General features: G+C 42.8%; 1 protein-coding gene across 1 annotated transcript; it reads right to left on the bottom strand.

Moving 5' to 3' along the window:
* Positions 1-939: 939 nt before the first annotated feature.
* On the bottom strand, positions 940-61,223 carry LOC124297418 (serine/threonine-protein kinase 17B-like). Its single transcript, XM_046748421.1, has 6 exons — positions 60,312-61,223; positions 15,687-15,899; positions 15,081-15,219; positions 7,140-7,266; positions 6,811-7,039; positions 940-4,837 (listed from the first exon to the last, which is right to left on the bottom strand). Exons 1-6 carry the CDS (start codon positions 60,443-60,445, stop codon positions 3,775-3,777), a joined length of 1,905 nt encoding a protein of 634 aa, XP_046604377.1. The 5' UTR covers positions 60,446-61,223; the 3' UTR covers positions 940-3,774.
* Between the last annotated feature and the right edge of the window lie 60,673 nt (positions 61,224-121,896).

Raw genomic sequence — 121,896 nt, 5'->3', positions numbered from 1 at the left:
TTAATTCATTATATCAAACTGTTGGAGGTATACAAATGTGAAAATAAGTGAAAATAATTGAGCTGCAGTATGGATAACGTAAGAATTATTATTACGTACGGGAGACGCGCGTCAAAATACATATTTATATATGACTAGCATAATTAGAACAATAGTAATAATTTATTGTTATTATTATTATTACTATTACTAAAAGTACCATTTGATTTGCACCGTTTTGAATTTTGGCCGATTTTGAACAACAAAGTAGACAAGAAAAAAAAAATAGCGAAAAAGGGAACTACATCAAAAAAAAAGAATAAAAGTTCTAAGGTAGCAGCATGTATGTAGATGTAAAAGTGTATAAAGAAGAACCACTTAAAGATTAATAATTTAATAATACCACGTGTAAGTATAACGTATCTAAACGGTAAGTTACAAATAACATTCAATTTCGTGTTAAATATGTGTAGGTATTGATATGGATATAAAGATATGTACACACGCCTGATTCACCTACGATTGTATTCATACATACATACATACATACATACATATTTGTCGAAGTGCGCGGATGTATTATTATACAATGCGATGCAGTATGTGTAATTTTGTTTAATAATATTTGCTTGGCAAATGGCGCGCAAAGTCACAGCGTTATTCTCAATCGATAGAAGAAAGAGATTGAATAAATAACCTGGAAAATCCCAACCAAACACACATGTATGCTGTCAGAAAATTTAGTGTGTCGATGAAAGTCCACACCGATTAGTGTAAAATTAAACATCATCGGTGTATGTCGTACGATTCTTGACACCAAGTGGTTTGAAAATCAAGACCAAAATAATATGGACTTCTAAAGAATATTTTTGGTCTTACATCCAACACCGCATTTCTAACAATATACACACACTTACGCATATATGTATATGTATGTATATACACATATACCATAAAGGCAGTTGGTAGAAAATTATTTTCGTGCGGTATACGATTGGTTATATCGCGACGTTGCAGATTTGTGTTAATCTTTTTTTTTTTTTTTGTTCTTCAAGATCGGCGAAATTTCGGCAACTTCAAATTACAACGACTTTGAGGGACACAAGGTCATTAGGCTATTTGTCTTTTTTCGTATAAATCGGGTACATCGCGTTGCGATGAATAATTCGAAACATTTCTTGTTTTTCCGTCTTCTTTTTTTTCCGAATTTCACAAATATACTTAAAAAATATTATAAATATTCTCTCGCCAATTTGTATTCATATACACACACACATATACGTATATACATATATCGCTGTAATTAAAGACGCCTAGAAGCCTGTCTAGGCTCTCAATTTTGATCGATCAGTTGAGAGACATTTGCGGTGGAATCATACCGAAATATGCGTATATATACATACAGACGCATATATATACGTTACACCACCTATTCTGAAAATCGTGGTCCAATTTTAGCTCTTCTTTTTTTCAGATTTTGTATGTATGGAAATTTTAATATTAAAGTTATCTAGTTGATACAAGTCTTATCGTTCATTAATTAACTTTAAGTAATACGGGCCCAAGAAAAGGGCACAGGCACTGTTACTTTTTTTTTCATCAAATTTAACATACACATGCGTAGCAAGTATACGTGTTTACATACGGAAGAAATAAAAAATGAAAAAACAAGAAAAAAAAAAAAAAACGGCGAAGTATTCAATTTGATAAAATTTATTCTTTACGTGTCTGTATATAATACTAATAATAACGATAGTAATAATAATAATAATATATCATTACTATGATTAATTATTGATGAAATTGGTCGGAAAAAGGTGCGCGGCGGCGAGATTTGCGCCATCTGTACTATAATAATTATCTACCTTAGATATGGCAATATTTTCAGTGCGCATTTCGTGACTTGAAATTCGCTGCGTTCAAGAGATCGTTCAAAACCCATTAAGCAGTGAAGAAATATCGATTTATAGAATATCAAACATTCGACTGGGAATAAAAAGCACAGAAAACTATCCTCACTTTTTACTTTCATTTTTTCGATGGATTCGTTATTATTGTTGATGTTGTCCTTACTGTTGCTATCATTATTATTATTATTAATCTTACACGGCTATTTGTCTTTTAATTTTAATCTTTTTTTATTTCTTCGTTGCGGGAAAGGGTTCCGAACGGTGCTCGAAAATCACGGAAATGATATTGTACATCGCACTTGGCAGTTTTATCAGTTCTATGAACAGGCACCATAATTATTATTCACTATTCTATTATTTCTTTTCTTTTCTTTTCTCTTTGCAACTATAAACATTAATTATTGTTAATTCTATACATACTTTCGTCGGTCTGTAATAAATCCAGCCTGACATTTGATAGTTATATATAATATATATTGTATTTAAATATGTATTTACAAAGTTCACAGATAATAGGTAGATTTATTTTGCCCCCAAAACGTAGATGATAATACATCTCTCACCACGAAGAATCAGCCATTTATGAAACGCTTCTACAATTTTTTATATCAATTCGGAATTTTAGTTGACGCGAAAGAAATATTAATGAAAAGAAAAAAAAAATAAATAAAAAAAAAAAAATAAAACAAATAGAATCACATGCTCCGAAAACAAGATTTTTCGAAAAATAGTTTCAAAATCGTCACCAAAAGATGATCTTGAGAATAGCCGTTCTCCCCCTTGTCAAATCACATACAGTTGCAATTTTTTGTATTTTCTTTATATTTTTTTTTTTATTTTTTTCTTTAATTAGGTTTTATTTTATTTGGATGTTTTTTATTCCAGGTGACAACCTTGATAAATGACTGACCACGGAGTTTTGTCACTTTCTCTCCAAGTGAATCATTTCCTATTTTCTTTTCGTTCCTTCCATATTTTTATTTTTATTTTTCCTCTTTTCCGTGCATCTCTTCACAATGTAATATTCATATCGTATAAATTTTCATTTATTTACACATCTTACAGAATCAGCGATTTAAATATATACGTGTTATAGAAAAATCGAACTTTATATATAATACGTATTATATATCTATGTATATAAATATATATGTATACAGATATATGTCTAGGAGCATTTGATATTTACATTAAATCGTTCAACCGATACCTTTGTTATAAATCATTACGGTCAATTCTCGAAGTCTCTTAGCTTCCCTCCTCTTTCTCCTAGATGTACACTTTATTTATAACTAATTTATACTCTCTTTCTCCGAATGTCGTTTTAGCACGTTAAAGAAAATATCCCGATATAATAACGTATCTTAGAGCCATTAAGCTGCCACGACTTACGTCGTAAGTAAACCATAGAAACACGTTTATATTTATATCCTCAATCTCTTTTTACAGCTACACAAACCTATCCTCACACCATAGAAGATTGACAATAGCTAAAACGACCGCAAACTCTCTTATATGTATATTGCATACACCGATATATATATATATATATCTCTTTTCTTTCAACAAAAAGTAATTTATACAAACGAAGAAAGAAGACGAAGAAGAAGGAGAAGAAGATTAGAAACAGGTAGATAAAGATTCGAGTATCGAGAGATAAATGACAACAAACTGGATATGTGGTAGATCCCCTATCGAACGAACCCGGCAAGCAAGTATATAAAAATACTCGTCATCTACCGGCGATCGGTCGGCGCCGAAATAGAGACAAATCGGCGTCTTTTCCACCGGGTATAAACTCCTCGCGGCTCGTCTTACTAGCGCGAAGGCGCCGCGTATTTATGTACAGATCCTGTCAGGAAGAGCCCTCCGCTTTCCGGGGATTCTACGAGGCCCCGTGAACCTGGAACCGGCGAATCCTCGCCTGAACGGACTCGCACTGTACCTCGCTGTACCTGGTGTACCTTCCAGCCCTGACGGGTTCCCTGATGACGACAAGCTCTCCGCCCCTCTCCCGCATCGCCTCGAGACTCGCCCTGCCTCTGATGCTCGCCGACGGCGTCGCCCTGACAGTTTTACTCCCGGTGGTACCGGGCTCCGAGGAAAACCGGCTGAGAGCCTTGCTGACGACGCCGCTGCACTCGCGGGGCCAGATCCTCGGGTGTTTCTGCTCCCAGCGTTCGGTGTCGGCGCCTACGAAGGGGAAGCTCGCCCTGCTCTGGGTCTTGCCGTAGAGAATAAAGTCGAGGGAGTCGTCCGAGTAAATGCTGCTCCTGTCGCTCGAGCTGTCGGTCGACATTTCCGACACCGTGTCGCTCCCGCTGTCGCAGCACTGTTGCTCCTCCCCGAGGATGAATACCGGGGTGCATTTGAATATCTCGCCGGCCGGCATCGTGTGGGTCGCTGTAGCACGTCGGTTGGTTTGCCCGACCGACGTTGGCTCGATTATCACGATCTCGGTGCTCGATGAGAACCGTTGTGCCAGACTGTCCATGTTCTTCTTGAAGGTGTCCCGCCGGTCGGGGCTCAAACCGATTCGCACCGGCATCGAGAGGCCCGCGTTTCCGCTTCCCGTCACCGTCGACGAGCCGCTCTTCTTCTTGCTGTAGACGTTCTCGCATGTGTAAGACGACACCGCCCGCTGAACAACCGTCGATGACGACTTCGTCGAAGCTTCCGTCTGCGGTTCGGATTTCTGCGGCGCCGTTTCAGCCGCGTCCTTCGGGGTTTTTCGATCCTTCGCTGCGTCCTCCGTCGGCTCCGAGGAACTCGGTGCGAACTCTGGTTTATCGCTCGACGTACTTGGGCTCGTGGGTTCCGAGGAGCAGGGGGAGGAGGTGGAGGATGATGATGATGATGAGGTCGTTGTCAAGGCCAGAGGAGTTTCGGGGCCGTCATGCGCCGAGAACCACGGATGCTGGAGGCATTCCGTGACCGTTAGGCGTTCACTGAAATACAAACAATAGGAAGAGGGTTAGAATACGGATGGTTACCGAAAACAACAACCTACGCTCTTCTACAATTATACTTATATACCCATTTGCGTTTCAGGCACACGTAGATCCTTACAAATTAACTGCCTGACCCGACTTCCGCTTATTACACGCAATAACGACTGTACAACAAGACTCAGAACTCGGTGGCACATTCTTCCAAAATTCTATCACTTTTATCACCGAATTCAAAAGGACAGAATTATACAAATTTCACACGATTTCAAATACATACACATGTTTTATTTTCAAGTTTAGACGCTTCGTCGTCGTGAAAAATATAAACTAAAGTCACATGCCGCCGTTGACCCTGCTGCAGTATCTTAGTTGCTTCAATTATTTTTCAATTCCCTAACAAATGTTAATAAATAATATCGAAGAGGCGTCTGTCGCGCATTTCCTGTTGTTGCGTATACGCGCAATATTATGCGTACGCAATAAAAGCATCCGATTATATAGGACGGCCAAGAATTGCGCAACACGTGCTTGCGCATGACCGTGTTCCGTGGGCTCCGACGCATTTTCGATAGCGTATAAAAAAACGCATTTGAATAATACGTACTGCGTTATACATATACCGGCCATTGAGAGATAAGGATCCCCGGACTTTTAAAGGGACTAAGAGATTGTCATTTCCTTTCAGCTGTTGATAACGATTTCAAAATCTCTGTGCGCATATTAAGTACAAACATGTACATGTCATGTTTACTGTACATCCACGAAATCGACACTTCGATATACGTCGAGTTTTTCCCCGTGTATTATAGACGTTTTTTTTTTTTTTATATATTGTAGAAAGTAGAGAAGTGTGAGAAAGAATCGATAAACTTGCCAAACGTGTGACAAAATCTTTCAAAAAATGGTCGAGTCTTATTAATTTTCTCGAAAATCTCTTCGACAAATATTAAAAGAAACCGGTAATGCGAGTTTGTCGCTCCATGAATCCGACAATAATATTACATCTATGTCAACAGACAGGAAGTACGCGATGACGTAGGTACAACGGGTAACCGTAAATACTTGAAAATTCTTCAAGAGAGTTGAGAAGGTATTGCGACATTGAATGCGACTAAGAACGCTTCTTATCATCTCTCTCCAATGTTCAATAACATGCATCATACGCGTTCACCGATAAGTGAGTACGCGATAAAGAGGAAGAAGAAAATAAAAAATATATATATATATATATATATATATATAAATACTAGATTCGACAATCAATTAAACTGCCCGAAGTTCCTCTACGACGTACGTGAATTATCAAAGTGATGATGATATGTGTTTAAGATCGAATCGCCAAGGATTACACATCGATAATTACGCTAGCATATGAACGGCGATGTAATGCCAGATATACCTCACTGTCAGTGAGTCAGATGTTGGCGAATTACCGTTGTGTTGGACAACGATTTTCAAGAATATATATATATGATAATTCGATGGTATTGAATAAACATCGTCGACATCGTCGTCGTCGTTCTATCCCGCATAAAAGACGTTTACATTTTCATTTATTCATCACGCGAGCGTTTACACGTTTCAAGGTTAATAGTTAAGCTCGACTATCCGCAAAAATTTATACACGTCTTCAAAATACGTGCAATGCAGAGGCATTCTGACAGACTGCATCGTTGATTAACCCGTTCGCTTTAGTGTGCGATAATGATTATCGTTTTTTACGATTTTTTCGAGACATACATACTGCATGTAAAAATAATTGTTAAGTATACGAAATGCGTGTCAAATATTCTAACAAATCGATTGCCGTTATTTTGTAAAATCGTTTTCACATTGCGAGAAAAATTGAAATCTTGATAGAAAAACCCCAAAGCATTTCTCTGCTACTCAAATCGAGGCATTTCGAGTGAATATTTTCGTTTCAAAGTGAAGTAGTTAATTCGATGGGCGGACGTCTCGTCGCTACTCACCTCGGATCTTTAACCATGAGCTTGCGCATGAGGTCGCGTGCTTCCTCCGAAACATCCTCGAAGAGGTCGTCAGGAAAGTCGAGCCTGCATCGGCTTATGTTGCAGAATGTTTCCTGCTTCGAGTCGCCGCCGAAGGGCGAGCATCCCGTCAAAAGTACGTAGAGCAGGACACCGACGGACCACATGTCCGTTGCCAGGCTTATCGGTTCGTAGTTAAGGACTTCCGGAGCTGTCGGGATCAATCGAATTCGAAAATTAGCACTCGAGTCTCGAGCTTGCGTTATCCTTGTATCGCAAGTCGCCGCAAAAACGGTGTCGTAGGTACTCACCGACATAATCGGGCGTCCCGAGGATCTCTCGGATGTCCGCTCCCCGGCTGATGTATCTCGAAATACCAAAGTCGCAAAGTTTAACATCGCATTCGGGAAACTCTCCGGTTAGGACCAAATTTTGTGGCTGAAAGTAGAAAATTAATCGTTATTCTATGAGAGTTGTGAACATTTTTCAACAAAAAGTTCATTACAGAATCATTGTTGTTCTTATTGTGCAAAAAATTTTCCATCACATCCGTGAAATTAAGACTGATCGGTAAGGAAATTATATACGCTCTTTGAGCTGTAAAATGACGGAGTTGTATTTCGTGTTCTTTAACCGGGCCTTTGATCCGTTTGAGAGAAAAAAAAAAAATAAGAAAATGAGAACGTACCGAAACGCTCCTCGATGTTTGAAATCCCGTGACTGCGTTAAAGTGAAACAAATATGTTTTTCTGAAGGCTTGTAACACACGAAATGGAGCAAAAACGTTTTACGTCGAACTTTGAAAGAAATCTTTTTGGGAGGGAAAATAAATGGGAGGAAAAAATAATTATGTATGAATGAAAAATATAAAAAAAAAAAAGCTTCCCATTAAGGGTGCCTCTTCCTTTCTCCCGGAAGCCCACCGTTACGTATTGTAATGCGTTTACAACCGCAAACGGACGAGTGGCCGAAGGGGAAAAGAATATAAATAAATTTTTTGTATACAGATAGTAGTGTTGGGAAAGAATGTATGAAAAAAAAAAAAGAAACTCGATAATAAAACCTTGGTAACAGAAAATTTTCTTTCCAAGAGTCACGATTTTGTAATCATTGGCTCGTTCGTCAGCATTTTTATTGTTCGAGAATAAATCAAAACAAATTTGAAAAATCCATTATGAAATTTTCACTAATGTGAGCGAATGAATGTGTGTTACGTAATGAATGAATGAATGGAAAAAAAAATAATAATTAAATATTTTAATTAGTGTTGATCGCTGATTAGTTAGAGGTAAATATTATAAAGAAAAAGGGTCAGAACGCGATGGAAACGCATGATTTTATTTCCTATAAATTAAACGCGAGTTGAAAACTGAAAAACTAGAACAAACTGAACCGTCTGGATACATTTCTCTATCAGCTTTGCTCAATTTCGCATGGTGCTCGCGTTCCCGTAAAATCGGTGAGGTAATACCCACGCAGCTGCAGCAGCGATGGAAAGTCGATGTGTAAACTGTACATGCATATATTTCCTCTCGAACCAGCAATGCGTGAAAATTAGAACTCGATATATTCAATACGCGTACGTGATCAGAAATGATACGTGTTTTAAAAAAATTGCATCCCCCCCTCTTCAATATTTAACCGAAACTGCCACAAGTTTCGCTCGTCAGATATTCGTTGATAATAATTCTATCGGCGAATTTTCCAATGCTTGAATTTTTTTTGTTTTTTTATTACGTTCCGCGGCGACTTTTTCAATCAAATTACACCGCAGTGATACAGCTTTCGAAAGCTTCGCTTTTGTCTTGATGCTTTTCAATGCGATTGTACGTTTCTAAAATCTTAATTGAATGTTAAAACGAGTATAGTTGTTCTTCCGCACATCGCGTGTAAATATATAATGCCGGCGCGATGCGCGAAGGCCAGAGAGAGAGAGAGAGAGAGAGAAAGAGAGCGAGCGATGGAAATGGTCGAAAGTGGTTAGTTAGGTTGAAGGAGGTTCGAATCAGTTGAGGATTCAGTTTGTGAGTTGCATTTCGCTGTATATCGAGTTACGAGCAAGACGTGACCGGGGTTCTGCATGAGGCGAGACGCCGAGGAGGAGTTTCAGGACCGGACGCGCTAATGGCTAGATTCGAGGCATTGCACACCCACCCACGCCGAGGCGTCGGTGAGGCGAACACACAAAAGCCGAAAGCTTCCCCCACTGCGTTACGGATAAAAACAAACCGTTACGCGAATTAAGCTTAAATCCGGGATTATTCTCCTCGACCACGTCTGTCCATCCACTCATACATTAACAATAACGTTCAAGTTTAAAAAATATCCCAGACTATGTAAAGTGTGTCGCGGGTATTTCGGATCAAGTACGTTACACCTGGCGCTGATAACAAAATTCGTCCCAATTCTTGTACTTTATAGGTATATTCTGCCGTTATGAAATTCGTCACGATTAATACACGTGTAAGTTTGTAAGTAGTAAGGTGTGTGTGTGTGTGTGATTTCACTCACACTCTACTTTACAGAGCAGATGTTGTATGCACAATATCCGCTTTGCGGGGCCGGTGAGCCGGAAGTTGGTGGATAAGGACGGGAAAGAGATGAATAAAGAGAGAGTGAGAAAGGGGGAGAAAACTAGGATAAGGAATATAGGTATACGTATAACGAGACATTGTCAGCGGAGAGACACCCTAAAGTAAAATAATCGAGGAAACTTGCATTGCAAGGGGGGAAAAGAAGGATGCGGAGTGCGTTTGCGGACATACTCGAAGCGTGTCGGTTACCACAAGTTGCGAGACACACTCCGATGAGCTGGCTCAACGTACTTTTCTTGCGGACAACGTGAGTTGTCGGATTGCGCGGGTATACGCTTGAACGTAAAAAAAAGCTAAGAAATCCGAGACCCGACGGAGAAGCTGAAAATTTAGGAATGGAAATGCACGCTTCTACACATATAATTAATTATTTACGCAGTCAAGGAGAACACGGTTATATACGGTCAACGAACATCGCCGGGTCTGTAATAAGACGAGGACTATCTGCATGCGAGGCACAAAGAGCACAGGAATCGGTCGATTTTTCTCAACAAATATTCAGCGGGTCGTCATTTTGTAAATCAAGCAGGAGATAGCGGTAATCGAACCGAGATGCGTGTGACGTGAATAAGCTGCGACGCGTGCAGCGGTGCACAATAAACAGGAAAAAACTGGCTGCAGCCAGGCGACGCACGTGCGTAGGACAAGGAGTAAAGAGGAGCAAAGAGGAGCGGAGAGGAGAGGAGAGGAGAGGAGAGAAAAGAGATTCGAGAATGAAACAGAGCGACGGGAGGGGGTGGATGACCGGACCTCGGGCTCGCGTTCATTCAGGAGAGGTTCGTTGCCAGGGCAACGAGTGCATTCAGTGGCGAAGCTGCTGCATTCAAGTATGCATCCTATACATATACATTTCAAAGATAGGTGCAGCGCACCTTCCGACTTGTGTTCTATTTTCTTTTAAAGAGATTTCGACGACGACTATGGACTAGTTTGAACATTGAGAAGCAAGAACTCAGGTTCGGGATCACGTTGATGCGGATGACATTAGTTGAAGGAACACGTCACCTTTTTCTCTGGGAAAAGTTATGAATTTTCTAGTGACTTTGCGTGAGTCGGATTTTGTTCCAACGAGGCTACGTGAGCAGGGAAATTACTAATAGCTCCGATTTCTTGATTTGTTTTCAAATTTTTTCGCCTGGATAAGTTTTCCGAAGATCCGTTCGTCTCTCGGTATATATAATTGCTACTTCCGGCGGAACTGATTCAAGACTCAATCGCTTATAATATGCACGCTGTAACGCAGCAACGCCTCTGCAGTTATTCCATTCGGGGACTACTGGGATATACATATACATAATACATATATACACACACGCGTTAAAAGTTTGATTTAAATGATACCTGAAACGAATTGGATGGAAAATAAAAATATTAAAAAATAAAATATCCGTTTTAAGGAATAAATCGTGAGTTGAAATGCATGCTTTATTGCGAACAATTTACTTGTAACGCGAGTCTATAAATTCGATCATTTACTCTCTCGTACGTCGTACGGACACTTTGCTCTAGTTAAGTGCGGTGGAGTTGTTCATACGAGGTTACGAGTTACACTTCGACGTGACTAATGGGATGATATCGATTAACGACCTCTGGGAATATAATTTCGCGCCGATTTAGCTTCCGGGAAAGTTTGTTCCACATATACTACAAATTGATATTATAATCACACACCGCTACTAGTGACTAAAGGTGTCCGGATTTAAGCGACAGACGGAAACTTTTCGTCATGTGTACAAGGTGTTCATACGCACGGTATCGCATTGAATTAAAAACGAGCAGGATATGCATGAGTAAAAAACAAAAAACAAAAGTTTAGCTCGACTATTTTTTTTTTCGAGAAAGAGAAAACCAAATTTTATATGTCAAAGTTTGCCATTTGTTTGCAAATTAATTATCTACTGCAGATATTTCGTTTGCTAGAATAAAATGAGCTGCGCGCGGTTCGCAAAATCGAGTTATCGAATTTCATTCCTGGCCGAGAACGATCGTCGCAACAGAATGTTGCGTAACGTCGCGTTTAATGGTGTACAAGAATAATTAGCCGCACCGTTGACTCGATCTCGAGTAGAAATAGAAGAGTAAACGTTATTTAGCGTTGGTTTAGATTATGACTGGCTTGCGCTAATCCTCTCGAGTCTCGCGGGGAGTTCTATTTTCGTACGAACAGCATTCTTCGACCAAAAATATCCCCCCGTGACTGCGGTGCGGTTGACCAGATACATCGGGAGAATAAGAAGAGCCACATTGGCACTGGTCAGTGCGGAAACCGCTGGCCAAATCGAACGAGAGACGCGCGGCGTACCGAAAACGGATAAAACGCGACAAATTACAAGTCGAACAAAAAATAGGCGAAAGAAATTTATGAATCGTGGAGTGTGGAACGAGAAAAAAAATTGGTTGATCGTACGATATATTCTCTCATTTGAAAGTAACTCGTCTACAAAAAAATAAATAAAAAAATAAAAGATGAAAGCAAATAGTAAAACATTAAGGTAGAGAAAAATTTATATAAAATCCAACAAATCGGATGATCGAGTCACCCGTTAGACGTTGATGGGCGAGAGCCAAAAACCGCGTTGGGTTTCGGCCAGGAAATTTGCCACTGCATTTTTCCATTCATAATAGTTTCGCGGAGAGAGAGAGAGAGAGAGAGAGGGAGAGAAAGTGGAAAAAAATAAATTTCATAGGATCTATAATTAGGTCGGAGTATATCATCGTAGGTATTTATTATTATTGTTGTTGTTGTTATACATACTCGAAATAGCTCTCGGAAATCGGAATCGTATAATAACAGGTTAGGTTGGCTTGCACACGGCTATAAACAACCGCAAAGGCAAAGGCGAAGGCAAAGGCGAAGGCGAAAAGGCTATCCTCAGTGTGAAGTTACTTTTTTATACCGATGTTGACCTTTCCCGTGAACTGTAATCAACTCGTTCCCTTGTACTTCAAACAAGAAAGCAACACCGCGCAGGCTAAACGCGTCATGAGAGGCACCGAATATAACCAACCGGCTATTTTTCCTTTGTTCAAATTCTTCTTTCCCCAACGCGAATAATACGTGAAACGATGCGATGACCCGCGCGAACTTTACCCGTACATTTATGGATTATATTATTCTTCTTGCTCCGAAGCTGTGTCTAGTACACCGCGTGTATAATAAATGACGGTAATTGTTTGTACGGAAATGTTAAACACTCGATATTTCCTAGGGAAATTAATAACAGCAATTCATGCGGTCTTAAAATAAATGCAGGTACGCTTATCTATGCATGTATTCGATACAGTTTTTTTCTTCCAAGTATGAGTTTTTTTTTCTATTCCATTATCGTTACCGCAATCGTATTTCCGTCGCGTGTGTCTATAATTGTAATAATAATAATATCAATAATAGTACCAATAGAGAACAGAATGGTAACTACTCTTATTAGTCTAATATTATTGTCGGTATTAATATTATTCTTGACTGTTGTTCGGAAAGACAACGATCCTGTATAATTCTTAAGAAGTTGATTTTCTATAGGGATGTTAAAATACCGGCAATGGGTATAAAGACAATAAAAGGAAGGTATCGTCAGTATAGTTTTGTTCGCAGATGAAAGAATAATTTCGAGATTCAAAATTGTGACCTGGTTTTTAATAGAAAAAAAAATTTACAGTTGTACAACGTCTATACATAAGTATGTCTATACGCGTTTTATACACCGTGAGATAATTAATTAACGGGAAGAAAAAGGGAAGAGAAGAGAAGAGAAGAATCAAAGATCACGTTGCGTTTCCGCTTGGCTTGAAATCTGCGAATCATCATTCATTCGGATAACCAGCAGCAATTGCAGGATGAGGAGGAGTGGGCAAAGGTTTTAAGAAACGCGCGAAGAAACCATCAAGAATCCGCGATGTAACAAAACAATGGAATAATACGTGCGGTTGAAACGAATCTGCCGTTACATTTACGCCGGTATAAGAAAGAGAAAAAGAAAGAAAGGGAAAAATGATCGGTGTCGAGAGAACAAGAAGGTACATGTAGCAAATGAACAAACAAATTCCTTAATGAATAAAAATCGGTAGAAACAAAGAAGGCCCGTTTATTTTACTCCAAGCATCTGTTGTGTACAAGTATTATAATTACAGCGCTCAGTTCAATTCTGATTCAAAGTTCCGTCTTTTGTGTTAGGCATACCGGCGAGGTTATCTCAATACCAAACTTTATAAAGTTTTACAACGTAGACAAGCAATTAAGCATGTTTTACAATTCCGAATGATATTTACTATCTTTCATTTCCCTACAGAGCGACGATCGTTCAAATCGCATCAAAGTTCCTCTTTTTTTTTTTACATTTAGCCGCTTTTTCGTCCGGACTGTACACCTGCTCCATCCTTGAAAAACTTTACTATACGCTAAAAGCTCGGATACGATGATAATGAATTATAAACAGAATAATGAATTATAAACGTTCCGCTGCTGCTGCTGCTATTGCTGCTTGATACACACGCGTAAAGAAACTTGTATCGTGTTATACCGGTATGTAATACATACGTACATGATGTATATATATACATATATATATATGACAGCTGAATACGCCCGCGTTGATAGCAATTTGCGAAATGTGCCGGTAATTGGGTTACGTAACGTCGTCGGTGCGGATTACGATCTGAACGCGCGTGAGGCAAGGCAAAAGGCGAGGCAAGGTGAGGCTGAAACCACCGAGAGTTCTAGGAGAGGAGACTCGCAAGGATCGTAGGATCGTGTAGGTACGAAGGTATAAGGTATAACACACTGTGGAACGAGGCGAGGCAAGTCAAGCGGACGTTATACACGTCGCGACTATCTATCGGGATGAATATTATTACGGTGGATCGAGGCGTAAGGCATACACCGATAACCGGCTTACCTTGATTCGCCGGTATCGATTACCCGGCTCCTCGTAATCGGTAAACACCGGCGCTTGTCCGATATCGTAATATTACAGGTCTTTCTATTTTTATCAATATTGTCTTATTCTTACTTTCTAGATTCCGCTTTTATTCCGTTTCGCTGAGGTTAAAACTGAAATTGTCTCCAATTGAAATTTACGTGCCAAACAACAAGGTGGAAAGAAACTGAATCGTGAAAACCATGAATTCGTTGTCATTAATTTCTGACCGATTAGAGAATAAAGAAATTACCGTAAAGCACTTCGTGATCCGATTAATTCGATGTTTAATATTAATACAAGTGAACAAAGTTTTTCGAGGGTTATAATTTAACGCCCGCGAGTGTCTCTTCTCGCTATCTTCACGACGCGGCGCTAATCCGTTCTAATCTGTATAACAGTTGGCAGTGCCTAGCCGCGTATTTACATAACAATCTGGGTCGTTGGTTCCGCAGTCGGTAGTGGCTCTAAGGCAGTGCCCCGGTACCTGTGAATACCTCGCAACGAGCCAGCGAGGTTCGCAATCATTGCCAGAAATGTCGCCCAACCCGCGAGTTCTGGTATTTCACGAAGCCGAAACGCGCCCGGCACCCGGTTTGCCAAAATTTACAACAAATCGCGCACGACGACGTATGAATTTTATAATTATCACCTCGCGTAATACGGAGATGGAAAATCATCAACGTTGTCGCATGCACGATGACGAAGATGCGCCGGAATGCAGGATTGACATTTTTCAGCTCACCTTAATGTCGAGGTGGGCGACGTTCAGGGAATGGAGGAAGGCAATGCCGTCTAAAATCTGCTTCATCAGTCTGGCTACTTGTCTCTCCTCTGGCACTTCGTCTTTGTCCAGGATCATCTGAAGCTCGCCACCCGGTGCGCTGAAAATTCGAAATGGAAACCGATGTCTTGAATAACTGACGAAAAATGACAGGAAACAAAGGATAGGTACTTTGTCAACTTTCCAAAGCTAAAAAAAGGAAAGGGAAGAAGAAGAAGAAGAAGAAAAGTTGCATACTAAAATTGAACAATTTCTATGGTTGAGAGCTTTAGCTATTGTGGTTTAAAATCGAGACTTCCAACGAGGATGAAGTTAGTAACGTTACTGGAACGATGCATGTTTAGGAAAAATCGTTAATTCTCCCACATTTGTGACTTTCCAAAATTTATCAAACCATTATGAACAAAGTATATACACTGATTCTGAACAGCCAACTCCTTAAAAGTCGTCCTAAAATTGTGCCATAATAATGCCCAATCTTCTCGGGATGTAATCGTTAGGGTAACGTTTAGTTACGAACTTCAGCCTCGCGATTTCCAGAGTTCCTGATCGCAGGTTTGTACTTACAACTCGAGGACCAGGACCATTTCAGTCTTCGTCTCGAAGACTTGGTGGAGGGAAACGAGGCGGGAACATGTTGCTGCGGCGTCCAGCACCGCGACTTCGTGAAGTGCTTCGGCGCGAAGTTCCTGCGCCCTTCGTCTCTTCTTGAGGAATTTTGCCGCCCATTGTCTGCCGCTTGACTTCTCCCGGCATCTTTTTACCGCCGCGTATTTTCCACTGTGTAACCGAAAACAAACAGAAAAGAAGAGATAAAATAAAATTAGCGTCATTCGTTGCATTCGTCTGTTTATTTGCATGAAAATAAAAAATACACACAAACACGTTCGCGGCTCCTGTCGGTATAAAAATTCAGATATAAACAAAGAAAATTTCAATCGATCAGTCATCTGGATAATCAGTATGATTCTCGATTCCTCGTTATCATCGCACGACGATAAGACGTGTAAGCATATTCTAGCATCGAGAAAAACAGAGCAAATAATTTCAGCAGAGCTTCTGAATCGTTCATCCATTTTCAATGCCGCTCGATATTCCAGTTTATTCTACAACATCCGCGTCCTGAGATAAGGGATAATTAAATTGAACGAACATACCGATTAGATCGTTCTTTTGTTTGTTCAACGGTGTAGGGGAAAATCTATTAACCCAGAGGGCGATAGGTACAGTACGTTGAATCCAGTGAAAGCATCTGGACTATAGATGTACGTTAATAATAAGCTACAACGATACGCAACATGCGTATATACACGTCGATCTATTGCGCAAGCGAAACGTACGGTAAAGAGAAATTGGATTGATTTTTATTGGCTGATTGCTTTATCCCTCCCCCCCCGTTTGCATTCTTATGACAATACCTGTAATAAAACGCAGAAATTTCAGGTTATATCTGATGTTAATTAGCAAAAAAATTGATAGTAGAGTTCACAAAAATACGATGTAAATCGCAAAACTAGAAAGAAGAAGATTCAAAAGTATTTGAGACAGAAACGGTACATACATAATCGGCCATCGCAGCTCGTAGGTTATCGTTTAGCATTTACAGCTAAGAGAATAGCCACCGGGCAGCATCCGCATACCGGAGCGTAATTTGAGGCAGATCGAAATGTGTGTGAGAGAGAAAGAGAGAGAGAGAGAGAGACTAGAGTTTGACAGGGCGATATTGGCGAGGATCGGAGAAGAATAAAAAAAATCGGCATCGAGTTTCATATTCGTTTCTTTATCCCGTTGTTTCCGCAGATGCAGTTCCAGAGGTGCGGATAAGTGCCTGCGATTTATAAATTATCCTCAGGAACGATGTTGAGCTGGTCAAGGCCCGCGCCATTTGACACCGATCATGCAACGTACCATCGGTACATAATAATGCCTCATCCTCTCCTTCCGAACGCGAGGGGTTTAAGGTTTAAGGTCATCCTCCCGACACGATCTAACGGTACCTCCTTCAATCCCGCAACGAGATTTAGCTTAACCAGCTAGCCTAGGATCGCGATCGAATCTCTCTTCTCTCCGCTCGACCAAAGGTTATACGTATCGGAGTGGAGCGGTTCCGTTTCCTCATTGTACTCCCAACAAGACCCAAGGGCACGGCGGACACTGTATAGGTACATATATCGGCGTATCCTTGTATCGTCGCGAATTAGTTTATTTTCATATGAATTTAGTCGCGGATCAAAGAGTGAAAAAGAGAAAAGGAATCGTTACACGACGTCTCGGTAATTCGTTACAACATTCAATTACAGCTGCCGAGGGGAATTTCTGATCGCTTAATGTCGCCTCGGACCAACGAGAAGAACAAGAAAGAAGAATCGACCGACGATCGTGTTCCTTGTCGCCGACGATGAGAGGCGCCGACAACCCGGTTGGCGAACGCCCGATTCAAGACCGGACTTACCGAGAGGAAAATCGAGCGAGTGAAGAGAGGAGAGGAGAGGAGAGAAGGAGGCCGAAGGCGTGGGCCGGGGTCTATTCGACGCGGTGAAGTAGTTATCTACGTTCTAATTACGGGTTGTTAAAGAGATATAACCAGGGTTCGGTTTGACAGCTCTCTATGCATTATCGACGACCTCATTCCTCGTCGCACGCGTTGAGTATAATGGTATAATGGTACCGCGTAACGCGTCACGTGGACCAAGGTATACAACGGAACATCGTCAACGCGGCGAAATGGTCTCGAATTTCATTTATCGAACGTCAATTGTTACAATCGATAATTCCGTGATACCAACATCTTGAGAACGGTACGTACCTAGGTCTGTTGAGCTTTTCTCGTAAGCACAGTAGGTACTCGAGAGAATACAACGATTGAGGTGACGAGAGGTCACGCGAAAAGGTACATAGTTGAAGGAACAAATTCGAGGAATTTGTGAGTTTGTGGAAGAAATTGAGGATGAATAGCAAAAGTTGACGGTGGTTCGAACGTACTCGACGAGGGGAATCGACTACCGTCAGAAATTCTCGACGTCCGAGGTCAAACTCCCACGTTTCCATATCCGTGTAGAGACTAGAAGATTGCGAACCGCAAATGCAATCGACTTGTCTTTGACCCCCTCGTCGTCGCAGCACCAGCAGCGGCAAGTCGAGAGCCGCGCTGCACCGCCGCACATGCAAAGTCCTCCAGAGCATGAGAAAGAGAGGATTGGGTCTCTTTGTACGCCTGCATGGAGCACCGCGGCACAGCTGAACTTTCATCGTTTGTAAACTCGGTCGAAAGGTAGCGCCGTATTTCTCCGCCATCTCCATCTCCATCTCCATCTCGTTCCACTCCGATGGTTGGCTAATCGATCGATAAACTGAGCGCTAAAGGGTCGCTTAGGGAGTTTAATCGCCTGTTTACCCTCTCACTGCAATCATTTCCAAAGAGTCAACAAGAAACGCGGTTAACCGGCTACTTGGGCATATTTGTAATTCAACAATCGCGTTTCAGCGGATGCTTGGACTGACTTGTACCGCGGCAAAGGTCAATATCGGTTGGGTATCAACAGGGTCACAGCTCACCGTTAAAACCGGTGAGTAAAGAGAGAGAGAGAGAGAGAGAAAGATCGTAATGTCAGCTAGTCACGTCTGCGGAGTGTTTCACAGAGATGTGGAAAGACGATCAATTCCTTCAAATATTTTCTCAATCTCCACATTTCTCTGCTTCGTTGTTGTCCACATTGGTTAGATAAAAAGATCAGGAAATGTCTACCAAGTCCGTGACAATCGCTTCATCTTTTAAGATTCGAGACCAATCGTAATCCGATTTCTTCTACCGCTTCAAAAGCCTGTAGATACGTAGGTATAACGAACTTGGAAGCTTCATTCCGACCATAACCGAGGAACCGAATTTTTTTCCATAAGGTCGGTCAGACTCTGATTACGAGTTGTTTAATAATATCCGTATACTTTAGACGATCAATGAGGCTGTACGTAGGTATGACAGGAATTCCGTCGAGATACTACAAGATAATCATCGACGTGGGCATACTCATTGTCGACGATTGTCAAGCCTCCGGGCACTGTGTGACGATCGAACATTCGCCGAATCATCGTCGTCTGTACAACTGCTGCTATTTTTGGTTTCGATTGGTCAAGTTTTCGGCCGCCCACCCAACTTGAGGTAAAACACTTGTTTTTGCGGGAGGAAATTTTTCAAATTCAATCATCATCGTGGGCTAAAGGTGGATGAGTACGAGGTGCACAAGAATGGAGAACGAATATCGTCGTGACTGGTACACAGTTTGATCGATAGTAACACGATATGATCGTTCCGCATTCGTGCGTATGTGAAAAATTGTTGACCACTCGAATGGATGAATACACATGAGCACAAAGAAGGCGGATTCTGCACACCGACGAGTGGAAGACAAGGTGCTTGGAAGTGATATACTTTCGCGGTCTAAGGACGTTTGGAGGTTAGCAAAGATCCCTTACATCGTTGGGAAACATTGAAGGATAATTAGACACGAAGATCCTGACGGATCCTCGGCATGGATCGAACAATTTCTGAAGCTCGACGTTCTCGGCGATGAGTGGCGAATGAGAATGGTAATAACTGATAATCGATATGTTAATTACCGATCGCCTGGAGGGCAGGCGGTGAGAAAAGTAGAAGCCAAGGTAAGAACGAAGCCATAAATCCGTGTATAAACCGCGCGGTCAGGATCTCCGGCAATTAGTTTATTTATGTTTAGTTACTCTGTTATTCCTCCCGGCGTTATACCGGCAAAAAGTTCCCCTCTCATACCGGCTTCGCAATATCCCCTTGATTTTGCCGATCCATCGCAGGGCGAGGGTATCGAAGCTCGTCGGCGATGTTCGCCAATGACCGTGAAAAAAGTTGAAAAACGTTGCAAAAAAGCAAAAAAAAAAAAAAAACAAACAAAAATGTAACGCCGATGCAGGCAAAGAGCCTCGAGGTTTTCAGCGATACGATTCGACCACCGGAAATCGGCGGCGATCGGTAGAGAAATCATCGCCATATATATATATATATATATATATACTGCTTCTGGGAAGATCCGAAGTAGAAAAAAAAAGAGGATTAAAATCCTCCCCCGCTACTATCAGATGGGGGATCGTTTTTTTTTTTTTTTTTTTTTTCCTACCATGAGCATTTTCTCCAGCTTAGCTCGCTCAGCTGCTTGCGGTCAGAGCTATGGTGTACAATAACGCAGAAACAATTTTACGCACCACGAGACTTCTGCCGATGCTCTCCGCCTGCAGAAACGATCGTAACCGTTGCGTTGTTGCGTTTTGATGAGGTAACGCGCGATTGTTACGTTCCTTTGTTCATGGGCATAGGAATAAGAGAGCGAATCGTAGGTAAGGCCGCTGTTGGCCGAGGTGGCCACCTCTCTCCTCTCTCCTCTCTTCTTACGAGCGCGGGAATCCACTTTTATGGCTATTTTGCCCGGAATTTCTTCCAGCTATTTACCGTGGCCTTACGCGCAGCGCTGCATTCGTGCACGTTGTATTATCGCGTTTCGTTATCATACACCTTTATCCATTTCCCAGGATTCTTCTCTCACCTCAATTTAAGATCGTTAGAATCCGTGAGAAAAATTTCGGAAAATATTCAACGAGACTTTGATTAGACTCGCACCTCTTTATCTCGCCACCGTCATTTCCCAAAGTTTGTAAAACCATGTTCGCCAATTTTTCACCGGCATTTTTTCCTCCGACGCTTTGAGAAAAAAAAAAAGAAATATGTCGCTAAAAAAATGTTCGATTTCCTACTGCTTCGCGGTTTGATTTTACAAATTCTCTCGTCTCGATATCTCTAAAAAGTCAAAACAACACTTAGGTTCTAACAGCGGCTTAAAAGTCGATCTTCCGTCGGTTCTCGCGCGAGTCGTCGAGCGTTTGTCGTCGCTGCGACGATAGATGCCGTAGAAAGCAGCCGCAGTGCAGGTATCCGTATAAATCTATACCGCGCACTTTCTCCGCGAGATTCGAGGCGGGAGGGAAATACCGTCGCGTATAATAGCCACGGGTTAGGTGTGCAAACCTGCAACGTACGTATCTTGGAACACCTCCACCTCCGCCTCCGCCTCCGCCTCCTCCAAGGCCTCCGTCAGCCGGCGTAGATCATCGTGCCTCGCTTAGGACGCGACGCATCAATAAGCTCGCTACGCGCGGTATTTATACGGGCATAGAAGTCAGACCGGATGGATAGGCGCAGTTCGAGGGCGGAAGCACGTGCAGGTGTAGCGACGAGCCGTTTCGTTTCGTATACGACTATCGCTGTAGGATCTTCCGCGACCTTTGCCTCCTCCTCGTCACCCTCGCTCTTCCTTTCAGCATCGTGCGCGGCTTCTTACACGAGATGCGGTTGGAAAATATGCGCGGATCAATGCTCTCGCGGGAAAATTCTCGCGTCTTTGCAGTCTCGTATTTTCATCAACGGGATAAAAGAGACAAACAATCGTTGACGCTTGTCTTTTATTATTTTCTATCTGTTTTTCCATTTATTCTCAATCTTGACCTTTGTACTATTCAGACATAGGTGTGTAGTGTATATAATACTGTGTAAAGTTTATATCCCGGTGAAATGTTTACTACACCTGTTTCTTCAATCGAGAGAAATTTATAACTACGGTTTGGAAAACTTTCAAAACCATGCACGAACGAATTTCATCTCTCACGTGTATATATCTTCTTATGTAAAAGTAGTCGAAGAGAAAAATTCATCTAAGACGCTTAGATGAACGAATCAAAGGCCGTGAGTTGCAGAATATTGATTGAAATTAACGATACCTGCAGGCGATCAAACTCCCACTGATTAATTTGCTTCTTATGAAACGTACGATAATATTACAAAAATACAATCCTCAAGTAAGTCTAGGACAAAAATTTTGCCAACGCAAAAGTTGCGTTAAAAAAAAAAAAAAAAAAAAAAAAAACACATCCGACTGCGAAACTAAGCATATATCCGCAAAAAGAAGAGAACGAGAGATAAAGAAGAACCTCGAGTTGTCGTTGTAGTTTCTTAATGACCGTTACGCGCGGGATTCGCGGGGTTCATTCAATGTCGTGATATAATTTCACTGTTATAACGCGCGTCGACAAACTCTAGGCAATTTGTAGTCGTCGAGGTCCTCGTTACGTAGGATAATCTCCACCGATCTCGCCGTTCTGATTATCCGTCGAGGGATTCTTGGCTCCGCGTTTTAGCCTGCCTGCCGAGTTTTTCGCCGCTCTGAGTTGTTGAGTTCAATTCGAGGGTCGTTGACTCGTACACCTCTGCCTGCCTTCTACCTCCACCTAGCAATTATGCACGCCGTTTCGGTAGGCCACTTTTGCTACGTCTGCCACTCTCAAAGGTATTCCTACAACAACCAGCCTATCGTTCAATTTGCCGAATCGCTGCCGCAATTTCTGTTTTCTAAATCGAATAGCATCATTTCGTATGACTTCCTGAGATCGAAAGATTGCCACGTTTTTTACCACACCGTGTTACCTCTATATTATACATAATAATTATACGATCGTGGCATTATTCGCGGTATTTTACTATTTTTCCTTCGGTTCAATTCAAGTTTTCTAGACAGAGTATTGCATGACGTGGTAAATTTCAAAGAAAACAACAATTGGTAATTACTTAACGAATAAATTCTGTTGCTAAATCATCCGTTGTGGTGGATGGTGGTTGATATCCGAAAAGCTGATTCGAACGTATTTTACACCGGATGTGCGGCGTGGCGAGTCATAAATTTTGCTGATGTTTGCGTTGCATGCATGTGGATCGGATGTTTCCGCGAATCTCTCTATCTTCCCAATTCATTAATCAAATCCGAATAAACAGAATGCCGAGAAAAAAAAAGAATGCGACTGGTACTGCAATTTGGTTTTATAATTTATACGATGTATGCAACATAACATTATTACACGTATGCACGTACCGCGAAACCTTGAAACAGGGTGAATAACCTGAATAACCTTTGGAATTCTTTCTCTAAAAATATTGTTCTTTCGCTGTTTTTTTTCCTGTTGTTGTTTTATTTTTCTTCCTCTCATCGCTGCCGGGGTGATAAGAATTTATCGTTACAATACGTGAGCACGGAATATGCGAATAATATGACGTTCTGAAAACTCTGCAAGTCGAAGCAGTGAAAACGAACGGAATATTGCGGAGGAACTGTTCGTACGTAACATGCGCTATGTATGAGGATTAACGTAAAAATTCGCACTTTGCTAATACACAATTGACTTGAGATTGATTGAGATATTGTTAAAGGTAAATTCGATTACCGTTGAAATAAAAAAAAAAAAAAAACGCAATCACGCACCGCGAAAAATTACCGAAATTACGGAGTCGGCGTTAAAAATGTGTAAACAAAAATACTCAATTTCGTTTCCCCTTTATACATATGTACGTATAAACATACCGACGTATATACCGTATGGTATTATATACTTAATTAAACGCAGAGACGCATCAACGCGAGATAATTCCATTCTCGCGCTTATTAACGATGTAATCATTTAAATTTAGCCCACGTACACGTTATTTCATGCCGTGTCGTGTGTGCGTGTGTGTGGCAGCACGGTACGTTAATTCGTCTTCGTCGTTCGTTGTTCGCACTATAATAAAGTGATGAAATTATATTTACGATATTTCGTTTGTCGCGTACCTACGCTCGTTCATTTTCGATCAGTTTATCTTTTCTTCTTTTTACACTTGCTTGCTTGCGTGTATGTTTATTGAACATTTTCAACGTCTCTCTACGACAAGTCGTCACGTTCATTCGGACAAAAAGTATAATTCCTTTGTCTCCGGTATACGGTTTTCGATTCCCCTCGTTTATATCGCTGGAATTATGATATTATTTATACGTTCTAATGGATTTCTAGCCGCAGTACGTAACTGACAGGAAATATCTCAAGAACCGGAAAACAAAGATAGACAAATAAGGTTAAGAAACGGAAAAATGTTGATAAAATACATCAAGCTTTCCCAAACCGCATACAGATTTTTGCATAGACTGTAAAAGCGGTAGGAAGCAAGACGGAACAGAGTAAAAATAAAATCGATCAAGTGGCTATATTATTGAGAATATAAGAAAATTAAAATTATACGATACAAAAATCGTGTATTCCGCAATTGGATCAATTTTAAACGATTCAAACTTCTCTGTTATAAATATCCCGTCTATTAGTATTCTGCAACCGGATCTGGATCGCTGCCGCGATCTGTACGATATAAATTTACTCCGTGCACTTAGTCGCGTGCGTTATATGCATGCGTGTGGAGGGAGAAGTACAGGCATGCACACGCATATATATATATATATATATATATATATATATATATATATATATATATATATATATTTATATTTTACATATAATACCGCCGAGTTATTCGGTCTCTGTATTCTGTATTTTATTTGCGAAAGCTATTTGAACCGCTGCAGCAGAGCCGTCAGTTCGTTTCTCTGTTTACATTTCTGCAAGAAAATATCACCGGCACGGCGTGGCGGCGACGAGGCAACGATCGGCGCATTTAGCAGAGGTCGAAAGCTGTCGCTGCAGTCCGGAGTGCAGACCACTCTCGTCGATCTAATAAAACCGCGAATCGCGGAAAATGAATAACGAAACCATAAGATTATTCGACAGAAATAAAAAAGAATTATTTTATTTTTCTTCAATCAAAATTTGATGCCCTTTTTCGCACGTACACGAAGTAACGATGCCCACGTTTCGAGACTGGAATACATTTTTCAAATTGTTCGCATTTGGCGTAAGTGCGGAATACAAAATACGAGTAAAGAATTTATGGAAGTAGAATATAGGTGGAAGCGGAGAAACAGAAGTAGTATCGACTCGACGGAGCTCGCGTGAAAGTTCCGCGACTCGGTATAACAGACGGATAGACACTGTGCTTACTGAACAGATACGAGCATTCCCTGATCTGCAATCGCAGTTGGAAAAGTACAAATAAATTGAGGAAACGGAAAGATACGGGGAAAATGGAGAAACCGGTCCAGTGGTCGTAAAAAATAAGAATAAAAAACATTAATAAACAATTAAAAAACTTTGAAAAAAAAATGATGTAGTATGAGACATGCTGAATCGGTTGAAGACATACACGATGTTAATATATACGAACCAACCTATCCGCGTTTCAACACACGCTGCATATCCCGCCGGTTTGCCCCACATTTGCTTTGCCTATAAATGCTGCGCTACGTACCGCAAGTCGGTATATGTACACGTACGGAGAGACGGATGGATGGATAGATGGATAGATGGATAGATATTATATGTATGTCGCGCCCGACGTGCGTGTGTTCATACGCGTGCAACGCGCACTGTTAGGGCAATGTTGCAAATCACCGTACGGATACACGCACCTACCTTTGTGGCTTGAAACGAACACGCTAGACGTTGATACTTAATAGCTGCAACGTACGCGTTTCCATACCTTATCTATCCATTTGGATAGTTTGAATACGATTATTTGCTACGGATATTATATTGCACGAATTGAAACGGAAAACAGGAGATGCAAAAGTTTTGTCCGGAGAGACAATAACGAAAAGGCGATGATTCGAGCGATTGAAATAATTAACAACTTGTTAATGAAAGTGTATATTTGACGGATAATGGTGAAGATACCCTTGACGCTTGTCGAATTTCGAGAGTAATTTTGGGGTCATCGACTCCGCCAGCAGTCCGGTGGAATGGATCAGTACCGTCGGATCTCCTTCCTCGAAAGTCCAAAGAGGCGCCGAAGAAGAAGAAGAAGAAGAATAACTCTCGGTGCAGTGCGTTACATACGTGGGTATATCGAAGGCCCAACAACTGCTCCCCCCCTGAAAACCCCGTTGACAAGCAAATAAAGCCGTGCGGAAAGAGGACCTCCCCCCCGTTTTCTCTCCTTTTCGCTCTTCACGATTGGGTCCGCGATGGCCGCAAGGAAGGGAGGCAGGGACCGGTCCCCTCGGTCAGTTCGCGACGCCGATCCGACAGCACGCGGCAACGCGAATCGAAACTGCACGGCACGAGCGTGATCGGCGTCTGCAACGAGATCGCGATCCAAATCCCACCTCGTTTTCACTACGTGCGGCACAGGCATCAAGCCATCGTTTCCGAAGTATCGACCACTCGATATAATTCCGCTCGTTATAATGCCGCTCGATATAATTCCGCTCCGTATAATGCCGCTCGATACAATTCCGCTCCATACAATTCCGCTGGTTTGGAATATGAGCCTGATAGAGATTGGTTTAAATTGGGACGCCGCGTAAGGTATTCGATATCGAAATCCGAGTGTCACCCGGTTTTCATCGTTATTTTTTACCTTTAGGTTTGTTGCGTGCCCACCGGGATGGGCAGCCGGGTCAGCAAACTTTGGCGGCCGCCGAAGGACGCAGCGGCGAGAGTCCAGTCCTTTTAGTGCTCCCTTTTTAAAGTTCGAATTTTCGAGTGATCGGCCGCTGCAGTCGAGCGACGCCTTCAAAGTTTTTACCCCTGTTATTCGGTTATTTTTAGATACCCTGAGTGCGTCTCCGATTGATCCTCGCGAAGAAACTCGTCCCCGAGGCTACCGATGATTTCGATCGATTCAACATAAATGTTCACCCTTTTTCTTCCGAGGACCAAACATACGGGTGGGGGTTAAAACTTGGAAGATTATTGTCACTGATTAGTAGTCACTGTGATTATTGACACTTTCGAACAATTCGTCTTCCGTTATTTTATTTCGCGTGTTTGAACTTTCGATACGTCGGCCATTCCAAATTATCGATCCTTCCAAATTTTCACCCCCACCCAAATATATCCGTTGACGACTTTGCAGACTCGATCGGTGCAGATAATTCTCCGTCTCAAGTATTTCCATAAATGTAATCACGACCGTCTCGGTTTTGCTTTGCATTCAACCCTGTAGCCTCTGGCTGTATAATAACTAGCCAGTAAGCTGCGCCGGCGCTGCATGGGTTCTCTCATAGTTGATGAATCATAATTAACCAAAGAATATGCTGAATTAAATTAAGGTGTGCCCCCGCAGGATAATTCCCGCGTGTTACAGGCAGGCAAGCGTACGCACAAACCAAATCAAGTCGGTGTGAGTCACGGCGTCGCGGTCGTTGCAAACCGCAAACTTGACTTGTGAAAATTTCTAGGCATGCGCATAGACTTTACATTTACGTATTACAGATGTGCGGACGTGGGCGAAAGGACAAAAAAAATTGCGCAAAAACCAACGTCGGTTTAAACGCCTGTGGTGTACCTTATAACGTATCGTTTGAGAAGATGATGATTCATTTCTTCGAATGTTTGTATCTGGTGAAACGACGACTGTCTGTAACTAGTTGATAAATTTCACTCGTCGGACACTCGATGAATTTCAAGCAATAGAGCCAAAAGTATGTATTTATAATATAAAATTGTACGCGTATACTGCAAAATTGAGGTTAAAAATTGCGCGTGTGAATGACGCAAAGTACGCAATTTTCTGATAGATTTCTAAAATAAAAACAAAATAAAGAGTCAACGAATATCGTTGGACGAAATAAAAACGTTTTTCCTTTGATTGACTCTTTATTTTTAGCTTAGCCCATGTTATACGATTCGGTATAATGTACAAGGTAGACACTGTTTTAAACATCTTGCGAACTCTCCTGGATTAGTCGCAGATGTATATAATCAGGGATCCGACCAAGTTACATGCTCAAGGTTGATAAAAAAATTTTAAAAGATGTATAATGATAGAAAAAAATATTTAAAACCGCCTCTCGACTGCATTTGTGAGTAATTTTTTGCCAAATTAAAATTTGCATATACAGGCAATAAAATAAGAATAATAAAATTTTGTCGCAAATACCGACACACAACCACAAACGCACGCTCAAGTGGGTAGAACCTGACCTGAGAATTGCAGTAAGGAAATCGACGGAATTCCAAGCGAATGAATAAGAATCGCGTGTCTCTCTCTCTTTTTTCTCTACATAGTGTCACGCTACGGTATATAAATATAACCACACACACAGGCACGCGGGTGATAATCCGTTCTGATTATAGATTGCGTCACGGATCGACAACGACGAGCCGTATTTGGCCGGAGCATAGAGATAGGTAAATAGGTATATAATCTGTGGAAAACCTGCTGAAGTGACAAACCCACCGCCATGCAAACTCGTCTATTATATACATTATTTATACATATATGTGTATATCTTCAAGCGCCGAGGTATGCATACACAGAGGCTGCATGGAGTAACGGTACAAATAGTTAATTATCATCGTCAGATCGACTCTTTATATTTTTATTTTCATCTCTTTATGTATATTTCTTTAAACTCGTATAGCGTCGGCTTGCGATCAAGACGAGAATTATACGTGTGCATGAAGAAAGGGAAATTGGTGCAGCGGTTCAATTTTTGCATAACGACGATCGCGATTTGTGATAGAAAGGATAAAGCCTTCGCTAATTCAATTCGAATCGAGACGACTAATTGATCGAATTTGACGCATAGAAATCAAAAACGTCGTTTTTCAGGCAATTTTCACCTGGAACAACGTATTTGTCGCAATACTTTCAATTGCGTAATTGAAAAACATCTAAATTTTTATCATTTTCAGTTACGACTTGATTGTGGCAATCGTTAATTAGGTCAAATTTCTCAAGAATGTTGAAAATTTGTTATCATGATTTATATCACAGTTAGTTTAATGATAATAATTATTATTTTGATATCGTAAACTTGTCTGCTATAAAAGAAAAAAAAAAAAAAACTTTGTGCATTTATCATTTTCACGACTATCCGTATTCGATACTATTTCTACAGATACAGTAACGATTTTCAATAGGATCCGCAGAGTTTTTGGTATATATATAATTCAATATATCGTAATGCGATGTAAATTTGCGGTGGTATGTAATACTTTACTCGTAGAGTATCCCCGAATCACCGCAAGTCCGAAAAACCTGCAGACCGACAGAATTTCAACCTGGTAGATATGCGAATAACGTACCTGAAACATAAATAAGAGAAACGCCAAATTAGTTTCACTTTGTACAATAAATCGTAAAATTGATTGCAACTCTCGGTCTGATTTTAAACGTTTGCCAAATTGTTGTGTATAAAATTCAGATATGAATTCATTTCACTTGTTGAAAGTTGTACAAATGATGAATTACAATAGTTTTAAATTCACGTTTCTAATTGTAAAATTTATTGATTTTACTCGAGTTAAATCGCAACAGAAAATATCGGTAAGGTACGGATGGGTAAACGAAACAAGTATTTGTACATCTAATGCGTAGCTGCGATAGCTCGCGCGTTTATCGATCTCGCGTATATTGCATTAGAAGTATACACACATGTAAAAATTTACAAACCTCATCTTACAAATCCGTGCGGCGGCGTGTGTATGGGAGAGAAAGGAAAGAAATATATTCATAATACACGATATGAAAAACATCGCCGCAGTTTACACATGTTTACTATTCAGAATTATTCGAGACATGTGGATATCCACGCAAATACGTGTAGAACATACACGTCGCGGTGTCGCGTGTGGCCGTGCAAAGTAACCTCTCGTGAGGACGAGCTATCGAAAATCTCAAATCCCACTAACCTCGTTGGCAGCCAACCAACGAAGGTTGCCCGCTGTATGTATTTATTCAGAAGCCGGCAATGCGATTTATCGTAGACATTTCTTGTAACTCAGGTTTACAGACATACGATATTAATCGTCACTTCGAAATCCTTTCCTCGTCGAGTTTCAGTTTTTCTGTACAAATTCGTAAAAGCAAACGTGTTACGGTTCCTTCGGTACTATCTATCCTATACGCGCGAAGTCGAACCGGAGGACTAATAATAAGATAACCGAAAGAGCAAAGATCAAGTTTTGTGAAACCGAAACGCGTGTCTCGCGAACGGTTGCACACAAGGTGTGTCGTTATGGAAAGCGCGAAACAGAGAAAATACCGGTAGGTACGTTACGCCTTACACAAGCGGTGGGAGTAAAAGCAAGCGATTCGTGAGAGTTTCACCCAATTCTTCGGTCAGCGTCGTTCGCGCCACAGGCGAGATAAGGCGAACCTCGTACATACGTCGATACAACGTAGGAACGTTGCGATTGCAGACGGTGTCCGACAAACGTTGGTAGGGTAACGTATGCGTGTTGGTTTGACGCCCGTACCTCGACGTTGTACGAATAGCCAGAAGCGAGCAGTCATTCAAGTATATCGAGTTCGTTGTGCTGAGAGTATGCGCAAGGTATACTTGGTACAAATACCGCAGAGAGCTTTCGAGTATTCACCATGGCGTTCATTCGGTCGATGGTCAAAGAGCTGCGAGGTGTGCGGGTATTGGTACCTACACGTGCCTAGGTGTATCGGTGATCGGTGCGCGGCGACGCGACACGTTGGACCGGTGACCTCAAATCTAGACGTCGAGAGTGTCTCTTGCGGCTGTAATACAGATGCCGTGAACCATGCGGAGACCAAGCTGTAGGAAATCCCGCAAGGCCGATGAATCCTCACGGACTCGTTGGAAGTCATTCGCAAGTCGCGAGTTTGCGATACGGTCGTCTTATTAAAACCATTGGTGAACTTGACGATCGTGAAGACTGATGGTAAGAAAATAGTTAGGTAGTGTACCCAATGATTTTCGTTACGGAAAATATCATCGATCTTGACTAACGTAAGAAGAGTTCAACGCATCCAAAGACGACTATTCCATGATTTGAATTGACTGGAGGTTGATGCCGCGAGGTGAATAGCCCCGAATCTAAACCCCGGTTGAAGTACCAGTAAGTCGATTCCAAGCGCGCTTTCAAGAGTCTCGACGTGTATAAGTATGCGAGTATTATACGTAGGCATGAATACAGCGCGCGCGTCGAAACAGGAATAAATAAGTATAAAGAAGAGAAGAGACGATCATAACCTAAGGTTTGTCGGACGGAGTATAAGGGTCAGTAAGGTACCGCCAAGCGGTGTATGACTATACGAATGGTCGCGAGTCCTTTGTCGGTGGCGTGACTAATCGGGAGAAAAGGAGGATGAGGAACAGACGCAGACGGCGGCGTTTCGACTGTCGTGATCGACGCGTATTTTTACGGCTCTCTTTCTCCGAGGTCCCGTCATATACGTATGTATGTATATCCCTAAACGCGTCTTCGCACGTTTGTCTTTCTTGTTTCCAGTTTTATCTCCCCTTGGCGCGGGAAGCGCGTATGCGTTTATACGTGTACAGTACACGCGCCTACGTACGGTTGGGCGTCATCGACGAGGTCATTGACGGAACCCAAATCGCGGCAGGTTCGTCCTCGTTTCATCGCGGTTTGTCAGAACCGCGAAATCCCCGACTAGACGTAAATATATGCAGTGTGTAGAAACCGTGGCATTGCTCGTGCCGAATCTCTGGAAGACATTGATGGATTCGCGGAAGGTCGGTAGGGGAGAACGCTCCCGCAAGACAAGAACTGACACGGCACTTTTTCGCTCGCGGGTATGCGTCTTGCGGCGTCTTGCGGCGTCTTGCGGCGTCTTGCGGCGTCCAGCTTCACCTACGCCTTGGCACATATGCGCAACCGTACCTAGAAACACACCGCGTTCACGGCGAGGACGACGACGTCGATAAGTAGGTCACCGGGCAAAGGTCTCGAATTGCACTCAATCCACTCGTCGTTTCTATCGTATGGGTGGTATACGTACGGGAATGCGTGCTGCGGGACAAGCTATCCCAACACCATCGTCAGGCATGACGTCATTAAAACGCTGCACGTCTCGACCATGGCTGTGCGCGTATGATCGTGATCCGAGTCACGGGTATTATAGTGGTAACCTTCTACCAATACACGCTCCCGTCGTTAAACGGCTTATCCAACAATCCTCCATGCTGCAGACTCTTCCACCCGTGGGTGGGTCGGTGTGTCAAGTCCGTTGCGTGGTTACTCGGTCATAGCCTCATCGGCTACGTAACGATCATAATCTCGATTACGCGGTTGGTTTATTATATCCCCTCGGGTATCAGCATTTAAATTGATCGACGTACGGATGAATTACAGGGTGCAGTTATACGAACGGTAGGTACCCAAACGTTTGTTGTTTCAATTTCGTTATTGGTATGACAGGGAAAAAAATGCCATTTCAGGTCGTTCGTGTTGAACCAGATTGCAACGATGATCGATTTTTCGGACGCTGCAGGACCAGGGCTGCGAGCAGGACGAGGATCGGGATGATTAGCATCTGAATTTAAACCGCGTGAGGCGAGGATGTTCAATTAAAGAAGTTCGTTAAAGGTTGGAGCGGGTCTCTTATCTTTGATTGATACGCTACTCGGTTGGAAATTTCGTGATACCCACCGCGGTATTCGCGGACCGGTTTTATATCGCGACAAGAGGAAGAAGAGGAAGAAGAAGAAAAGAGAGACGAGCGTGCGACACCACGTCGTACCTTTGGACGATCAGCCAAGAGGGTCCCTGGTTCACGTTGGCATTTCTGCGACGGTATACAGAAGAGTTCAAAGCTGTAGGTCTTCGAATTGCGATTGATTCCCACCATGACTTTGAAAAAACTAGGGATCCTACACACCGACCTGTGTGATCTGGAATCCGAACGAAACCAGATAAACCAAGACCAGATATACCAGACGAGACGGACGCCGTCGGTTGAGAATTTCCGCGAGTCGAAGAAGCAGAAGCAAATCGCTTAACGGAATAAATTGAATTGCACATAGAAGAGAAAAAAAAACGAAATATTTCGGAGTCGCTGGAAATTCTGCACAAAGGGAATCGCGTATGAAAGAAACGACCGACGATGAGAGAATACCTCGTGTCTGGGCTGAACGCTGGCGTCTATGAAGACAGACCCGGGTTTTTCCTTAACCCCAGGAGAGCCGGAGGCCCCTGCAATTCTTGATGAGGATAAACAGGCATCCCATGGATGAGTGAGAATGCTCGGTGGGAACGGGAGCGCGTTATGCGCAGGCTGGTGTTGCGAATAGGTTCGCTGTTGGAGGAGGGGGTGCACGGCAACAACATTCCTGAAGGAGTCGGCCGCCAGGAGGACGCTCTATTCCAGGAACATTGATCGACGGCCCGTTACCTGCGCGCGATCTTTTCTTCCACATCTGCCCCTCCGCTTCGCCCCGGAGTCTGTGTGCAACATCGACTGCACCTTTGACTAGGGTTGGAAGACCCGTAATACAGAAGAAACGATGTGATCTGTTGCAGAAAATAGACCAACCGGGACTAGGCGTCCATCGGAAAGAGTGGTCTTATCCATTAGTGTACGCACGTAGGTACATTGCGATGGGATTCTTTGCAACATTGCAGTTATTGCGATACACGTATCGCAAATCACGACGTGCTGTCCGGCAAATATCGTAACGATCATTGTAACGGATGACTGAGTTTACAGTTGTTCTTTTCACTCCGTACGGAAACTAGAGTACTCTTTTAGCAAGGATCGACCAAGACTTTGGAAGTCCCTTCGAGATGCTGAAAAGACATTTGAGAAAGTTTCGAAACTGTCCGTGAACTCGTTTGAAACCTAATGCACGGACTGATTCGTCGGTCTTTGACCCCTTGACCTGACCTAACACAATTCGTCTCATCGATCGAAGTCCACTTATCCTCAATCTTTCCAATCTCCCTGTCCATCTAATTTTTTTTTTTTTAATCTTCTTCGACGCGTACCTGCGATGTAGTCGAGTTTGGTAACAAGCAGCGTGCAGTACACGATCGGAGTTAGAGATAGAAAAGTACATTTCCGTGAACGGTACGGTGCTCATTGTCAGAGGTCGCCGCGAATTCCCCGGGCGGAATATCAAATACATACCGTATGAGCAAATCAGTTTGAACCACTCGTCTCTATCTATTATACGGTACATCGCAGTCTATCCGTCGGCGTTTCTTTGAAACTCCACTACCTCGTCCTTTCCAAGTCTTATTCCGCACCGATTGAACCAGGTCGTTCCTTCGTCTCGAACGCGTCGCGAGAGTTCTCTCTCGAGTCTCGTCGCCGCAATTATATTTTCGCCTGCAGCACGAGGTTCGCTTGGCTTGGGGTGCTCAGGTTAGGACAGCTTGGATTAGTACCAAGGACCAAACCAACTTTGGTCAGCACGTGAAACTGAACGGGTTTGCAGTATCGAGATTCGATCATAAGCGAGCACGATTCTATTTCGAATTGAGTGAACCAAGAACTTTTCCCATGGATTCCCACTCCACCAAACACCATCGCAAATCCCTGTTTTCTCTTCACCTCGACGAAGCCATGATCGGTTTTCGAGCAACATTGGACGAACGATCGTTATGCCGCCTTTACCGTGGTGCTAGAACTCGGTGTGGAACAACTGGCGCGAGGAGAAACAACTTCCGGTGTGAGACAGGCCTTGCTTCCGGTCGAACAACGAGGGGTTCTCGGTAGGTACGGGCAGCTGGAGTGCAAGGAATGATATCGCTGTAAGCCCGTCAGTCTTCACTCGTTGTATAAACGAATTCTCGAAAGTATTCCCTCTACTCTGCATTACATTCGTAATATCCGTACATTGCAGCTTGTAACATACCAAACGAACGTTCTCAATTCATCGATAATTCATTACTCGTAGTAAATATGGGTAGGTTCGCGTCTGTTTCTGTCGTTTTTTTTCCCCCTTCCTTTCTCGTCCTCTCTCCTCGACCCATTTTTATCTCTTGGCTATTTTTACCCCGCATCCATCCCTTTTCCTTTTTCTACTCGGTATACACGAATCGTCCGTCGGATGGGAACTGCCCGCGGACACGTGTAAAACACGCACCAACGCAAAGTCAAAACAATACATCAATCCTTCCCGTGATGGGCACACGCACAATGGATGAAAACTCCGGATCCTCCCGAGAGTTGGAACGACCAGAGAAGTCTGGACAAACTTAGGCGTGTCTTCGAAACGGTATAAAACGGTGTTTACTCCCTAGGTTAGAGAGTAGCTCTCAAAGGACGGGCGGTTCTCCTCCTCGCTGCATGTTCCGCACTTATGCATCATTCAGACACGGAACCGTTTTAAAAATCCCACGCCTCTCTTTCGCCCGAGCAGGACTAACTTCAGGGCTCGCCAGGTCGGCGGGTATAACCATTTCGGTAAACAAGTTCATCCAACCTTTCCCTTACCGTTGTACGTATACGATATCGTATACATCTACGCTGCGGAATTGTTATCGTTGCTGTTAATTTCAGGATAAGTTGTACTAAAATTTGTTATTTACGGGCATACCAACAAGAGTAAAAAAATCGGCTCATTTGTCTCATTATCATCATTCTTAGTCATTTAAAAACAAATATTTCTACCGTTTGCAATCATATTCTAATTTCGTCGAACTTGAACAATGTGCATAACTTTGGAAACTGTAATGCTTGTACAGCTGCTAGTTAAAATCCACATTTACCCGAATCGAGATAATTCCATCGAAACTAAATTAACACTGTGTGATTCAATCGTTATTTCCCAACTCGTGTCTGTATATATATATATATATATACCCACATGCCACGTATAACCAGACGCTTCTAAGATAACGCCGGAATTTCATTGATGCTTCCTAGCTACTCAACGGTTCGGTGTATGAAACGCGTAGCGCTGCAGCTGCAGCTGCATCACAATTCACAGATGAATAAATACCGCATCTCTGAATGAATACGCGGGAAATCGTCGCCGTTCATCTCCAACGACACACACGTACACAGCGCGCATCCGTATCGCATGTACTGCACGTACTTTTAAATCAATCTATCCATAATATCGCTGCTGATGCACATTCGCTGCACTTCATCATCCCCATAGAAATCCCTATTAAAAATACTTTAGTAAAATTCGCGCCAAGACAAAAAATCAAGACAACCGCCACCGAATATCCCGATGCGATGGCGTGTCGAACGCCTTACGGGTGATTCACCAAGTATGCAAGGATCCTCTCTGATTGCGAGCGCGACGAGAGAGGCTGGCTGAAAGCAAAGAGCAGGTTGAACTCTGTGCAGCACGGAGAGGAATGAGGGAATGAGGAGGGAGGGGGAGGAAACGGAGGCAGAACCCGGAACGCATGCATGCACGCGTGCATGTAGGTAGGTACGTACGTACGTGTAACGTCTGGTTCACCGCGCCGCGTGCCTAGTGCGTGAATTCGTGACTCAACCGCGGGAGTCAGTAACCTGTCGTTGGTAGGTACTCGTTACGTGTGTGAGCTATATACATTATACATACGCCTATGTACACAAGGTATATGTTACACCTGGTCGTCCCAACCTGTGTATATCGTTACACGGGCATTTTGTCTTCTATAATATGAGTGAGCATGAATTCCAGTTACGAGCTGCGGGAACCTGGACGATATTAATATACGTGCGAATGAAGAAAAAATTAAACGACGAATGATAGTGAAAAATAATAAAACAAATTTCTCACTCCACTAACTTCGGATGACTTGTAACGATTCTTGCAGACTATTTTCACCGTGGTAGCGGTGGTGGGGATGTTTTTGCACAAATTAGTTTCGCCATCTCTGCACTTCGTTCCGCGGAGATCCTTATTTGCGAGGCAAGTCGAAAACGAGTTTAGAATAGTTAAGCGTGAATATTCGGGTGTCGGTAGGTAGGCACCATGCAGCGTCGAAGTCTCTGTGCCACGTGTATATATATACATATGTAAAATACGATAGTTCGTAAATAACTCGGAGGTTTGACAAGGGCTGCAGGCCGCCTTGTAGGGGTCTTAAATCTTTTGGCGGTGGTGGCGGCGTATTTCGGAGCTCGTTTTAATAACTCCGAAGCAAAATTTGACGACCGGTAGGATACGAACGAGCGCCACTACCGATCGTTACACGTAGTCTGTACAAGGATACGTACGTATGTACGTACAACGTACACGCATACAACGAAGAACGAGAAGTCGCTCTGGGGCCGGCTGGGTCAATCGTCGATCAAGTTGCGTAGGTAACGCAATCCGTTCGTGTGCGAGCTTTTAGCGACACGTGAAAAATTTCGTACGATCGGTGTAACGAACATCCAGCACACAACCCACATGGGAAACGAGCACGTGTCGGAATACGTGCGACGCGACGGTTAAACTTGGCCCCTTACGGAAAGAGCATGTGTGCTGCGTTCTGCCGGGTACTACCGCTGACAGGTATACGTGGATACGTGAATACGTGAATACGTGAATACGTATACGCGTCCACACATCCCGAGGAACGAGGACTCGCAACGCCCCGGGCAAAGATGACCCAGCTGCTGGCACAAATTTCTACATCTACATACTCATTCGAGATGTTTGGCGGTGGCGGCCGGCCTGTCGATGCACGAAATATGACACATATTGAGGCAACTGCACGGCGTACATATTATACGTATATTGTAAAAGGACGTAGCGTACTTGTAGCCGAGATGCGGAAGACCCGCTCTGGTGCGTTAATCAATTTTATTGCCTCTTACGCACGAATATGACGGTAAATTGAAATCGTAGAATTGATAAAAACAGGATATTAAGGTGCGATTGAGCGGAAGTCTCACGTTCTGCAATACGATGTACGAAAAGGATCATTTTTAGGTTTGTATTTTATTTTTATTTTTTTATTTATTTTTTTTTAAATCAGTGAAATTGTAATTGCCTCACTCTCGTATTTTTATTTATCGTCATTTTTATTCAACGTCGTATAATTTTTCAATACCAATTTCCAGTGTAACAGGTTATACAAAGCGAAACTATAGTACATGTATATTACATCGAAAATAAAGGACAAGCGTTCTCAAAAGAAGTAACAAAGTTTACTTTTCTCTCCCTCTCGCGATTCTCGAGACGAGTTCGATGATTCACGATCGAGTTTCGGCAGAGTTCTCGACATTCGCATCTCATTATAACACGTATCGGGAAATGAAAGAGTCATTCGGTATAATAACGGTGTAATACTTCGATACGTATAATAATAAAAGGTGTACAACGTTACAAGTTTAATGGGAAAATTGTGCGGATTCAATGGTGGCAAAAAAGCGTGAAAATCGCGATGCCGATGGGGTTGTAATTGCATAATGCGAGAGTGGTGATCTTGGTAGGGCGTGAGAAAGAAACGTTCCATCGCCTGCACGCGTAATTATCGCTGAACCGAACTTAGTAAATTCTCTTAATTTTCTCGCTCGGACCCTTTTCTCTGTATTTTTATTTAATTTTTTTACTTCCGTTCTTTAAATTGCAGGCGAGTTACCGATCAGAAAATAATAACAACGCTGGATAAAGGCGAGCTCGGTTTAAAAGCTCGACGACTGCAGCGAGGATTTGCGGTCAGTTTTGAAAGAACGGCAATAAAACGCGCAGCTGCGCGTGTATTACTTTATGTTCCAGTGTTACCAGTTCTCAATCTCACAACGTAATTATCCGCAACCTCGTCGACTGTTGAGTAGTTGCAAATTGTCGTTAGCTTCTTCGTTGTACCTACACGTTCACTCACCGCTCTACCAAAGACATTTGTTCGTCCATCTCCTTGGATTAATTGTAACTTAAAGATTTTTTTCATTTAAACAAAGTACCAAAGAACTCGGTATTGTTGTCATTTTTTTTTTTTTTGCTCAAATTCAAATTACGTTGATCAGGAGAAACGAAAAAATTTGCAACTATGCGCATAGTGATTTATTAGAATACAATCACATTGTTTACGTGCATCGAGTTATTACTTGCTGTAAGCGTCTTTCTGATTCTGGTAATTTGCACTATTTGCCGAAAACGTAAAGGGATCGTATTTTTTACGTGTTACGAGCCGTCGCTAATCGGTAATTCGACTTAATTAACGCAAGTCAAGTAAGACGTAAACCGCCTACGGCTGTAATTGAAGAGTATCAAATATCGTGCACGCAAACGTAGTATTAGTTATTAAATATCTAACGTCGCCGAATAATCGCGTTATACGATAACCGGGTAAAAATTGCGCGCTGTTAGACGCAGACAGAACGGGCGATAAACCTATATACTATTATACGTACATATAAACGTATCTTCACATAAAAATATATAATACATAGCGTAATTGCTATAGCAGGAAGACCCACTTAACCCGCAACTGCAGCGCAGAGTCCGCGCCTCCGTTTCGCGCAATTTCATGTCCGTTACGTCGTAAACTCTTGTACACGGATAGACGTATTGCACGAGTAGCTGTTGTTCTAACGCATTACGTTTGTCTATGATCAGGCTGAAGTTGGTAACGTTACCGTAACGAAGCATCGGGGGAAGAATAATTATTGCGCAATTTTAAAACGAGTTTCAAGAAGTCAGCTTTTCAAAATACGTACGAGTGAGTGTATTTCTAGTATATTTACTAGAATTTACTGAAAATCAGACGATCCTCAAAAGTGCAAAGCAATGATTTTTCCTAAACAGGCATTGTTACGGTAACGTTATCAACTTCAACCGCGTTGTCTATGGGGTATATACATTAACTATGAGGCGGAATCTTCGGCCAGGTCTCTTAGTAACTTATTGCCATTTCTTGGAAATCATCCAGACTTTTGGTATACTCGTTCATAATTCATCCAGTCTGGATAGTTCTTATCGATTTTTCAGTGGTTCTACCAGTTTGACCGATATTTGGTTAAACGGTTCAGGCTCCGTCAACTATGAGGCGGAATCTTCGGCCAGGTCTCTTAGTAACTTATTGCCATTTCTTGGAAATCATCCAGACTTTTGGTATACTCGTTCATAATTCATCCAGTCTGGATAGTTCTTATCGATTTTTCAGTGGTTCTACCAGTTTGACCGATATTTGGTTAAACGGTTCAGGCTCCGTCAACTATGAGGCGGAATCTTCGGCCAGGTCTCTTAGTAACTTATTGCCATTTCTTGGAAATCATCCAGACTTTTGGTATACTCGTTCATAATTCATCCAGTCTGGATAGTTCTTATCGATTTTTCAGTGGTTCTACCAGTTTGACCGATATTTGGTTAAACGGTTCAGGCTCCGTCAATTTATATTGATTTGTAATCGGTTGTAGTCACTGACTCTAAACTGTGTCAAATAAGCACTGCCGATTTTCGAACGTTTGGAAAATGGATTTTTATCCACTTTGACCGATTTTTACTGGTTTTTAATCATACACGGAATTAATAATCAATTCCCACAGTTTTACTCCATTTTCAAAACAATGTTCAACAATTATTGTCGATTTTTGCCGATTTTCAACCATTTTCAACATTATTTTAATAATTCCCACTGATTTTCGTACAAAAGTCTCCAATCCTTGTCGACTTCAACCGATTTCGAGTAATTCCCGACGCTTTCGAACCTATAAAAAAAAAAAAAGAAAAAATGTCGAGTCAACTAAAATGGAAAATACATCGAACACGAAGAAGCATTATTTATAAACACACGAGCGAATCGAGGGTGGTGGTGGATCGAGTACGGGAGACTCGCGTGGCGCAATGTTTCCTGGGTCTCTTTCCCATCATCGACGTCAGAGCATCAGCATCAGCATCGGCATCGTCGTCGTCGTCGGGGACCCAGAGACCTGGATAACCGTAGCCGGCGGGCCCCACGGGGCAGAGTAACGGTCCACGGATCAAGGTTAGCGCTTATAACCGCCGCTGCCCAGCGCGCCGGTTCAACGCTGGGCGAAAGATTTAACTCCGGAGGAGGTGATGATGATGATGATGATGACGATGATTCTCTTCTCGTCACTCGTCAGCAGCCGGTCTGCCCAGCATCAAGGCTAGGCTGCACTCCGATGATTGTGACGGATAGAAGAAGGAGAAGGAGGAAGAGGAGGAGGATAAAAGAGGGACGAAGACGACGGACTGCAAAGTGATCGAGAATCGGTACGGCGACACAATTCCAAAGAATCACCCGCCATCGATCACGATTATGATCGCGATGACGAAGACGACGATGATGATGCGGATGATAAAAATTATTGCGGCCGATTAGACGGACACGCGGTTTTTGCGGTTCGGACGGTTAAACTTATGTTACCCGAGTTTCGGTAAGAGATCGGTCCCAATTCGTTCGCTGATGATTCGTTTATTCTATTCGATAAATCTGTTCCTTCATACTCGCTCGATTACATCTAGTTTGATTCATTTTTCGCAATAATATTATTCTGCTTCTTCTATACATATATATATATATATATATATATATGTATATATATACATCGGCTATGACTGGATTACAGATTACAGCAATGCCAAGTGTGGCCCCGTTATATCTTCACTAGATGTTCGTGCGTGCTGATCACATACGCATGGGTATACATACGGAGCTGACACACGGAGGCGTATGTATGTATATATATGTATGTATCTATGTATGTATGTACAACGGGTATACCTGAATATCGACCGTCGACGCAGCTTGTAACCGCAGCGAATAATGACGTAGCAGAAAAAATTTTATACACACATGTGAACGTTTGTAATAACAAACTTTATTTAATGAAAAATCCTTCGGTTAACAGTCTTCAGCCGATGGAATAAATTAATCCGAAAATGCCGGATTGGTATTTTTTTGATTTTAGTATAATTCAAGCCCAAATTTGGAGAAACATCCAATAAATAGATCGACCGACGATGTGAATGATGTATTTCGTACGACTTTCACACACGACGACCCTATATGGTCGAACAATTGATCCGACAACTTAAAGCTACATATTACACTTTCTGCCAAAACTTTGTACGTATATTATTTAAAATATTGCATAAAACATTCTTTTTGTTCCACGGTAATCTGCACGCGTGTGAAATTCTAAACGTAGTATAACCGCATTACGCTTTATCAAACGACGTGCGTAAATGATGAATGAACGACGGCGATGAATGAAAGGGTAATTTACACGGAGCTTATTAATCAGCGATCCGATCGTTACGATCGACGTTTCTGACCCGAATTCGATCTAATTAACGCCCCTTCGCGATCCCGCAGAAGCCTAGATCATCGGATACCTATCTGACGAGAGCGAGAGAGAGAGAGAGAGAGAGAGAGAGAGAGAGTTTCGCCCGAGCCACGTGGGTGGCCGAGATGCCGCTGAGGGACCGGTTGAAGCGCATGTAACGCGACTTCCGAGATCGGGGGCTATACCGACGTGGGGGAGGAGGGTGTGCATGCGATATACTTGCGCGATGTACGTGTGTGTGCGTCGGACGGTGTCAGCAGCTTCGTCGTCGACCCATATTAGCGAATTTTTCGTACAAGACGTTTCGTAGCGATATTACACGTGTGACAACCCTGAGGGTTCTTACACTGAGAAAGAAAAAAGTCGTTCAATCGACCGAATATGCGGTCGCGAGTGACGAAATGAGGATTTTTTCTTTTTTTTTTTTACAATTCACCATCTGTCTATCTAGCAAAATTTTTAGCTACGACTAGTTGAATCGACTGAACACTTTTTTAGACCAACAAGCTCTTGAATCGAGACGATAAAATTAAATAAATATTCATTTCGCCGTTCGTGATCGTAAATTTATTCACAATCGGTGAAACGACGAAAACAAATCACGATTCTGCATGTACGTATTATCACAATATGCGAGAAGGATTCGTAAAGATTTATTGAAATTTATTACTGTAAATCGAATTTGAGGTAAAATCGAAGTCGACTCATGCTTCCACTTGGCGTTTAGCGAGTGTTTAATTTGCGCCGAGTCGCAGCTCGTTTGCTCGCCTTCCTCGTGCTATACATACGGATATCAATCATCGGACTGATAGCGAAAGGTGTCCGCTGATAAACGCACGATAATAAACAGTTTCAGGAAAGTAACCGTGTCACCTTTCCGGCGCTATATATTATCAACGCCTCCGTCAATGTATGGTAAATTATACCGGCATGGCTCATTAATGTTATAGATAGACATGCGCGAACCGTGAAGCGAAATTTCTTACCATACGCTATATTCTTATTATTACGTACGTACATTTAACATAGAGGCTTAAATAGAACAGTGATAGAGAACGTAGGCATGGGTATGCTAGGAAAATTTTCATTTCGTTGCGTCTGACGCGATAATTAAAGTGAAATGAGTATCGTTAGAACAACGTTCAAATGCTATTGTAATTGCAAGAAAAATTATACGATAGATGTATAGCTACTCAGTGTGATTATTACAGTCGATGATAAATTTTTTTTTGTCAATTGTAACAGTATTTTTAAAACGTTTCTTTAGTTTGGCAAATTTTTTTTTTTTTTTTCAGTTATCAAATAAGCACTAAAATAATTTTATCGTAACAATTAGTCGTAAAAAAGTATACGTGTACTAGGCTGTGCAGCGATTGCTTCTAAAAAAAAAAAAAAAACGAATATTACAATAAGATAAAACATATATAATACTGGATTTTCTACAATTAAAGCCAGAAAAAAACGAAACTATTCGCTTTTCATTTCGGTTATAATTAGCACAAAAATGAAAGCGTACAGTGTATATAGTATACGCTATATTTTCTCTTCGTTTTTAATGTAAAACGACTACGGAGATTGCAATAAAACGGGGAATGGTAAAAAAAAAAAAATAAAAAAAAAAAAAAAAAAAAAAATGAAAAAATAAACAAACCTCAGAAAAAATGGTTTCGCCGTTAAAATTACCTCTCAACCGTGAATGGTTGGCAATAAATTTCGAGGCGAAGTAGGCAGCCATGAGGCAGGCAGCTGAGGCAATTCTGCCTTCCGTTGTGCCGATGCACACAACACACGGGGGTCACCTTTCTCCACCCGTCTATACGCTCTATGTATCCTATGTTTCTATGGTGTAGGTAAAACGGCTGCCGCCCCAGGGCATTGTCGAAACCTGTGTTAACGGTCGAACGGACGTTGCTGCCAAAGTGGCAGAGAATTCGGCGCGAGCAGGTAAGGCAAGGTGGTGTGCTGGATGCCGGGTGGAATATAATATATTTCGAGGCGAAATTCTTCGAGGATTACTCACCGTCAGAGGTTCGGAAATTGCCCGAAGCCGTTTCTCAGGTAACTACGTTTGTTACGAATACTCGACGTCTTCCTCTCGTATTTTACACAAGCGAAAGAGGATGTTTCTCGCTACGATGCAGCAGCGTGAATGGAAACGGGGCTGATTGTGATTTTTTTTTTTTTTCAATTTCCAGAAACACCGGATTCTTTTTCCCTCTAACTCTGACATTTGCAAAAGTCAATTTATCGTTTTTATCGTCTGCGTGCAGAGATATATAATAATGTAACGGAAGGACGATTCCGCGAAATGTTTAGTATAATTGTTATCTAACGCAAACAATCTTCTTTCCTTCCCGCCGCAACGGCATTTAATCCCCCAACGTATGTACGCGTGGAGATAAGATATCGCGATATTTTATCATGCGATTAAACGCGACATTGTGCGCGATGTTCGTTGTACGGTTAAAAGTTACGAGAGCAAAATTCAGTCTGAGTTTAAATAAAAAATTAGACTGTTTGACAGAGTGTCTCTGTATGTAGGTACCTTTATTATTTTTAATTGTAACGATGGTTAGAAAATAACAAATAGTTGATTTGACCATTTACGCAAAATATATTCCGATGAAAATCATTGCCGCCATTAGCTGTAAATTTAATCGAATCTTTATAATAAGACTACGTCAATTAGACATGGAAAGATTCTGAAACGCACAGAGAAAGATTGATGTGAAATATAAATAAATAAAACGGTGCCGGTCGTTCGAAGAGTCAAGAATTTGACGTCGCGTGATCCGTTCGCAGAGTTCAAAAAATATCTCATTGAAATTCATGCCGTGTACGTAAAATGTCGAGTTGTTGTTGCAAATTAAAGTCAAGAAAATTTGCATCGTCGCGACGATTTAAAATATCGGAAACTAAGGTGAGAGTTTGAATATATTTTTGTCTCATTGACTCCTCGGGCGCATTTTTATCTTCTTTTTCCTTTTCACGGTGGAGAACCTGATTCCTCAACCGATTTTTAGCCAAACCGGTCACAAAATTATTAGCCGTGTATCCCGCTGTTCCAACACTTCGCCGGTCTCGAATGAATACTTGGTTACAAAATCACATCGCGCCAAAATTGATTCGAATGACTAAGGAATCGAGGATATCTGTCGAATTAAAACAACTTAATAATAACAAATTCGAATTAATTCAATTCGAGCAAATCATATCAGCGACACAAAATTCGATGAACATGTATTATACCGACGAGTTTCTTTTTCCTCCATTATCTCTTTTTCTTTTTTACTTTTTTTACGATCACCGCGTTTCTTTTCTCCTCGTCTAAATCCTCTCTGAACAATTCTCTGTAACATTGTCCCGCACTTTATTTGCACTACTCATCCGTTTTGCGACACATCCTTTCCTCATTCGTGTTCTTTTCATCGCATTTATATTCATCTTATCTCCATCTCTCTCGATATTTCCAAGATGCTTGCCTAGATAACAGGAATGTTTTTTTCCCCTCGATTCGAGAAACAACGGTGATTTTTCGGTTTTACCCCGCATCGTTCCTCGCCGTCTCTCGACGACTAGTGGAAAGTGAACCTGCCCCTCACGTCCTTGTCTAAAGCGCCTTTTTCTCGCTCTACTGACTCTCCACTACTGATCGCTGGTATCGTGTACCGTTAAGGTGGGAAAAAACGGCGGGACTCGCCAACCTAATCAATTTGCTAAACAATTACCATCGTCATCGTGATATTATCGTACCGCCGATATAATTTTCCTAATACTAACGTATGCTTGTAATTTTTTACTTTTTTTTTTTCTCTTACAAATCTTCCTTCATCATTTTCCTGGCAGTGAAATCAGTTTTGCAGAATCATGTGTAACGATGTGATCGAAGAAAAAAAAAAAAACAGCAAAATAACATATCGTTAAAAATTCAACAACATTTTGAATACCAAAAATCAATATTATAGTTAAACATTTCCTACGATTATTTTTTTTTTTCTTCAAATTCTCTAACTAATTTCACCGCAGAACTCGAAAAATTGTCTTTACCGTTTTTGTTGTATTATGTTTGCGGCGGGGTAAAAAATCACAATAATATAAATGCCACGCACAAGACGTTGTACATAAATCGATATCGATTAGCAGATGGCAGAGAAGATAATAATCGCAGCTGCCGTTTGTTGTCCGCGTTTTGTGTCTGAATCATCGTATCACGGTTAGCAAATACATCATTACGAGTGAGTGATGACGTTCACATGGCTAACGGAAAAAAAGTCTTGAGAACGGCGAGAAAAAGACAGGCGGTGAGTAAGGGACGAGGAATTCGTTCCTCGCAGAGTGTAAGCGCCTGCCTATGTAAACACGCACACGTTGCAATTACATTTCGAAAAAGGACAATAACCGAGTTCACCTTATTTTCCAATTGTAGGAAACAGGAAAAAAAAATCTAATATACTTTTAAAATTCATCGGTTTTAATTCTGCGATAATCGTACGATAAACCTCGTTGCCGGAAAAAAAAAACAACAAGGAAACAAATTGTTTCGATTGCATTATGTTGGAACGAAATATCAACGAATACAAAGTTACTCACTAGCGGTTTGGAATAAAGCGAGTCAGATTGTCGGTAAAACCGCGGCTTTTCACAACGGAAAATCCAAAGACTAAGCGATGATGATGATGATGATGATGATGACGATGCGCTTGTTATACGCGACTGGCGCCACCGCGGTAATGTACCGTGCATGCGGTGCAAGATCGAGAAGGAATGCGATTTCCGTGCCTTCATCTTAATTTCATCGCAATGAGAAATATTCAGAGCAAATTGTAATAACGTGCGTCAATTATTTCAGATTATAGCTTTTTTTTTTTTTACTTTCCTCCAACGTTTTTTCATCAAGGAGCGAAGAAGAAAGAGAAATTTTGACTTGGGGAAACTTCGTTTCACTTAAAGAAATTATACTCCTTTTCATTACAATTATTCCTATACATGCAAAGAAATATACAGTCGTAATAATAAATACCATTGTATACAGATGAAATAATTCTTCTTCTTTTCTTTTTTTTTAATGTCAATAAAACACTTAACGACGAAAAGAAATTCTTTCCTGTTCCTCAAAAGTATTTAAAAAAAACTTGTATTCGCGTAAAATCGTAAAAAAAAAAAAAAAAAATGATTTCTTCGTACGAAGGAATGAATTACGTTTCTTTTTTTCTCCACAACATCATCATGTTACAGTATCATGTGTACAAAATTCTTTCCGTGATTGGTAATAAAATTTTGAAAAGTAGGTTTCTAGGCTCGTTTTAAGTACATGTGTATATATAAGGCAAATATCACCGAAAACACGTGCGAAAAAAAGAATGTATCCGTATTTTAAGTTTCTTTTTTCTTACCAGCAAAATTATAAATTTCTATTCTTGTAAATATTGATTTAAAATGAATTTCAAGCGATACAGGAAAAAAAAAGTATAGGAATTTATTAATCGGTGTCGTGGGCAAAAATTTCTTCAAGTTTCTAAAGATTCAAAGTCAAGATCGATCTCCAGACGTGCGTCAATCAGCGGAAGGTTGGCTTAAAGGGCACAGAGGATTTGGAATGAATGCCGCGGTGTGATAAACAGGATATCCGAAATAATAAAATGCCAAATATGAAAATAAACAGGCGGTGCTGCGGGATTCCGAGTTGTTCCACAAATAGCGTTCAACGAGTCGTTTGGCGGTGGCAGCGCAGCGACCAAACAGCGAAGGCGTCGCGACGCCAGCGGCGCTGCGATCATCGCGTTGTCACCGCATTCTCTGTATATATATATGTGCACCTAATGCACTGGCTATACGAATATAACGTCGCATATCCGGCTAGTTTTTACGACAAAGAGTTGGGCCCATGACGCCTCTCCGCAGCTGCGGCGTGACGATCGTTCAAAGACTCGAGATACGGTCCATGAACGCGAGAGTCGAGTCGACTGCGTCAATTAGACATAAAATGAAGGGATTCGCGTGAATTGAGATGAATTGAAATATTTTACGAAAGAAGGAAAGAAAAAAATATACGCAAGTTTTTAAATTCAATTATAAGAATATAATGATATTAACGATAATCTGAAGAAGCGATAAACGATATGATTTAATTCTTTTCACCGGGGGGGTAAAATTCATAGTTTTAAACGAACTTTACTTACGATTGACGAAAGTCAACCGTTGAACTACAATTGCGGCAGCAAACTCTCTCGAGTATAAACGAAATCAGCGAATGCTGTTCGGTCGGTTTCACATTAATCAGGGCCATGGATTAACTGGGATTGATGCAGAAGGAACGACTATTGCCTGCCTATACTATAAATGCCTGCATCGAGCTACTCGGATACCTAATTAAACCTGATGCCAGTTTGAAAAGCTACCCCTTTCGATCGTGTTCTATTTTCTAGGTGAATCTCGCCTCGGTTTCTATGCGAAAACAAGAAGGTGCGCAGGTGTGTGTGTGACTCCATAAAAACAAAGACAACATTCGATTACTCTACGTTTCGGAATTTTATTGCTCGAGAAGAAAAAAGAAATTGAAAAAAAAAAATGGACTACTATTTCCGAGGCAAAGCATTAATTAATTAATTAATTACAGACGCGTGAGTAGGTGTGCGGAATAAAATTCTCCCGCAAAGTTTCGCGGCTTGTACGCAGTGACGCGTAACGCGTTGCGTGTAAGAAAAGTGCAGTGTGCGTATGATGTGCATAAAGAGAATATATGCGAGCTAAGCGATGGTAACGAAAGAAACGTCGAGCGGTTTGGCGCCACGTCTGCGTTCGTTCGTTGATAATCGCGCACGTTTAACGCGTGAACATATATAACATACATAGTTATTGTACATGCGACGCGTACGTTATTTACGTACGTACGCAATGCGTCGGTAAAATGCACTCGCTACTCGAGGAGAAGAGCCGCCGCTACTGCTGCTGCTGGATGAAGGATAGAAGAGAAAACTGTGCTATTTACACGGTTTCCGACGTACGTCTGAGCCGATGTTTAATCACCCAGCTGCTGCAGGCGCCAGATCTTGTGTCTTAACGAAATTCGAGAGCATATACATGCGTGTGTGTGTGTATTGAATGAATGCGCGTGTTGCAGTTGAAACGAGTTGGTATATCTTGAGCACTAGAAATTATTTCCTTTATCGGCTGAAATTATCGTAGTCGCACTTTTACATTTATCGTAATATCGGTATTACCGTGACATTTCAACAACCACTTTTGTTCATCGGTAATTGGAAGAGAATTGAAATTGAGAAGGTAAGAAATTATCGGTGAAATTCAATATCGATGTATAATTGTCTTTCGTTCGAAATTTATATTTACTACTATCATTGTCATCATTATTATTGTTATTTTTATTTAACGAGCAAAAATTATTGTCGCATATTCGACAGTTTTTGATCTTGTATGAAGAAGAAAAAAAAAATTGTCAATTGAAAGAAGACTTTTTCTTTCAGTTGGTCAGATTAAAAAAAAAAAAAATCGTCCGATGAAACGCAGCTCGGATCGATCGTTCATAAAATTAAACATATAAACAGTAAGGTATGTTTTCAATTATTTTTAAACTCTTCAATTTTTACGTACATTATGCACGCGAGAATTCGTCAGTCATCGGTTTATAATCGCCAAAGGCGGAAGAAGGGGAATTGAGTTGCCGCCGCCGCTGCAGGCTATAACCGACGTTATTCGACGTCGTCGAAGTAGGAAAGAAAGTTCGGAAGTATCAGCCACGTGTGTAAATTTCCGCTTAATATACGTTTGAAAATGAAATTCCGCGCATGTTAGTTCGTACGATTTATGATAATTTACACGATGGTTATTTATTAACAACAACGTTCAATTTCTATACCCATACGTATGATAAATGATACCCTCTCCCGTGTTATAATCACCAGGAACAACTTGTGATTCCAATTCCTACAGGCTGTCTCTAAACGTGGCATTGCGCGTACGTACATCTGTGTCCGTGCATTGGTAACGCGTGTATAATCTTTGTACGCGTGTGTATTAAGCGTCGTCTCGACGTCGAGCCTCAGGGCAAAAATTCCGTCCCACAGAAAACACGACGACGACGTTTCACTGCATTCAGGTCATCGTCATCGCTGCTGCTGCTGTCGGTGCTGCTGACCAGCCCACGTGAGAATCATTTCACTCGCTGATCGCATATCGATAATTTTTACCGGACTATGGGTTTGGTTATTTTACTGTATCGACTGGAAGATGAAAAAATTGCGTCGTTATAAATCGTATTTCACGTTTATCACGCCGTATCGAAAGGAAGAAGGTATTCGTTGCGCAATTTAATTGTAAAATATGAACAACTCGCATACATCGTCGCGGTAAAACGGTCAATTCCATTGATTAAATATCAAACAACCTTTCTTGCGTATTATTTTTCAGCTGCAAGAGGCAGCTATGACATAATGCAGGTAATATAGGTATTACTATGCGTGTAAAATATACATAGACGATCTTTGTTAGCAAGTATCGATGATGTACTATTTTTATTACATTGTTTACTGCGGACAATCATCAAGTTATAATAATCAGCGATAACAATTAAGATTATATATATATATGTATACACAAGTGTCGCAGGTGCACGAAAGCTGCTGAAATGTAAAGACGAAGAAGCTTTCTTCCGCGTATAGATAACGCCCTCGATAACCTATCGATTATTTGTCTAATTATCACAAGTCTAGTTATTTGTAAGAAAGAATTATATGATCTAGGGGTATTTACTGATAAAGACAAGAAATAATTCATCAGTTTCAAGTATTGCAAACAAAAAAAATAAATAAATAATAATCTCGCATCGATCGACGAAGAACGATTTTATTTTATTTTTTCATCATATACATTACATGTGCTTTCAAGTCGTAAAAAGGTAAATGTAGAAGAAAAAGAGAATCGAGATCGATGGCAATAACGATGGGCAGAAAAATGCGACGCGACGCCACCCAAAGAGAAAGGATTCCTATTAAACTACTTTGTATCACACCGACAAGAAGACGACGAGAATAAAGCAAGCGTGAAGCAACATGCCGCACCTGTTTGCTGCTGCCGATGCTTCTCGTATCAGGAGACCGCCTTCGTGATCGCAGGGAAGCAAACAAGTAGTAGTGATCTCATTTGCGAGAACGAATCGATCCGCGGATCAGTAATCCATATGATAAATATTTCCGTTTTGCCGACGTTCAACGAACCGGATAACAAACTCAGGGGAAGAAAGAAAGAAGGAGATTTTCTCCCTCGTCACGGATGCTGGTTGAAAATGCAGCGCGGTGTACGGAATAGAAGAAGAAAAGATAAGAATTTATTTATTTATATATCTTATAGTAGCGCAACTTTTTTTTAAATTTTCATAAAAATTAACATTATACGTTCACCTTGCGCTGTCGAATCGTTGCACACAAATTGAATTCAAGTTTAATATAACACATTATAATCTCACCGGAATTCAATATCCTTACCTGTAGGTTTTTGAAAATAAATTTCACGATGGAGAAACGTAGCGTGTTTGGTGGTTAAATTCGTAAAAATTTGAGGACGGGGAGATTTGAAGACTGTTCGTGCAACCTTGGCCGTCACGGTTTCACCTTGCATTGCCCGGAAGGCTTTCTTCGTTCCTAGTTGACGGTTGCTTGGTTGGTTGCGTGCGTACGTCGGTATTTGAATATATAAAATATTACGTAGGCAGTTCCGAGCGTGGCAACAATACAATTTCAACAACCGACCGATTACGAGCCGCGCCGATAGCTGATTGCGAAGTAAATTGCTTCGATATTAGAAGTGTAAAAATTTGGCGCAACGAAGCGATATAAATTCTTGACCATAGTTGTTGTGATAAATTTTGTGTAATTTATTCGATTGCGAGACGTGATGGTTAATTTATTATTTTTTTCGGTAAACCTATACGTTGGAAGAGAGAGAGAGAAATAAACAAAAAGAAATGATAATTGTAAATTAAACGGTAGTATAACAAAATCCCGGTCGAAATAAAAGAAATTCGTAATAATATAGGGGATAACGGGGGTCGTAAATTGTGATTTTATGAGGCGCCATTGAGCTCGTGGGTAGGACAAAACTGCCTGTTGCATGCCGGCTGGTGCGCTGCCTGTAATACCGACGGGATCGGCGGCATTCCCAGGGAATGAGCGGCCAATAAAGTCTTGTCTATAATTATAACAACGCGGCAAGACGGCAAGAATGAGAGTCGACAGCGAGAGGAGATCCTGGTTTACATTAGAAAGGAACTTTGGAGTGGGTGTCCCTGCTGTTGCACGCTTGTGTAAATAATAATCGCCCGAGTATCGAGAGCCGCGAATTCCGATTCTAATCGCTAGAATTATAACTCGAATACGATAAATATGTTGTGCAAACGTTGGTTACATGTAATTCGGCAGTTTGATGGAGGCTTGAAGAGGACAGAAAAAAAATTATAATCAAGCTCAAGCGTGACAGCGATAAATGTAAGTTGAAATAAAAGATATTTTTATAAAAAATTATTTAGTGCGGCGGTAGTGGACGTAACGTAATTGCGATTAGGAATATTGTTTTTTTTTTCCTCTTTGAATTCCGTAAATGTTTCCAAGAAAATGAAAGCGATATATAAATATAATAATATATTTGTTACGTGGTATATATGTATGTCACATACGCGTGGACAGGAATTTGCGAATCAGGTATTTTGTAATATATATATATATATTTTTTTTTATTCTCTTTCTTTTTCTTTCCTTCTTTGCGAACGGCAAAAGTGAAACATTTGCAAAATGCGATTCCAAGGAGTCGGATCGCTTGTGGCAGTCATTCGGTCAGTCAGTCGGTGAAACGAGGAACGAGTACATAAGTTCGCAGGATTTTCGCACGTGCAAGCAGTATAACACAGAGCCGCTGCAGCAGGTAACCGAGAAACGAAGAAGGAGGAGGAATGTGCGTACGAAGGAAAACAAAAGGCCCACAAGAGAGAGAGAGCGAGAGAGAGAGAGAGAGAGAGCCGTGCGGAGCGAAACTCTATAGGTATAAGCGGAATATGTTTAATCGTCACGATAACAACTATACGACGATCGTATCGTAATATTAACGATGGTAATAATAATAATAACAATGATGATAAATAAAATTATACACGTTGAATAAGCCCCGCGACATCCGGTGTCGATACCCAAGTGCCGAGAGCGGAATTCTTTTTTCTGCTGCGGTTGGGTAAAAATTTCGTCGTCATTTTGTGATTTTTTTATACTTCGTCAACGAATTTCATAAGATTTAACGTAAATTGTATGATTCAAAACGTCACAGAGTTGCGGTGAAAAATTAATTCAGTTTGCGAAAACGAATGTGAAACAAATCCTGAGGAAAGGGAGAGAAATGAGGTTTGAAAAGAGAGAAAAAAAACAAAAAAATAAAAAAGGAGAGAAATATGTATGAAAAAAAGGACACGTATTGCTTTCTCATGTCGTCGAGATCTCGAGGCACACCGACGCCCCTTTAGCATTGGAATCCCAAGGGCGTCTGTAGAGCGGAAATATTGCAGTCACTTAATCGGGTCACGTATGTGTGCGTGTGTTTGCATTTCATGCACAATTTAAAAAATTAGGGGAATGAATTTGCGAAGGAAAAGGATATGAGAAGGGAATACAGAGAGGGAAGCTGCGAAGAACGAGAAGAAGATGAAGAATAGAAGTAAAGCCTGAGAGAACGACGAGATCATCTCCGAGAGATATCCAAACCTCAGTTTCGTTCGACCCGCGTTCGTCTCTTGACCGTAAATTACAACCTGTAACTGCAACCAACCAACCGGAGTATTAATAGCGGTTGTAACGAAGGTACGAAGGTGAAGGTCGGCCTGCAACGGGAAAGAGAGACGACGATCACGATCAGCTAATGGTATGACGAAGAGGAATGATCGATCGATCGGGATGTGCGCGGACGAGCGAAATATCGATTAATCGATCACTCGATCGAGGACGATCGCGTCTCGCGATTCGTTCGTTTCGTAATTCCAAACAACTCTCTTTCTCTCTCTCTCTCTCTCACTCTTTCGAGTACCTTTTATACGCGCAGAGTCTGTAAGTGTTACAACGTTTACAAAAGCAGGCGTTCGTTCGGGCCTTGAAACTAGACCGAGTCGAATCGAAACTCGAGTGGCAGCGCTCTGCCACGATCTCAAAACTTTTAAGGATGTGTGGGACGTACAGTCAGGTCAAAAATACGTGTCGAAAGAAGAAAAAAAAAAAAAAAAAACACGCCTGTAAGACGGAAGTTCAAATAGTGAAAACTATGACACCGATCAAGTCGAATCTGAATTACATTGAAAAACAGATCGTTGCGTTTACAGATATTATATAAATTACCTAGAAAATCTACTCAGCTTATTAGCGCTGGCGCATAAAATTTGGCACGAAAAATCGATATTTTTTTATCCATCATAATTTTGTCATATATTGTATATTTGCTTAGATATTTCTATTTTTTAATACAGATCAAACTACTTCGTTCCGTCGTCGTTATTTATGCAGAGTCACGCTGACAAGTCGTTAAGAAAAAAATTTCAACCGACCGCTGATTAATTTCGATTCAATTCGTACGTACACACACAGACACACACACAAATATAACGTATGATATTACAAATTATCTGACACGTGTATTAGCTGCCTTATCTCTGGACAGGCTGGGTCTTGTTTTCTACATCATACATTTTATACTGCCTCTCGAATCTCATTTTCAGATTGTTATTTTCACATTTCTTTCTATCTCCTTTCATCTCTTCTCTAAACTTTGACGTAACTGAACGATTAGTTGAATCGGGAGAATATTTAGATCAGAAAAATATCACATATCGAACTAATCTAACTGTAAGTGAGAAAAGTTTTCCAAGTCAGTTTTAGAATCGCTTTATATCATTTATTCGTCACCATCGTTATTATCGTCGAAAAGATGGTACGTTTACCAAAATCGTATCTCTTCCTGCTCGTTCTCCGCCACGCCATTTACACACACAGCCGACAAGAAGTGGCCGCGACCCATGCGTCATTTTTATTTCACCTCATTTTATTTCTCTCTCTCTCTCTCTCTTTCTGCTCTTTTTTTTTCAATCTCCTCTCTGTGTCTCTGGCGCATCCGCTCGACCCCGCAGGCTAGTCTTTCAAGAGAGGTCCCATTCATAACGGCGCGAGAAAAGATCGAGTGGCGGAGTCGTCGAGTTGAGTGCGCGCAAGCGAACGAACGAACGTCGTGGATTCGTCTTCCCAAACCCATTTTCTTTCCCCTCCTCCTTTCTTTTCTCCTACTAAAGACACGAGATAATATATAACTTACGTACTTCGCTTTGGAGGATACAAAATAAAAAAAGAAAAGAAATAATCCAGCCGTTGCGAGATACCGATAACATATAAATAATCATGTACGTATAAATGGTTGTAAAATGCGTTGAAGGTTGATTCCAAAAATTGTCGTCCCATGTGATGTACCAATAATTAAAAAATAGTAATCGATCGATAGGAATTTGTGTGAAATAATTGGGCGTAAATAATGAAAATATAACAACTCGAATCCACATAAATCTTTTATACGGCACGAAATTCGTCTCGAAAGTGTAGAACTCGGGCTGTGCCGCGGATACGCTGATTCATTTATTCGTTGTCACTTTTACGATTAGCGCAAGGAAGAGGCGTACGGCTTTTTGTTCAACTGTTATCGCACGCTTGTGTGCGGTAGCGTATTTTTGCGTGTGTATGTGTAAACTCTATGCGTGTCACTTGTTGTTCTTCCGGCCGGTGCAGACGCTGAATTGCAGTAGAGTTGCCGCTGCAGCAGCATCGGTTCAGAGCCAAGGAGAGCTAAGCTTGTAATGGACGTGTTAAGTCACGTAACCGCATTCCGCTCGGACGTAACACCGTAAGCCGTCTATTATTTTTTTTTCTTCTCACCAAAGACAGAGAATGATCCAGAAGCTGCAACGTTGCGTCCTATACGCCGTTCCATTTGTATTCTCATATGTACAGACACCGATGCGATAAGCCCGGAATAGATTATACAATTGAACCAAATTTTGCGGATCGAGTTGCGGGATTATCGCATTTTTTTCATTCTCGTTGAACTGAAAATACGTTCTATCGGCGATCTAGTCTATAATAGCAAATGAAAGAAAGACGAAACTATAACCAATTTAGAAACTGGTTTCACCGTTCCGCCACGATCAAGAATAATATAAGAAAAATGGAATTTTATCTGCACACGAACTTTTTATTTTTCAACATTCACCTACTTATACCGAGATGATAGCGGCTCGTTAGCATTATACGTGATTGGTTTGCACAATCGCGTGTTTATTGCGTATTCTACCCGCATATAGCATGCAAGCACATAAGATTGTCAACCAACGGCGGTTATCGTTTGGCAGCAGAAAATAATCACTTAAAAAAGAATCGCCGTTGGTCGTGTTCCTCGAGGAGATGTTTGGCAATAGGTTAAAACGCGACGGTAAAGTTGTTGGTAAAAAGTAGAAAAAGAAAGAAAAAAAGAAATTACGAAACTCGACGGTATATACTTATGTACCTCTACGGTGATGATCTTTTCGCCGCGTTTATAAAGATCTATATACATATATCATCATCTAGGTACGATCTATAAGACCGCAAAATCGCCAGGAGAGACTGTTGGGTTTCATCTTCGACACTGCATAAGAGAGAAGTATAGGAGGTCATCTGGATCATTCACGATCTCGCTATGATCTATGGGTCACGATCCCCCGGTGGCCCACCTTTACCCTAGATCACAGAGCTCGCCTTTCCTTTGTGTATCCTCACGATTTCGACATTCGTTCGGTATACTATAATATATACATTAAAGGTTTATAGGTGGCTGTTGGGTTAGGTTAGGACTATGAAACATAATTCACGAGCCATGCTGCTTCTGCTACCGCTGTCCCTGCGACTTTGTACGCTTTACAGTATTTTATTATCGTTTCTTCAACGCCATTTTATACACACGACAAAGATCGAAAGCGATTTTTACAAACGGAGAAAAAGTTGGCGTCTTATTTTGGTCTTTTTTTTTTTTTACAAGCATAATGTGTCATTCCTTTCTCATTTTCACGTATACGCGTATCCATATCCTGTTATTACGATTTGAAACCGCCGCTTTTTCCTCTCCCTGCACACTTTGTTGGACATAGTCACGAGATTTTTATCACCTAACTCGGCTCCATTATTACACGCGTTAATCTCGTAGTTTTACAGCCGACTGGAGGCACGAGCCTCCGAAATCTGTCCGAGCCGCTCTATAATAACATATATACATATATATGTATGTGTGTGTATCATAGGTACGCTTATAACGCACACAATGAAGAGACGAACAGATGTCAGGCCGAAAACGACGCGACAGCAGCTGCATCTCTCAGGATGTTTGATACAGGATCTTCCATAGCCGCGTACAGGAGAGAAGAGAAGGAAAAAATAACAAGAAAATCCCCCTTATACGAGAAATACGAATATTCAATATAGAGAAAACGAAAAATGTATCAGGTATGAAAATTTTTTTGGACATCATTATTGTTGTTATTATAATATTTTATCACTAGCTCGCTAAGAATTCCGAAGTGGCGTCTATGTTAGATACACGAATAGCGTTATTGCAAATTCATTAATCTTGAAATCCGGTCTGTACAACTTCTTCGAAACAAGAACCTCTAAATTCTATTTCAAATAATAATCACCATCATCATCATTATACCGAATGTTACCAGCTCAACCATTGCACGTACATTGAATTGTCAACAAATTCTACAAGAGATCGAAATCGCCGTCTATAAGGAATTACGCTCGACGACGTCTTTGCCTTTGCCGCAGTAGCGGCGGCGGTGGTGGTGGTGGTGGTGGTGCAGTTCTAAAATAGCCCCCCGTGTCCGCATCAGCAAAGTAAGCAAAAGGGTAGCAGCATTCGGAGACCGTCTGGTATGCAACGGTGACCCGATATTTATACACTTATCGGTTGCAGCGTACAGGCGTAAGTCCTTTTTCACCAATCGGTAAGGCACGGAGGAGAATCGTCGCACATTTGCCGCATCGCGATTTGAATAATCGACTTACTACGATAAAACGCGAAAGAAAATACATTTTTCAAGGATGACGACGATGGCGAATAAGAGGAAGAAGCGCGTCTTTCTGTTTGGTAACGAGACGACGCGTGCCGAGGGAATATGATTGCAGCTGCAACGGCAGCGGCCAGCAGCTTGCAGTGAGAAATGATTAGCTGGCGCCGCTGCTGCGAGTACCGGAGACCCAGGTGTTAATGAATAAGTCATACACACGCGCGTGTATCGGAATGTCGCAAAACACCTCCGAGGAGGACGGACTGCGGCGGTTCCCCGGCTTCCTAGACTTGTAACTACGACGACGGCGCCATGCATGCGCCGTGCACCATGCACCGGACGAATACCACACCTAAGTGCATCTCGCTTCCCACGCGTATTTGCAATCGGGCTTAAGTTTGCAACGTTATTGTAGCAACGACGCATCTTTGGAAATGGTCGTTGTTTTACAGCTTTAGGATCACGTGAGATTTGGTAAACCGTTTAAAATACAGCGACGACAAACTCGGATATCGTAAGTTCAAATTTTCTTCCGTTATTCTAAACGTGTGAAATAGTAATTCTTCTTTTTTTTAAACGGAAAATTCCTGTCCTACGACTAACTCGAATAAATAGATTGTTGAAAGGAACAAAAGTGGATGAAAGATAATTGAATTTGGTGAAAACAAAACTCGGTTTACGTAACGCGAAGGCGGTTTATCATCATCGCCGGTATCGTAAGGAGGCAAATCTCGAATATAAATCTCCCGCTCGCCTTAACAACGACCACAAACTCTCGAACTCGTTTCGAAGAAGTAACCGTTACGCAACGAACGCGCTGATCTACCGCCGATGATAATCCGTCGGGCGGACAACCAGCGCTACCAGAATGAACCGATCGATCGATCGATCGCGCGCTGCCCTCGTCGAGAGCCAGAATCTAGCACATCTTTTGGGCCTCCGGGTGTCGAGGAGCGAACAACGGCAGCAGCACCAAGGAAGGTTTCGACTCGGCGAGAAGCCTGATTCGGCTATCGATTAATTATCCAATAGGTTCAAGTTGGTAACGTTGTCGTAACGAAAGATCGTGATAAAAAAATCCCTATTTTTTTAATTTTACAACGATCAAAGGAACTAGGATTTCGAAACGTGAGCGTGTTTTGTTTTACTACGGTTTACCGAATTTCAGACACTTCCAAAATCGCTAAATAACGATTTTTCCTCAGCATAAATCGTTACGATAACGTTGCCAACTTCGGTACGATGATTATCTTCCAATATCGCTGTTCGAGTGATGGAAAAACGAACGCGTATCGATCTCGATCCTCTAATCAACGGTTGAAAAATCCCACTCGAGCAAATCGAGGATGAATGCGGTTGATCGTGACGGTCTGACCGTGATTCAATCGTCCGAATTCTACGGAGTAAAATCATTCCGCGGCGCAACAGGCTGCGCCTCTCTTCGAATTCCTCGACTTCGTAGCCGCCTTTTTGTACCAATATTTGATTTTGTCTTCTTTTTTCTCTTGCTTTACTTCTCGCGGCGGAGAAAAAATTTCACCTTCAACGATCGCAAATTTCGCGATACATTACGCAGACACGTATTAAATACATATAACGTTCGTTTTACAGTTGCACGCCTTTCTCTCGTATGTTCCTCGACGGCGACGATACTACCGAACGATTTAGCGTTGTGTGGGTATAATATGACGCGTGTGTCACGATGTCACGATAAATTGTACCTACACATTTTGTAAAAAATAAACGCATACGACTCCGTCAAGTTATATACGAAATATTACAGCGTGCATTAAACGCGTAACGTCGAATAAATCACTGATGCAATTCCAAGAGATCATTAGGATAAACGCGATGCGGGTTTGCAAGGATATTTCTCATCTTTGAAACCGTTGTTTTCCTCACAAAGAACGTACTCGACTCGTAGGTACGTACGTGGAATGTCAGAGTATCAACACCACACGCGTCATCGAATCTCCTCGCAAACTATAAACCGACAAAAGAAACGCTCCAAAAACATTCTGCGATTCTTTTTTCTTCCCGTATTACAATATCGTGGTAAGACTCGCATATTTCCCGAGTGTAAATACGGGCGGCTGGGTAACGCAGGAAATCTCCGGCGACGTAAACACACGATACGGTCTGAATTTACTTGAACAAGTGTCTCTCTCACCGTGCGAAGGGCTGCTCCTCGACTTCGTAGAGCTCTTCGAGAGGCTGCTTGGAAAGAAGCCTCTCCAGCCTCTGGGGCGTAGGGGCGAGATGACCCGGGGTGCTGGTTGGCTCGAACAATCCGTCGGCAGTCATCGCTGATGACGATGATGACGATTTATTAATTTATCCAAACAATCGTCGCCGGGCGCACTTCTTTCTCCTCACGATTATCCAGTTTAATCGGCACAAGTCACTTCGCGACGGAAGATATTTTTATTTCTTTTCGCTAACGCACGTCACTGTGGTCAACTCGCGCAAAGACGACAAAGATCGACTCGATTGATCTCAACGAGACAGTTTTTGTTGCAATGTTATTATTGATCATCCGAGAGGGATCGATATAGTACGTTTGTTGTTACTTCTACCGTCACCCTCGTGATCATTATCATTATCTATTCTGTCAACGGTCGTCGAACAAACGAACCGACCAAAAAGAAACTTGATTTATTTATTTATTACTTCTCTCTCTCGCTCTATCTCTGTGTATCTACGATCATCAATTTTCTATATCAATGTGAAAAACAACGCACCACGTCACTGCCCGACCGTAAGATAAACGATGGCATTTTACTCCGCTCGTTGTTGTCGGTTTAAATGGAATAGAAAACAGTTGAAACACACTCGCGACTAGGATGTAATATCACGTCGGTTTTAATATGAAAATGGCGCTCTCGTTCCTGACTTCGCGTACTTTCGAATTCGAATCGTTCGCGTTCGAAGTTCAAACAACCAACCGCGGGTGTAAGTAAGTACGTTACGTTTTGCCTGAAACTGAAACTGACGCGTGCGCGAGCGCCGTGTCCTCTCTGCGTGCGGGCACTCGCTCCGAAGGTTGACTCAGAATTGAAGAGCAGCCCGCGGATCGTTCGAGTCCCCTCCACCGACTGGAAATCGCGGCTGGAGTGGCGGGAGTCCCCACTTAAACTCTCTTTCTTTCCACCAACGAGTCCTTCCGAGGAGAGACGAGATCGCCCGACGAACCGTCGCCGCACTTACTTACACAACCGCAGCGAACAGCGGCCTGAAGTTGGCTTCGCGTGCGTTTCCTCTGTGTATCGCGTGTCCGTTGGTGCGCGTTCGAATTTCGAACGCAGCTCGCCGCCTCGCCTCCGCCGTATAAACCTCGACGCATCGTGCGAACCGGAGGGCAGAAAGACGCTCGCCTCGGTCGCGGATGGACCTCCGAGGAGATGTGCTCGGAGACTCTTCTTCTCTGGCGCCGATTGAAGAAATATTTGTCTGATACGTCGACAACGCTGCTCCTCTTTACACCTGCATTCGCTATGTAGGAAAAAGAACATCTGAAATTGCAATTTATTGATACCACTGCTCTCTTTTTTTCATTGATAGGTAGTCGAAAAATCCAGAATTTCGATCAAATCTTGCAACCGCTTTGGCCGCCATCTTGAATCTAAAGTTTAAACAGGAAAATATCAACAAATAGATAAGAAATTGTTGAGACCAAAGTTGTAGAGGATTAAATTTCCCGCAAGTTTAGTTAATTATTTTACGACCATTTTTAGTTGAAACTTGAACTATTTCGATGGCCGTTGAGGCTAAGATTTAAACTACCAACGAACCCCCACGGTCGAAAAAAAATTACCGTATCGAAAAAATGCAACTTCAAATGATGTCGAAGATGCGTTGCCGCTTTAATTCGATATCTCAAATTTGCAATAATTTCGTCGGGGAAACGGCCCCTGAGTGTCAAACCAGGAATAACGAATCCAGCCGCTCGTTACTCCAGCCTGAGTTTTACCCCCCCAACGAACCGGAAGTGACGGACGTTTCACGCCAACTGCAGGGAGGCTAAGGTAAAGCATCGTCATTTTCCGATCGTGTGTGCACCGCGCACCGCACGATGCTGCGAAGCTGGTAGGGTAGGATCTCGGTGCATAAATGTAGGTACAGGCTTCAGAGAGTGCCTTTGCCGCCGGAACGGGATGACAAGCCCTTGCTGCTTTGTAGACGGTTGCGTATGGCCATGCGGCAGTGGAGCATGAATAATGCAATGCATAATTTATCAGTTTTGCGAGATAGGATATGCCTACCCGACGCTGCGGCGACGCTGCACGATGCGATATTACGCGGACCTCCTAATACGGAGATCTTTGAATATCTCGTAGATGCTTTACCTGCATGCGCATTTGCGCATGCATGAAACGTGCAATATCGATATTAATATAACGTCGACGCGCGACGCGTATAATTTCGTCTATATTATACGAACCGAGCGCTTTTAGATTCCTCCCGTGTCCCCTGATCTCTGTTGGTGCAATTTTCTTCCGCACTTTGTCTCGTTCGTAACGTGCATTCGTATCCTCGAGTCCCCATTCCCATACAGCGTGATATTCCCATACCGACTTCACGGCGGTCTAGTAGCCCTGTTTTTCGAACTCTACATCGTGTAAGCGTTATTATACATACGTATATACATAGGTATATGCACAAGTAGCATTCATACTCGTAAACTCGATTTATCCACGTCCGACAAATCCATGCAGGCGCGTTGCATATGCGGCGCCTCTGATTCCACGCTAACTTCCCACTTCTAATCCCACCGGCAACGATCACTGTCAATTCTAATTAGTCCCAGAGAGTCGAAAGGACGGCGCGGCAGCGCGGCGACACGTGACGCGTATAATTCGGATCGTAAAGCGTTCGCATTTTTCTCGTCAAATTAAGGCCGGCGCGTCGGTTTCCGGGTCTCTGCGCATGCGTGAATTATCATAAGGTCTGATACTCTCCAGCCGCCTATTATCGTCGATGAGGGTCCTAGAGTCCTAGGGAACCACTTAACTAATTTCTCCGCCCAGAGCTGCGGTGCTCATTTGACACACCGAGATAAAGATCGTCGAGCGAAACAAAGAGGAAAAGGGACGGAGATCGGGGTCGGGGATCACCCGGCAACCAACTACCGGGTGATGAATCTCCTGTCACGAAGATGCGACTTGTTTCATTCTTTGTACCTACCGTACCGTCGGAAACGCTTCGAACTTTTCTTGCACTATCCGTCACGTTATGATCCGAACCCCGATTGTTTATTTCCTCAAACGATCCGATTACCGTGCAGCTTAGAATTTAGATCGAAAAATCGATTCTCTTCGAGGAACGTTGGGATAGTTCAAAGATGCTCGATAAATTCACTCGGGATCGCTGCTGGATTCATGTTACACGTAGATCTGATGCAGAAGTTTAGTCCACGGTATAATTGGGTGTGGTGGATCATTGACGTCATTTTTCTCATACGTGACTTATTCAGACCAACGAAACAATGCGAATTTGCTGCCGGGATTTTCGTCGAAAATAGATACGTGCATTCATGGCGTACTACATACATACACACATACGTACGTATCCGCGTGACGATTCGTTTGACTCTTGCGCTTGTCAACGGCTGCTCGAGAATTACTGTTCGTTATATATGGACAATGTAAAACGCTCGAGTGTGTGCTCTGTATTCAGGTGCTGCTTACAAAGGAGGATAAATTTATACATACATCTGTTTAGTATTAAGATACGTAAGCGGTTACCAGGAATTAAAGTCCAAAGAGATTATAACGATTGGTCACGCGATATAATAGGTTTTGTAACTTTTATGGTGCCAGATATTTCTCTCTCACTCTCTCTCTCATTTTCGTCTTCTCGCAGAGTAAATCAGTCATTCTTTCCGCATAGACGCAGAACGGAGAGAAAGAGATAGTTTCTTGTTCTCTCCTTATCTTTCATTCACACAACACTTTGCTCCTTACCGAGACAAAATATACGCCTGTAATGCTGTAGTCAGATTGAAACCCGACTGCAAATTTCGAAATCGTCATTGTTGCATGTATGTATCTCAAATTTGATAGATTATCGACGCGCAGATATGTATAAATTTATGGAATTGCTGATTCTTTTCATTACACGCCGTCTGATTCTGACACGCGTGTTCGACTACTGGGAATTTTACGATCATCTATTCGTCTTCTATTCTCGTTTCGAGTCCTTTGAATACAGAGATACTCGAGTTCTAGTTACGCATTTCGGGATTTTGGGAATCATGCGTACAGACACTGTTCCAATCATCACGTATCCGCTTACGTTCGCGAAAATACAACATGAACGGTAAAATAGATTTCTGCGATCATTGATTCGTAATAATTACAATCTTTTGTACCGGATTCAATTCGAGCTCGCGATTCCGATGATTCGATTCGAATGAAGAGGAAAAGATGACTCGGAACCCGTCGAAAGGACTCAACGTTCCGCCTGCGGTGCAACAATTGTATACATATACAATACAGCGTTTATGCTTGCAGTTTATAATTGCAAAATCCCGTGGAACTGGAATATTGCATAGATGTATTGACCTAAAAACGACACGCGCCACACAACAGAAGCGTTGTAGACGGTACAATTTTTCTCTTCATAGCCGAAGATGAATTTTTCTGTAAAAGTGCACGTGAGACATTTCTCAAAAACATGATACAACGCGAATTGAATTCTGTAAAGCCTCGATGCTCGAACCCGTTCAAAAATAAACACCACCGATAATATCCGAAAGTAATCCGCGAACGGATTTGCAACGATAATTTACCTCTCCGTGCACGCGTCGTTCAGTGTGCGTACAGCTATCGGAATATATTTGTACACACGTACAATCGTGTTAGTAATATTACATTACGGGCATGCTCGCGTGTGCTTAAGGCGCACTACGGTAGAATCACGTTTATAACTTTCCCTCCCACGCCGCGTTTCGGATCGTCGGAGTGAGGCAGCGAGTTTCCGAGCCTTTCTAATCCGGCCCACCGTTGCCTACCACGCGGGGCAAGGACGATCGAGGCCGCACGGAAACTCCGAGAGAAACGGGGCCTGGCGATGCTGCTGCCGCCGTGGCCGTTCGCCCCAACTACGGAGGGTTGAGGAACAGAGGTTAGGCGAAGTATCTCGCACGTGGGATTTCGATCGAAGAAGTGTCGACCGAAGGGGGGAATTCCGATCGTAAGCCGTAAGGGTAACGGATCCGTGTACGCGGAGATAGTCCTCCTTGCCTATATCTTTCATAGCTCTAACCCGACCTGACCCAGCGGAGTAAAAGCTAACCTCACCTAAGACGGTAGGACTTGACCTAACATAACCTAACTTGATCCGAGACACCGCAAGCCAACCTAATATAACCTATCCTAATCTAATCTAACCCAATATTTTGCTGGTTTCCCGCTGATTGGCCGTTTCGTGATTATTTATTGTTATTTTTGGAATATTTCTATCGTAGTTCGGGATCTTTTTGTAAATATATAGGTATGTGTATACTGTAATTTTTCTCAAATAACAGCACGGAGTATAATAACAGTAATTTTTTTCTCTTCCAACCGGACGCCCCTTGCAGCAGATTTTATACTCATTTCTTTTACTCTGTTTGTGTTGCGAAATAGGTATTTGACCTTCTTCGCGTTCTGAATACGATGAATGCTTCGAGAATCCGAGATTCAACTTGCGTTTCTGCGGAGGACGGAAATCGTGGCTCGATTCATGCTGATACGAGATCCTCGATGAGACGTCGACTCCAAGTTCGAAGTCGCCGTGCGATCCAGCCGCTGAGGGTGACCCTTGATGAATTCTCCGAACCGTATGTATGAACACGTTAAACCCGTTATTATTTACATACACGTCTGTATTACATGCGCATGCTAACCTAATTATGGGAATACCAGCGGGTCGAAGAACCAAAAATTGTCATTTCGATTTCTAATACAGGTTTAAAAGGATAAAGTTTCAGTTGAATGTAATTACTGCCGAAGAATTTGTAGAAATCCAAATTGTAACTGTGCGAATTCTTTCGATTCATCCAAACGCCAAACTTGGAGTAAGAAATATTGTACAGATCTTATCCCTGGCGTGGCAAAGATTCAAATTTATGTATTTTCATTTCTTCGTTTACGTGCAAGCTGTAGGAAAACTTCTCTTGCCTCATATGATCGCGACATTGGTGTGACGACACATCGCGCATTAGTAGCCTGACTAATCACCTTTATTGTTGGAGGAAATCGTTTGATATTATAGAAACTCATCGTATTCGCGTATTGTGAGGTAGAATTCTGAATTATATTAATTCTGGTAAGTTCTGAGAGTAGATATCATTCGTTCTATTCGAAACATTGCCGAAATTTATAGTAAGGTAATGAGTGAGAAATCTTAGAAACACGTTTATTCTCAACCGTCGCCTATTCGCTTTTTTCGTATTTGTTGTACACGATCGGCGTAGAAATCGTAATTTTCTACCGAATGCGAAAAAAATCAAATAAATAAACAAATAAAACAATTGTATCGACACCGCAGCTGTCATAAGAAAACCGCCAACCACGGCCTATAACTTGTAAATTGATTTATACAATCGATGAACATTATATAAATCTGTGTTACATCACGTGCGTGGGGTGAAGAAATTTACCTACTCGCTTCTGCAGTTGTTATAATTACGTATGCGGCACATTACTGACTGGAGTGAGTTATAAAAAGAAATAAAAACTTTTATACATGAGTTATAATCGGGTCTAAAACTTGATTCTTGCAACGCATAATTTTTCCTTTGCGATTTGACAATCAAAAGCAGATATAGGATTTTACACGCGAGATGTATGTTAAAATATCGTACCTACGATAAACTGATCGGAAAGGAAAGGCGTCCCGTTTATCGTTTAACCGCGTCGTATTAACAGCGGCAAATAGGCGGGTAAATTTGAATTTTAAAATACACGCGATCTACAAAGTAACTAGTTTCAGACCGAATTCCTTCTTTCCTTTTCTCTCTTCTATTTTTCTCTCTCGTATATACGACCAAGAAAGGAATAACAAATTATAATTTCATCCTGCCTTACGCGTGTATTATACGTATATGTATACTATTTATGTATCTATAATTTTATAATATGTACAGTTATATTTTTATGTACAAGATGACACCTTATACTGCCATATAAAATTGTGTACCGTACCTCGATGTTGTTAAATCGGTCCAAGTATCGGTCCGATATAATAATTATTACTATAAAATTATTTTTTATATACCCGATCCGCGCGCAAGGTTGAGCTAATTTTACTCACTAAAAAGACACGAAATTAAGTGTATTATACGATCATTTCGCAGGAGTTTACGATCGCAAAATATATGCGTATTTTGTCGTCTCGCTAAGGTATAATATTACAATATTTATATCTACTTGCGCATAAATATACGTATATAACACTTTTGGAAGAAAGAAAAATTTCATAAAAAAAAAAAGAACCGTCGTAAGTACCTGAATAGTTCAAAGTTTTTACGTACAACGTATCATGGAGTGCAAAGAATCGCGTTTGGTCAGCTCTTGGCCGGCTATATATAATATAACTGCAACTTTCGAAAGATATAATATCCCATGCGAGCGGTTGTAAAACCGTTCGAACGTTCTTTGGCATATACGAGTCGGTCTCTTAATATATACGGAATAAAATGAAGTATAAAGTATGAAATAAAATACATGAAAAGTGAATGAAAAAGAGAATCGCCGATATCGTACTTAATTATGCATCTAATTTCACGTCACATATATATATATATATATCGCCTGATCGAGCAAACTCTATACATATAATACACATTAAAAATATCGCAACATTTTACTTTTATAATAACACGTGTAATACTGGACACAAGAGTGGAGAGTGAAGAAAAATAATCACGAAATAATTATTATCGCGTATGATCGGGCGTATTTTTTGCCTAATAAAAACTCGGCAAAGCTGCCCGGCTTGGAAATTTCTCACCGCTGTGTGATATTACGCGCGTTAGAGTGGTTATAAAGTATAACATCACAACGACTGAACCATTAACTAGAATATATCGTAAATTTTATTACGGTCAAGGAATGCTGACCAACGCGATGCCGCGAATTATATTTAAGTGCGTCGAAGGTATTCCCCTCTCGTTAAACAAGGATTTCGACATCCCAGAACGCCTATTTTCTTCTCAAACCGATTGCCCACACGCTTAAATCATCTTGCGAAATATTTCTTTCCCGATCGTACGAAGGGTCAGAGCCCCAAGTGTAAAATAGTCACGCATAAGCCGCGGATTCCTACGACTTTTTAGACCAGTCGATAAAAATTCCCTACAATACGTGCGTATCGGGTTTCACAGACGCGAACTCGGCTCTGAATGCGGGTGTCGTGGTGGAGTGCATAAGTCGGGTTTCCTACGCGATAACGAACCGACCGACAGATGGGCTATTCGCACGATAGAAATGGGAACGTGGGGCTCTTCGCGTCAATTATTATACACTCGCCAATACGGGGCGAGGGGATTTTTATTTATTTCTGAACGCGGGTCAACGCTCCGCGATTAACGGCGTGTCCTTTTTTTATACTTTGTCAGCAAGGAAGAAGGAAAGAAGAATGATTTTCTCATTTCGGAGACTTGGGCACGTATAATGGTAACGATATCTCTATTCCTGTATCTTCGAAGTTGAAAAATTGCGGTTTTTTTTTATTAGAAAAAAAAAACGACAAACATTTTCTATCCTGCTCTCGTTCGAACACGCCGATAAACGTGATCGAAGAGCATCGCTCTAATTTGTACCTTTCGAACTTTCGGAATTCTTTGGTCAGCTAGGGTGTGGTGAATAGTAAAAAGATGAAATTACGGTGAAACCAGTTTTCAGGTATATTGGAACCGTTTTCTCGAATAATTTGTGGAAATCTTGGAAACGAATCAGTGCGAGTATAATTATAGTAATTAAACAACGGAGCGATTAGTTTTGTATGGATTATATACAGCACAAAGTCGCGCGCGAATGGATAACAAATGTGTGTAGAGACACTGTACGTATAACACAGAAATTGGAGCCTGAATGAATTTGATTACGTTAATAACGTTGGTTGTTCATGTCACGTCAGCTGTTACAAGTGTAAAACAATCGAATAAAACGTTCTAAGATAAACAAACGGCCACTGGATAGATGCGAAATTGCACCTTCGCATTTGTATTTGCTGTAAACGAAGTGGCGACGAATTGTGATTGAAACTTATACGTAATATACCTACATAATTATTATAAATATTTTAACTCTCGGTGGAGTTACGCAATAAAATATGGTTTCTTGAGCTTACGAAACGAATCAGTGGCGAAAATTAAAGTGCTGAGAAAATGATGTTTTATTGCAAAATGTTGCGTTATTCGTTTAAAGTTTACAAGAATGCCGGTTGACGCGGCAGCCTTATTCATCTCAAGACGGAAGAATTCTCAAGTTTCTTTTATCTACGTCGACTACCGGATCTTTATAAAAAGGGGGTAGAACGGGTGATTTCACCCTTTGTAACAATATTACACTCAGAGCTTTTGCCAAATCGCGGGATCTTGTACTCAAAAGGAATAACGTCAGGCGCGATTAGAGAGGGAGAATGCAGCTGATTGCGAGTCCAGGCGTCGCGTTTATGCGAGAGAGCAATTTCAGCGAATGATCGAGTGTCGTTCCCTCGGGAGTTTTGAATTCATAAATATACGAAGAGCCGGGTTTAGCAAGGGTTCAAACCAGGGCGGGATCGCTAGTCGTACGCATTATATTACATCTGGCAGTAATTCACGGAGGACGTGGTTTCGGCCTGATCGAAACCGGTGCTCCGGGAAGATTTCATCGCGGGGCTTGCGACCTTGTGTGCATTGGGAATTAGGTATACAACCAGCTAGCTAGCCGTAGCCTGTTACACGCTACAAAGCCGTTTTAGTGCAAGGCTGCACCGCGACGTGGGGAATAATCTGCACTCTCTGGCTGGTTCGGTTATTGCATCGAGGGGCGTTTCCCTTCCCTTCCTTTTTCTTACCGTGCACTTTACGATTTATGTGCTTGAATACTGAGCTCGCACACGCGATATGCGCTGTCTTTGGCAAGCGTGGCGCACGCGTCCGAGTGCACGCGGCATGGGAACGAGGGATCTGCGCTTCGTCGATCGATAAGCAAAAGCATGCCCGCTTTTGGCCGGAAGTTTACCGAGTCTAAATCACCCGAAACAACCCTCCTACAGGGATTTTCACCCTCTTCCATTTCTTACGCGCTTCCGATTTTTCAGGGCTCCTTTCGCTCCGCGCGTGACTCGTTTGTTAACGATTCGCTCAAACACTTGGCCCTTTTCCACGCCAACTGTGTTACAGTTATGAATATATTCGCGGCATATTGCTTGGTGTAAGATTCGTTTTTACCTTTAACACTTTAAGTCGCACGTTATTGTGCCTGGTCAATTTTTATAACAAGACGGTCTTCCATGGATCTTGGAGTCGCTGATTACGAACCTGAAATCAGATTTCAAAAATTCGAGATGGCGGATCCGATATGATGGACGAAAATTTCACGTTCAATCAAATCCGATCAAAAAACTCTGTGGTGTGGTTCTAGGGTCGCTGATTTGATTCGGTATACTGAATTTTCAATATATCACTTCAAATTCGTAATCAGCAACCTCAAAAACCTTTGGACAGAGTTTTTTCTCTGGATTCGAACGTATTTGAAATTTTTGTCCACCATATTAGATCTGCCATCTTGAACTGCCAAGATCCGATTTCAGATTCGTAATCAGCGACCTCAAAAAACGTACGATTTATGTAAACTATGTATACGTGTAGAGGGGTAATTTTCTCGGAAATGGATTATTCCTTCAATTTTCACGTTTTTTTTTTCAATCAATTTTTTTTCTACAATAACAATTTACATTATATCGCAACAATTACTCTCGAGTATTGAAAAGCTATTCGCATACTATCAGAAATAGCAAAAACCCGCAAAGAAACATGTTTTCAAAGTTCTCTAAATATACAAAAAATTGATATAAAATAGGTGGTAAGAATACTTACCACTATGACCGAAAGGGTTAATAGTGAAAAGAAGCACGATAAACTCCAAGGGAAACGTTACCGGTATCGTCAACTTTAATGCAAATTCTACGATTGATCTGCATCGACGTTTTTTACCCAGCAAAAGCAAAATCTGAAAGAGTTGTAATCGGTATCTAACATGCAATTGTAATCTCACTTTAGGATACCGTAATTCGGTGTTATACGTATGTACAAAGTAACATAACTTTGCTCGGAATTGCCGTTCGATTGAAATATAAAACAAAGTAAACCGTGGCTGTGTTACGTATTCATTATACGTGTCCCTGTAACGTCCAATTGTTATACCTATCTACGAGCGTTATCTGTAGTAAAAATAAAAAAAAAATGCATTGCATCACTCAATGCTCGATGTATAATACATTTGGTGTGTCACATGTACAAATTTAGTTTCACGTTACGCTGCACGTTATGCACACACGTTAACATACGCAGTATCTATACATTACACAGATAACATTTTGGTAGACGAAGAGTTAGGTTGAACAAACCGATACATATATATATATATATAATCTATTTGCTGTTCTGTTTTTTCCTCGCATTATCTATCCGTGTAGTTTTACACATGTATCATAGGTCTTATCTATTATAGGTATATGTATAGAAATAAATGCGTACACGTATAATTATACTTCCGTAACAAGTCTTCGGCATAGTCGTCGGTCTTTGAAGGGCGCGATCAGTGTTCTTTTCGAACAAACGCTGATCCAAGCAAACATGTACAGCATCAACTTCTTTTTGTTCTTCTTCCAGAGTTATTGGCGTAGGGGTGGGAAAAATTAGTGTATACGGTGTCGCATTGTAAGATACTTATGGGCACGAGTTCGGAAATCCCGCGATGCACGACGCACCGCACGATGTATTTGTTCTCTCACACGTAGATACGTATCAACGATTAACGACAACGGCGATCATGAACGTGGGGAAAGTGCGTCCTTTCGGACAGTTAGTCAGTTAGCTTCGGCTTTAGGAAGCACTTTCGTCGCTTCCGCAATCGGGGTTTCACGACCATGACAAGTCCAACGTTCGTTCGTTTCGTGCGACGAATAACCGAGGCTTGTCATTCCATTGCACCATTACTTTATACCTACTCGTGTAGCTAAGTGTACCGACGCATCTGCTCGATCATTCTTTCGGACAAGGCAAGTGTACCTTGATAACTGATCGACCCTGTCCCAATTATCGAACTTTCTTGGTTGTAAGTCTGTCTGTTTGATCCCTCGACCTAAAGTTACAAAAAATAAATTCGTAGTGTCTAACCATCCGGCAGTTGGTTTTAGTCAATTAACAATTTTGGAAAATAGAAAGGTCGATAATTTATTGGGTCTAAACGTGTGAGTAACCCGACATCGTTGTTGTTTCGATAAGGGTTTTGAAACATTTTTTAATTTCAAACGAACTCCCTCCTATCATTGTCAGCAGAGAGCTCAAGTTCCTTCCTCCTTTCAAGCCTTCCCTCCATTTTCCAAGTCATTTTGATCGTCCGACGGGTTGTTTTCACCCCAGCGCAATACCGCCACGCGTGCGAGTATAACACGGCATGGAAAATGCTGCAAGAGGAAGAGGGGGGGGGGGATTTGCTCAGCAGCGTGTGCACAGTTGGCAGATCCATTTGATGGGACGTCGAGATGAGGTTCAACGTCGTCGATGGGTGCATTATGGCGAAACTTTATACGGGCAGGGAATTGGGGCGCCCTAAATTCAGGGGTTCGTCGGTTTGCTCAGCTAGTGCAGCACGAAATTGCGGGCGCAGTTTTATTCCCCGTGGTTACGTTACGTTACGCTAAATCACGATAAATCGACACCGAATGGGGGGGATGGCGTCGCTTTTATATTTATAGTCTCAATTCAATCAACTACGTTCTGGAGTTCTTTCTCTCTCTTTCTCTCTCTTTCTCCGTAATCGACGCTACGCGCCATTTGTAGCCTGGATTTACGCACCGTGTGTGTGATAGACGTAAAAGTGGCTGCAGCGGTTAGGATTGATAAGAATGAAAATTGACGCGAAAATAAGCGAGGTCTGAATCACCGGTACGATTTTAAACAAGAATGCGAAATCCGTGACACGCGTGCCGTTCGACGCCTCACGATGACTATTGTTATATTATGTAAGAAGGCGTAACTCGAGATATAAAGCCGAACGCGCATACCTGCATAACGTATAACTTATTCTGTCGCGTGTGGAAGAATGCCTAAAAACGATCGGTGAATGGATCAGGTTTTATTCATTTTTATACGGGAATAATTGATTTTTTTTTTTCATTTTTTTTTTTCACTCTCTCTTCTCTTCGTTATATCTATTTTACTTGAGAATAAGTTTGTGAAAAACGAGAACGATGACCTACATATTTGAAACGACGTAAAGACAATTTTTCGTACAAAGACATTTTCAAAATTTTTTACCCATGACGTGTTCACGAGTCGTCATAACGGTTTGAAACTTTAACGTGCATCGTCGTGAGTGTAATTTACACGAACCACTGCAACGATTATAATCCAAGCTCCAATTTTTACATTTATAATACACGTATATCCGAAGCATTTATCTGTATAAATATCCTTTCTTGTTTCACAATTATATAAATTATTAGTGATTATGTCTTCTATCGGTAGAAAATCTATCAAAGCAAGGAACACACGTGTAAAACGTATGTGAGAAAGAGAGAGAGAGAGAGAGAGTGAGAGAGAGCATGTTACTCTTGGAAGCCAGAGATATAGTTAGACAGCTAGTCAGACTACCGGTAGCCGTTGTGAGGCAGTACACATAAGACATTATGCCGTATTACTCATATGGTGACGTGCCTCGAGTATCCTGCCTATTAATACCGCAATTCATTGTCAGCACTTGGTAGAATTGCTGCAGGTTATTCATCTAGGTCTACCTGACTGTACGTCATATCACGGTTTCGAGAACAGTGATTTAATAATATGCATATATGTTGCATGCAATATATGCATATATGTATATACATGATATATCGAACGATTCTGAAATATTGGAATTTTTTAATCTAGCTTAGCCGAGGTCGCTGCAGTGTCTCTTCCTAATCCTTACTTTAAAATGTCAACTCCATCCCATCGCCGTATTTATTCTATTTTCCTCTGGGTAAACCAATCGTTGCACACTGAGAGAAATTTTTCGTTCCGCTTACCGCTGAGTCCTGAACCATTTTCATTTTTTACCAAAATCGAAAAATATAGTTCTAGGTAGAAAATGAAAATTAGTTTTCTAGCTGTTTCCGGAAATTCTAGTATCCGTTACTATTTCTTTCTCATTACGCTAACTGTTACTATGTTTTCTTGTAACTGCTGCGAAAATTTAATGCTCGTGCAACGATAAACTGACGTCAAAGCCTCGTTTAACTAAAAAAGTAGAGTAAACCGAAGAAATTGATTTTGCGTTGCAATAACCAAAAAATGATCGACGATAGCGCAAAATGGTTAGGCGTACCTCGTTTTTCCTAATTCCAACATTATTCAAACAGTTTTTCTAACGATACCTGTTTCACTGAATTTATCCAGTTACTGTAGCAAATGAAATTTTTCTCAGTGCACGTATACATTATAAATATATAAAAATTCCTAGGGTTAAAAATTCTTCACCGTAGCTACCAACGAAGCTGAATCTTCCGGCAGTCGGACGTTGCACGGTTGCATTTGAACGATCACCTTTGAAAAGGCGCAGAAAGCTTTGGCTTTCCTCGCTTTTACGCGTGCGCCGTGGTCATCAAAGTTGGCACGATCGTGCGGCGCCGGAAAGCCTTTTCGCGTATTCTCTATCGGCTGGAGAGGCATTCCATGTAAATGTGGGAATATGCATAGCGACGTAGTCGAGTCCGTTCTTTGGTCCGTTCGTCAGTCAGTCAGTCGGTGATTCGACCGGCGGTAAAGAGTACAAGGCACTCGGCGCGTGCATTAACTCGTTTCGCAAAAGCTCTCTATGCGCAAATGACGCTGCCGGGAAACGAGGAGGCATTTCGCTCGCATTTGCCGGTGGATGTTTTTACATTATAGGTATAAAAGGACGCGACGTGAAACGAGGGAATGCATTCGCGTCCTATGCGTTACAAGCTTTCAGTTTATCAAAGCATTCGCTCTCCGCTTCGACTCCGTCCGTCCCTGTTTCTCCCCTAATGGACACATCGGATACACAAATAGAGCGAAACTCTCCGCCCACGTCTTCTACGAGGTTATATTAAACGCGTCCTTACAGAGGCTCCCAAATCGGCATCAATTCTCGCGTCCTTCGAACTTTGCGTTCATCGTTAGATATTAAACACAGAGAGCAAAGTGATCTTTTCTCTCCTCTGCACCGCTAAGCTTGAGCTTCTGCATTTGGCGGCTGCGGTATCCACCAATTTATACAACTTGAGTCCAGGCAACGCAGCAGCGGTTGGAAGTGATTCGGGATGAGCGAGTCACGATATATACGAGAGCCACTGCAGTCTCAGCCTTGCGTGGAAACACGTGTTCAAATGGAGGGTTAGGTTATAACCTAGGATGTTTTTGAAAGGATACGCATACACACCGCGCAGACTCGTCAAGATCCGTCAAATGCACTGGAAATACCGAGGGATACGCGTATTTGTTCTTCCGTCCGGTGCAACATCCCATAAGCTACCTAAATATTGTCTGAGGAATTTTCTTCCACGACCCGAGGTGACGCAGAATTTTATCCACTTTTCTTGAGGAAGAACTACACGAGATATTGTTTTTGTCGTTAGGGATGAGGAAAATACCAAAGAGATTCGTTGATTCGTTTAAACGAGGACTCTGCCAGGGAAAATTTACAAATGTACCTCACAGGCGTTGTTAAGTCTTTATATTGTGCAAACTGGTCATAACATTGATCGTCTGGTAATTTCTGTGAAAAAAAAAGAAAAATTCCCAAATTTATGACTTATGTGTTAATTTGAAGAACGCTGCGTATTTTCTAGACGGTATTATTTGGTAATGGGTCCTAATCCGTTCGGAGAAGATAAAAAATAGAACCCTGGATAAGGTTATCGATGATATTCACGCATTCCTGTACGATTGACGTATTGTCATCTTTACACTGCGTACTACGACAATAACGAGTTTTCGACGAAGTTACGGTATCGCAGAAATGAAAGTGAATATACGTATACGTAAATGCGGTAAGTAGCTAAAATGGCATATCGGCAATATTGCCGTGTCACGAAGAGCATAAACATTAATTAATACGCGTGTTCATTGCACGCATCTCCTAAGAGTGAAAATCTGTTGTAGGAATTAATGTCAAGGTTCAGCGTATTATTGAACAGCGATAATTTACCATTCAAATATTCGAAGTCGTTAAGGCGGTTAGTACCTATATCAATAGTCATAGTTACACGCGTCGTCGGTGATCGTCGTTCCGCAGAGTGCTTATTAGCGACTAAAATCCACGCTTCGAGCATCGCATGATCGTAATCACAGCAGCGTTTTCAGATTGCACAAAATGTGGTAGCAGATATAATATTGAAGTAAAATACGCGAGATGAAAGAACAACGCAGAAAAAAAATCGAACCTGAATCGAGCGATCGGCTTATCCCCCTTTTTCTCTAATCAACCCGCTGGAAATAACCTAGACCAATTACACAATTTGGCGAATAGTCCAAGAATCGGTTACTTTTTTTTTTGCAATATTTTACACAATTGATTTTCTTGTTACAAAATGTTCGACGCGCTATAAATAAAAACCTATACACTATACGGAAAAAAGTTTAGGATATAAGTTGTAGAAAATTCAATTATCTACGAAATTGATCTTAACTGTTTTAGACGTACGATGCACGGTTAACGGGATATTTGATAAAACGTGTTTTCCAAGATGGCGGCTGAATCTCCCCGTCCCACCAACTTGAATTCAAGAGACACCCCCGAAAATTTTCCTACTAGAAAATCAAGTCTGTAAAAGATTGCATTACGAACCTGCTTTTTTTCCGCTCTGGCAGAGAATCGACCCTGAAAGGCGGGCAAGTTCAAACAACCTTTGCGATAAGGCCTGTATTGTGCCGCGTGCACCCGGAATCCTGGGAGCTTCAGGAACCGGCAGCGTGGCTTATCGCTCAAAAGCCAGACCAACGGACTCGGGAGTTAAGTCCGCGTTGCTACTTTAAGAGTGAGTGTTATTTTTAAGGAACGATACGCGATACCGCGGAAGTAGCGACTGGCTCGTGATACGATTCCCGGGTCGGAATTCCCGTGGGAAAAATTTTGGAAATTTACATTTTTCCCCGCAGGATCTTGTCACCAAAGCGAGAATCACCGGGACGTTTTAAGACGACTGATTCGACGATGCGATGGAAAGACTTGAGAAACCTTCGAAGATGTTATCCTCGACGTAGCATGTTCACGATTTTCTCAAATAACGATTGACGAGAAGGCCCCTCGTTTCCCTGTCAAGCCGAACCTCGCGAGTGAATATTTATGGCTGTGACGGAAAGCTCGCGTGCTTCTTCGCAAGGACAAGCTGCGACGATCGCGAAGATGACGCGTGGGGAATGCCAATCGTCTTGTTCGTTCCCACGAACAGCTGTACTTGAATATTATCCGGGTTTGGGTCTGATTCGCCGCAATTATGACGGAGTAACTATTTTATCCAAAAAGGAGCGTGTGGCCGAAGTATCGTCAGAAAAGTCTGGGATCACGGGATCCTGAAGTCGTCGTTATTTGTGGAGCGTGAAGTCAGGGGACTGGCAGTTTTCCCCGAGACGTTACGGGTATAATCGCCTGGTGCTTAAGAAGGGCTTATTATTAGCCAAAACGGGCAACATCCGAGATCCTGTGCGTCGCGTAATTATTGCACGCGGATGTTGTGACGCAGCGGATGCAAGTAATTCTTCTCATTACTCCGTATATTTCACAATGTTGCCTTGTCGTCACAGAGCTGTATCGCTTGCTTACACGCGATATCAGCCTGACATTGACACAGAAGTTAGAAGCCGTTATAGATATAACGGCTCATGAGACTCACCCGCTTACTTATTACATCGGCAAACCGCACGACCAGATTCTCCGAAGGAAATACCGAACGATCATTTGCAACCTTACTCGTATATGTAAATAAATATATATGTATATATACATCAGGGTGGTTCATTTTTGAGCTTTTTTTATTTAAGCTACCACTCGCAAAATTTGTCACGAGTATTGAATAAAAAAAAAAAAAAAATTTTCGTAAAACTTGGAGAAAGTAGGAAAATATTTAGAGGTCGCTACCAATTATTATGATATTGTTTATTTAATTTTTTGTGTACACCTTACGGACTTGTATTGTATACATTAGTTTATTTTTTTCTTACCATGGTCCAATTAATCATTGTTCATAAAAATTGATAGTGAAAACGAAATAGGGATATTAGGTTAATTTTTCGAACGGTGCGTTAAAAAAAATAATAAAGTTTAAAAACGAACCACCCTAATATAGATATGTTATACCTGTCGACGATGAGACGATTCGAGGATGATTCACGAGTGTTCGGCTGCTTCCTCGATATCCGTTACAAGTACTATTGTCCAAAGTGGAACATTGTGTGCCAAAAATGCTCGGTAACATGTGTCACCGGATTGCTAATTGTTCGTGGAAAGACTTCGTACAGTCGAGCTTCTCGGCTTAAAGCGTGTGTAGGCCAAAAACGTATCTCGACGAGCGGATGATTAATTACCGCAGCAGAGTGCAGGGCTCGATATACGCGTATGCGGTAGCATGCAACTCGGTGAAAAAATAGTGGCGTTCAACGACGAAAGTCAAAGCTTGAAACGCAGGGCGGTTAGGCCGGCTCGTTTTTCAGTATCGCATGGTGCGGAGCCTGCAGGTTCTTCTTTCCAACCGTACGGCGGCGAAGACGCGCGACGTCGCGACGCCAGCCAATTCTCGTGTTATATCAGGAGGGGGAGGATGAGGAGGATGAGGAGGGGTTGTCCCGGCATTGCTCGTCAGTCCCGAAGGAAGTGCGACTCGGATACGTGGCGCCGTGTGGATCGCCGGGAATATCTCTCGTCTGAATCACCCGTGTCTAGTCGACAGCAGCCACTCGCTTAGGAGGCATCATGCGGATATATTGAGACGCGACCAGAACTTTGTTCCAGTAGGCATGTAGGGATATCTCTGTCCTGTAACCCTGTGGCGCATACACGCCTCTCTCAAGGAACAGGAGGAGGAGGAGGGACGAGGATCGGTCCGATGCATGTGTGCACGGAACGAAAGGGACGTCAAGGTATCCCTGGAAGATAGCACCCGATGATGCCTCTGTCCGCGCCTCTTTTGTGCTCTCCGTCCTGGTATTCCGCGCTTATTCAGCCGCTGTCCTCGCAGCGAGACGAACACGAGTCGACTTTCCTCGCCGCGTCGTGACGGGACACATTTTGTACCGCGTCTTTTACACTCCGAACAGGTCCGTCGTGTTTAGGCGTTGCGCGAATTTCGGGGAGGTGTGTATCTACCTGTCAAGTGCACGGTCCTGTCGAAACGACGCTCGAATTAAAGAATCACGAAATTGAGACTGAACGTCATAGGCACAGCTGAGGAGTTCGTCAAGTTGAATTAAATATTAGATGAAAAACGAAAAAGAAATAGATTTCCGTGGACAAAGTTCACATTGAGTTGTCCAAAACTTTTCAGGCATCCCGCTTTGCTGACTTTGTTTTTTTTTTTTCGGTTTTATTGGAAAACAGCAGCGTAACTCAAATTTCAACGAATTATAGCTCATTTTGTTTGTCAGATGATTGCATCGTATAAAAATTTCCTAAACTTGGATTTTTAACGTGGTCATTAAGTGAACTAAAAACCAGTAGCTTTAATCAATGAAAAAATCATCGCGCCTTGATTTGATTATTGATTTGTAGTTTCTGTCTTATAATTTTTCTTATCCAGGACTGTACACCCGTTAAATTCTCAAACGGAAGATCGAACCGAAGAATCAATTGATTCTAGAGTAATGTCAATATTTGGAAGATAAAAAAAAAAAAAATCTACCGATCAAAAATATTCACGAGCACCATTGATACAGAAAAAAATTCTCCACCGTAGATTTCGGTAGTGAAATCAAACATCTCGTATCCGCGTGTCATCAATATTACACATTACACGTGTTTCGCAAGGGAATTCACCATGTCTCATACGGTTAGCAGGTGAATTTGCCGATGCGTAACAAAACTATTACTGCACTTGGCAAAAATAATTGAGCTAAAAATTAACAGGTAAAAATTGACGGCATTCACTTCTCGGCATAGAATTTGCGGAAGTCGGGGAAGCCCGGGGTTTCGGGATATAAGGCGATCCGAATGACGAAGACTGCACGCAGCCGATGGCCGGGAGAGACTTCGGACTCGGCCTGAATAGGAATCCGGGTCCCGTGGCTGCAGGCGGTGGACTCGATCCGAATTTCGATCGGCTCACCTAAAATTACGCAACTGCATTTAGCGGGTGATTCAACCGGTGGAAAGAGGAGGAGGAGGACGAGAAGAAGAAGAAGAAGAAGAAGAGGAAGAGGAGGAGGAGGAGGAGGAGGAAGATGATGAAGAAGCGGCCTCCGGCTCCTGAGACGCGTGCGTGACCGCCGCGGATCTCCCGACGTGATTCATCCGAGGAACGCGAAGAGCACTTCTATTTGCGACGAAGCGCGCCCCGCGTCTCAACTTCGCTCTGTTTGCTACCGCTAATAGACGCTCTTATAGCCGACCAAAGAATCGCTAATGTCAGGTTACATTCGCGATATAGAAAGATTGAGGGGCCGACCGATCGCTCGGTTTTTATGCCGCTCTTCGCGTTATTGTACGTATCGCGAGTCTAACGGCGTAAGGTCGTAACCGCCAAAAATGGAAGCTTAACGGGGAAAAGGGTTTATGATTTTTCTCTTTGTTTTTTTCTTTCTTCTTCACCATTTAATCCGAAAATGATTAGAACGTATAATTTAATCGAAAATTGAAAATATAAAAGCAAAAAGTCGCATGCTAGACGGATACAACCTTTGTACATTAATAAGTACCTACGTGAAAAAAAAGATCAAAACAGAAAGTCTTAACAACCATTTTTTTTAAATCTGCAATCGTTTTGGAAACCATTGAAACGTAAAAATAAGTCGAGATCTCTGAAAATCCAGAAATGTTGCAAAAAAATTCTCGAAGATACAAACTGAAGGGCTTAGCCAGCATTTTTTTTTTTTTTTTTTATTTCGTCTTCGCAAACACCAAAGACTACTGAAACGCATAAGTAATTGAAACTAACAAAGTTATAAAATGAGGATGTCGATATTTATTCCCGACTCAACGTCAATGTTTACTTTCTGATCCGATTAGCCGGAGAAAAATATCATGTAATGCCTTCTTATACTTTTTCCTTCATCTGCGTGAGGAAAGTGATTCTTTTCTCCCGCTGATGAATTTTCCAGTTTTTCTAGTCTTCTCTCTTTTTTTTCTATTTTATTATAAACTTTCGATAATATTCAAGTTTTCACAATCAGACTAGTAAAAGGATCACATTTACGCTTTAATCAAAAAATTATAATCATTTTTAGAGCAGAATATGCTTTTATTTCCGACTCAACCATGATGTGTTAACTTTTTTGACCACAAAAGCGGGGCAAAAGTGGCATATTTTTCCCTCGTAACGTCTTTCCCCTCATTTGCGGGAAAAAAGTGCCACTTTTCTGCCACCCTGACTCAAGCCGACCTAGATCAATGGATTTCTTACATTTTCTTCCAGATTTTCCCTCCTTTTCTTTTAAAGTCAACAGTCGATCATGGCGAGAGTTAAGTCGGAAATAAAGTCCTGTATTATGCAACACAGGAATAAAAGTCGATTATTCCCTGCGCGAATCTATCGAATGTTCTTGATCCAACGATCTGCAGTATCGATGCGGAATCTGAGACTATAGAGAAATATGATGCGAGGAGGAATTTCTCAACCTGTTGCAACGCATGCGGATAACGGACGTGAGTCAGAGACTTTGGCCACGTTTCTGTGCCGGCACATCTCGTACGAGAATGACGAGCCAATTTATTCATTGCGCTTTCATGCCGCACTTTATAAGCACGATGAGAGCAAAATGATTTCTGGTCATGTGACATCAGCTGTTGAGAAAATTTGTGACGTATGAGGAATCAGGCGACGTGTTAAAAATACTCGGCGATAATAACGCTCGACTCGAACGATTTGAATTAATCCACTTCCGTCTCGTAAAAAGTCGCTAAAACCAATTCGATTACGTTGAAAGAAGAGAGGAAAAAGACTAATTTAAAAAAAAAAAAGAAAATTTGTTAAATCGTGCACCATGTTTCGTCAAGGAAAAGTGCAACGTGGCGAACAAAGTTAGAAAAAATAAAAATTCAATCTCGTTGACCTTAAATTTGATAATGCGTGAGGAGGAAATAGAACGCTTGTACCTGCAGAGCTAGAAATCGTTGTGGGCCATTCTCTTCGTGGCTTCTATTTCCGTCGAGTATTTGGCAGTCGACATACTTGCAAAGTATTCCTGGGATGCTGCTGACATCTTGCATAGCACACACACGTGTATGTATGCATACATGCACCACGTACGCAGAAGTATCGAAGTATGCGAGCGAAGGAAGTAAGGTATGATAGGTGAGCGAAACTGTGCAAGAATAATTTCTGGGTCGGTATATTACGATTTTTATTAACAGAGTAAACCTCGTGAAACAAATTATATGTAAATAAACAGACAAGTTACACAGAAAAACCGACGTAATTTTTATCGCAGAAAATATTTCACAACCTGAAAAGATAATCTCTCTGGTTTTTCTTTTTCCTTCCTTTTGTTCACAAACTATTACGACATTTCAGAAAACTTTGATTTCACCACAAATATTACCTAACCGTAACTCCTTAAGGCGGTGTCCTAGTCGATTTCGAGGTTGTCGCATATATCCGAAGTGATCTAAATCCACGTATCTGAAACTCAAAAAAGCGCATAACGCTCCGTTCTAAATCGAATTCTGAACAAAACCACTCCAATACATTTTCATTTCACGAATTCTACGATATATCGTGATAATAAATTCGTAGAAATCGTACCTACTATTCTTTATTTTTGTTCAGAATCACACGTGCAATAGGTCTGTTATCTCTTTTTTGAGCTTGAGACACGCGGGCTTGGATAGTTGCATATGTACAATATATGTTACACGACAACGTCGAAACCGAGCAGGGTGCCCCTTTAGATCGTGATCGTGACGCGGTAAAACTCCGTCATCATTGCCCATTCGGAGGTGAGACGATCGGTTGCGAGGAACGCGACTTCCTCCGAGAGCGAGGCAATTCCTTGAATCTGAACCGCAGATACGGATAGCGGCGTGATTCTTGTTTGCATATATCTGGTGAACAATCTTCGTTCACAGCTGTGGCACGGCGAACGGGAAAATACGAGAAAGAAGTCGAATTGTAGTTTCATTCGGCGTTCGTGGAAGGAACCCAGTTTCGCGAAGAGTCGAATCGAGGCGCAGCGGCGAGCCGCGGGCTTCCGGTTTGGTGCATGGGGGCTTCCGGGCGCCATCTTTTCAACACTAATCACGTTCCGAACTTCCGGCAACTCGTACGCCGGCACATCGAAACGTGCAGCACCGATGAGACTCGCCTCAAAAGCGCCGGATTTATCAGACGCGGGAGTGAAGCACCGAAAAATCGTTTTACTGATTTTATCGGAAAGATTATCGCCCGTTTAGGAAACGCGCCGGTACCCTGATCGACGACTGAAACGTGTTGGCGAGGAGCTATTTCGTCATAAAGCAATTTATGTACACCGAATTTCATTGCTGCAGACGGAATAATTAGCAGCTCCGTTCCGTCGAGGGTTATTTTTCTATACACGTAGGTGTGAGCATCCGTGTATGCTTAGTAATAGAACGATTTTTTACGAGACGATAGAACGGAGATAATTTTACCATAAGATTACGTATAGTCTATTGAAATTAATAACGACGATGCAGCCTTCGTAAATTTTAATATTCAAAACCATCCACTTTTTCAATGTTTTGACACGATTTATCTTTGTAATGAGGCAATTTAATTTGTAGGGAATATTGTTTTATATTTTTCGTTTCGCAACAAGAGAAAGTTCGGATTATTATACCGTTTGAAATCTTTTTCCAAACGTTTTCAACGTAAGTGTGCAAACGTGTGAAATTTTCGCAAATTCAACTTGACGAATTCGATAAATATAACGGACCTCAAAAGATAATTAAAAAAGCAAGTGAGCATAATTTCACAATTCTGCAGAATAATGAATTGTTTGCCTTTCGCGTTTGTAAGGAAGAATAATTTTTTTTTTTTTTTTATAATTTTAACCGCAATCATGTTTCCACCCCACAATATCCGTTCAGAAAAATGGAATCGTTTTCCTGACACACGCGAGCTTACCGCGATCAGTTTTTTTATTCCGACTTCACGTATAGTTTCACATATCAGTCCACACCAATAACTATCTAGTAATTATTCTCCCAATAACCTCTCACTGAACTTTTCATTTTGCGGTAAATGAATTCGTCACGGGGAATTTCCCAAGCCATCCGCAAAGGATATAACGTTATATATAATTAACGTTACAAACTCTTGTCAATTTGTGAGTAATACTCGCCGAACGGACACGGTGACTTCAGGGCCGGAAATCTGTAAACGTGTGACAATAAGATAAAATATACTCCAAGTATTTATTTTCGAAGATATCTTTCCGCAGATATTTATTACAAGCATGACGTACGTGCGTACGTACAATACACGCAATTTTTGCGCGTCGGTTAAAACCGCGTTTCCTGTCGCGGTGGATGCAACGCACGGTGTTACATATTTTACGCGATAGAATCCCGAGCTTTTGTATCTCCTGCCGTCCGTTTCTTCGTCGTGTGTGCTCCGCATACGTCGACACACCTATATTTACGCCACGGCGACTAATTTACGCTAAATACCAGCCCACCTCGACCCCGTGGAATTCGTCGGTGGTTCCTAAATTACGTAAGGCGCATTAAGCCAGCGGCGACTCTTTAAAACCTCTTAAATTCTCGACCGGACAAAGGAAAGTGATTACAAAGAAAGAGAGACGACGAGACGAGGGGGGGATGTGAGGTACAGAAATTTTTCGATTAATCCTCGCGTAAAAACGGTGGAAATTTTCGACGCATCGTGACGAAAACTAAATGTCTCTTGGAAATAATTATAAATATATGTGTACATTATTTCTGTGAGCGTGTGTGTGTATTTAAATGCGGTCCAAAGATACGAGAAACTGGGAAACACGCGTGCAGATATGCTGGTACGTATTATACGTACAAGATGCGCACACCCAGTTTTAAAACTTGACGTATTTATGTTGAATAAATGCCTGCGTATAGTTTACCTCGTACACGTATACCTGAGGTATTTTATTTATTACCGAAATATTTGCTTGATCGCGGTTCGCGCGCGTCACGCTAATATATGCAGTTACGGCGAGTCGTTGAAATTTGTTAATTCCTTCTTATGAGATGAATTATTTCGTGTATACGAAACGTAGTTGCTGCTCGTTCAATTTCGTGCCGCAGGCATATACGTACATGCCTGTACACTTAATAGCGTTTAATGACGATCCATCATTCGCTGATGATCGTTAAACGATGTAAAAATAGAATAAAAGGACGAAATTTATATCCTCCTTTTTTGATTCTTTTTTTTTTTTTTTTTCGTCAAAACTATTTGAAGAATGCGGCGAACGTGCGCTCTGTATCGATTAATTTATGTGATACGTCGAATTAAAAATTGGTTTTATAGACGGAATTGGTTGAAATAATTCCGTTCTCAAATATCAGTCCTTGGAATTGCGGCGAGTCTGATATTATTTCTGCTTCCGGAATCTCGGCACGTTGAGTCGCTGTTAAGAACTTCGGTGAGGTTTTGAAGAAAGAGTGCAGGCAGGAAAAACCTAACGAATTCCTGCCACGCCACGGAGGTCGCGGTGCAACCCGAGCGTGAACGAACGAATGAATGAATGATGAATGAACAAGAGACCGACAGTCGCTCTTGTCGTTGTCGCCGTAATCTCGACCTTGCCGGATGTGACCGTTATATATAAAAAAAAAATAAAGAGTTGATTTAAACAGCTGGAAAAGTTTCACAATAGGAAATGAACGAAAAGAATATTTAGAATATCTACCAAGTGAATTGATCTCTTCCTTTTATTTATTTTTTTATTTTTTTCTGGGAGAAATCTTGACCGAAGTAGGTATATAATGTACGAAGCATTGGTTTTAAAATGATTCCAATCGGTGATCGTTAGCTGTTCGATGAATAAAGTCTTATAATCCCAGAAACGAAGCTTGTTTCAAAACTTAATCGCAATCTATATTTCCTTCTTTCTTTTTTTTCTATCATCGATCGTTGTAACGTGGAAATTGAATTTACGCAGATTGCCTTCCATCCCGTACCCTTTAAGCAATTCTTGATAAAATCATCGGAACCGTCAAGTCCTGCTTACATTCTGCAACGATAAAGGTTTGCAATCTGTATCGCACAAGCTCGAACGAAAGGGGGGGAAAAACAGGAGTTAGATAAGACAGAAATTCTGAAATCGGGAGTTATCGATGGCGGAAGCCGGGAGGCATCGAATTAACGGCTGTTGCAATATTTTTATCCGACGAGGCGTGTATGGTTCGAGGAGGTTAAGCGTCGTCGGCGGTTCCGAAGCAAACGTTTCACGACCAAGCCGGCGGTATAAGTGAGTTAAGGCCGCGTCGAGCGGAGGACGGACGACGGACGAGGATCAGAGCGGGACTTATGTAACGACCGTGGGTAATTACGCCGCCTTTGGAGTCTTCATTTGTTTATGTGCCTTGCCAATTTATTAAACCAACGAACCAACGATCCAACCACCTGCCCGCCTCTCTGTTCGTTTTTATAACTCACACCGCGCAAGCGGCAAGCGTCGAGGTATTCGGGCTTGTATGTACCTGCGGCTGATTAAAGCGCGACATCGCGCCGAGAAGTTGATACCTACTTCCCGGGATGTTATTTAAGGATGTATACGGGACGCGCATACAGTCGGCTCGGAAATTCCTCGGAAGAAAAACGTGACAATGGAAACGTTTTCAAAGTCCGATTGAACTAAACAAATCCTTGCGATTTGGAAAGAATCGTTAAACACTGGCGAGAAATTTATCCCAGGTCGATCTCTCCGATTTCATTTCTTTTGTAATATGTTGTAGTAGACTACAAATTGATCGACGCGTATTTTTTGTTGTTTCTTCTGTCACGAAACACTTGAAGGGGGTGAAACCACCCTCCAAAGTAGGGTACGTCAAGTGGCGGTTGTGCAGTTTCACCCGCAAGAACACAACATTTTTTAACCGATCCAACCGGAACAGTTTTCTCATAAGAAGAAATGCAAAATGTAATTTTCTCAATGAGAAAAACAAAAAAAAAAATAACTGCTAAATCTCTCCTTGACACGTCTTACTTTCGAGGGTGGTTTTACCCCCTTACGGTGTTTAATGGCACATAAAGAAACACATATCGACCTGGGATAACTTCCTTGTCAGTTCCATCTGTCAACATTCGAGAAGTCTGATTATTGTACTATTTCTTGTTCATCGAAAAACGAAAAAAGAGAGTTTTTTTTTCCACCAAGTAGTAATTCGATACGTATGTGTAATCGTTGTAATTCACACGCGGTAAACCTATGTTCCGGTAACAAATACAATAATAAAAATCTAACTCATTGTCGGACGATTTGAGGGTTTTGAATTTTGAAAACGATTGACGCAATGACATTTCGCCGATGTCGTTGATCGTATAATCGATTGCTTGTCAGAGTTTAATGAGATTTCGTCGCATTTCGATGTCACCGCAGTCGGTTTATTTCCGCGTTATCCGTGCCGACAAATTTGGCGTATATCGGTAACGCCGAAAAATTCAGCCTTGAATCGACGCTCGTTTTTCGACGATTTCAACCGGCAGTGTATCACCCGAGTAACCGTACACCTTCTCGCTACAACAGTCCGAGATCTCAAACTTCCGTGAACATCGGATTACACGCGGAGTATGTACATATTTGACGTCTCCTATATCCACCTTACGTCTGCCCGAAGTGCACACATTTGTCAAACACCTCTCGAACGAGTGTTTTATTACTCCGGTCGTTGCTTCCGCGTTTCGCGAATGTGCAAAGATCGAAATTTGACGTAACAGCGACAGGGATACGAGGCGCGCGAAGCTCGGCGGGAAAAATCGTCGACTTTGCGACGAGGCATCGAAGAAGGCATCGGAGAGAAGCGGCGAGCCGCATATCAGGGAGTTTATTATATCCCGGGGAACATTAGCCAATTACTCGTTCCTTGGACAGCAGCGATGTGTGGGTACGGGAGGGGCGGTAGGGGAAAAAAGTTTGTAAGTAACGAAGAAACGGCGCCGGTATATAAACCCCACGCTAAGTATCAACGAGTGGAATAAATTAGACGTCTAAATTAGCTAATTGCCTCTTGCGGAGTAAATTTTTATCCCTCTCTTGCCTGCGGCCCGAGGATCGAGGGGCATTAAAACCGCCGTCCGATGAAATTCTAGCCTCGGCTGTAAGTTGGCAGGCGATATTCCTCAGGTTGAGACTTTTTAATCCCGGGATCGTCGCTTCCGTCCGCGTGTTTGACTCGTCATCAGGCGGAATGTCGAGCCTCCGGCTCCCCGTGTAATTAATATAAACTCCCTTTTTACCTTCGAATTATTCCTCGATTTATCACGCGGCCGTAACTCGACTCGTGTAATACGAGGCTGTGATATAGTACCCGACGTTTTTATTACGCGTAATCGAAGTACGGATTCCTCCAAGTTGCGCAAGGTCAAGTTCGTCTCCGGATCAGCCTGCGTCGAGTTAACGCCGCCATGTTGGTTGATTTTTGAGTCCGAAACCGTGACGAGTTTGAGCATTCCACCGGTATAATTAATCGGCGTATCGAGTCGATATATCGAGTCGGCTTACTTGACTCGATTGCGAAGTAACTCGCTTAAATGGCGGGACCGACGGCGAAGCTGTCGATGAAAGTGAGGGGTTCATTAGCGAGAATATACATCTCCATCTCCATCTCCATCTCCATCTATACTCACCTCAATCTCAATCTTCATCTCGATCTTTTCCCGTACCTTCGAAGCGCGCAACAAGAAGGATATGCAGACGGAGGAGGTAAAGAGGCCCGAGTTTAAGATCCGCGGTGCGGGCAACGCGCTCGGGAGATAGATCATCATTAATTAAAGGCGAGCCCCGCGCGAGGGAAGGGAGCGAGATAAAAGCTGGATGAAAGTCAGCTTTTAATTGAGAATTATACCTGCCTGCGGAACAGTGTATACCGTACCGAGTGAGTACCACGGAGAGTCGAAGAAGTCGCGTGAATCGACGCTCGAGCACGCTCCGATTTACGTTATTAACCCTTTGAAGCGTACGCGTTTTTCCTTGCAATCCAATTCGTCGAGACTGAGTATACGAAGGTTCCGAGGTCGCTGAAATTATCAAAATTCAAAATTGCGCATCTAATGTCAGGAAATACGGTTAGTTTTTATATTTCCACTCCGCCATGCTGGATCCGCTATATTGTATTTTGAAATTTTTACGTCGGCTCGTTTTCAGTGATCCTAAAAACCAAAGATCACCGAGTCCCGCAATTACATTTATTCTGGAAAGAACCGGCATTTAAAATACTTTGTTCGTTTACAGCGCTGCCTATATTCCCTCCCTCTCGAAACATCAAAATTGACATCCCAGAAGGTCGAATACTGGAAATAAAAAATGACAGCGATCTCTCGAAAATTCAATACGAAATCTCGAATAACCGATTCGAAAAAAGTGTCTCGTACATGAGACGCTGTGCCGCAAAGAGTCGAAGCAGAATCAAAGTTCACCGCGGTTCGTCCCGCTCCCTCCGATTCCGTTCCTTCCCCTCCGTTCCGTCAGCAAAGTGCCCGCGACGTGGATGATAAACCCGGAGTCTCGAAGTTGGAAGCGGCTCGGCGGTCAGCGTGAGGGATATTAATGAGCCCGAGGACCTCCGGTTCACCGGCATGCTCAAGACGGGGGCGAGAGAGCGTTTTGCAGGGTCTCGAGGGTTATTATCAGGGACTACGGTGGCCGTAGGAATGCCGCGCGTGTTGGTAAACGCTTGCCGGATGCGTGGAAGAAGAAACTCCGAAGTACCTGCCGCATGCCCTTTATGCACGCTCGCCTGCCTTCATCCTCGACTCGTATGTGCCTTGTACCTTCGCAGGGTGCGCCATTTCTCGCGTTGATACGATCAACCCCGTATAATGCAGCAATTATCATAGGCCCGGCATTATACCGCGCGACGATGACGAAGACCTTCACGTCCTGCACGGTTATTTTAGGAATTCATAATTGACCGCGGAAATTATACCGGGTACCAGCCGTGGCGTGTCTTTTTCTTTTTTCTACTTTTTACCCTCCAAGGGGGCAATTAACTCTGATATGGAAGAATTTTAACGATTTCGACGGTTTGAGGCACGAGTGTGCATACTTCGCCACCGACGGACTTTCACGACTGCCGACCTTGACGGTTTCTCTCGTTCGTCGGAGAACTGAAACTTTAATTAATAACCGCAACGAAGTGTTCCTTGCGGTTTGAGCAGGGATGAGAATCATTGATTCGATCGCTTTGACGAATAACGAGAATGAAGATTCGGAAAGTATTCGGTAACTATTCCAACGCGTTGGACGATCTATGAGTCTCGCAAGAGAATATCGCGTAGATTGGAATAGCTTTGAAATATTTTCGGTATTCGTTTAGAGGCCGAATGGACTAAATAACACGCGAGAGACACTTGAACGTAATTTCTTACGTTCGGTCTTAAGTACGGCCAAGTATTCGCTACCCGATATTACGCTCGATCCTCTTTACAGTCCACAACTTGGCAATGATTGCCCTTTAATTTACCGGCAGCAAAAAGAATCGCGATTCGCGATTCGCGGAGCTAGGCAAAGAGGCGGGAAGCTGCAAGGATCGCACATTCGCGCAACGTTGACTCGGAAAGAAGTCAATCAGCTTCCTCGGCGATCGGCGCAGCTGCAGGAATACCCGAATGACAAAAAACGTCCGTGTTGTTTCCACTTAAATCATAATAAGTTTCGTCGACTTCGCAGCGAGGAGTATAAAGTGCTCGCAACGTAAGTCGACTCGTTCCTTGGCACGTACATCGGCTCGATTGTCAGACTGGAAGATGGGCGATAAATCATCCCTCTTCTTTATTTACAACGATCCATTACCCGGCTTTCCAGGGTCAATCACGGCAATTACCCCCGAGGACCTTAACGCGATTGGAATTGTCCTGTTTGCACGGACTCCGGGAGTCAAAGTCTTCACGCCACGCTTGTTGCGAATCGCGAATCTGCGCCAAACCAGCCGCTCGATCCGAGTAAGACGATAGTAGTAAAGTCCAATACGGGTCTCGAACGACCTTCCCGGCTACTTCCGGTCGGCCGCGGCGGCAGCTGCTGAAACAGAATATCCGTTTCTCCCGACTGGCTGTTATACGGACAGGGCGTTCTCCGGCGTCTTTCATTCCAGGTACAAGGCAGGTAGAAACCGAGCGTACCGAGCCTACAACGTGAACTTGCAGATCGCGTGTCGGTAACGGATACTCGCTACGAGCGATATTCTGTCCGCGCGTTATGCGTCCGGCTGCTGAATTCCGCTGCGGAACGTTATCCGAGACAAGGTTACGTTATGCCCGGACTCTCTGAGGCCGAGCTCCCTTGTCGATGAAAGCGTTGATCCGATCTTCGACGCTCGATTCAGGATCCGGAATCGGAAGAGATCGCTTCGCCGATCGAACCACGCCTCGAAAATCACCGTTGGGAAACCGTTGACGTAACGCACCTGACGAATCGACGGGTGAGGCTTTTCACCATGGTCGAACGCGAGCCGAATAACCAAGCGAGTGAATCCCGATGGTGTTATTCACGGGGAACGAGTCGCGAGTCTCGGCGTATAAATTCAAGGTTCGAAAACGTGACCGTACAGCGAAAACTTGTACGCGCAAGTCGCGCAAGTTTGGCGTCAGGTTCATCGGTATGTGTACAAGTACACGTGGCTAAAAATGACTCCTGATATAACGGTTTAAGTTTCCCACACGACTCGCGGCATTCCCAGCCCGCGCATTTCCTGTCACCGCCAAAGTGCAGAACGAAGTAAAATGCATATGGATATAACGCGCGTCGATGCATATTGGTATATAAGGTATCGTACGCGGATACATGTACGGACGTAAAACCCGGTGTGCTCGACGCGTCTTCCGGTTGGCCTTTGTCGCCGCTTCGCAAATGGACATTGACACTTTCGTCGTTGGTGAGTCTCGGACGAGGATCTCGGCGCAGGATGCGATTTTGAAAAAATCAAACTTCAGTGCTCCGGTTCGATTCGATTCGATGCTCGAATAACTTTCGTCATTGCGATGGCTGGACTCTGACCGCAATTAGCGAGTAACGGCACGAGTTGTGGAAAAAATGACGACGATCGACGAAGCCTGCCTGGGAAAAAGGAAAATACCGATTACTTATTTTTAGCGAGTCAAAAAGGCACGGGTCGACAGCTGCGAAGGTTGCCGCTCATCGCGGCGTGACGGTGTCGCGTCTAAATCGCGGTTTCCCACGAGCCAGAAAGATATTTGGCATTCCTTTGGACTCACTTCGGCCGCCGCTTCGGGGCGTGGGGAGTTTAACAAAGGCTTGTTACACGCTCAGCGAAGTGGTGACCGGTCCGTAATAATAATACGAAAATACAGTTTTGAACGGTCACTCTCGCAGGTCGCCGCACCATTGCGTAAGTCTCGCCTTGGGTTGGGTTTGGAAAACCCGTTCGGAATTCTCGAGCAGCTCCGGCTTCTCTTCTCATCAACCCTCCTGAATCTTAATCCGAATTCACTCCTTCTTGGGAGATTACGAGGCGTTGCGGTTGAGAACGTGCCGGAAATTCATCGGTTCGACCTTGGCTTCCGCTCAGTCAAAGGTCGCCGAAAATTTCCTTTTCCGAAACGATTTATATCAAGCTTGCCTTGCGACCGAAGGGATTCTTCTTTTTGGGTTTAAAAATCCATTCGACCATTGCTTCGATTCTAATTGGTCAGACTTCGGTAGAATCGCGTACCTACATCGTGACACACAGGGTGAAATTCACCCCAGCTCCAAAAAAGTTATATCCTGCTTCGACAATGAGTTCTAAACATCTAAAAAAAAGTATCCAGGTATTGTTTAAGGATCGCAGAAAAAGTTGTGTCAGTTTTCCTAACCAAGATCGATTCTTTAAATATTGTAAAACATCGTCAAATTTAAGGAACTTAGGGACTTTACGAGGAGTTTGAAAAATGTTGGAGATGATATTCACCCCAAGTGATTGATTGGGGTTAAAATGGGTTGAAAAGCTGTATATCACAGTGATCTGCAATGGTAAAGGTCGAACATTTTCGTACCATTTGTGACCGGATCATTTGTATGCGATGGATAGGGTGGCCACTGATGGATCAATCGATGGCCAAGAACGGTACGTTTACCCTGTTCGAGATCTAGAGGTGGGAAAAAGATAGAAATCTATTCATCGGTCGTAATGATCGACGAAGATCGAGTGTCACACCTGCGGCGGGTGCAGCGACTCCTGCGTGACGCACGCGTGACGCACGCGTGACATTATGCGAGTGGGGAACACGCCCAGGACGACGACCGGTGGAATGACGATGCACCTCGTCGTCGGCCTGGCAAACAGTTCCCAGCTGTTGATTCGACTCGTGCTAATAAACTAAGAGCTGGTGGTCATTTGACTTACGTAATTCTATAAACAAAAATTTCCATCTTATCGTACTCTCTTGACATCGCTGACAATTGATTGCGGCGAGACGGACGCAAAGGGTTAAAAAAAAGTTTATGTGGATAATAAAATTTTCTACGGCTTTTATCCGAAACTTTTTTTTTGTACAGTGCGTAAGTTTTTATTTACAACGCGCCAAACTTTCCGCAACGCGATTATTCGTAGACGTAGAGTTAACGGTCGATGAAACATTAGAAATGGTAACAACCAAATTTGCAGAGCATAAATTGTCCAACAAGCTTTGATTCAAGTATTTTTTCCTTAAAATTGATACTTTGGGAGCTGTAGTTCGGTAAACGTTGCACAAAATGATTTCTCTCGCGGAAAAAAAACCTCAACTTTGGTGTAAATTTGCTAAATTACGACGAGAAAAAAAAGTCTAAGGTACGAATTTATACCCGAGTTGAGGTTTCTCCAAGCGAAGGTTCAAGTGAATATTCCACTCGAGTATACCAAGCTCGTTTTTACAGTGTCAGAATTGTTTTCTCTCTCAACAGCGAAATTTCCGAGATGTTGGGAAGAGGAATATAAAAATTTGCAAAATAAATACTCAACATGCTACTGTCTCGTGATAAAATTAACGATAAAGTATCGATCCTCGACTCGGCAACCTCCATGTTAATTCCGCAGTGCTGCTCGTTACCGTCTCTACTGTTATACGCGAGTGGTAATAACGGGCCTCGAAGGGCATCGGCCAGCAACGCGACGACGACCAAAGACAATGCTTTGTTTCTTCCTCCTCTGCATAGAAAATGCGCACGCGTCGCGTGCGAACTTTGCATTTACACACATCCGCATATCTTGCGGTCATTTTCCCAGTGCAGTAACGAAGATGCGATGATCGATCGATTTATCCGCAGGAGGAAAGGAGCAAGGAAAATCGAAAGAACGATATCATAGATTTAGCGGCAAACCCGTATAAATTGTACACGTGTAATATCGATTTATTCACACGATAGATTTGCAATACAATCTCGATCCCGAAGTAAGAGTGACCAAAAATAATCGATTATTGTTAACCGATTGATCGAGGATAATCGATTATCTTTCCTGACAATCGGTTTTTGTTTTTTACTTCCATGAACGACGCAATGCGATATCAATTTATCTGATCAAAGTATCAATTATTATCACTGTCTTACTTACTGAGTACGTATTTGATATAACAAGTGAAAGATAAATGAATATTTTCACCTGACATTGAAAAATATTTTGAACGAAACTATAAGTTATCAAAAAACTTTTCCACGATCAAGACCACATACTGAAATTTACGAAACTCTTGTTTCAAACGCACGGTTTCGAAAAGATACGAAATCATCGATCAATCGATTAATTTTCATCGACCGAATCGAGTCGTGTTAGATTATTTTTTTCGACTCGATTAATCCGTGCATCGATTATTTCGGGTAACCCGAAGGCAATGGTTTCGAAATATTGACTTATCCCGTCAGTTTACAATTAAAGCTGAATTCTGACTGTTAACTTCCTGTAATCGCATGGAAGACGTTACGTCAAGTTGTCGAACTTCATTCCAAGTCCAAATTGTAATCACCAATAACTAATACTTTCAATTGTTGCCATTCTTTCGCGTCCAGAGACTGTGTGTTTTAATTTTTATTTCGGTTTCGCATCGGCCTCCGATTTCCAGAGCCGCGAACGATGAAAGTGAGAAGGAATTTCGCTCCGTTTCATTGAGACTCGGGGGCGAAGTCTCCCGAGGCTCGCCTCGACTTTTAGCCGTTAAGCCCCGAGCCTGCGGTTCAGGCAGACACCTAAATTACCTTCCACCTCGAGTCGCGATCTGTTCTCGGTCTGTTCTCGGCTCCTCAGGAATGCACCTCGCCTTTTTATTTCGCCGGAATTGCTCGCGACGAGACTCACCCGCCCAGGTGGCAACCGGGTTTCGATATCTCGGACCCTGCGTGCAGGCCGCGCCTCATTCCGCGCCGCAAAACTGCAATCCAAATCCAATCCGAGGAGGATTTGGGTCTCCTTTCGTCGGAGGTGAACTTCGTTCGTGATGCAAAATTTAGGTGACGTGGATATTAAATTTTTTACCTCTTTAAATAAATGAAGTAAATGTTGTAAAGAATAACTTCTTCAGGCTTGTTGCAATCTGTACCGAAGTTTATCATTAATTAAACGTCGCCGATTAATCATCGACAAATATATGTATAATTATACAGCAATGTATAATTAGAAAGGTAATCAAATTAATTATCAGTTTGATATTTGATAAGCGTTTTATTGTAGGTTTCTAATCTAGCATCTTAAGAAAGTAAGAGAAAAAAAAAAATATCGTACATGCGATCATAATTAACTAATCTCTCACATTTTGAATCAAGTAATCAGTTAAAGTATGTTAATTCGGTTTTGACCGTACGATAATGAAAGGAACTACAGATACGAATATAAGTCGATTATCACATGAATGTTTTTTTTCTCTCTCGTTATTCTCGAATCGCGTCACAATATATCTGGATAATTATTCTACATTGGAGGGGGATTTTTGTTTGGAAACCATTTCGATACCAATACAATCCTCTACATAATATATCCAATTTTATATCCACTGTTCCAACGAAAAATTCTCTCCTCGCGCGTTTCGTCGTTGGCGTAGGAAAAAGGGATTCTGCATAATGACCTATAATGCGTACAAGACGCGTTACAGGCGTAACATTATACCGCTGCATAACAATTTTGAGCTCATGACGGTCCGTCGTGTCCATCGTCGCCTTGACGAGGCCGTTGATCCTGCGTCCGTATGCATACGTATATGAATTTCTTCAACCTTTCCCCCGTGACTTTCCTCGCCGAGGTTAGACGATCTCCCAGCCCCGTGACTCACGGTAATGACGTCGCGACGCAACGCGACGAAAACCGAGAAACGCACCGACGTTTCTCGGAGTTGCACAGGTATCGCACCTTCTTCGCCTCCTAGCCGTGGCGTGGGTTGCATTCCTGGAGGGCGTTTCAGTTCTTTCGAAAGAATGACTCACCCTGGGCGTCGTCGGCGAATATGCCGCGCTTTTTGTGCCCTTTCGGAATTGGCCTTGGAATTTGGGAATAGGCGTTTTTCCTTTTTCCTTTTTTTTTTTTTTTTTTTTTTTTTATCTCGCCAATTCTCACGTCTGTTTCTTTTAATTTGATGGCTCGTGCAGAGGCAATTCATTTATACATCCTGGCGCGCCTCCTCTCAGGGCGTGTTATCTCAATTAGGGCAAATTCATCGTTTTTCCCTTCGTTAGTTTCTCTTTCTTCGTCGTTTTTTTTTTTTTTTATTCACTACTCTCTGGGATATAATGCACGGCAATTTGTAACCGTGATCGCTGCACGTCTAGCCGTGTGTCGGTATAGGAGTCGGTTAAAAAACTGTCCCCACTCGTTAGACAAACAACAGATGCCTGGTAAGCTAGTTTAAAATGCTGCTCGATGCTATACGTTATTACACCGTAAGTAGGGAAGAAAAAGTTTGTATATCGCGTACAGATGCGGTTTATTACCTCTGAGTCATTTCGAGTACGTATGAGGTACGTAATAAGTGGATTACGGTGAAAATTTTATGGAGCGAGTTGTTACCGTAAAGAATCACGGTAAACCGAATTGTCAATTCGGTGTATAAAATTGTTACAACGTTGTCAATTTCTATCGCTGATTTTTTTAAAACCACCTTCACGTAATCTTCCACATCCGGAATCTTCCGGAAATTACGCGCCTCGACGCAGCGCTTATTTACGTAATTTTGTACATTATACCCACACACGGCACGCTTCACGTATATAAGATGAGGAAAATTCCAAGCACCTACGATTTTGTGTCAAAGTTCGACGTTAAATAAATTTGGAAGTGGCGTGTATACGCGTACGTCTGTCTCTGGTTCGCCCACGTCGTCGAGAGCGGTGCATGTTCATTAAACCACGTAAGAATTCCCATCGGCAATATGGTAGTTTCGTATCTAATGTACTTAGAAGCATATATACACACATGCCCACCATATTATACATGTTTATATAATGTATATATATAGTTGAAAAATGCGTCGAACAAATTCGTCGACATTAATCACAAGTCGTTGCACATTCGTAAAACTTTTAATCAACTTTCAAGAGTCAACTAATCGTAAGCCCAACAATAAGCATCCCGGCCCCTTGGTCATTCGGTCGGTTTTGGGGTCGTTGTATCTTATAACGCGGCTTAGGAATGACTCGAAAAAGAAAATAACTAAATGAAGAAGGGGGAGTGGTAGAGGGAGGGGCGGGGGGGGGGGGGAGGGGGATGAAAAAAATCGTCGACCCCTTCCGTGGCGCCGGCGATATCGCCGGGGACGAATGGCTCTCGAAAAATTTTCTAGTTCCTCGCTCATGAAGCGGTGGACCGTCGTCCGTCTATATTAAACCGGCCTGGGTTATATTTAGGGTCTGTTACACGCGGCGTTCTAAAAATAGCTGCACCAAGGAGGAAGAAGGGAATGGCCGTGTGTCAGCTGCAGTTGGAGATGTATGTATATCCCATTCTCCCGTCGACTCACAATCGGCTCCGTGTTCGCTTGGACGATTCAAACTACGCGGGTCTCCGCGCCGCGTGCTTATTTTTTGCGGAGGCGCGAAAATTTGAAACAAGTTTCGAGGGTCCCGCGTTGTGCGGCGGTAAAACAGGAAGCGATAAATTTGGAATCGTTGCTTTGATACCGTCCGCGTCGGGTGGAAGGAGGAAAGTTTGTACGGTTACATGCGAAAGTTTACGAGCCGTGTTGTTTTCTTCCGTATCTTAATTTTCTCGAATGTAATTCCCGGCGGCTTGGTCCGGCGCCAGGAACCCGCGGTTGCCCAATTCTTGTAAGTGGGATCGACAAATCCACGAGTCTTCGTCGTCGCCGAGATAAAGATGCATGAGGGGACAGAGGGGGAGATAGAGAAGGAGAGAATACGAGGAGACACACACGTGTTCCGCGTGGGAGATATTGTATCCACGTGCAGCAAGCGAACTAACGCGATGCAACCGATCGCTGCGAGTTGGGAACCGCATTCCAGGTGCTGTCTGGCGCCACAGAGATCCTCAACTACGACGGGGCGTTTTTTTATTATATGCTAATCGGACGGAAGCTGCAGCGAGGACGCCTCGAGGAATCGCTGCATCGCCGCGCGATTATTCCCTACGAATTCGGTTCACACGTGTAAGCAGAGAGTACGTCTCAGGATCAAATGCGGTTCTCGTCGCATTGAAATCGGCGAATTTCATCACCAAATCGCGTTTACTTCTGTATTTCACGCTTGGATATGGAACGTCGACGATCAGCCGAAGTACACTCCGTGTGTATATGCGACTCGGTCGTAATTTCGACTTGTCGTCGAACACGAGTCTTTGCGAAAGGATCACACCGGCATGGGATGCGGAAAGAAACGCCGGTATAACTATAACGCGAGGAGTGCTCGGTTGTTGTCCGTGTGATGCTAGTCGAACGGGGATGGAATGGGAATATAAACGTCTCTAAGTATTTATGCTGCGTGGGCCTTGATCCTGCAGACTCGTTCGCGAATCGTCTACAGGGTGGATCCTAAAACAGAACGCGTAAAGAGTGCAGAAGACAGGAAAATCGAGAAAGATAAAAATCGAACTCGGTGTAATACCGAAGCGCTGTCCAGTGTCTCCTTGATCAGGCAAGGACTCTGAAACCAGGAAAAACGACAAAGAAAGCTCATCGATCGATTACCCTTGGATCGTAATTCACGGGGCGCCGTGTATAACGTCGTTGATTGCGAGCAGTAGGTATAATATGCGCGTGCGTCGAGCTCGTGCGAGCACATCTCTATATTACGTGAATATACTCGCCGGATTATTACGGTCCGGTCGTTTATACGGGTCTGCAGCACCGTACGAAGGCACACGCCGAGTCTGTCAATCAGGGGTTTTTAATCGTGTGTATAGGTAATTATGATCCTGAATATAGTAATGCAGGGGCTCGCCGGTTGTTTGCTGTCGACGTGCCTACATCGCGGGATCACGTTTTATTAATTGTTCAATCACGAAGATCCGAGCCGCGCGGAGCTCGGCGAAGGATGTTTATTTTATGCCTCAACCCGGCCTGACCCCTCGTTTGAATTCTTTCGGATGAGGATATAATAATAAGTTTCTCCCGTTCTCCTCGTCCGTCTCGACTTTCCTCGCAAGCTTCGCAGCGTCTCGACCGGATCTTATTTCGTAGGCATACCGGAGAGATACGGAGCCTCTAGTTCGCAGATCTCCGAGAGCTCGACCCCGCCTCATGCAACAACTCCGGCACTGCCCCGGAGGATCTTGCCCAAGGAGGATCGGCCGAATGCCAGAGAGAGAGAGAGAGAGAGAGAAAACCCGGTTTGCGATAACGTTAATGCATTCTGACGGGCGTCTGGGATGAAATGGACTGGGCAGAGAATAGAGATTGATGAAGGGGGAATTTCGCCTCTCGTATTCTACAAATAATCTTATTATTACAAAAGGGGTGTAATTCATTTTATACCCACATCTGGGGGCGGTCGATCCTTCGGCATCCTCGCGGTTTTATACCATGTCCATGTGCAATAATGCTCGAGGAGCTCGAGTGTGTAACCAAGGGAATAGGCACGTGTACGCACCCTGACGGTGCTGGTGATTTATAACGCAACGGGCCTGCGCGACACGGATTATCGCATTTACGAGGATATTATAATTCTCGCCGACACGCCTGACACTGTACTCGAAAGTCACCGCGAGACCGTTTGATTAAACATATCCGCGAGGGACACAAGTTTTCTTCTGTCATCTCGCTTGTTACACAGTTATCAGTCGTGCAGCTTGTCCGGACAAGGGTTTTCAGGCAGATACGGATCACCCATCGTGACAATATAGTCGGATAACAGACACTTTTATCGCAGCTGCGGAGACTGGTCTTTTGAAGTGGATCCTCTTAAAAGTCTGGATCTGTGAGATACAGCTGTAAACTATGTCAAAGTCGGAACAGTTGTCGTCGCCGATCAGGCCGACAGTTTTGTTTGGATTTCATATCTTCCGTGCGATCGTTGGGATACGACGTGACTGTCGAAAGGAGTGTGGAACTCGTTCATTAGTCGACATTTGGGGAAAAATAAACGGTACGCAAGAGCTAGAGAAATCAATTTATTCCCAAATTTTCTGCAAGGAAATTGACAAACGGGCTTTGGATTTCCTGCTTCAAAGAACTCGACGATTCTTGTTTAATGGAATGGTCTGTCTCGAAGATCTTCGGACCGGAAGATCTTGGACAGAAGAGTCGCTCAGTCGAACCGATTCTTCACGAAAGCTGTTTTAACTTTGACATTTTACAATCCTGACTTTAACAGGATTATCATTCTTGGCGAGATTGCTCACCCAGTGTGACAAGCTGTACAAAAGAAGGCGCTTTGGACACTTCTATTCCCCGGTGATACCTGAGCACGGGTGCATCACTCGAACGAGGTCGAAGTTTCGGCGACGTCGAGTTCGGACCTGAGTCACGATAACTGATAAATGGAGAAGGAAGGTGAAACAGGATTGTGCAGGGTACGGACAAATTTTCTCTGATCTCTTTGGCAGGGACCCTGCATAAGCGGCGGTGCAGTTTTCTACACCTCGAAACAACAGCGACGGGTGTTATTATTATTTCACGCGTGGCTCGTTTCCAAAGGCTCAAGGCGAAAGGTGGGTATCCTCCTTTTGTACGAGCCTGAATAGAATTCTCGCACCAGCGAGTTGCCGTGTTCAGCTGCTTTGTCCGATACGTACAACAGCCGAGAGAAGGAGCGAGAAATCGAGAGGACGGAGAGAGAGCTGGTCCATCCGCGTCGTAGGATATGGCGTTATAACGCCCATGGGATGAAATTCCCAGTCCACATCGAGGAGTCGAACCGCGGCCAAGGAAACCAACTAGCCAGCCGGGCTTCGCCGAGCATCCCGAGATGCCATCTGTATCGGTCCTCCTCGTATCCCAGCTAGTAGATTCCAAGATATGAATCCGGTTTACCTGCATCACCGGATAGAATTCAGTGACCGTTAAGTTAAAAATAGAAATCCTTATACACCATCGAGACTGCCGCGGTATGCGTCCAATAGAGTTGTCGGATGTAGGTACGTTTTACCATGCGCATTGTTCCGCGGCAGCGACGCCGATGATCATGAACTTGACCATTGTTCATTGCCACCAGTCTTTCCGATCATCTCGTTCTCTCGCCTTCTCGAAAATGAACACTCGAAAAGATGCGCGTTGCACGCGTAACGCCGATCGGTACCCAACTGTGTGTACGACACCCGCGTATAATATACGTATAATCGGTGTGTAAATATGCACTGGTTTGATATACCCAAGCGTATGTTTGTACATTAGTCTGGAATGCGGGCATTTCATTATCGGAGGAGCCCAACGTCTTGCGCGCGTCCGCTAACGCGAGTTGTTTTCAATCTCGCCGGAGTAGGTATGGAGCCGTTAGTGGGCGGAGGAGGCTCAGAATTCTCAGCGAGGTCGTACGTACTCGACGCGGTTTCGTCAGTCGCAGGTGAAAGTATAATCTAACTAGGATAGTACACTGCAACGTACGGGATCCGGTGCACCGAGTCGATGGCGGAGGCTGAACGCATCTGACTGATGCGAGGAGAAAAAAAAATCATCTCCTCGAAGAGCTAACCACCTTTGATGTCAGCCAGGCGGAGATCTATCCTGGTAACGTCTTTTCAAGCCATCGACCGAACGCTGTTCAGCTCACTCCAACTCATTTTCAATCACTTCCATTCAAGAGGTCTTTTGTAATATTTCAGTCTTGAATCGGTCAGGAGTGTTTGAGCCCAATCGGTTGAGTGACAAACTTCTTGCCTCTAGTGTTGCATTTTTATTCCCTCGATTCTATCGTTGGTATCAGTCGATGCATAGATGTATAGTATTACAGAATCCTCTTCCCAAATTAAGTCCCTTATGATTTCTGCCCGAGCCAGCCGATAGAAGCACTGGGCTCCGGTAACTTCGAGTCATTTGGAACCGTTTCGAATCAAGAGGTCTTTTGTAGTCTGATCAGTCTTGGGTCTGTAATGTGAGTATGCTCGAACCGTATGCTCGATGAACCCTCCACCTTGGTTGAGTGTTCTTTCTGTAAATCGTCAGTCTCGGTACCGGTGAATGATCGATTGATTCAACGATTCGGATCAAAAACACCTTGAAGGTTGCAACTAGCATTTCCTTGCCACAATTATTTTCAATACCGACTATTATATGTATACCAAGCTTCAACTTAAACCAGTACTCTCTGAAAGAAGAGAAGCTCGGTTGTGAGGTCCGCGTAGGATATTCAATTACCAGTTCCGAAGCTGCTCGTCGAGCCACAGATGGAGTCAGGGAAGTTGTGGGAGGCTGTAGAGAGAATCGGATAGACGCGCGGGTTCATGGTTCACCGTGAACATCGACTGGAGGATGTCAGCGTTGGATGTAACGCTGCGTTGCTGACTTTTCTCTCAGTTACCGTTGCCGTTTTGTATTCATTTTTTCCTCGCTTCTTCTTCGTCTTTCCTCCGCTGACGGGGGGAGACCATAAAGTCTGATCAGCACGACCGTCAGCTGGACATAGCTACGCACGCGGTGGAGTAGAATACCGGACATCGGTAGGTTCGTAATGTAGAAATGCCTGCGCGGTCCGGCTTGCCAGGGGAGAGTTGTTGGCGCAAGAAATCGGCCTTATATTTCATTAGCGCTCGTTCTTAAGTGTTCGCTGCCACTGCGTCGTTGGTGCAGAGTGAATCTGCACGATGAACGATACACGCATCCACTGTACGTGGTGCAAATGATGTTGGTATAGGTATAACATAAGCTCCCGCGAAGAAGAAAAATGAATGAAACGAAATGAACCGCTTGTAACGAGAATCAGGCCGTTGTTCGGTCATTAAGTCGTTTGTAACAGATGTTTTTGCAAATCGTATGTATACCGTGCACACTGATGTACCTCCACCAACATTCGTGCACGTATCGTACGTACGCACGTTACCCACGTATGGCGTACGCATCTCTTCGGCCGCGTTTAAGGCCTTTTTCATACCGACTTCGCCGCGTGGTATCATTACGACCGTTCTCTTTAATGCGGCCTACAGCAGCCAACGTCCCCGCAGCATCACGTGCATACCTACATCTTACATTCTTACGTACATCGACGTTTATCACCGTTCATGCAACTCTGCTCGGGCTGCGTACGGGGCTAACAGGTGCCGGCTGCCGACGATTACCTACAAACTGCAACAATCAATCTCTCCGCTTCTGCCGGTTCTGCTGAATGATGAAAGAAAAAACTTCCCTTACGATTACCGCAAACTATCTCGAACGCGTTCCAATTACCGACTGAGACCTCGCGGTAGCCTCGGTGAACCATTGTACCGAAGTATCTTGTTCGAAAAGATTCGATGCTTTTTTCTCTCCGTTTTCGAATATCAGTTCCGAAGACTCGCTCGAAACGCGCATTCCTAGGCATATCTTCCACATAGACCGCAACACACTCTTCGGCATCCTTGGGTCTCAATGATGGGCATAAACGAGTTCGCGGTTCGTGACGAGGATCTCACTGTTGGGTTCAAGGATAGGTTTTGCGGACTTTGCATCTCGTTCCAGTGTCGCAGGTACGCACTTTGAAATTCCTCCGAGTGGTGGAGTGAATTCCATGCGTCAAGGAAGAGTGCTACGAACCTATCGAGACGCGTTCGCTTGTTCGCGTCGTTGAGTTTGGCACGTAACACGTACGATGATGTATCAGCGGATCGTTCGGGCCGTGAACTCTTTCCTCGTAAACGCGCGAACAAGGCGAGCCTAAAGTTGTTTAAACAACGAACACTTACCGTAGAAATTCCTCAAATTCATCGCCGAAGCGCACTCGCCACGTACTTATACTTGCGGAATAAGACGTCACTGCACGTCGAATTAGTCAGGCGTAATTCACCGGGAATCGCACGGTCACTGATCTCTGCATCAGACCAAACAAACGATCGTGATCGTTCTTCTTTCGGGCACAAAGAATATCCTCGACCTTGTCTATGGAATTCGCTAGCTTTAAGTATACATTTTATTTTTATTTTAAACCGTGCTGCTTGATTCGGTACCCTGAACTCGATCGGGTCGCGGACAGTTAATCTTCTGCGAGGCGCGTTGCATGGTCGACATTGTGGAGTTTCTTGTCTCGTTCGTTCAATCCTTTGGATCTCTGACGATGTTACGGTTAAGGAGATTTTTCTAAAATCCTACCGGGATGATATTCATTCATTCTATTCGTATTTGACTCAAGTTTCCGTTTAGCTCGATGCGGTTCATTTCTCAACATGTTGAGTCACAGGCATCATTACGCTTATTGTCAGTGGTGCCGTTTTAAGTAAACAGTATTGATCAAATTCTTTTTCACCTCTTGTCAGGAAATACTTGAGATATTTTCGTAACATCACAGTCATCAAGATTCCACAGTGAGAAATGTTTCATAAACCCGAGTAACAATATCGTTTAAAATCAGTTGACTTATCATGACACAATAAATTCCGACTATCTTCGTCCTAATAAACAGAAAAAAAAATTCCTCACCGACATAATTGGCAGAGTCAACGAATCCAAGAGTCGGGAATCGTTTCGCGACGTTTTTACTGATGATAAACAGCAAGACTAGCAAATTTCCTAACCGTGGATCATATCAGGCGACTGACTTTCCTGCGAATCGGTCGCGGGCTTGAAAATATCTCGTCCTCCTTAGCGGGGCTGTTATTCATGTTTGAAAAGTCGAGACCTCCGGGCTGCTAGTTGGGGTTTCCTATCACATCCTTGCCAGAGGCAATCCACGCAGGAATGCCGTCGTCTGCATTGCGGGATGTCCGCAGGCTTATATTTCCTTATCACGGTCACCGTTCGTGTCGTCTCTGGGGCCCCGTGAATCAGGGCGCCTCGTCTGGGACCAAGCGGAGGGCCCAGAAATGACGTAAATTGTCGGGGTCCGCGCTGCTTACAGGCAATTCCCGGTTTTCTGGTTCAGCCCCTTTTCCACACAACGTCTGTCGACGCTTTGGCAGCTGCTCTGCGTTTCGCTGCTGCATAAAGGTACGAATGGACGTAAATAAGACCGATAATTCGACGCGTTGTGCAAAAGCTGTTTGTGCAGTACGTGCGTACAATCGGCGAGATCTTATCGGCGTATCTTTTGTAACAGGTGTGAAAACAATTATATGCGTCGAAGAATACGAAGAGAAAAGTAAAATATAACCAAGTAATACCTCGTGGTCGGGAACACGATTCGCTTATTTGTATATTTTCTGAAAATAACCTAGAAGTTTCGCTCGGCACGCCTCGCGAAACTCGCGAAACTTTTGTTTTGCAAATTTACGCTCTTTAAATATTATTTTCACACGCGCGGGGATGTCGTTTGTGGACTAGATTTTTTCGCAGCCTTGTTCTCCTTATCTAGTTACGCCGCACTGATTGCGATTCTATCCCAAGCATTGGTATCGGCGGTACTTTTATACGTACATAGGTATATATGTTTAAAAGTACGTTGATGTCAATCAGCGACTCGTGCATTTCAAACGATGGAATACTGAATATTTACTATCAAGATATAGATTATTGCTAATTAAAACTGGGTTAATCAACTCTACTAGACGTTAATGAGTTAATTTTTTCTTGAACTAATTAAATCACCTAACAACAGAAAAGATAATCTAAAATCGGCCATCTCGGTGTGCAAAATTCATTGTTCAGATATACAAGTGAAATGAGAAGAATCGAGGCACAAAAAAAGACAGCAATTTTGACACGTTCTCATTAACAAAAACAAAAAAATGTCTGCTAAAACGATGTATGTATTGTATATACTGTGGCTGATGTGTAAAAACGAGCCAAAGTCACAATAAATATTGTAAATATTATTATTATATTTTCCATATCTGAGTCGTCATTGTGAATTCTTTCGTGTTTGATTTATCGTCCGTGTACTTAAAATCTTCGAATAACAACCAACAATTTATACGACACGTGAAAGATTTATGAACCAGTTAGAGGAGAGAGGGCATTCCTGAAATTGCGCACAGCCTTGACTTTAATGGACCTCCACTCTCGGAATTTTTTGAATTTCAGGCAGCATGACGGATCGAAAATATTCAAGGAATACGCGCCCGTCACGTGGAATGATAACACCGAAGAAGATCAGAATTTGATTTTGAAACGTGGGAGGCGGAGAAGCTCGTTCTCATCATCAGCCCTGGAATTCGCATAAACAATTATTCCGCGCTCCTCGATCTCCTCGCGGCGACGTGTTTCAATTCGGTTCAGTAGGTCACACGTAATATCTGCACACGTGGCAGAGGCGAATATAACTCGCGTAATTACAATACTGTAACTAACGCCGTCGCTCAGAAGCTCGCAATTTTACTTAATAACGACGTCGCCGACTCTACGAGTCCGCCTATCTCTGCGAGTTTGTTCCTACGTGCACTGCACGATACACAAACACTCGCCGGCTAAGTTGGAAGGAGTCTAGATGCACGTCATTTGCCGATTCCCCGAGGTAATTGCCAACTACGGGACAACTTCCCTGACCTGCAAGCTTGTATCGCGAATGGCACCGACACGTTGCACTTTTCCCAGGCTGTCGCTCTAGGCCCCAAGCCATTATATTCAAAATTCAATTCGAGATAGGTATGTTGTAACTGACTTCTCGCCTGCTAAATTCCCCGCATCACCTTCGACGGTGGTTTTGAATGCAGATAAATTCCAGAATCTGCACTCGACGTTTATCCGGCAGCACTTTGCTGAGAGAACATCGAGCTATGAAACGAATCCATTTAACTTTGTAGCACCACGATAATCCGGGACCAGAATCGACACGGAGTTCGATCCCAGATTGTCACGATACTTCTCTCCTTAGCTCAGGATCCAAGGCGATCAATGTGCCTGGGGTCGAAGTGTATTGCAATCGAATTTATCTCAAATCTTGTGAATCTGAAAAGTAAAAGTCCCAATTTAACGGTGTGTCAGATTTTAAAAAAGACTATGGAGGATACGTGCCTAAGCGAATGCCCGTAAAGCACGTTCTCATCATCTATGACAAATATCGAAAGATGTTGGAGCTGTTAGCACCTAGACGTAATGTTAAGGTTTATCAGTCCACAACCTGATCCGGTGGACTGTCAAGCTGTATTGACCGCCTTTCCCACGCAAACATCCGGTCAATATGCGACAGATAAGCAGGTTATACCCTGCTGCACTACCACCGCGAACCTAAACGAGTCTGGCTCGAGATAAGGATGCATTGCATTATTGCAATAAATTTGGTCGACCGTTGAACTATGTTGAAAACTACGATGCTCACTCGGTAGTCTCGAGGAAATTGCGGGTACATAAAAGTGGCGAAGAAGTCGAGAATCTCGTCTTGCCCGAGTTCCATGATCTACCGAAGAGGCTAAAATTGTACTTCGAAACAATCATACTTCACGAACGTTATCTTCGCCGCGAAAGTAGTCGGAGGTACAATGCATTCCGGAGCCTCTCTTCATCCAGGCGCCTGATATAATTTGTAGAGAAAACGAAAAGTGTCGGTGAACGGCAGACAGGTAAGAGGTGGGTCTATGTAAACGAGCTCGCAGCTGTTGGGCCGGTTCAACGCTTTAATTGGATTAAATTCAGATAAAATGACCAAGCTTGTGGGTACCTGCAAGTCAACATTCGCCGTGTGGAGGTGCGTAACCATATCGCGAATGCGCGGATTGTATGGTAATGTTTGACATTAATCTGGTATGCGGAGCGACCCAATTACACAGTCTCCATACGTCTTTGCAGCAGCGCTATCCGTACCTCCGGCTCTCTTTCCGATTGCGAAATACAGACTGTGTTATACCTGCATAACGTATCTCTCGGAGAGAGACTTTTCTGCGAGTTGATATGTAGCGAGACGTTACATACCGTGCGGATCGGCGAATCGATTCAATTTCGTGATTATGGAACAACGTGTTCACCCGCAGCTGCGCGGAGAGAAGATATTGATAGACGAGAGTCGATTACCATTCGCGAATAACTTTTCGCCGGCGAACTTCTTTCGCGGCTTGATCGTCCGCCGCATGCAAACTACATACGCTATACGATTTCTTCGCTGTGGCGGTGATCGGTACGAACTACGTAGGTCATCAAGATGTTATTACCTGGGGAATTGGCTCGGCTCGGGTAGTCAAAGGTTGGATGCGTTGTGTCTGTCAGGCTTATAAGGCCGCGAGGGAGGAAATTAAACTTTGACTCTTGTGCGAGACTTGTGAACTTTGTTGCGAGCATCGAGTTTATGGGATTACCAAGGCAACTTGTAAGGTGTGTCGCGAAAATTATTGCCCATCTCTGCAGTAAGAGTGAAAAACGAATTTGACTGTTGGGATTCCATCATCGTGCATCTTTGCGCTTGTAAGATATACCTGGAAGCAATGTTTTCACAGCGAATAGCATTCGAGTGACTAAACATCTTCGTAATTCCAACTTCGGCGTGTACTCGATAACGACGATTATTTCATTATGTAGAGTATAAGTGCCCCTTATCTGTCTCGCGGGCTACATGTATACCATGCACGAGCAAACAACGCTCGGCAAATATGTGCGTATTGCCAATATAACCGCATTCCCCTTGTGAGCTAGTTAACGTATACCTGCACCATACACCTGGGTATAAAACATACACAAGAATATTATATTACGTGTGTGTAGAAATTTATACCCGAGGTGCGAGGTATAAACATCTCTCGGTACAATATAATAATTCATACGCGTCGTATCTTATATTCGTCTATTTCATAATTTTCTATAACCAGGCGGTAAAGTTGGACCTGAGATTCTTATCTCGGCAGCCACCAGTCGAGGGACTACTTCTGATAAAACGAGAAAAGGTGACGCGGAATAACATGGAGCGGAAGATGAACGGTTCTTGTCGAAACGACAAAAAAGTAAATGAAGAGGAACCGGCCACGAGAGTAGCCGCAGCTCAGCGATAATAACACAATCCATGTTGCACCACGGTACAAGGCTTCAGGTGTCCCATGTGTCTTCGGGCTCTTCGTCACTTTTACGACTCCGCCACGTGGCTTTGAGCTATGGCAGACAAATAGACTGCCACGGCAGAGAGCTTTAGCTGCACATTATGCTGAAATAAACACGCCGGTATTGTCCCGAAGTCGACGGGAGGTTGACGATTCCACGTCAGGGTGCTTGCGTTGCTTCCATGCGATCCTCGATCACTCACCTTGCGGGAGTCAAGGAAATCGTTCATGACTTCCAGAGTCTCGATGATGAGCCGAAAAAATTTCACCACGCCCGTCGCGGAGTGCGTGTTTATTTTTAGATTTGTCACAAACACCTTCCTCACCTCGCTTAGGTGTAAGGTTGGTGTGTCTGCGATGGACGAGGAGTCAGGACTCGAGGTATAGGAAGTAACTAACGTCTACGATCGGGGGGAAAAACGACGCTTGGTTTTTGCGCGCTGGTATAACGATAGGGAACCATCTACGACGGTATTAAGTCATTTGTATGTCATATTCTCGCAAGAGGCTATCATCGCTATTCATCTCCTTCTCTCCGCGCGCTGCAATTCCGCGGTCTCTCGAATAGCCCACCGCATGCCGAGACGGACGAGAGGACGGAGAGATTCTTGCCGATTACGGGGCGATAAGGGCGAAGAGAGGATCACGTTTTACATTTTTTCTTTATCATCGAGCGCGACAATTAATCGCTCTTCGTGTGAACGTCGAGGTAACAGGCATATCCCCGCTGTTGCATGGCCCTAACGATCATCTACCTGTGAATAATTATTTCTTGTTGTTTTTGCGTATACTGACGTTAGTCTGGCAGGTCAAAAACAAATGTAAATGGGGGGACAGGCTTACAAAAAAAATGACGAGAACGATAATAAATACGACTTTGACTATCAGTTGAATAAATTAAATGACATATAAATAAAATGTAAATGAAATATAAATGACATATAAAAACTCTTTAAATCCTGTCCATCGTCAAAATAATAAAAATTACACATTCATTCAAACATTCACAAATAAATTAAAATAAAATACGCCGTAATTAACACACACTGGGATATAAAATTGTCTATGATGATAATGAAAAAAGTTGATAAGTCATAAATAAATTAAAAATCACTCATCCTTTTCTTTGTACTTGGCAGCAGCTCCGTCGTGTGATTATCTAGGTGATTTTGAGAGTCTTTCGATAAAATTTGGAATCCACGGTCTTCTTAAGTTTTCTTCGCGGCGATTCCGTAAAGCGAAAAAGTTTGTAAAAATCGCTGATTCCTTGGATCTCGTGACTTCGTTTTGTTTTTTATTCTTGACTCACACGTTAGGATGCGTACGGATATTTACTGGCGATGTCGATGTGTTAATTTAATTTGAATTTGTGTTAATAACGATTAAACAATCACTACGGGGAATTATAAACCGGTTGGTTGGGCGTCTTCCCGTAGACTCTTTCAAATTCTGAGCCGTTCTCCCGCCTGACGCCTAAATCGAGATGGCTGTGCTTAGCAAAATTTCGCGGGCACTTTTGAACTCATAATATCGTCACATACCGATCGCTGATGCTCACCGGCCATAAACTAAGATTCCTCTAATTGCGATCATCGCTGCATTCCTTTTGACGAGTTACGCGCTACTTCGTTGCGCATCCTGCGCTAATACTGCGCAGCCGCTTCGCCGCCACCCGAGTGGGAATCCTGTATCGAAAAAGGCTGGATCTATTAATTAAATTTTATCACACAACCGTAATCGTTGCAAATATTGTACGCAAGCTTTGCGATAGATGCAAGCAGTTGAATATTATGTTGCGGTAATCGTTTTTTTTTTTTTTTTTCATTTTACTTCATGTTGGTAAACGGTCTTCGTCGGATCGAATTTCAGCCCACGAAAAATTTTTCGAAGCTCCTGAAGCGATTCATCGGTTTCCGATTAACACGTGAATTTCAAGTGAAGACAGCGTAAAGTCGTTTGAAAAGTGGCAATGGAAAGTAGAGCTCGAAGTTCCCTCTTCGACGTATCCTTTCTAGATTTTGCTCAACACGGAGGTAATTTATCGGCGTGATTCTTGAGTAAACTTCGGTTCGCTTGGCAGAAAGCGGCTGTGAAACTTGGTCGGTAAATTTGTTAGAGATACTGTGAAACAAGTATATTTCAGCGAAGAAATCTCGCGGGCTTTGTATTACAGATTCCGTCCGAATCTCGCCTACACACCATTATTTTCCTCTTCTTGCGCTTTTCAAAAAACGGTATTCGATTATACCGGCGATGATTGAAACGAGAATAAAATATTGACTTACAAGCCGAAGATGTTTTATGTTCTCTCATTCAAATCTCAAAAATTACAGGGACAGAAATTCTCGCGAGCATTCCAGAAAGAAGCCAACCAAACGATAAGCGCGTATTAATACAAAGTGATTTAAAATTAATTGACCATACTTTTTGATCAATTACTCAGCATAAATTCTTACGGCAACTGTAGATGAGATTGATTAAGGCGCATGATGACGTTACAGCCCGAAGCGAAGTAACATCGTGTAAGAGCTGCTCGTTTCTCTGTTTCTGCATCCAGTTTCCTCCTTGCAGATCTTCATAATACGCACAACCAGGTACGTCGCGTCTACATGCACGAGTAAGCATAAGTCCAGTAATAAATTTACAGTTCCTCTCGTCGTCGATAACTCGACTGCTTATAAAAACCCGTATTGCGGCATGATTGGGTTACATGGAAAGTACGCGCGTGGAACCAGGTCGTCGCAATCGCAGCGCTTCTCCGCTCGGCGCATACTCCGATCCTAATTGTAAATCGCGCAACTCTGGGACGCGCAGCAGATTTCAAAGACGGTAAACAAGTGCGCGGATTGAATTTCAGCAATAATCATTGAAAGTATTCGAAACTGTACGGACGAATATCGAGGGGCTGTAAAATTGTTATCATTGACATTTTTCTCGGCTCCGCGGAATCGCGCGCGCGTTCCGCGATGACAAAGCTCTGGAATCCGCATCGCCGTGCATCGGATGAACGCGCGTTGATATAGCGGACATACCGGGTCGATTCCAGACAGCCAATCAAATACCGGATGAGACGCGGAGGCACGGGAAAGCGGGCAGCCAGCAGCAGACGCGTTGCGCCGTTGCGCGGACGAGGGCAATGCTACCGGACTCGTCCTTGCCTTGCGTCATGCGACCTTCGCAGCAGTCGACTTCACAACGCGCGCAGCTCCTCCAGGCGTCCGTCCCTCTTCTTCCCCCCAATCGCGCTATTAGCTTCTCGCTCGCCGCCGCGCCGCCGCGATCGTTTCTCATCTTGCGCGCACGCGTCTCGACCGACGCGATTTGATCCGATGCTGAAAAACAATCCAGGCCCGAAGATGGCGGTCGGAATATACGCCGATGCGGAACGAGTTTCGTTGCTCAGCTGCTCCGTTTTTCTTTCGCTCATCTTCGATGCGGTTATGGGTAAAACTTATTTTCAGGACATTCGCGTCACTCGATACTTCTTCCTCATTCTTTCGCCTAACTTCGCCGATTTCAGAACCGTTACGCGAGGTTTTTCTCAGTACAATTTCAGTTCTTGAATTCCTGACAAAGATATAACCTCACTAGTCAAAAAACGTGGCGCATCTTGAGCGTCGACGGTCGGCTTAACCCAAAACTCTTGACGATTTTCATTAAATTTTCTTTGCTTCTGATCTTCTGATTTCAAGAGTCAACCTGTACAATCTGTTACTAAAAAAAAAACAAAGCAAGGGAGGTTGAAAAATTGGAATTGGCTGAAATGCTCCCGATATGAATTCCGCACGAATATATACCGCGAGGCTGTTGCCACCGGAGCCGGAGGTTGGTTTCGTAATCACCGCATCTCTTCGACCTTCAACTCGAACCGAGCCTTCGGCGTTGCCCCGTGGCACAGCGATGAATCCTGAGGCGCCTTCGTCCGAGAAGCGTTAAGACGATGACGCGGGGTTATGAGGAGGGTATTCCGGACGGCACGAAACCCGTCATTCTCCATCTCGGCAGCATAGCGCGGCGAAACCGAGGAGAAGAGTGTAACTCGAAGGTATAACCGAAACCGAGAGAAAGCAGGTTTTTTTTTTGTCAGGGTCCCTCGCCGAGGTCGTTTCTCCTCGTCTTCTTCTTCTTCCTCCTTCACGGTCAGGTCCTTTTCCTTCTCCTTCTATTTCTACTTCTACTTCTCCTTCCCCTCCTCATTTTCGTTATTTTTTTCATCTCGGCATGATCGCAGCGTCGGCGTCGAGTCGCCCATGGGCGTTTAAGGGTTACGTGATTACAGGCTCCGCAGCTCGTTCAACGACGGTGAAAACACTTTCCTTCCTTTTTTATCGCGTCACTAATTGGTAGATACTGCATCGACCGACGAATGTTGCACAATGCACTCGTAGGAACGCCGTGTATCAACACCGACACTCGTTTACGCGTGTGTTTGCTACATCATAAAAGTCCATCCCCCCAATATTTTACCTCGGTATCAGATTTTAGAGAGAATAATTCTTTCGTATCAGATCATCCGAGTCCTTACGGAGTTCGGAAGATCCTTCCTCGGTAAATCGGTCGATTTGCAACAAATCGTTCCTCAAATGTGTTTTATCCGTAATTTTACTAGAACCGCGAACGCTTTCAACGTTTGACAATTTCGCAATTGCTGAAAGTTGTTATCGAAAGTGGAACGGAAGTAGTTTTCTTTTTCCTGTGCGCTGTTTTATCTCCCTCTTATCTTCCATCCTCGAGTTCGTGCTTTTTTTTTTTTTTTTTCAATTCACCTCTTCGTTAGTCGCACGAGCATTAGCATGGGAACGGAGTTCTACGATAAAGGCAAAAAAAAAAAAAAAGAAAAAAACAGCGAAAGATTATTACAAAAAACGTAGCTGCACGGGCGTAAAACGCGTTTTGTTCGGGTACGTAATATTAGATTATCTCTTCTCGGTGCAGCAGCAGTAGCAGCAGCAGCAATGAGAGTCGAGCAAGTCTCAGATAGGCGATCAAATGAGTCTCGACCTCTTTCTTCCTTCTGTGTCTAGACATTGTGTACCCACAAATGCACGTACACAGAGACCGACCGAGATAATCTTTGTAATAGAATTTACCGTTGTTTTTTCGTCACCGTACAATATGGACGGGGATCGATGTAAGCGTACGCCTGGGCACAATCGTGCATTTAGGTACTCTCGCGTTACACACGAGCACTCGATTCTCTCTCGTGCACGCATGTGACAATACCGCGATCCGGCAATTAAAGACGTCTGACTCGCGACCGACCTTCCGACCGACTACGTAAACGCCGAGAGGATCCTTTATTCGTCGTTAATTAACGGGCGAAATGAGCCAGGCAAAACACATCTAACCGTACGCTCGCAGTCCGCGCGTTAGAATGTTCAAAAAACGTTGCGGTGATTATTATGCGCGCATGTTATAACCTCGAGTTTATCGAGTTGTGTATAAATTTTTCCCGCCGATTTCTTCTCGGACCTTTATAATCGCTTGTATCTTTGTGCAATTGACGTGTTCCGGGTGTCGCAAACCGTCCGCGTGTATAACGTGTATAACATCGTAACGTCGCGCGTGTATCGGAATTCTTGCAAAATGGCCACGAGGATAAACAGAACAATTAACGCCCTCCGTTCGCCCGGCCCAAGAATGTCGACCACTTACTTCCGGTTCGCAATTAGCGCAATTAATGCAATTAGCATCGTTAGTTAGTCAGAAGAACGAAGCCTCCTCTCAATTCTGTGTCTCTTAAACGCGTACAGCGTACCTACTTCTCTGGTCGCGTGACGGTGTGCGAATTGGTTGATGACAGCCTTAGCTAACATCCTTTCAATTGTTTCGAGATTTCTCGCATACAAGCCTCTAAATGCTTGTTTGCTTGCGGGCGAAGAACTCTCGGATTATACATCCGCTGTTATTTGCGAGATCGCGTTCGCTAAATCTAGGACGCTACCGTGCAGCCAAATGCCAATTCGTCTTTGCGTACTTGCTTTACTATATATACACATGCACCGGCACTATTCGGAGAAAGTTGCAGCGTTGCGGCTCACGCTATTCAGGGATCGCAGAACTTTCAACCAAATTTTGACTTTTTCCAACCAGAATCGAATAGGACTCGAAGTTACATAACCATTTTTTACGTCATACAAGCTTGTCTATTTCTTTCCTTCTTCTTGGCTTGGGGACACTTGGGGCTTCGGATTTCGGCCAAACATTTGATCACTTTTAAAAAAAACGCTAGAATTAATCGATCAACGTGATTTTGCGACAAAAAACAATCGCGCGTCATACCAAGTTGCTGCAATTGTTAGTTGCAAAGATACGGTAGAAAAACGGAAAAATCTTGTTGTTTTTTCGCAGCAGTTGTTCGTACGATGTTTCGTTTGAATTGTTCTTCTTTTTGGATCTGGAATCTCAATTGGTGGAAACTACAGATCAATCTCATTATAAAACGTTTTTGGTTTCTAAAAATCGTAAAGGTATCTTTTGTTATTGAAAAAACTATAATAATGGTTGTACATGTTTTCTCTTTAATTTCTATCCTGTACTTGTTCCCGATACGCGGATGTTGAGATCAATCAGAATTACGTTCGAGAATTATAATGAAACCGCGCATGTCTCTTGCAGCCTTATGCAATCAATATATGCTATAAATGACAGATAGAAAGTAGGATTTGTTAATTATTTTGCCTAATTGGATGGCGTGGGGAAAGAGAGAATCGTAAATTTCGTGCCTCGGGGGCAGACTGCATGGTATACCCTCATATTTTGCACTTTTATTCCGACAACTGATGATTGCCAAAAATTATACAACCACTGAGAAAAAAAACAAACAGACATTGTACGGAGATACACGGTAGATGTTCTCGACGCTCTTCGTTACAGTTTATCACTCGTTTTTTCAACCGTATCGGATCAAACTTATCCTTATCGCGTTCAGCTGGCTAAATTTAACTCCGACGATAATCTGCTCAACTGCATAATCCATGTAAGACAGCCACACAGGCTTGATAAAAATTTACTCAAATAAGGATGATGAAATTATTATATACATATATACATACATATGTATATATATATACTCACTGACGATTCTAAAATTTTTGAGAGTTCGGGTCAATACAGAAAAAAATTGAGATTACAATTCAAGAGGAAATTACAAAGAAATCCAAAATGCAGGAATCAAATCTTGAACTTGCTGTTTGGTTTTTGTTAAAAATAGTCGATGCGCCGATTTTACGTTTTCACCCAGTTATATTCGAAATCCGCAAATTACAGCCAAATCGCTATCGCGCATTATGGAATTCGATAGCGTGAGTGCAGGATCTGAAACCGCCTGACCGACGGCAAAGAACTCATTATCGTTAAACGTTCATCGTTGAGCATTTCAGCCATGCAGTCATAAGAGCCCGGCAAACTGCGGATAGCCGGAGTCGTTGAGAGTGTCGAGATATTTACACCGCATCGTGATAGTTTCCGATTGTAAGCATTACGTGGGATACGCATGCACGCTGCATGCCTGCAGCGCGTTATGAAGCGTTACATATATCGCCTTCGGTCAAGGCACTCTCGCAATTAGACCTCCTTGATTTCTATCCGGACTTTATCGCCCTGCCACGATTTTCTCGTAATTAGGATCGGTAATGATCGTCCAGTTTCTTTATCTTTTTTCCGTCTTCCTCGAGCTGGGCTTATTTCTTTCATTTTGAAATTCACGCGCGTAGTCTGAAGTTGTATATGCATGAGCTGAGGAATAACATTTATTCGAATAAATAAAAACAGCAATATTAATTACGTAACATGTGTCTGGCTCGCGTGTTACCGGAGATTTTCCGATACAGGTATATAATTGGTAGGTATACGGATATGATTAATTCTTGAAAAAAGCTACTCGCGTAATTATTTCGCCCGTTGTTTTCAATCTTGCGAATCTAATTATTTACGAGAGAAGAGGAGAAAAAGAAAGAAAGAAGGAGGGAAAGAAAAAAAAAGCATATTTGCAAGCAAATGAACAAACTTCCGTGAAATCGATTCTCCTCGCTTGACCAATACGTCGTATCTTAAGGGATCCGTGTATCAGCTGCGCATGGAGAGAAACTGACGAGTTAATTTCAATGGGAAGGAGTGGTCGCGACCACGCGATCGACGGGATGTTGAGATTCAGACCCGCCTGCGAACAAGGAGGATGTGAGTAAGCGCGTATGGCATGCGTGCGAGTCGCTTATCGAGGTGCAGGACACGGGGTACATTCCGGGCATCTGATCCTCTCCGCTCTCCAGGAGCCGGACGCGAATCGCACGCAATCGTTGCGCACGCGACGATTATGGAGAAGCAAACTGCAAATCGAGGATTCTTTGATCGCGGTGCCGAAACGTCGAAAATCGAGAGGCCATTTCGATCGAGGAAGTCGTAAACTTCGAAGATCGAAATCAAATTGCATAATAAAGGAATTTAATTTACTGAAATATTCGTCGAACTAACGAGGAATAGATCGAGATGCGGAAATCATTGCTAATCGCTTCGGATAACGTAATTGCGTCGAAGAAATCGCCCGGCAAGCGTTGGAGTTCATGAAAATCGTTGCGGTAGACGTCAAAAATGGTTTCAATTCGCGATCACTATCGATTTTTATTTCATCGAATGCTTTCGTTGATCTCAACTGACTTCCAATGACTCCCCAGCGCTTCGGATAATTTACATTGATTTCCTGTGATTCTAATCGAATCCGGAAATCATTGAAAATCACTCGTAATCAATGTTAATGGATGGAAATACATCATTTGATTTCAAAGCGAATGGCCTATCGAGTGGCTCAAAATTCAGACTCGTTCCGCAGCGAGGGCGTCGCGGAATAACCGAAACACCTTCGGACCGGATGTCTCGGTGATTTATTATCTCGCAATCGGACCATTTTCCTCCCTCATTCTCGACCTGCCCACGCCCAGGACACCCGGCGTGAAACTGCTGACTCAATCCCGCCTGAAACGGCGCACCTGTCTTTGGATTGTTTTATCACTCTAGCAGCCATAAATAAAGATATTAATTACACCGCAGTATAATTCTGTGCTCCGGGTTTAGGTCGTCAGGCTTCCAAGCGATCCATTCAGCGACTCGGTTTATTGCCGTGGATTGGTGGTTTCGCTGGTTCTCTGTAGGCTTGTTGGACGTTCGAACTGATGCTCGTGCGGAAGATAGTTCGTCTGAAATTTGATCGGTTAACGAAAACGACAGTTTCTTGTATTAACGATAAGATGGATTTACATTCGTGAAGCTATTCACGCCGGAAATCTCTGAGAAGCGTTTAACGTTCCAATCAATCACTTTAAACCTCCTGGGATTTGTATCCAAATATCTTGGGCGAAATTCACCCAGTACGTTATATTTTGCTTCGAAAACGAGTTCTAACGATTTAAATAAAATATCTAGGTATTTTTTAAGGATCGTAATAAAAGCTCTCTTAATTTTCCTAACCAAAATTGACCGTTTAAATACTGTAAAGTATCGACAAAGTTAAAGAAAGTGGCAAAAATGTCGAAAAAGGTCTTTGTTTTTCGCACGAAGAACCTTTTATCGCAATTGGCTTATCGGGGTTAATTTAGAGACTAAGAACGAAACACCGTCCTTCAATTCTACTTTTCCCACAAAAAAAGTCTCTTTCATTCAAGTTTCTCCATCCGGACTTGGCTGCGTCGAAAAAATGTCCATTCTTGGAAGCATGATCAAGAGTCCGTCAAGGAGATCGATCACACGCAGATCAGGTTTTTCTTTCAAACTCCTTTAGAAACGATTATTGAGCAAAACGTATCCATCGTGACTCGGTAACTCCACGAGCGCTGTACGTGCGTTTTAAACAGAGTCGATAACGGGGTGTATAATGTAAGTGCAGCGCACCTACGGGGGGTGTAGTGATTTTCTAACGAGCGTATATGCACACGGGTGACGTGCCTCGCAACCTTTAGACCGCAATGGTTAGAGTAGCAACAATCTCACAATCACCGCTTCGCGGCACAGCGGCCTGCAGAGGTGGTGTACGTATTATGCATTATACCCGCAGACCTGGGTACAAGTATGTACGTATCACTTTCGCCCGCGGACAGATTCCGTATCGTTAACCCGTGACCCGCCTTTCCCCATAGACAATGTGACACCGGTTCGATATAAATATTCAATCGGCATCGTGACGGGTTCTTTGTCCGTTATCCTATCCCATGAGCCTAACCGTGCTTTCCTAATTAATTGCCCGTAACTGCGCTCCACGCTGTCCAGAAACCCCATGGCGTGAAATTTAACCGTAAGTTGTGGTTAGGAATGGGATTTTGCTAGCGGGTATTTATGAGGTTACGGGTGAAAGTCCGTTCAACCCCCTTCCGCCATCGGAAATGTGCACATTTTTCCACATTTAATGCAAAGCTGAAAGTAATTCAAGTTCCATAATAGATACGAATAATTCCGGTAACTTCCCACGGGGTATGGAAAAGGTCCCGTTCTTACGACGCTCGGCGACGCGCGTCGAGGAATCGTGCGATTGAAATAATTGATGCGTTTTGTCGCGAGCCGAAGTGTGAAAAGCGGGAGGGGGATTCCATCGGGGAATTAACGGACCAATTTAATTGCAGTTTACACGAGTTAATTATTCTAAAAGCGCCTTTATGCTACCGGTTGATAATATCTTGTTTGACATCTCGCACGACTGCCCGGCTGCGCAGGCTCGCTGTATGAGAGGACTCAACGCTTATTGCTTGTTGCGCTGCTGACCGGCTAGTGCACGGCGCTTTTAAACTGCGCGCATTCTCTCGCCTCTGCGCTGCGCTCAGAGCCGGACGTAAATGGACTGCGGGTTGGCTTAATTGATTAGCTCGTAAACAGGTTGTGTTATTAATGTAACGCGCACCGAGTCGCCTCGTTGCGCGGTGTGTTGCGCACGGCGTTACCTCGAAATCCGCGATATTTTTTACTTTCAACTACCACCGAACTTTCGATAGATAGATAAAAAAGAGAGAATAAAAAAAAATAAAAGGCTAATGCAAAAATTGATTTCTCATCTCGTATCGCGACTACGGCTGGCCGATACAGGCATCTAAACACGCGAATCGCAGAGAAATCTTTTTCTTACAGCTTCAACTGCAGCGACGCGGCAATGCAAATTATCATATACCGATATACGTTTGAATAAATTGCACGTTACAGCGTCTAGTCAACAAGTTGTCGCTGCACGATGTAACGCGTGTTGTTACAAGCTCGCTAACTCTTGAATGTTAGCTCATCGGACCGCGCAGACCTGTTTATCAAATTTTCGTTTCTCGTTCGGCAACGTAATTTCGCCATCGTTACGATATTGTAACTTTGTCGTATTATAATATGTACAAAAAACGCAGCGAAATTCCGCCGTCACGCTTATAATGCATAATTTTCGTGAGAATAATTTGCATACTGTTTGGCCACATCTACGTACCTACGTTCGCCCATATTTCTCTGGAATTTATGCTGCGTGTCGCGTAGATAATACGATCCTGTCTGGCACAGTTTTCGAGTAGTTGAAACATTTTTACGACGCTGATAAACACCCGGTCTATCCAGTACGTTGTATAACCGAGTCGCGGGTTCTGGAACGCGGCCAAGAAGAAGAAGAAAGCGGACGACGTAGTTGCGAGCATAATGTAACGTTCAAACGTTGCGCATCTATGACGAGAATACATTCGTATATAACCGATTCGCGGAGATGCTTTTACGAGGCGTAAATCCACCCTTGATAATAAAAAAAAAGAAACA

Source organism: Neodiprion virginianus, chromosome 2, assembly GCF_021901495.1.
Source record: "Neodiprion virginianus isolate iyNeoVirg1 chromosome 2, iyNeoVirg1.1, whole genome shotgun sequence".
NCBI classification, from domain to species: domain Eukaryota; kingdom Metazoa; phylum Arthropoda; class Insecta; order Hymenoptera; family Diprionidae; genus Neodiprion; species Neodiprion virginianus.
The sequence above is the reverse complement of the archived record's forward strand: the minus strand, read 5'-3'. Positions and strand labels throughout refer to the sequence as shown.

Coding starts and splice junctions, on each gene's coding strand:
- LOC124297418 (XM_046748421.1), bottom strand. CDS start 60,445: ATGACTGCCGACGGATTGTTCGAGCCAACCAGCACCCCGGGTCATCTC. Junction 15,900..60,311: donor GAGGAGCAGCCCTTCGCACG/GTGAGAGAGACA, acceptor TCGGTTACACAG/TGGAAAATACGCGGCGGTAA. Junction 7,267..15,080: donor TCGCCCACCTCGACATTAAG/GTGAGCTGAAAA, acceptor TTCTACTTTCAG/CCACAAAATTTGGTCCTAAC.